The sequence below is a fragment of the Hermetia illucens genome, chromosome 2 (assembly GCF_905115235.1).
Source record: "Hermetia illucens chromosome 2, iHerIll2.2.curated.20191125, whole genome shotgun sequence".
Taxonomy (NCBI): Eukaryota; Metazoa; Arthropoda; class Insecta; order Diptera; family Stratiomyidae; genus Hermetia; species Hermetia illucens.
In genome coordinates, this window is record NC_051850.1 from 13,978,215 (window position 1) to 14,110,723 (window position 132,509).

Genomic DNA, 132,509 nt, shown 5'->3' on the forward strand with positions numbered 1-132,509 from the left:
ATGGCTTTTAAGGGTAACGTTCCATTTGATACATCTTTTGAGGAACCTAATGTCTTCGCTGATGCTTGCTATTGCTTTTTTCGATTTCAGAAGATTATTGAACTCCTTATCTGACTTGTTTGTCCTGTTGATTGTTTTGAATTAGGATGTAGTTAATTAGCCTAAATTTTAAGTGAAAGATTTGTCTTTCAAAATAAAAAGAAAAATATCTTCAAGAGGCAAATCTTTCCCTTAACATTTCGGCTGACTAACTTCCTCCCAATTCAAACCAACATGGATAAATTTTTTGGTATCATTTTTTCATGACGATACTAGCAGAAGGGAAACAATCCCCCGTAAGTTGATTCACACTCGACGATTATATGATATAATGAACAGAAAATTAATTGTAATCTGAATCCCTGATAATTGCTTCTAGTGTGAATATTTTGAGCCCCACATTGGGCGCCATTTGTTGATTTACTGTTCACGTTAAAGACAGTACGATTTAGTATGTATGACATGTTTGTCAAGTATAAATATGAGCGACTGTTTTGACTTTATAAAGAGGGTTTACAATATATCCATAATTCCATCTGTGAGCGTCTTTTTGTCCAAAATGACTGTCTAAACACATTGGTATTTCTATAGGATGCATAAAATTCCAGAATGCCAAAAAGACATGAAAAACAATTTCTTGTAGTTATTACGGTGCTTTAGAAAAACATATTACATATCAACTTTAATAAAGCTTTCTGTCCAATATAATTCACACCCATGACATGCTTTTAGAATTGCTTCTGCTCTCAGAGCAATAAATATCTGACTTTGCTCAGTGACAAGGTGAAATGGCAACCTATCATTGTGACGCCCGCGGTTCGAATCCAGGTGGCGAATTATAGTTTTTTTATCTTTTCTTTCTTGTGAGGACTGGAAATATTGAGATATAAGTCGGAGCGTTTAGTTTTGGGAATAATCTATTATTATCCTTGAAACATAAAAGTCTATTCTGAATGAATTAAAATGATCAATGCAATTTAAGGGTTCTTTTCTGCAGCATTAATATGCATGCATATGCATGTTTCTATTAAAGTGCGACTATTTAGCTACCTGTTTGTGGCTTCAAGAGAATTCTCTAATCATTTATTTTATTCAATTGAATATAATTCACGACCATGTCGTGTTCTCTTGCCAATATATACCTCTCGTCGAGCAGCGACAAGATAAGACTATACTTCACAGGATCATTTCTGTAGTAAGTCTTCATTAACTTTCGGGTTAAACCGAAAGAATTTGCGCCCATGATGACGAGTCAAGGTCGCTTCATCCTTAGCGTGAGGAAGATTCGTTCTCGGTGTTTTCATTAGAGAGCGAATCATCGATGATCGCTTTAAGACGGGATGAAGTGATTTCAGAGTGGTCGCCCCTCAAGCTATTCCAAACAAACGTTCTATACTCGACTCATGTGGTTCTTGAATGCTGTGTTGGTTGAGTACAGGTAGATAATGCCGGCAATTAGTAATTAGCGCTTATGATACCTTTTGGGGCTGTCGTAGTGGAGATGGCTAAGAGGACAGTTCACCATATCACAGGTAATGAGATATTGAGTGCGATATTTAAAATTTTTTTGTGCAATACACTTTAGGAGGGAAATGTCTCGGCTAATCAAACTAATAATAGCGAATTTTTCGTAATGGCCACAAATCAGTGTTAATATTTGAATCCCACGTTGGGCGCTATTTCTCATTTTGTGGTTTATGTGAGTGACAAGGCATTGCCTTCAAATTCAGATTGTTCGGTCATGGTTTTTTTTCAAGAAAAGTTGATATTTTGATATCCATGTTTTGTTCTGATAACTTTAAATTATTACGAGGAAAAATAATTTAATTTACTGTGAAATTTTCCGATGTTGATATTTGAAATCCCACATGGGGCGTTAGATACTAATTGTGGATTTTGGTGGAAAGAAACCCAAAAAAATGTCCCTGCGATTGACAATTTAATAGATTTTTGAATAGTTTACAAAAAGCCAAATGATGAGGCTTACTGCATTATCTATCTGCTCTAAATGGATTTAAATATGAGATTTTACGTGGTAGCTAAGAAAAAAACCACAAAGCAAAGAATGTCCTTTTTTTCGTTTTGTCACAATTGCCACAAACACAGCGAATGGAAACATCTGGCTTTCATAAGATTGGTATATCTGTGATCCGACTTTGAACCTAGAAACATAATTTTTAATGTTTTATGCAAAGTAAGTCGAAGTTCGTATTGTTTTCTTGAAAGATGAAGTAGCGTCGATTAAATCTTAAATGGCAAACACATTTCCTGACTGTTTCCAAAGTACTAACTTATCTAAATATAGTCGTTAGTGGTAGTAGTTAGGTTTATGTTATTGTTATCCTTCTTCTTTTTCTTCAGCCTTTGTCCCGTTCACAAGCGGGGTCGGCTCGTTGTGATCGGCTTCGCCATTTGGCTCTATCGAATGCCTGATCTGGGTGCAATTACGAGCGTATAAAGCCTCCGTTGACTCAATCCGATCATCATGTTTGTAACGACATTGTATGCATTTTCTTGGACGTCCTGTCGTGGGACCTGTCACCAAGAGAGTTCAGGTAGGATTTAGCATGGTGGAATAACTCCAACTATACTCTATTTATCTCTTTCCCTGATCTCGGCATTTTATTTTTGTTTTACTGAGGGTAGTACAGAGTACATTGCCTCAAACCCTCCTCCTTTACTTGGGCTTTGGACCAGCATACTATGTTAATAGCATGGCGGAGTTGTTTATGTTGTTGTTATACAAAACAGAATTCAAGTGTACCTTAACCACTATCGAATATTATCGCTCTAATATGCCCATTCTGTCGGAAAACAGATTTCCCTCTTTGTCTCGACAGGATGAACATCGAGGTGTGTAAGGCTTAATCCTGCTGACTTGTTGGTAAAACTTCCGCGGAGGGCTGTGTTTTGGATTATTATGATATGACATTCATCAAAGCTGAAAGGTGGCGGCATTCAATGAAGACGTAGTCAATTTGGTTGAAAATGGTTCTGTCTGGAGAGACCCACGCATGTTTGTGGACCACTTTCCTCGCAAACTAGGTATTTCAAACAACCATTTCGTGTGACACTGTTAATTGAATAGTCCGCAGTCCATTATCATTGGTATCTTTATGTAAACTATGGAGGACAACGTATCGGCTGAATACCGGCTCCGTTCCTATTTGGCTGTTAAAATCTCCAAGTATGATTTTGATATCATAGTTGGGAGAGCCGTCGAAGATTCGTTCTACTGCCTCGTAGAAGGTATCCTTCTCCGACTCTTAGTCTTCTCTGTAAACATTAATGAGGCTTATATTTTGAAATTCGCCTCGCAAGCACAGAGTGCATGGCCTTTTACCTCAAAAGACTATACTTAGTGGCCGGAGATGATCAAGAGGGGAGAGCTAACTCAAAAACCTAAAAAAAATGGCGAAATTTACTGTGAAAGTCCGTCCACAAATATTGAAGCTCTTTTGAAACACTCTGTCGACACCTGCTTGCACGTCGCTGTGCTAGTCAAGCACGGGAATTTTTTTTCTACTGTCCTCATTAATATTATCCTTGGTGCTGACCCTAAAGAAACTCAGTTTGTAATCCTTTTTCTTTCAGTTGAATATAATTCACTACCATGTCGTGTTTGTTTGCAAATATATACCTCTCGTTTGGCATCGTAAAGACAAGACTATACTTCACAGGATCATTTCTGTAGTAAGTCTTCATTAACTTTCGGGTTAAACCGAAAGAATTTGCGCCCATGATGACGAGTCAGGGTCGCTTCATCCTTAGCGTGAGGAAGATTCGTTCTCGATGTTTTCATTAGAGAGCGAATCATCGATGATCGCTTTAAGACGGGATGAAGTGATTTCAGAGTGGTCGCCCCTCAAACTATTCCAAACAAACGTTTTATACTCGGCCCATGTGTTTCTTGGAGGCTGTATTGGTCGATCACAGGTAGATAGTGCCGGCAGGTAGTAATTAGCGCTTATGATACCTTTTGGAGCTGTCGTACTGGAGATGGCTAAGAGGACAGTTCACCATATTACAGGTAATTTCCTGAGATATTGAGTGCGATATTTAAAATTTTCGGTGCGATGTACTCTAGGGGGAGAACTATCTTGGCTAATCAAACTAATAATATCGCGAATCTTAAGAAAACTGATGAAAAGACTCACGAGTGTTGGGCTGAGCTGAAAACAATTTAACTCAAAATTCGGAATGATTAGAAATCGGTATGTCTAGTGTTAATATTTGAGATCATCCCACGTTGGGTGCTATTTCCCATTTTGTGGTTTAAGTCACAGTTAGATACTAGACAATTCCCCGGCCATCTTGGGAGCGTGGATTCCCTTTCCATGTGATACTCCTATATAGCGACATAGAAAGTACACTAGTAGAGAACAGTCTCAACATCATGTTACTGTTGGAATAACTGCATGTTCTGATTTTAGATAGGGCAGCAAAAGCGCTGTTAATGCGTCGGGCAACATTCAGTTCGATGCCACCGTGGACAGAAACCACGCTTCCTAGATATAGGAATTGATTGCTGTCTTCGATGTTCTGCCCATTAACACAAATCTTAGTTTTGTTGTTGTTTATCTTCAGTCCAATTCTACCAGCTTCTCCTTCCAAATTCATTGCCATTTCGCCCAGTTGCAGACCTTGGACCCAGTGAGAGAGCAAACAGATGTCATCAGCGTAGTCGAGGTGTTTTGGCAATCAAAGTCCTCTGAGATTTTACTTTGGTGCAGGAAGTGACATTTTGCGCTATCATATGTCGCTCTGATAATATCAATTAATTTCTCCGAAATGCCCTTCCTGAATAATACACTCCAGATACACTCCCTACTCACGTTATCGACAGTTTTCTCAAAATCGATGACTGTTCCAAAATGATCCGTCAAGTGTTGATGTGGGCAATGCAGGAAGAACCGGATTGGAAACCAGCCTGCTCTCTGTTGATCAAGCTTTTGAGATGTGCTTTGATGCGTTCAAGGATTATTTTAGCTATTATATTTGCGACGGCATGGAGCACACAGATACCCCTTCACACTCCCGCTCAAAACTTCCGACCCTACTTCTTTGCAATATTAACGATAAACCCCTTCTTCCACTCTTTGGAAAATGTCTCGAATTCTCAAGATTTTCGTACGACTGGAAACAGCAGATGTGCAGCAATTGCAGGTGCAGCGATAAAAAAGTCTACGGGGAGACCGTCAATCCCAGGGGCTTCATTCATAGGGACATTTGACTGCATTGATGGTAGTGGAAATGATTTCCCTACAGTGCGGTGACTAGCCATTTCATCCTTAAGACGAGGGACCTCACCGGATGTAATACAGTTAAGAGCCGTGGGGAAGTGTTCTTTCCACCTCTTCAATTGCTCGTCACTGTGGGTGAGCAATCGACTGTTGACGTCCGTCACAATACCATCGAATGATTTGCGACCACATTTAAGTTCTTTCCTAATGCGGTATACAGTTTTGAAATCTTTGCCGTTTCGCTTCCTTAACAAGCAAATTCTCTTTTGCCACGCCGCACACTACGCTGAACTTCCCGTGTTTTCCATTTGTATCGGACTTCAAAAGGGTCACTTCCCCATCACCCTTCAATATCAATTCCTGTAAAGGCACCTCTCGGTAGTGTAATACCGAGGCCTCCTGGTAGGTATGACACGGGACGGAGTGATTAAGAGGTAGTAACACGCATCATTTGGTGATATTATATTGGAGTACTGAGGTTACTTAAGGAAGGAAACAGATGGCGCGATGGCCAAGGTAAATGAGGCATCGTTTCGCAATCTCAGCCTCGGGTTCAAATCCCGGCCACGATCACAGACGTGATAGAATAGTACATTGGGCCAACTAAACGCTTGAGTACTGCAATGCGATTCTTCCTTCACAAAAAAACGGAAGGTAACGATGTCTACCAAATGCGGGTCATGATAACTAGCTTCAGTATATATAATAATAACAATGATTTGTACGACAATCCAATTGGGGGATGTTAGAGCATTTTATTCAAAACCGTAACAGTTCGCTCCAGGACTATAGTACATTGTAGGAGGCAATGTGATTATCATTGCTCTCGCTCGTGATTATGAGCCTGATTTGACTCAGGTACTCATACACACCTTAGTCAACTGCTATCTGATATCCAGTTACGATACAATAACATATATTATGTTGCAAACAATAGAAAATGCCGAAGTGTCGAAGAATGATGTGGGCTCTTTGACCAAATTAATGTCTTTTGAAAATGATAATGTAGAGACGATGAAGGTAGACAAAAGGAAGCAGGGACAGCTGAGTAGATTAATTGGATTGCAACAAACTTTTATGAAGCGAAGGTCGTTTTTACCGCGACTCGTCATATCACTCCTTACCAAGGAAAAAGTAAAAAACAATATGGCTAGATTTTACCCTACTGTTCAAAACAAAATAAAGTAAGATTGCAGAATGGGGGAGTAAGCAGATAATCGGGACTTCGCTGTTGTGACAATAAAACTAAGTGGTGTTCATACATTCAGCTGATAAGAGTTCCCCCAAGCAATGGTTACAGAAAATGAAAAAAATGTTGGGCCCCTTAATGAAAAACGGGAAAACTTGCAGACCAAACATAAAACAAGTCGGGAAACGGGAAGCTGGACGCTTTAGGTATGAAAGGTTTTTTGTATTTCTTTTGTAAAAAGATTTGAGTGTGCATTTGTCCCAATAGTATATAGCACGTAATATATGCATATATTATATGAGAATATCTACTTTCAAGTAATATTGACATTCAAAGTCTTGAATTTGCACAGAAGCGACAGCTTTGACCAATTATAACTTTGTCAGTAATAGTGTGATTTTCACCAAATTTGGTAAAATCATACTCTATACTGTAGCGTACATTACTCGTGATTCGTGATTCTAGGAAGAACTTAAGGGGGGTTTTCCTGCCCATTTCTAAAAATTATAGTAATGTACGGTATGGATGGTATTTTGAGGCCTAGGCACCATACAGTGGCAGCCTTTTGACTTTTTTTTCAGATTTTTCCGTTAAATGGTTTCTGAGAATGGGTCCGTTAAAGAAATTATCACTTTCACCCCCCCCCCCCCCGCACTCACCATCTTTCCAACAAATGTCAAAACTAACTAAACGGAGGGTAAATGCGTTCTGTCTCCTTTTGTTTGCATTGCTAACACTGACCTAAGTGAGGACGATAATGGATATCTTCTTAGAAAAAAATTTTGGCTGTTTCATCCAGTACAAATGAAAATCATCAAACGCTGACTCACTTCCGCCCTAAGAGCAGCATAACCAATTTTGGTTGTCAGATTTTTATTGCTCCCTTATGTATGTTTCCAAATACGACATAACCGCGAATTATATTGAGGGTAAAAAATGTCTAAACTGGCTGAAGCTATTTGGCTCCGCTTATTTTCTCTCAGCCAATCTAACAAAATAGCGCAAAATTTCGAGCTGAAGCGTCTCTTACATTAAAATAACTGTCAAAATGTATTAAAGATTTATTTTTTTCGGGAATAGAGCTTTTCTTACAGTTATCTCAACACTTTACAAAAATAAGTTTCTTAAACAATTCGTGAAGTTCCAAGTTTAAATAAAGCTTTGGTATAGAACATCTTTTATCTGATTTATATCTATATTTTACAGTCAGGTATACTTTCTTATCTGTTACTAGCACTGAAGAGACTCGTTGAAATTCCTCCCTTCTGTAGAAAATTTCAACTGAATATAATTCAGTACCATGTCGTGTTTTCTTTTGAATATATACCTCTCGTCGGGCACGACAAGACAAGACTATACTTCACAGGATCATTTCTGTAGTAAGTCTTCATTAACTTTCGGGTTAAACCGAAAGAATTTGCGCCCATGATGACGAGTCAGGGTCGCTTCATCCTTAGCGTGAGGAAGATTCGTTCTCGATGTTTTCATTAGAGAGCGAATCATCGATGATCGCTTTAAGACGGGATGAAGTGATTTCAGAGTGGTCGCCCCTCAAACTATTCCAAATAATCATTTTGTACTCCACGCGTGGTACTTTAAGGCTGCGTTGGCCGGGTGCAGGTACACAGTGCCGGCAGGCAAACTGATGAAAAGACTCACGAGTGTTGGGCTGAGCTGAAAACAATTTAACTCGAAATTCAGAATGATTAGGCCAAATGTCCGCATATCATTCCGAAATCGAAGATTCTTTATAAAAGGAATAATTTCATTCGCTAAGCTATTTTAGGTGTTTTTGCTGCCAAGCTAGCTTGCTTTCCATGCAAGAAGCCCTAGCGTGGCTTCTACAAAAAATTAATTGCAATCTGAATACCTGAAAATTGCTTCTAGAGTGAATATTTATCGTCCCACGTTGGGCGCCATTTATTAATTTACTTCTTACGTCAAAGGAATAGCGATTTGGTATCTATGACATATTTGTCAAGTACGAGCGACCGTTTTGACTTTCTAAAGTGGTTTCATAGTATGTCTATTATTCCACATTAAATTTACGGAAATAAGCATAATTCCATTTGAAAGGGTTTTTTATTCAAAATGACTCAAATATATTGGTATTTCTATATTATGCATAAAATCTCATTGTCAAAAAACTAGAGCTTTAACACAAAAAACCATTTCCTGTAATTATTACGATGTTTTAGAAATAGATATTACATACACACTTTACTAAAGCTTTCTGTCCAATATAATTCACACCTGTGGCGCGGCAGGATCTGCAGCATTCGAAATTTATTTCGGATGTTGCGGATGCGGACGGGTAGATGGCGCTGAACGTGGAAACTCTCCACTCACGCGTTTTCAGAACGCACCGGGGAAGTGGAGAGCCAGCGGTAAAAAAGTGCCGTTGGTTGGGACAGTAAGGACCGCATGGAAATAAGTCGGTCTCTTCTGTTCCCAACCGCGAGACAGATCACTTCAGCGCGAGTAATAAAAAAGTGTTGTAAGAATTAAATAAAGTAAATCAAGTCAAATCTTTACAAGTCCAATCTTTTGATTTCTTTCAATCCGATCTCGACTTTTCTATTACGAAAATTCCCCGGGCATCTCACAAGAGCGAGCTTATCGTGAGAACAGTAAAGTTTCGATTCCGCCTCGTGAAGATTAGTTAAAGTGGTGACCCCGAAGAACAGCATCCTTGGGAACTCCAGCATCAGCGATCCCAAATAAATCGTTCCCACCAGTTGCTCCGCAACAAACAACAAAGAAAGGATCGCAGTGTTTTCCCAAAATCTCGATCTTCAGCCCGGTGCGCGTAGCACATTCAACGGATTGGCACTTTTCTCGCCCGAAAACGAGTCTTGCTTTCGCTGCGTTGCTACAACGTCGGGGATAGTACGAAAACATTTCGCTCAGTCATCGCATCGCGAGCTAATCACCCAGCGCGCCCAAGTAGAGCCGAGCGCGCCCACGGCTCGAGCTGTCTAAGTGCCACCGGCGGACATTTTCGTCGCCCTTTCCTCGTTGCTCGGCCGGTCAAGTCAATCAACTGTCGAATTGCGGAACTGGGAACTCACAGGAAGGAAACGGCAGGTAGAGTCACGTAGCAGGGACAGGAGTAGCCGCGGCAACGATCAGCAGTAGCGACTGCTTATCGCATTCACGCCAGCCCGAGCCGGGAATCAACAGATCGGAGAGCTGTCCGGCCGTCATCCGCCCAACTTAAGCAGCAGCAGCAGCGGAGCCAACGCATTCCGGAACTCTTGCTTCCTTGCAGCCGAGCGGAAAATCGATAAATTTTCAATTGAAGAAGTGTTTGCGTATTCTCATCAGCTTCTGTCAAAATAATTGTTTGAAATTGAAATATTATTTAAAGAAAAAGTGACAATAAAATTAAAGCCGCTGCAAGAGACGGCGTTGAGGTGTTTCAAATCGCAAGTTCTCTGTTTTCCCGGTGTTTTTGGTCTGCGCTGGAGAGCGTCCGCTTCGGTCGTCGTTTTCTTTTTCTCGTTTCGTGCGTGCATTTGTGGGTGCGGCCTGCCGTGTCGGTGTAAATTTCACCGCGTTTCAGTATAAACTCACCGCGTCTGCATCACAATATCGTACTTCTCGTTAGGAAAAATGTCGTTTGAAAATAAAGACGCGGCAGGCCCATCGAACCCACAAGTGACCGCCCTCGCCGTACGCGTTCCTCCGTTTTGGCGTCGGAACCCCGAGCTGTGGTTCGTGCATTTGGAAGCACAGTTCCAAATGTCCGGTATCACATCGGACGCGTCCCGTTTCAACTACGCGGTGGTCGGCCTGGACGAAGAGTCCATACTTCTGGTGTCCGACGTAGTGAAGTCGGCATCGTATGCTCAGCTCAAGAGCGAGTTGATCAGGCGCCTGTCGGCAAGCGAGTCGGCAAAATTAGACCACTTGCTGGCGGGTTTAACGTTGGGTGATCGAACTCCCAGCCAATTGCTTCGTGAAATGAGGCAATTGGGTGGGAGCAAGATCGGCGACGACCTGATCAAGTCGCTCTGGCTGCGTCGGCTCCCGGAGGGCACCCAGGCGATCCTAGCATGCGTCTCCGGTTCCTTGGAGGAACTAGCAGCAACGGCCGATCAAGTACAGGAGGTGTACGTTCGCCCAACCATAGCGGCCGTTCAACCACCGTCGGATGAGGTCGGCGACTTACGGCGCGAGATCGCGGCCTTAACTGCCAGCGTGGCCGAGATGCGGGCGACGTTGGACGCTCAGCGTTCGAGTGCCAGGCCGCGAGCTCGCTCACGGTCTGCCACACGAAAAGGGCGTTCGGGTAGCAGGTCGTCAAGACAGCCTGCGGACCAGGGTATTTGCTGGTATCATCGTAACTTCGGAGACAAAGCGACAAGATGTACGCTACCTTGCAAATTCGCGCCTACCACAAAAAACTAGGTCCGCGGGGGGTCTTGGCGACGGCCACCCAGAGCGCAGCGCCACGTCGCCTAACTATTTTCGACCCCCTCAGCAGGCGCAACTACCTCGTCGACACGGGTGCGGAGGTTTCGGTTCTTCCCGTACCCCAGCATCATCGACTATATCCACAACCCCTCAAACTGGCGGCAGCAAATTCATCCCGCATCAATACATACGGGTACAGGCAAGTGGACGTGAGTCTTGGCTTGCGTAGGACGTTTCCGTGGCGTTTCATCCTGGCGGATGTCAGCTTCCCCATATTAGGCGCAGACTTCTTGTGTCACTATGGGTTGCTGGTGGACTTGCAACATAAGTCCCTTATAGACCCCACAACCAAACTAAATTCGTCGGGCCAAATGGTATCTCACGCTGACAATAACCTTTCCGTTCTTTTGGAAGACATCTCCGACTCTCGTGTTCGGACACTCCTCCAAAAGTTCAGCCAGATAACTACCGAATGTAGTCTCTCGAAACCAGTAAAGCACAATGTGCAGCACCACATAAATACTACTGGTTCCCCGATTTTCTCAAAGGTGCGTCCTCTACCACCCCAGAAACTGGCTATCGCGCGGAAAGAATTTGAACAACTTGTTCAACAGGGTATCTGCAGGCCCTCAAACAGCTGTTGGTCTTCCCCTTTACATATGGTCCCTAAGCCAAATGGCGAATGGCGTCCCTGTGGGGATTACAGAAGGCTAAACGCACAGACTGTTCCTGACCGATATCCAATTCCACTCATCCACGACTTTGCGCATCACCTCGCGAATTGCCGCATCTTTTCGACCTTGGACTTAGCCAAGGCATACCACCAAATCCCAGTAGCTCCTGAAGACATTCCAAAGACGGCAATATGCACACCCTTTGGACTCTTCGAGTTCACCCGAATGACTTTCGGATTGTGCAATGCGGCGCAAACCTTTCAAAGGTTCATTCACTCAGTCCTGCGAAACCTCGATTTCTGTTTCGTCTATTTGGATGATGTTTTGGTCGCTTCTTCTACTGAGTCTGAGCACTTAGCCCATCTCGAGTGCATTTTTCAACGTCTCCTTGAGGCCGGTTTAGTCTTAAACGTTGAGAAGTGCAAATTCCTTCAAAAACAGTTGAGATTCCTCGGCCACTCCATTTCCTCTGAAGGAATACAGCCCGACCCAGACAAGGTGCAAGCAATCACAAGCTTCCCGCGTCCAAAAACAGTGAGGGAGTTGAGGAGGTTCTTGGGCATGCTAAACTTCTACCGTCGTTTCCTGCCCAAGGCCGCCCATCACCAGTCCGTTTTGAACGCGTACTTGTCTGGCCCCAAAACAAAAGACACACGAGAGATTGTGTGGTCTGAAGAGGCTGTCTGCGCGTTCAATAAATCCAGACAGCAACTGGCTGATGCTACACTTTTGGCATTTCCTCATCAAGATGCACCCCTAGCCGTTTTTGTTGATGCCTCCGACATCGCAGTAGGTGCTGCCCTTCACCAAAAGGTGGACCAAGTTTGGCAGCCGTTGAGCTTCTTCTCGAAACAGTTGAATCCCGCTCAACGGAACTACAGCACCTACGATCGCGAACTGCTCGCCGCATACCTGTCCATCAAATACTTCCGTTTCTCCCTAGAAGGCAGGCCGTTCACAGTGTTCACGGACCATAAGCCTCTCACGTTCGCTTTGAAACAGAAGCCCGACAAAGCGTCCCCTCGTCAGCTTCGACACCTGAGCTTCATAAGCCAGTTCACGTCAGACATCCAGCACGTGTCCGGGAAGGACAACATTGTTGCTGACGCTTTGTCTCGTGTCTCCGAAGTCAACATCCCCGCCTCACTCGATTTCTCGGCTATTGCCAAGGCGCAAGTGGATGACGCAGCACTTCAGAGCCTCAAGTCCAACCCCAAATACAAATTTCGGGAGTTGCCCATCTTCGGCTCAAACCTCTCGCTCTGCTGCGAAGACTCGGAAAAGGGACCTCGGCCATACATTCCGGCCACATTTCGCAAGGAAGTGTTCCACGCAGTTCACGACTTGGCGCATCCCGGCATCAGGACAACAAACCGGTTAGTCACCGGAAAATACTTCTGGCCCTCCATGAACAAGGATATCAATTCCTGGGCCAGAGAGTGCATCGCATGCCAGAAGTGTAAAGTCTCCAGGCATGTAAGGAAAGAAGTGGGCTCATTCCTCCGCACTACCAAGCGTTTCCACACAATACACCTCGACATAATAGGGCCTTTGCGAGACTCGCACGGTTACAAGTATTGCCTCACAATCATCGACAGGTTCACGCGGTGGCCTGAGGCAATACCTCTGAAGGACATTACGGCGCAATCTTGTGCCGAAGCCCTCTGCCGAGAGTGGATACCTCGCTTTGGCGTCCCTGCAGTGATCGTCACTGACCAGGGAATGCAATTTGAGTCCACCCTTTTCTCCGAGTTAGGCAAACTCCTGGGTTTTAAACGCCAGCGGACCACTGCATACCACCCGCAGTCCAATGGGATGCTAGAACGTTGGCACCGGACGCTGAAAGCCGCCATTATGGCACGCGACGACCCGTCCTGGACTCAAGTCTTGCCTCTCGTCCTACTCGGCCTTCGTACAACCCGCCGAGAGGAATTTGCTTCCAGCCCCGCGGAGCTGGTTTACGGGGAGAACCCAAGACTCCCAAGCGATCCGGTCTTCGACAAGAGATCGGGTCTCACGGAGTCGGGGTTGGTGCGTCTGCTGAGGGACAATCTCCGTCGCATCAAAGCGCCACCACCCACTCGACACTCGTCCATACCTGCTTGTTCGCCCAAGGAACTGGACACATGCACGCACGTGCTGATCAGGACGGATGCCGTCCGGAAGCCGCTGCAGCCTCCATATGAGGGCCCGTACCGCGTTCTCGAGCGGGGAGAACATTTTTTCCAGCTCGAGATCGGTGGTCACAAAAAGGCGGTCTCTTTGTCCAGGCTGAAACCCGTGTGCGCCCCGAAGCAACGTCGTGTCCGCTTTGTGGATTAACGGCGAACGAAGTTCGGGGATCCGTCGCCGAAACCCCTAGGTTTCGTCTGGGGGCGGAGTGATGTGGCGCGGCAGGATCTGCAGCATTCGAAATTTATTTCGGATGTTGCGGATGCGGACGGGTAGATGGCGCTGAACGTGGAAACTCTCCACTCACGCGTTTTCAGAACGCACCGGGGAAGTGGAGAGCCAGCGGTAAAAAAGTGCCGTTGGTTGGGACAGTAAGGACCGCATGGAAATAAGTCGGTCTCTTCTGTTCCCAACCGCGAGACAGATCACTTCAGCGCGAGTAATAAAAAAGTGTTGTAAGAATTAAATAAAGTAAATCAAGTCAAATCTTTACAAGTCCAATCTTTTGATTTCTTTCAATCCGATCTCGACTTTTCTATTACGAAAATTCCCCGGGCATCTCACAAGAGCGAGCTTATCGTGAGAACAGTAAAGTTTCGATTCCGCCTCGTGAAGATTAGTTAAACACCCATAGCACGCTTTTAGAATTCCTTCTGCATAGTGACAAGGTGAAATGGCGACCTATCAGGACTAGTCCCATGGTTCGAATCCAGGTGGTGAATTATAGATTTTTTATTTCTTCTTTCTTGTGAGGAATGGAAATATAGAAATCTAAGTCAGAGGACTTGGTTTTGGGAATAATCTATTATTATCCTTGAAACATAAAAGTCTATTCTGAGTGAATTAAACTGATTAATAAAATGTAAGTTCTTCTTAATATGTATAGCAAGTACCATTTAATCTTTCAAAAATTTTAGATGACGGATTTTATAATAACTTTTTATATACAAATATGCAAAAATATTGAGTAACATTTATCTATTCTTATCTTGAGCAATTCTTGCATAGATTAGAACTATCTGAAGAAACGACATGTTCCCTTCGACATTGTTTCTATTAAGGTAGGATTATGTAGGTACCTGTTGCTGGCCTCTACTAATTCTCTAACAATTTATTTTTTTCAATTGATTATAATTCAGTACCATGTCGTGTTTGTTTGCAAATATATACCTCTCGTTTGGCATCGTAAAGACAAGACTATACTTCACAGGATCATTTCTGTAGTAAGTCTTCATTAACTTTCGGGTTAAACCGAAAGAATTTGCGCCCATGATGACGAGTCAAGGTCGCTTCATCCCTAGCGTGAGGAAGATTCGTTCTCGGTGTTTTCATTAGAGAGCGAATCATCGATGATCGCTTTAGGACGGGATGAAGTGATTTCAGAGTGGTCGCCCTCAAACTATTCCAAATAATCATTTATTACTCGACCCATGTGGTCTTTAAGGCAATGTTGGTTGAGTACAGGTAGATACTACCAACAGGTAACAATTAGCACTTATATAACATCTTTGCGAACTGTCTTATTCGAGATGGCTAGGAGGACAGGTTCAACTTATCGCAGGTAATTTCCTGAGATATTGAGTGCGATATTTAAGATTTTCGGTGCGATGTACTCTAGGACCAGGACATTTGGCTAATCTAACTAATAATATTTCGCCATTTCTCATTTTGTAGTTTGAGTGAGAGAAAAGGCATTTACGCTGCCTTGGGATTCAAGTTGCTTCTTCAAGGCATTTTAATGTTCATATACTTTTTATTTTTGTTGTCAAAGTTTTTAATGATTACGAGGAAAAAAAATGTTGAGTTAAAATTTACTGCGAAAAAGAATGTTTCCGATGTTAATATTTGAAATCCCACATTGGGCGCTGATTACTTATTCTATGTTTTGATTGACAGAAAGAAACCTAGAAAATTTCTTCGCACGACCGTTTATTCGATTTTTGAATATTTTACAGAAAAGTAAGCGATGTGGCTATTTCCCTGCTCTAAATGCACATATACATAATGCATTTATCATGCATCGAATGAGATGCTGAGCCAGGAAGTGGAAGTTAGTATTGTCTTCTTAAAAGATTAAATAGCGTCTAGGCGTGATAGTATAAAAGATCGATTGAGGGCTGAGTGGATGGAATTCTAGTTGCTCTTACCATACTATCCGCCATTTTTGTGAACTCTCTTTTGTATCAGCTACCGCGTCCCTACAATTTTGTTGTTCCAAGCAACTTATACCCGAAGTCGCCATGAACTTGTATTGAAATCAGTTAGTTATCTGGGAAGCTTGAACAGAAAAATAAATATCAACACCAATTTAATTAAATTTCTAAATTTTGCCTTAACTTCTGTCATAAGATAAGTTTGTATACATGGTTTCATGTTTGTCTGATAATATTTGGAATTGCGCTTGCCCCCCATTTGGCAAGTATTTGCGCTGAAATATTGAACCTATAACAATATGTAAACTATATCTTAAGTTTGAAGATTGTTGGTGTATCTACCGCCTACAATATTCTCCATGACTTCCTTTGGGTTTGCTGCTATCTATTGTCAAATTATAAGAAAAAATATCTTTGGAAAATTCTAAACACCGATGTCTCTATTATTGTGATGTTTAAATTCTGATATTTGCCATTATTCGGAATTAGGGGAGATGCTAAATTCATAATCGCTTATTTGCGGTGAAAAAAGGGCGCTAAAATGAAAAATAGGTTGGGATCTTATTTGGAAAAGAAGACCAATGAAGCATGGATCGTACGGAAGATTCAGAGCTGATCCTCCCAAGTTGTTAAGGAATGTCAACCAATTTCGGGAACTAACAGACTGAAAGTCTCAAATCCCGTACTTCCTAGGATCAATGGACTTTCCATGATCCATAAACCAGGCTGAGGTTTATGAGAAAAATCGTTTCTGCCGAAAGGTCTGCGACGCACCAGACAGCCAAATGGTTAGTGAAGGAATTCCTCAATATGGAAAAACAGTTTGAAACTTAACCGGCCAAGAGTTCTTCATGCCTATTCAATTGACTAGGGAAATGAAGGAAGACGAGGTCTTGGTGTCTTTGGACGTCAAGAAAAGAAACTACCCCTTTAGTGGAGGGTTGGCTATATCAATAACAAGAAGCCTCACAATGGAAAGGTGAGGTAAAACAATATATGAAGCTAGTCAAAATCATTATAGAAGAACTACTTACCTTTTAGGGATGAGTGTTACACACAGTTAAAAGGAGCCCTAACTAAGAACCCTCTCCCCTCCTCTCTCCTCATCAGCCAGATCGTCATGGCCAATCTGGAAACAAAGTTAACTTCGGCCAGTCTGATGCCAGGGCTTTTGAAAATATGCTGGACTTTCTCAATAGACTGCATCGCAGTACCAAGTTCACCCTAAAGATGGAAAAGGAAGGGCAATTACCTTTCTTAGACCTGTTGTTGAGGAGAAAGCAAAAGAAATTAGACCTGGAGGTCTACAGGATACTGGCAGATACCAAACGGGTTACCTCCACCACTACAATTACGCTCATCAGTACGAAATCGCCTCTTTCAACCACATGATCCACCGGAAGACATGACGAAAGGAAGGTTTTTGAACTTTTTATTTTTTTGGAAAATAACGCCCAGTTTGATGCGGAAATACATTGAGAGTTAATGCAGTATGTAAGCTTAACTAAGAGTTGAAATAGCCGGAAAAAATGTTGACTTAAGTCAGCCTTACATGTTCCGGTAGGCCTGTGACCGACAGTCGCCAGATAGACCGTCTAGGTAGTGAGGGTTCTGCCTATCAATTTAATTTCTTTCCAACGCTTTTCATAGCCAGGGTTCAAATGATGATGTAGTCTGGTTTGGTTCTCAGTTCAAAAGGCAGTCGGATGATTTGTAGACTATTCAGGCGTAACTAACATTCCGGCCGTAATGGGTATGAGTGGTCTCATGGGATAAATGGCGCACGTTTTTAGATAAAATAAACGATATTTCTGATTAGCAACTTTGCAGGAAAGAGGAGTGGAAAATGGTATATTGCTTGGGGATTGAAGAGCGACACCATGACCGTCCAGTTGTGGATAAAATGAAAAATGGCTACGGTGAGAGGGTCACTTAATCCGTATGGATGAGGATGATCCAGCTCGGAAAGTCTATAAGGGCAATATCTATGGTAGAAAAAGAAGACGAGGTAGACCTTGCCTAAGATGGAGCGATGGCGTAGGTCAGGACGCCAGAGAGCTTTTAGGGATATCGAATTGGTGGACCTCGGCGCAAAACTGGGATGTCTGGAGTTCCTTACTAAGGCAGTTCTAGACCAGATACCGGTTGTTGCGCCGTTGATGATGATGATTGAAGTGTGGGAAAAAATCACAATAGTACATCAACTATGAGATTTTAAACGGCGATATCTCAATTATTTTCCTGAAATCAGGGAAGGTACCGTGTTCCTATATCATTGGTTTTTAGGGGTAAGCTGGATCGTACTTGAGCCTGAATTACCTTAGGTAATTAGCTCGGTTGAGCAATGGCAATATTACAGCCAATAAAACCTAGCTGCCTTTCTGGATATAGAAGAAACATACAACAACGTTAGTGCCAAACGATACCTTAAGCAGAATAGGTTTGGAGGGGGTCTTATGCCTTATATAGTATCCATGCTAAAAACCAGGATAGTCCCATTTGATTTGAAAGGTAGCCAATTGATCATAGGTGTGAGAAAAGCATCGGTGGATATTGGACCGGAATGGAGTGAAGTTAGTGGCGTATGTTAACAACTTGGTGACACTGGTGACAGGAATCTTTGCCACCTTTATGAGCGGATCACGGATGGTGCGTTGGGAAAGGTTGGAGTTTAGGATGCAAGATGTGAACTCGACAAATACCCACCCAAAACCGAGCTGATGATGTCGACCATGTAGACAAGAGTATACAAATTAAAATTACCGCAGTTTCCTCCAATGTGGTGTAATTCTGGATCTTATGTTAAATTGGAGAATAAATATAGAACTCTGGGTTAAGAAGGCCGACTATGCACTTCTGCAAGTTCTCATAGTGAAAACGGTTCTTCGGCCGAGGATATTTTTACCTGGATATACATAGCAGTGTTTCGTTCCATCCTAACGGACGATTCTATTATGCGGTAACCGGCGCTAAGCAAGAAATACAATTGGACAAAACTTGATAGGATTCAAAGAATCGTGTGTGCTGCTGAGATGTGTTTAATATACTTATGTATTTCATCCTCCCTGGGCTTTCATATTAAATATGCTGTAGCTTGTAGTGATGTCATACTACGTAAGTCCCGATATAGGGCAGCGAAATCCTATAAATATAGTAACATCCTAGACAAAGTGTCTCGCGAATTCTGGGCATTTCCAACGGATTACGCTACACGCAAGTTGAACTTGAAGAGGAGCATTGCTGTGTTTTCCAACTGGGTTAAAGTGGAAACCGGTGACGTGTTGGAAGGTTATAACATAGTATGTTCACCGATGGATGAAGGATGGTCTGCGGACTCGGTGCGAAGTTTTCTCAGACAGACAACGTAGTCGGCATCCTCTCTGCTAGCCGGACAGTGGAGAAACGCTAAACAGACTGGTCGGTATACACAAAGTCACCCTCTTCTGAGTTTTCGATCATAGGAACATAGAGAGGAATGACTGGGCCGATGGACTGCCCCTCGCTTCAGGGTGGTCCGTGTCCCAATGGCGACTGTGAAGGGGGCAAAGTCTAAGGTTCATCACCTGCGCCAAGGAAAGAAGTATTTGACCTTCCTGAAGAAAGGCAAGAAAAAAGGATAGACGCGTACAAATGCGTACAGGATTACGATATTGAATGCACGGGGCATACCCTATAATTTGCATTGCCGAATATGCGGAGGGGAAGGAGAAGCCCTATGTCGCTTTCACGCTGCGGATACCAGATAAAAAATATTTTAGAGGTTTCAAAAAAATCTCTGATGATTGCTACCCTTCGTTAAGGATACAGACTGCTCTTGGAGCTCTGGGTCGGCTAGACTCTGCTCAGCTTGCCATTTTCAAGCAAAAATTCAATGTGACGCAAGTGTAGTTGCTTTTGAATAATATGTGTATGCGGAAATTTTAATGTTCGGATCATATCACAAATGAGGATTTTCGCAATCGCTATGAGGTTGCGCCGATCATGGGAAAACTGTGAGAGAGGCATCGTCGATAATATGGTCACATAATTTGCGCTAACGAGAATTCACTTGCCAAGTTCGGTCTGAATTGGCCTGAACTAAGCAACAACGCTGGCTTGATATGCTGAATGGTGATCTGAAACTTTCGCAACTCTATCCAGATTGGTCTAGATAGAGCAGAATAGAGTGACCGATCAAGACGAGCCGACCCCGCTTATGAACGGACAATGGCTGAAGAAGACTGAAAGCAGCAAAATAAACATACAGAGTATTTTTTCGAATGATCGTGGTCATCTTCACCGCTGTATAAATATTAAAATAAATCATTATTTTCGACCGCAATGACCTCACGACGAATCATGTCCGTTGGTGATTGGAAGTGGTTGTTGCTATTAAACGCCCACAAAACACACGTGAGCATTGCGAGTGAAAGGGTCATACCCAAAGACAAAGACAAATATGGATGGTGGCTCGCTCAATACCTTAAACAAGCTGGGAGACCGGAAGCTGAACGCTTCAGGTATGAAAAGTTTGATGTATTTGTATGCTTGTGTATTTCTTATACAGGGTGCGGCAGCATAACTTCCTTTTTTCAAAACTCAATAAAAACTATTGTATGCATCGGAAAATATTTATTTGTTTTTTATAATGTAGGTATATGTCTAAAGTTTTTATTTACATTGTTTTGAAGATCAAATCTGTTAGGTGACGTCCCCCATTCTCCATACATTGCGTAAACCGATTTCTGGCGTTTGTCATGACTCTTGTTAGCATAGCAGGTGTTATGTTGGCAATTTCTTCTTGGATGTTGGTCTTCAAATCTTGTCGGGTTCTTGGACGGTTCACATAAACACGGGATTTCAAAAAACCCCATAGAAAAAAATCACAAGGGGACAGATCGGGAGAGCGTGCCAGCCATTCCAAATCGCCTCTAATTGAGATAAGGCGCTCTGGAAAGTGTTCCCTCAAAATAGCCATCGATGCTCTTGAAGTGTGTGCTGTTGCACCGTCTTGTTGGAACCAAGTGTCCCCCAAATCCAAATTTTCTAGCCGTGGGAAGAAAAAAATGCTGTTGCATGTTTACATACCGGTCCGAATTCACTGTCACTGTAACCTCATTTTCTTTAAAAAACCAGGGACCAATAATTCCAGCTGAGGAAATTGCACACCACACTGTGACTTTGGGTGAATGCAAAGGCTTTTCATGCAATTCTCGATTGGTGGTTGGTGTCAGCCTAGTAGTGCATGTTTTGTTTGTTAACCGACCCACACAAATGAAAATGGGCTTCATCGCTAAAAAAAACAATAGCACCCTCGGGAACGACATCAAGAAGAAGCTCACACGCGTTCATCCGAGAATTGAAGTCACGTTCTGAAAGTTCCTGCACTATCGCCATCTTATAGGGATGAAAATGAAGATCATCACGAAGAATTCTTCTCACAGAACGATCGGATAGTCCAAGGGCAGATGCGTGTTTGCGCGCAGAACGCCGTGGCGATCGCAACATTGACGCTCTCACTGCTTCAATGTTCTCAGGTGATCTAACGGGCCGACGGACTCCAGTTCTTCCTTTTGTCGCACTTGCAGTTTGTCTGAATGTAGTGACCCATGTAACAATTGATTTGCGGTCTGGGACGGGAGCCAACGGGGCTAAATTAAAGCGATTCCGAAATGCACGCTGTGTTGCAATAACCGAACATCCGCTTGAAAAGTAAACCTCAACGGCAAAGGCATGCTCCTCACTATTCCAACGCATGATGGCGACTGAAACGTGTCGGGACAAAACTTTACAGTATCCCCTCTTGAACGAGACCACTAGCGCTCCGCTATGACATCAACTAACTGAGTGGCGCCCATTTTAAAAAAGGAAGTTATGCTGCCGCACCCCGTATAAGAATTGTTCTATTTCTACATATCTCGTAATGTTTATCCATTTAGTTTGTCACTTTAGTGCACAAAAGAGTCAATTTTGACTTACGGTGTCATGCTCTTTAGTAAAGCCTATATTACTGCATGATACTGATGATTTTAGGATAAACTTAAGGGGGTTTCTCAGTTAACTTCCGAAAAATATATCCATAATAAATATAGGAATATGGCAGGCACTATTTAGCGGCATCTTCATGATTTTTTTCAGATTTTTCGGCTGAGTAGTTTCTGAGAATGAGTCTGTTAAAAAAATCAACAACTTCCAGCCCTTACCCCTCCCCTTCCCTCTCTTGCATCAAATTAAATTAACCAATTCAACACAGCTCCTATAATCAGTAATATCAGTAATATTATGAACATCTTGTAAGGGTCTTGCATTGGTGTTGACAATGAAAATTTAGTTTTTATATATTTTTATTTATTGTAATAATATGACTCTATTGGCTTCAAAGCTGTTGAAAAGGAAAGTGGTTAACCAACAGTGTCAGAAGCGTTCATCTGGTCAGGTAGTTCGAAGGAATATCGTCCCGAGTTTTGGCTTGGTTCAGAAGGAAGTTCTCCATGGATTCATATGACACTATGCAGCCGGGATGGGCTAAAAATTATTGAAAAAAAACTAAATAAATAATTGAACCATGGGGACCGGTGAAGAAGACGGTTCGCATCCGATCATCCAAGTTAAGCGTTGTAGGAAGGACTAGTACTTGGATAGGGAACCAGTCGAGAATATTTTATACTCGTTTCATTTAGCGTTTTCAGTTGATTATAAACAGGGTTCAGTTATCCGAGATAAGATAAAGGTGCACAAGTTAAAATGTTAAATGAAAGAATATTCCACAATAGAATTTCTAGCTGGGCTAGTCGTGCACTCAACATTCTCTTACATAAAAAAAAACCGCAAAACCTTACCGCCTGAATCGCCCGGTTGCCGGCGGTTGATTTATTATTCAACAATTGTATGTACACGAAGTTAACGATCAGTAGATTAAAATACTCTATGAAAAATCTTATTGCGTCAATGTGAGGTTCTAACGATGTTTATACTTGGAACGAATCTTAAGCAGCTAGAAAAGTATATATTCTAGAGGAAAAAGTAATTAACACAATGAGAGCCAGTTTCTTGGGGCATTAAAAACTATGCACGCCCCAGAAAAAATCAATAGGTTGAAGTGTTAAAAATTTGTTAATGGTTGCGGGAGATCTAATCTAAGTAATGGTGCACTGAGCTTCGATTATTTCACATTGCAAACGTAGGTTTAGATAAGATTAAGTTTTAATTTAGCTAGAATTGGTTGAAATACCAATTCGGCTTCTGAATATAAAAGATTCAAAGCTGAAGTGATATACCAGTGCCGCTTCGACTCCCTGTTGTGTGACCGGTTATGGCTTGGTGAAAAACATGAGTTTTTCATAGTGGTTAGTTTACAATAGTGAAGATAAAATAAAAAAGTAACACTTGTAGTCTTCAGATTGTTGTGAAAACAGGTTTATACCATCTTCTCCAGTAAAATCATCGATCGGATTGCAAATGCTTAAAAGATTGTTTATCACCAGCCCGACTTCAGTTTGCAAACGTCTCACTGTCGTTAAACGACATTTTGCGATAATAATGGAAAGGTTGTTTGTTTTGATTTTTGTGTTAAATGTATCTATATCAGTTGTAAATTGTTTTTGCTCAACCGATGAAAGTAGTATCGCGACGTATGAAGAGGTCAAAGATCTACCAAATAGGCCAGATGTGTTGCTGATAGATGTACGAGAACCAAAAGAATTGGAAGATACAGGACGTATTCCTACCAGTATTAATATTCCACGTAAGTAGCATAGTAACATATAGTTCAGAATCAGAGAAGTGATTAGTATCAGATACATTCAAAAAAGTTTGCTGATGGTTTCGTCCCTCCGGACAGAAGCGATCATCAGACAACCGAAAGTGGCCACAGGTGTTTTTGGCTCCGAACATATATATTCAACAGGTGAAGTAGCACCTGATTAGTCTGCCTCTGCCCTGTCGAACGAAGCCTCCAGCGAATACTTTTTTTAAAACTTGGGTATTCTCTCAAAAATAGTTGTCCTAGAAGGAAGGAATAAGTCGGTCTTTAAAATTAGTAGGGTCAGGGCCACTCGACCCCTCAGCAAAATAGGCCACATATATCGTTGGTTTATAAATAGAACAGAATGAGGTGCGTCCATTGCTCAATATCTAGCAAGTGTGGAATTTTTGAAATATGTAGTTATATATGTTCAGGTGCAAATGCATTTGTATGTGCTCCAAAACCTCAACTTTTGGAGGCTTAAAAGAAGCAATCACATATGCACATACAAAATTATATAATAATAAGTATCAACTTTTGTTAAACAAAGTTTCGTTCAATGTGCCATAAACTTTAAAATACACGTTATTTGGGAAGCACAAACTTTCTACTATTATGTAAATAGTGAATTGATGAATCAAGGTAGAGTTAGCTTTTCGTATCTTCTGTACCATCTGTACTTTGCTTGTAGGAGAAAGAAGATTGGAGTTCCAATCATCTTATCTGCGGAGAAGATATAAGAAGAGCCCATATGATGCAACAATGACTGGAACCTCAAACCTTAAATCTATGAGTGAGGTGGTCGAATCACTAATTTCGCGGGTAACAGCACCGAGCCTCAACAGTGGAGTAAAATATCGGAGCGGCCAGTGAATATACATATGTGCCTAGAATTGATAATTGGACTGGAAGAACAAATATTGGGTGTTGATAGCCAAAAGAAGATCAACACGTTATCTCTGGAACTATAAGTGATTCCTGCTAACTTGTATATGAGTATAAAACCTTTATGGATCATAGAGCACTTTCTCAAAATTCTTATTGTTATTTTTCCCCTAATTTATTTTCAATGAGACTGTGTCTTGGTATCAACGCTATCCCATTCAATGTTGTAAAAGTAAAAAACCTACAACACATGGACAAGCACAAGGAAGAGCACAGATATTCGTGGTGCTCCGAGATCCGAACCTAGAACAACGAGCCCGCCAAATTAACTTGGATAGCATGTCGGCCTCGGCAACTGCATACTCTTAATCCAAATCTTAACTTGGCCAACTTTATCAAAAAAATTAGATTCCCACTGATAACTGGGTACAAGGTAAATGAAGTCAAGGCCTTAAATTGTTCTTTAAGAAGGTGAAAAACGTCAAAAGACAGCAAAATATGTCATGGATAAATTCAAGCTCAACAAATTGCTGTGAATGAGTCACTTGATTTTAATGGACCTAGAAGACCCTATTTGGAAACTATATGAAGAAGAGCAATATCCGTAGCAAAAAATACAAGGTAGGCCCTGTATTCGGTGAGGCGATGGCGTATACCAAGACACCAAGGCCTTTTTTTGAAAATACCGGACTGAACAACACTAACGTGGCATCAACACGTTTAGAATTTTCGATTGCGGCAGACCCTGACCTGGCACCAATTGTCAACCCATTGATGATGATGATTGAACTTCTTCCATTTCATCCACTTTTTGATCTTTCATTTCAAGCTTCATCTTAATTTTACCCTATCCTTTAGTTGGAACCCTTCGAGATGTACTCACATCGGAAAAAGAAAAGACTGGATTTCTTGAAAAATATGGACGAAATTTCCCGGGCCTTGATGATTCAATTATTGTCAGCTGTCGATCAGGCCGTCGATCACAGGAAGCCCTAAATATAGCATGCAGTTTAGGATTCAGAAAGTAAGTACATACCATCCAGTTAAGGCACAAAAACGTTTGATTTATAATCCTTTATTATAGGGTAAGAAACTATAAAGGTTCTTGGCTAGAATGGGCCGAAAAAGAAGGACTCAAGTCAAGTTAATAATTTTTGTTGTGTCAAGTTATACAATGTATTGGAGTGATCTTTGTAAACACACTCATTTGAAAAAAAAGCAAATAAATATATATACATTTTTCTGAAATTTTTAAATTGGTTTTAATTTGATTAAGATCCGCAAATTCTCATGTTTTCAGTTGTGTCAGAAAGACATGTGAGATTGAGCGTAAGAATACACTCAAAGTCTTCCCTTCTTGTCGTAAGAGACGAAGAAATTCCAACGATATAAGCGGGACATTCTGGGCTTAAGTGAAATAAAATGGTGGGACTCTAGAGAGTTCTCTGCTCCCTCTTGCGGCAATGCTTTTCTGCTCTGGAATTCTGAGTAGTTGCAGACGCAAACTAGATGTCGGGTTGTTTCTGTCGACTACGGCAAGGAGGGCTCTCTTGATCTAGAAGCCGGTTTCCGACAGACTTCTGACTACAATATTTCGGTCCAGGTTAAGGAGCTTTACAATTGTACAATCCTATGCACCAATAAAGACTTTCGATATAGTGGAGGAGAATGCTTTCTACGAAGAGCCTTCTGGTTACATTGTGATCGTGATGAGTTACCTGAATGTCAAGGTGGGCTCTGACAACTCCTTGGAATGCGAGCAGTTGTCTCCTGTCGCTCGACAGTGGGAAAGCTATTTTAAAGATCGGACGGCAGATACACTGAGTAGCCTTTTTGAGAATATCAATGAGCATTCAGTAACCATCAAAAGGGGCGTTATAAGATCTGGTTGACTGCTGAATTTTGGAAGCGAATCAATGAACAGAATAGGTTGAAGGTTCCATTGACCGCTGTGCTTGACGGCGGGCGTGTCGGGCTCAAAATTCCGTATCGAAATAAATCTCAAAAAATTCAACGAGTGTGCACGCTGACAAAAGGAAATTTGCTAATGCGCTGGTCAGGGAAGCGGAAGATGACGCAAAACGCAATGATTTCAGAAGTATATACCGCGTTACGAAAGAACTTGCATGTTGTCGCAAATTTTTCAATGATGCTGTGAAAGAAAAAAAAGTCGACTCCTCATCCACGATGATGAACAAATAAGCAGGTGAAAAAACGCTTCACCACGGTTCTTAACGTGTCACATTCGGTGACATGCGGATACGGACTGTTCCTCCAAGTAGAAGAAAAATCATTTCGGTCATCAATGCATTCAAAAGGAGTAAAGCCGCTGGGCTTGACGGTCTCTCTACACAGTTATTTATCGCTGCACCTACAGTTACAGCAGATCTGCTACCTCAACTCGTATGGAAATCTTGGGAATTCGAAACCTTTCCCAGAGAAAGGAAGAAGGAGATGATCGTTAATATTTGAAAGAAGAGCGTAGGTTTTGAAAAGGTACCATAAGACCTGGCTGACTGCAAAATTGGAAGCGAATTGACAAGTGTAGAAAATCGAAGGCTCTTACGCAAGTGGGGGCGAATGAAATGCACTTGAGCGTCGGTATCAGAATAAACCTCGGAAAGTATGTTATTGGTAAGGGAGGCAGAGGTTGGAAGCAGTCTGCAATCCATTGCCATCAAGCTGGGTGCAGCGGGTACTAGACATAGTCCTGCTGACCCGAAACCCTCGACGTCGTGGATCCTTCAAAAGTAAAAACCGACAAGACCGGCTAAGGCTGAAGAATATTCCTAGCAAGATTGCTAAAAATAAGGTCACAAGCGGAGCAGAGTGGGCAAGAGCTCAGACGCTAAGCAACATTTGGAGAAAAGTATGCAGCAACAGCCAGCCATCTAGCCACCAACTGCGAAACCCTTCAGCGAGTTGGCCAGGAGCCACTTACTTGTGGCGTTGGCAGATGGTAATTCCGCTGGCAGCAAACTAGCGCCGGAGGAGTGTAGCAATGTTGAGATCAGGCTATCGGAGATCGTCATTGAACATCTCCTGGACACAAAAGGCAAACGCACGGGATCCACCCCCGGCTTTGATTTCTCTCAGGTCGTCCGTGGGTTCCACGTTATAGCTTGCGAGGAATTCTCGAGAGACTTTCTCGGTTAGCGCGTCGCTAAGATCAGCGATGCCTAGGACGGCGTGAAGCTCAAAGTCAGCCCCTACGACGAGATTGCCAGAAGACCGGTCGCTCGCATCTCGTTGCCGAAGATCAGCATGGATAATGACAAGCTCGTCCAATCCCTGCGCCTTCAAAACCCCAGGTTTGTTATCAAGGAGGAGGGTTGTTATCAAGGAGGATGGTTGTTATCAATCTTTTCTACTCCGAATAAACGGAGAGTGCCTGGAAGCACTGGATGTCCAGGACGCGCTAGGGTCTTCAACATGACTATCTGGTCCCGGAGATTTATATGCGGAGCAGCTGTTTATAGCCCAGCTGACCTTATCCTTGTTAATTACCGAATTGATAGTCTCAGATGGCTGGGGTGGCCGCAAACTCTCCAAGCAACGCTCAAACTCACAGTTCTCATCACTGGCGGGAAAGTGTGTCTGAACCAGCAACTCCAAACTTCCACCAGAAGATTCCGTCCAGGAGCCTTCTGACTTTTTAAGAAAGGATATGCTCTTATGTTCCTTGGACAAAATTCTACTCAGCCTTGCAGATTCGCCGATACTTTCGATGTTCTGCTAATAGTCTAATCAAGACCGCCTCTTGGCGGTATCGATAACCGACTTGAACTTCTTCACGCCGTCGTTGTATGGCTGCCTATATTTATGCTTGTAGCAGATGTTAAAGATTTCCCTGGTCAGCTTCCTGGGCTGGAGAGACCTTCATTCCACCACGGTGACAGCGTCTTCTTGCTGTATTTAGCAGGTCAAAAAACTTTAAACGCGGTATCGAATGCCTTTTCCAGAGCCCCAGAAGGGTTTGGAAACCTCTACGGTGAGATGTTGATTGAAAAGTATCCAACTATGATCTAACAAAGATCTCTGGTTCAGACACTCTCCAGTTCTCCACTCTAAGAAACTGCCCCCTATCAATCGGTGGCCCTTCTTTGTTGCTATGATGGTCGTCAAATGTTCTAGTTCTTCTGGCGGAGCTGATCGGTCGTGAGCCGAGGAAATATACATGTTCTCTGTCCCCGCCTGCTCAACTTTGACCACGACTTGGTCACCGGAACTCAGGTCCGTACACATAAAAGCATGCACACTCTTCTTCGTGAGAATACATGCTCTAGGTCTACCCTGATCAGCGTCTCCTGTGCTATGGAATAAATTATAATATTTGCTTTAGAGTCTTTTAATGGTTCGGTCGCCTCCGACCTGTGCTAGAACGATGTCGATGTCCTCCTCTAGGAGGAAGGCAAGCAGATTAGCAGATACGCACTTTGAGTGCACCAAATCTGCTTGCGTAGGGAGTTCGTCAGTTCCCGTCGGACTGTTGACCCTCATCTCCTTCAATAGTTCGTTGGCGGCGTCGATTGTATCCAGGCCGTCGTCCGGTTTTGCAGAGCGGAACACTTTTACCTTTGCGTTCCTGACTAAGAAACGCACACACTTAAAGGCGATTATGGAGCAAGATGCAGACTCGGCATAATCCCTCTCGAATACACACAGTGTATCCGAATCGTATGGTCTCCCAGGTTTCAACTGTGTATTCCAAGCGGAAGTATTGATGATACTGGACGTTTGTCGATGGCTGGGTCATGATCCGAGCCCCAAGTGTAACATAGTCATTCTGACCGACAACCAGGCGGCCATTAAGGCCTTGTACTCAGCGACGACATCCTCCACACTGGTGGGGCAGTGCAGAAACGTACTGAACAGGCTGTGCAGCACGCTCAAGGTCATCCTCCTCTGGATTCCCGGGCATAGGAACATAGAGGGGAATGAGCCGGCTGACGTATTGGCCAGGCGGGGCTCTGTTCTTGGCAGTCCTTCGGTGGGTATAGACAGCATCTCATTGGCACTTCTTAGCAGCCGTGGGCCTTAGATGGCGAAAGTTCATCACCTGTGCCAAGTCAACGAGGATTTGGCCCGCTTATAACAGAGCCCGATCGCGAGCGCTCCTGTGCCAGACGTGTGCAAATGCATTCAAGATTACGCCAGGCTTGGCATAGCCTACAATTCGCATTGCCGAAACTACGTAGAAGGGGGTGGGGGACCTCCAGGCACTGCCTCTGGGATTGCTCAGCTCTAGCTAGAGTCAGGTTACGGACACTGTTTAAACCATTCTTTGGGGACCTCGGAGAGATTTCTAACTGCAGTGTGGGAAAGCCGCTTTCCTTCGTGAATGCTACGGGCTGGCTCTGAAGATCTGAGCCGTCTGGACTCTGTCTCCCTGCTCTCATAACGCAGTCACGGTCTTAGGAGTTTTTGAGATAAAAAACGGCGTACCACAGCGCCAATTGGGCTCCTCAGAACGGCTACTGATACCTACCTACCTTACCCTACCATGCATCCATAATTTCAATTTGTACGAACTACCGCCAGCGGGCAAGAGATTTTCCGATGAGATACACTCAATCATAAAGGAATTGTCCTTCTCTTGTTAGAATATCAATCGAAATCATTCCTGCTGTCAGGCAAGCTGCTTCATCGGATATTGTTTTGTAAATGCAACATGTTTGGAATGCATTTATGCGACCCGCAGCTCTAATTTTTTTCTTATTTGTTATCTGCCCACGCTGGGGCTGCATGTAGTAGGATCGAAATTACCACAATCGAAATAAGGAGTCGACAGCTTGGCCCTGGGCCACCTATATTTGATAGCATTCTCGCAATCAATGGTCTAGGGTCAGTTTAATGTTTGTCTGTCAGTCTGCCTGTCACACGTACTTTTCCCAGGAACGGATGTGCAGATTGGCGCACAATTTGGTAGGAAAATGGAAACCGTGAACACTCCACATCCAGTGAGGTATAACTTAGTATGTTGAGTTTAAGGGGGTTCTCAATGCAGTACTTGATTAACTTAAGGAAGGGCACAACTTTTGGCCGAAATACATATTTACAAATAATCGTTTTAGGCATAAATTAACTGTTTTTATTTATTTTGTGGAAAGCGTAGGTCGAATTCGACGGAATTAAAATTAATGTCTAATGCCAGGTTAAGCCAAATTCAAAACTTACAGACATTAATACATTCGTCAGCAAAAAAAATTTTATTAACTTTTTCCGCTCTTAAGAGTAGTATTGCTGACTGAATGACTAATTAAGAATAAAAGAAATATGTATAATATGTAAATTTAATTTCAAGATTGTGACGCAGTCCCTCATTTGCAACAATTAATATATGAGTGCGTATGATTATTTCTACATAGAACTCCCCTAACAGTATATGAATGCGACGCCTTTGCTTTTCCAGTAGAAACTGGTCTCGGATAATATGCGTACGCAGCACAGCTGATAACTTCCACAGTGGAAGGCGCCAATTTGTTGCCATTGTAACTTTGACATATGCTCACCGCTCGTAACGTTCTCACCCTACGATAGTTTTAGTTCCACACTTGTAGGAAGTTCTTGAATGGAATCAGGTGTCGCACAGGTAATTCATTCTAACGCAAGACCACTTACGTTCAGTCATCGATAGTAACTCGTCGTAGCTAGTGAAGTTTCCCAAGTTCTCCTCGAAGACAGTTCCGACATGGCGACATACGAAGAAGTGAAGGATCTCCCAAACCAACCGTCCAAGTTCCTCATCGACGTTAGGAACCTTGACGAGGTTCAGCAGACCGGCCAGATTCCAACGAGCATAGTCATTCCATGTAAGTACGAATTTCGCTAACTATCAGCTCATGGAGGACCAGACCTTGCAAGGCCACCTCCCCGTGGGGTCAGTGTTACACTTAAGACAGAACAGAGGAACGTGATGGATTTGCCTCCACAAGCGTTTGTTTTGCGACCATTCGTGACCGATGGCTAGCACTTGAGCTTGGTTTACGCAATTTCGGAAAATGGTGATTGAAAGATAACGCTTTACTGAATTTGGTGTTTTTCTTATGAATTTTGTTATGCGATTAGTTTTTCGATATCGTCGTCAAGCACTTCCACTTTTATTTTTCGATAGTAGACTCTATGTATCTAGGTCGCTTTAGGTTTATATGATAGTTAAGATATTACTTCGAAATTATTTTAAAAAACGTTTGATTGTGGTCGGGTCTCTGTTTATTGAGTGGATAAATGATTGAGGCGCAGATTTCTTCTTTTCAGAGGGGGAATCTATAACGATAAAAAAAGATAGATCCGTTAATTTCTACTGTTCAGTAAATTGTGCTTAGTAATTTTCATTAAACTGTACTTGTTACATTACACAAACTACTCTTACCACTTGCATGCTTATTCTGTGGTATCCAATACGAGATTTTTTCAAATATTTTTTTTCGTAGAAGGCTAGTGTATATTTTTTAAGTAAAATCATTCAAATAATTATTAAACAAAAACATCCGTTCAGAGTGTTTGAATAAAATTGTTGATATCCAAAAACCATTTCCTTTTACTTTACTAGAATTCTTTATTAAAAGGCAAATATTCAGTGCTTAAGTTTGGATGAGAAAAGAAATTCAAAATCGTTTTCTTTATACTTACCCTCCTTGGGATCGCGGAGATAATTGGAACCTCATTTACTCTCTCTTCCTGGTCGTTAATCTTCCCGATGGGACTTATAATTTCGCTTACGGGTGTGCCTCTTGATGAACGTCAAGAGCCAGAAGTGCCTTGATCCCCGTTGAGAAGTTCATCGTTCGGTGTTTTGTAAATTTCTATACTTTCGGCCTCGTCTAATTTCCTTATATCGCTTATGCAGTTCATCAACCTTACGTTTTCCCTAGAATCCTCAATCTTCTTTTCAACGAAAGGAAAATGTCGTCGAAATCCAAATCTATTCTCCTTCTGGGCTGTTGATCTGGGGTCAGCTTGGTAAGTGCTTGCCGTTGGAGTGTCCTCTTCCTTTTGCTAATTAAGCTACTAATGGTGTGGTCGGAACAACCATTCAGTCCGGCCAGCTCAAAAATATACTTTTCAATACTCCCTCCGAAGAAATGAAAAGAGTTAGCCTCCGGTGAATCATGCAGTTAAAAGAGGCGACTTTGTGCTGATAAGTTTGATTTGAAGTGCTGAAGATAACCTGCCTGGTGTCCACCGATTTTCTGTAGATTTTCAAGTCTACTTTCTTATGATTCTTTTTCAACAGCAGGTCCAAGAAAGGTAATTGACCTTCCTTTTCCATCTCCAGGATAAACACTATACTGGGGTGCAGTTTACTGAGGAATTCAAGCGTTCTTTCCACATAATCTTTCTTCAGGACAGCATAGATATCGTCAACATACCTCCTCCAAAATCTTGACATTCGATCTACCGAAGTTAACTTTGCTTCTAAGTTACCCATGAATATTTCGCTGATGAACGAGGAAAGGTGGTGCCCCATTGGGGCTCCTTTTAGCTGCTTATAATATTCAGCTCTGAAACTGGAGTAGTTTTCTTCCATTCAAACAAAATGTCTGAAAGAAAACTACTCTATTTTCAGGGGTGAGTTTAGGTCGAATCGAAAATATTCTCTCAAAATGTGGTATGAACGTTACCCAGAATAAAACAAGTAACCAATTTATTTCAAAGAAATAGGTGCAAAAAGCCCATAGTGAGGGTTGTCTCTTAATTCTTCACTACGTCGCAGAATTAATGATGCAATTTAGCTTGCTAAGAGAAGCTGTATGGAAAGTGGGGAATTCTCCAAAAAGGGGATTCTTCGTGTAATTTAAATGCAGTGGAATCCCGATATTTCGAATTTCGATTATTTGTATTTCCGGTTAATTCGTGCAAATTTGCCTGCCCCAGAGAAAAGCCCTATAAGTCGTATAAGACAATGCGTTAAGACCCCTCGGTAATCCGTATTATTTTTATGTTCGAGGTTCACTCGGCCTCGCCGTCGAAACAGCTGTTCGTGTCAAGGCTAGCGTACTCCATCACATCCGATGAAATTCTGGCCTATATCCGAAGCGAAGCCAACTCAACTTTGTCACCTCTTTCAAGCGTCAAGCTGACGAAGGATGGATCTCCTGACCAAGTGATAGCTTCCTTCAAAGTGACATATCCCCACGACTTCGATTCTATCTTTCAATCTTGCTTTTATACGCCGGGGGTCTTCTTCAAACCTTATCAGAGGACTAAGCTTCCTGAAAGTTTCCGGTCCGCCCGCCTACTTCGCCGAACTTAAATGATTCCCACTACTTTACACTCTTTTATCAAAATGTAAGGGGTCTAAGGACCAAGCTGTCGGATTTCAAACTGTCTGCCTTAGCATTCCAAACTCATGTCATCTGCATTTCTGAAACCTGGCTGGATGACAGGATTTTAGATTCCGAGCTCCACGATCATTACTCTGTCTTTCGTTGTGACAGAGAATGCGCTGCGCTTGGCAAGACAACCGGCGATGGTACCCTAATAGCTGTTAGGTCCCCTCTCCGTGCCGAAATCATCTTTCCCTCCTTCTCCTCCACCTACGATTCTGTCACCATACGAGTCATTCCGCTAAACGTATGCCTCTTTATCACATCGTGTGTATATTTTCCCTGCCTCAGCCTGCCTTCCCTGTCCGAGAATTTCTTTGACAGATTATCGAAGGTCCTAATCGTTTTGTTTCCCTCATTTCCTTTTAATTCGCCTACTCTCTTAACGGACATTCCTTATCCTCTTTCCATTTACGTGTGACCAAGCACTCAACACCTTCTATGTCATTTTATCTAATATTATTCCTTGTTACGTCCCCTCCTAAGTGCTTACGCTCTTGCCCCGTCTGGTTCACCACTGAAGTCCACAAAAAACTGCTTCAAAAACACACCGAAAGGAAGAAGTTCCGGTCTTCTTGAACCTATGCTGACTTAGTTTTTTTTTCAAATCTCTACGTTTCTTGGTCAAATTCCTAATACGTAAGTCTGGAAACGAATATTTGACCAGTGATGAAGACTCACTAAAGCGCGGAAACCTCAAACATTTCTGGTCCTACATTGCGAACTACCGCTGCCCTGCCCAGTTATCCCTTCCGTCCATTAAATTCTCTGGCTCCTCAGCCAACTCCCCCCAACTATCTTGTGATTTACTCTGCCCCTACTTTTCCTCAGTCTATGTTCTCCTTCCTTCTTCTGAATCCCTCCCGGTAGTGGATGTAGTCTGTTCCGCATCGCCTACCATTCCCCTTCTTACTCCTCTCCTTGTCGAGTACCTCATTGGCAAACTTGATACCAATGTCGGACCTGGCTACGATGGTCTTCCAAACCTCTGTTAAATGCATTTTTCTTCCCCTGTCCCTTATTTTCAACAAAAGCCTTGAAGAGAATCATTTTCCCAGCTTGTGGAAAGAGGCTCTCATTATCCCCATTCACAAAAGTGGCCATCGTACGCTTGCCGAGAATTACCGTCCCATTTCCCTCTTCTCCTTCTGTTCCAAAATCCTGGAAACATATGTCAGCAACTAGTTGTCCGCCCACTTTGGCCACCACATATTGAAAGAGCAACACAGCTTTGCTAAGCGTAGGTCCACTGCCTCCAACCTGCTTGACTTTACCAACTTTGTCAAATTGAGTTCAAATTCACGGCAAGAAGTACATACCATTTACACTGATTTCGCTAAAGCCTTCGACACTGTAAATCACAAGATACTTCTATCCAAACTCTCGTCTCTCAGCGTTCCCATTCTATTTGTTTTATGGCTTACCTCTTACCTTTCCAATCGATCCTGCCGCGTCTCTGTTGACGGCTGCACTTCCCGCTCCTTCGCCCCCTCCTCTGGCGTCCCACAGGGATCTATTCCGGGCCCTTTGTTATTTTTATTTTTTAATATTTCCCCACCCCCAACGATAATTGGTAATCTCGATAATTCATGCTAAACCGTCAACTTCTTGACGATTCTTCTTTTTCTTCAACCTTTGCTCCATTCACAAGCGGTTTCGGCTGGTTGTGATCGGTTGCGCTATTTTGTTCTATCAAAAGCCTGATCCGGATGCAATCGGGAGGCTTTCAAATCCCCTTCCAGCATATCAAGCCAAAGTTGTTTCGGTCGATCTCCTGGTTGCTTACCATCGACTTCAATGTTCAGACCAATTTGGCAAGTGAATTCTCGTTAGCGCGAATCGCGTGAATATACCATCGAACACGCCTCTCTCGCAATTTTTCCACGATCGGTGCAATCCCATAACGATATCGTTCCGTTCCTGTTAGCCCATTGTGCTTGCAACTCCCATCTAACGGAATATTCCGGATTCGTTAACGTATCGCAGGATTTCCGTTAGTGGATGTGACGTCACCCGTCGCAACTGGAGAATATCGGCACCAAAAATCTGATGTCTGATGCGTTCGTACGCGGGGCATTCACATAGGAAATACTCCGTGGATTCCACTTCTTCAATACAGGAGGGACACGTATCATCTTGAGGAATTCCTATTCTGAACATATGCCCAGCTAGTGAATTATGGCCTGTCAGAATGCCCACAATACTCCTGCATTTCGACAGGATAAACTTTGCGGTTCCTGCCAGAACTGATTTGCAATCGGTGGCAGTGGTAAAATGTCGGCGTCTTATAAGGATATAGTCCATTTGCGTTTTACTGTTTCTACTATAAAATGTAGGAAGATGAGATAATCGTTTGATGAACCATGTACTCATAAGTACAAGATCATGGATGTCAGCAAAATCGATTATACGCTCGTCACCCTCATTGCGCGCTCCAAACCCCTTTTCCCCATGGCACCTGTTACCGTCTGCCTTTTCACCCACATGACCATTAAGGTCGTCCGCAATGATATAGCCATCAGCAGGCACGTTGCAGGTTTTTGCATTGAGAAGTTGCCAGAAGGCATCTTTTGCGGCATTAGGTCGATCTCTCTGTAGTTCATACGCGGTGAAGAAATGAATAGTTCGATCAGCTGATATAATGGTGAGCTTCATCAGCCGATCATCAAAACGTTCGACTTCTTTAATGGTGTCGCGGAAACCCTCTGAGATGGCAATACCAATACCGTATTGAGTGTGTGGGCTTCCAAAATAGAGAAGTTTGTAACCATTTTTAGCCCGTTCACGTTCAATGTTGTAGCTTTTGGCACCAAACCATCGGGTTTCTTGCAGAGCGCAGATGTCAATGCGCCTTTTCTGAAGGGCTCTCGCGAGTTCCTCGGTCTTTCCGGTTAGGATACCAACATTTAGCGTGCAGACCCGTGTTTGTTTTGTTCGGACTAACTTGCTTAAGTCTTGACGCCGTCCATGTGTCAAGAACCCTTGTCCATTTCCCGACTGGATCGGGGCCCGTCCTGCCGCGTCGACTGATGTGGTCGCCCTAGCATTTCTCCGAGGCTTATTGTTACTCAATCTGACCATTTTGTTTTTAATGACATTGGATGCGTTTTTTAAATATGTTTAAATATGGATGACTGAAGTATATTCCACAACGAGGGATACTTTATAGATTCCTTAAGTTCTTGAACCAGATTGACGTCACTACAGTCGATTATAAAGCTAATAGTGACCGTTCAGCTATGCATAATTAAAAAGGTCGTGGCATTGGCCTATAAAGAAAAGATAGTTCTTTGCATATAATGGGGAAAAGGTAGAGTTCGATAGCTCCAAGTTCAACTTCAAACTATGATGACTTTTTAGGGTATGTGCAGGAAACAATTCATACAGATAGAGAGCTAAGTACATCCAATGACTATCCATCCCTCCATAGATGAACTAACTCGCCGCAAATTTTTAAAAAAATGGAATTGCATTGGTCAGCTAAGCTACTATGAAAAGAAAAGTCGTCTGAATTGACAATATTCCTGCAGAATCATTTTATATAACTCCGCAGTTTTTATAGATTCGCTTCACTAAATTATCTTGAATTTATTACAAATTGGGAGATCCCAAGAAGCGTTAAGTTTAGGAAGATTCCCCTCTCGATTGCGATAATTACAAAGGAATTAGTTTACCCCCTATAACTGCTAAGATAACTAGAAATAAATAAAGTGATCCTCAAGTTCATCAGAGATTATCTCAGAAGTTTAATCACTTCCTCATTGGATTAATTGATGTAATAAAGTTAATAGTGCCAACTAATAATTATACCAATGTTTTACCACGGCTTCCCATTGGTGACGCCTACATGTTCCATGACATTTCAGGCTTGATGGGTTCCTTCCTCCTCCATACCAGATGTGAAAAGGTTCCAGAAAGTAAGGGAAATATTGTAAGCATAAATTAAAATGCCATTTAGATTTTTGGAATCACTCTCTCCTTTTTCTTCTTTCTGACTAGGAGCATGTTTTGAATTATTCAAATTTCGTTAGTGCCTACTTATCACTCATACATGCATGAGATAATATGAGTTCCCTCACGCACAGCATTGGTGACTTAGTAATTCCTATTCGACTGCCATCATTCGGGGGAGGGGATAAATTGTCAATATGGCCATATAGAAGTCAACGCCCAGATAACCCATAAATCATCACAACTTTATAGAGAGCGAGCCGAAAAAGCTAGCTTTCTTTGAAATGACAGTTATTAACCTTAAAAGCATTTGTACTTTTCCTCCAGTAAACCCGAAATTAATTAATATTGAGCTCCATTGCACGAAATCCAGCGGAGTGTTTTATTTAACGAGCATGTACGGCCTTGTTAGTGTGCCTTCATTAAATCCATTCCCAATTTAATCAATACCAAATTAGTGAAAAAGTTGAATGCATGTAAAACCTCCTCTAAGAAACAAAATAAATGATATCGATCAATACATCATGAAATCCCTGGCATTCCCAATGCATGAATTATTGAAACATTTTTTCTCGACCTCATGTACTTTACTTTTTGGGGTAAATAGAGTGACTTTATGTTGTACGTGGACGTGGATACAGACACAAAGTGAAGAATTATTTACAGGTTACCAATCAATATATTACTCACATATCTAATGAGTCACGAAAGATGTGTCTGACGATAAGTCCATTTACTTTCTTCACGTGCTTGCAATTGATTTAATCCAAGGAGCGATGAAATGTTTGGTCTAGGGAATTATTTAGCGTGTTTGTTGAATTTGTGGGTAAGCTAAAGAGTTGGAGTGATTATGAAGGGATGGTAAACATTACGTTTACAAGCGTCACCCCTTAAATTGTTTGGTTATCAAAGAACACCAGTTGTATTAATATGAAAGCATACACTCTCTCCCTTTCCAATCTCATTATTTGGTACAAGTCAACATTTTGCGAAACCTAAATGCTGGTGGTAAAAAACCGTCTCACCCAACTGACAGTGCCAGATACGCAGAGCGCAGATGAGATCATGCTGCCAAACTCGGCATACCCTACAATTCACATTACCGAAGCTGCCGAGAAGAGGGGGAAACCCCCCGGTGCCTTTGCGATTACTCATCTCAAGCTAGAGTCAGGCTACGGACACTAGGTAACCAATTCTTTGAGGACCTCCGAGAGATCTCTAGCTGCAGGGTGCGAGAGCTGCTTTCCTTCGTAAATGCTACGGGCTGGCTCTGAGAATCTGAGTCCGCTTGGCTTCGCCTCATTGATCCGTTATCAATGTTCTTGTTCTTTGCTGGGAAGTAGATCTGCTAAGCGATGGGAAGACACCGGTGTATCTTGACCTCAGATGAATTAGGGTTGTCGAATCAGCTCAAGCGACAACTCACTTCAATCGCCCTTGCGTGCTTAGCTAAAGATCAATCAAATCAAGATTTAAGTTTGACTGGCCTTCAATTAGGTTGTGACACTTAGCCCCAACAGGCAGGTTTGTTAGTCATTCCATTCCGAACTCATTTGTAAGGATGATTTGAGTTATTCCATTGAGCTTGGTTGAGTTTCAAAGCAAAATTGCCTTATCCCAATTTTCAGAAAGTAGTCCCTTCTATGTTCCATTCTTGGTTGTACAGAATGAGACTGGGCCTCATACCCTTGAAGTGCTGAATTGTCAAGTAATTTACTAAACACGAGAGTAGGAATTGCCCAAATGAATATCAGAATTATCAACCACGAAGTATAGCTATGCAACGACAATTATGTCTCTGTGGTTTTACGTGGGTACCTGTCTCGTGGAGTTAATCCCACGGCCACAATCAAAGCCCCGCTGAGACAAGTACAACGGTACTGGTTTATACTGAGTGCATGGCTCAGTTTATTTATACTGGTGGACGGAAGACCTACTTAAATTTCTATCCAACTATAGAGTACGACACCCGTGTTGAAACGCAACACCACGTTTGAGGCCCGAAGGTCTGGGTTCGCTTGAACGTAACCACAACCCCCATGAAGCTCCTACTAATGGGCCAACCGCAACAACCGAATTGAACGGACATAAAACATAAATTCTCCTGAAACATGTGAATTCAGGGGCTATCCCGGTTCCCATGGTACCAGTATACTCCTGGTAAGGTTTCCACTTCTGATGAGTCCCCGTGCAGACTCGGATCTGACCGCTTTAATTAGCCCTTTGGAGCTTTCACCTACTGCATCACGACCGGCAAACCACCAAAGTGATCCAGCGTCTCCCGGTGGAAGTTTTCCTCGCCACTTGGTTTTGATTTGGCCGACAGGATAACTGCCGCGTCTTGCTCACTGCCACCTCTGAGCATCAGCCATGCAACAACTGAAAAAATGGTGAAATTTTGACGGTTGAAATATGCCCGTATCTAAATGCAGCTTCAACGAAACACCCATCGAGACGCGCTTGTTCGCAGAATATCTCGGCACCTCGAGAAAGTTATTGTGATGCTTGGTATCTGTTTCCACGAGTCACTGGCAAAAATATTATTTCGAACAGCAAAAGTGTCAGGCAAATTTGAAGGAATTTTCCAAGTTGTATTTTGTCATCTATACAACTTTTTCCTACTATCGGTTAACCTCTCCCTTTTTCCCTTGGTCATCGGACTTGGACGGGTGCAATGGACCACTTTCTTAAACCATCTTGACTACATTTAAGGACGAACAATGCCGAATGTGACACCGTACTCGATGCCACTCCACGGCAGATTGTTTTTCTACCCAGTTGCTCCGCTGGACCCGTGACTGTCAACCTGCTACCGATAGGTAAGCGAGCCACTTAGGCGGGTGAGCTTCGATTCGTGGTGAGTTGCGCTACTTTGGTGTGAATCTCCGCTAAGCGACTCCACGCTGCAGCGCCTTAACACTACCTTACCCCCAGCTTATATTGGGTTTCGGCGGAAAAACCCGACCCTTGGTCTGCACATTTAAGGGGGGCAGATCGATTCTCACCCACCGCGCACCGTTTTCAGCCCCGGGGACAAAAGGCTGTAGTCTGGATACGGCGACATTCTTGGGCTTAAAGAAAGATTGCAGGTGGCACACAGTCATCTAATGGCGTTTGAAGCCTAGGAGTTTGCCTAACTCCGAGAACAGGTTAGATTCAAACTGCATTCCCTGGTCAGTAATGACTTCGGCTGCAACCCCGAAGCGTAGGATCCATTCCCTATAAAGAGCCTCGGTGCACGATTGTGCTGAAATGTCTGCCAGAGGTATTGTTTCGTGCCACCGCGTGAACCTATCGATGATTATGAAGCCATTCGAATCTTGGAAGAGACCAATTATGCTGATGTGGATCGTGCGAAAACGCTTTGTAGACCGAAGGAATGAGCCTACTTCTTTCTGTATGTGCTCGGTTACTTTACACATTCTGCACGCGATGGACTGTTTGGCCCAGAAGTTAACATCCTTATTTACTGAGGGCCAGAAATATTTATATATATATATAACAGATTCGTTGTCCGAATGTCGAAGATCGTGTCTTGCTGGTCGCAATATATGGCCTAGGTTCTTTCTCAGAGGTTTCGCAGAGTATTTCGGAGGTTGAATTGAAATGGAGAAATTCCCAAAATTTATATTTGACTCTGAAGAACTGCGGCATCCTTCTGTGCTTCAGCGATTGCCGAAAAATGGACCGTGGCAGAGATTTTAACTTCTGGAGCGTGTGGCAAAGCGTATACAACTACATTGTCCTTGCTGGACACGTGCTGGATATCCAAAGTAAACTGGCTTATGAAGTTTAACTGCCGAAGTTGGCTAGGGGACGCTTTGCCGGGCTTCTGCTTAAAAGCGAAGGTAAGAGGCTTGTGGTCCGTGAACACTGTAGGCGGCCTGCCTTCTATGGAGTATCAGAAATATTTTATTGCCATGTACGCGGTTAGTAACTCACAATCGTAGGTGCAGTAGTCCTGTTGAGCTGAATTCAATTTCTTGGAAAATAAGCGCAACGGCTGTCAGATTTGTTTGTGAAGAGCGGGACCCACTGCGATGTCCACGGCGTCGACGAATACGATTAGGGGTGCATCTGATTGAAGGAATGCCAGGAGTGTAGCGTTCGCCAGCTATCATTTAGTTAGCTTAAATGCCTGCACGTCCTTTGTGGACCACGCAATCACGCGTAAATCTTTGTTCTTCGGTCCAGACAAGTAGAATTTATTGATGTTGATGTTGTGCGGCTTTGGGGAAGAAACGACGGTAGCAGTTTAACATGTCCAAAAACCTTCGCAGATCCTTGATCGTTTTAGGTTGTGGGAAGTCTGTGATGGACTGAACCATGTCTGGATCCGAGTGGATTCCCTCAGGGAAAATCGTGTAGCCTAAAAGCTTCACTTGCTGTTGAAGGAGTTTGTATTTTTGAACGTTAAGTACAAGACCGGCCTTAAGGAGACGTTGAAAAATGCGTTCGAGATGTTTCAAATGCTCTGACTTTGAAGAAGAGGCCGCCAAAACATCATCCAAGTACACGAAACAATATTTTAGGTTTCTCAGGACAGAATGAATGAAAAGTTTGTGCCGCATTGCACAGACCAAAAGGCATCCGTGTGAACTCGAAGACTCCGAAGGGTTTGCATATTGGTGTTTTCGAAAGCTGGGGGATTTGGAGCTGCAGGGATTTGATGCTACGCCTTGACTAAATCCAAGGCCTTGAAAACACGGCAGTTAGTGAGGTTCTGCGCAAAGTTGTGAATGAGTGGTATGGGGTAACGGTCTGAAATGGTCTGAGCATTCAGACGTCTGTAATCGCCACATGGTCTCCGTTCGCCGTTGGACTGTGGGACCAGCAGCTATTTGGTGGTCTGCAAATACCCTGTTTTAAAAGTGTCGCATTCATTCTTAACAACAGCGAACTTTTTGGGGTGGTAATGGACGTACCTTCGAGACGATATGGGAACCAGTAATGCAGATGTGCATGTTATATGAATGGAAACGTAGTAGAGTGACCCTCCATCATCGAAAGGTTTGCGACTACCTAGTTGTTCTTTTGTAATGGACGATACGATAACGCCAACTTCTGCTTTCCTGAGATTTGCTGCGGAGCTGGATCTCAAGGCAAGCGCGTTCGCTCACAATTGTAACTGCAGTTCCCTATGCTCGTCGATCAGCTTACAAGTTTCAACAGTCAACTGAATTAAGCACCCTTTCGGGACGTGGTCAACGACTTAACTTGCGTCATAGAAAAGAAATTTTTTGATGGCGGCCCATCAATATTCTCTAACTAGGTCTTTAAGATGTCTGTTGTTCGATCAGAAAAATAGTTCTCCCATTGCCAAACTATAGCCGGTTCACTTAAGCGGACCGTGTTGACTTTCACATGTTAAGACTTTCCACCCTTGCGAGCAAATGCGGATATAATACGCAAGCGAAGGCAAGCCTATCAAGTGATAATCTTGCTCGAGGCGGATGTCAACGCCTCTCTGGCTTCGCACATTCAGAAGACAACTACTAAATGATCGATTTAAATTCATGTACATTGCCCATCAGTTAAAATCCAACTGACCTAATGGCAGATTCTATTCGGGCAATATACCACAAATGACGAGGCAAAGGAAGTTACAGAAGACCATAAACCTCTCACCATTGCCTTGAGGGCGTGCTTTGCAGCTGCGGTAAGTATTAATTCGACACCGGATTCTCGCTTATTTCCGGTAGGCCAGAGTATAACAGGACAGTTCCACAAGAGGGAGAGTAATGCTCCCAAGGTCCCAATATCTTACTCGACTTAATCTCACAATATCCAGACTGTACCGTTAAAATTCTCGATATCGTCCCTGAGGAGCATACGTACATTCTAGAATTCAATCATAAACCGTTGACAATCCGACGCATGGTAGGCTTTTTCGAACCAGCAGGAAATTCGAGAACTGACGATTGTGAGCCTACAAATCTTTATGCCTTTTATTCGCCTTTTACGACAAGCAGAGCATACTTCGAGTGGATTCTAAACCCCCATCTCATAGGGAAATCACTACCTCACTGAGGCATAAATTTTCCGGCTTAATAGTTGATATAGTTAGTCCAAGTGCATTTCATCCCATTCAGGTTATATTGACTGTCTTGCCTCCTCAAACAGGCTACAAGTCACGAATCGGAACACAGCCGCTCCACTTTTTGACATCGTTCCCGTCGACAACGAAGCTCCATACCAGCGGACTCAAGCTAAAAGTGGCGTCCCCACCGAAACAGCTTTTTTTGTCTCTAGACTAGCGTTCGCAACTTCTATGGACGATGTACTGACGTATATAAAGAGCAAAGTTGGTTTACTTTCTCCTCTGTCCTGCGTCAAACTGACAAAAGACAACAACACCGACCAGGTGATTGCGTCTTTCAAGGTGACTTATCGACACGAAGTTGACGTCCTAGGCAACCCTTCTTTGTAGCCTGAAGGTGTATTCATCAAGCCATACAAGCGTCCCAATTCGCGGGTAAACCGTTTGCCTCGCCGAGCAATATAACTGGATCCATGTTTACTGTCCGTCTGTTTTGCTAACAAGTCTTCTTAGCACTGATGAAGGGAACAAATAGTTGTTCAATGTCACAATGTGGTGAAGAAAAAACAAGTTTTATTATTTCAAATCCTTTTCCTATTCCCTCAGTGGACAGCCCCTTTCACTACTTGACCTCTTTCAAAGACCTGGGTGTAATATTCGACGGCAAACTTCATTTCAATTCCCACTTCATTGACATCATCAATAGAGCTTCCAAAAGGTCTGGTTTTATCCTACGTTCCTCCTCCGATTTTACCTCAATTCAGCCCTCCTTAACACTCTTCAACTCTCTTGTCAGAAACATCCTTGAATATTGCTGTGTGGTCTGGTCTGGAAACTAGCAAAAGAGGTATGCTCAGAAGCTAGGCTAAGATGGGCAGTGGGAACTTTTCAACCAATGAAATCTCCCGGAGTAGATGGCATTTTCCCAGCACTTATCCAGAGAGGCCTAGGAATTATCTTAGAGTCTCTTCTGAGGGTGGTAAGGGGGAGCATAGCACTGGGTTACATACCAAGGGCATGGAGACGGGCAAAAGTGGTCTTTATTCCGAAAGCGGGTAAAAAGGATCCTTTTCACCCTAAATCTTTCAGACCAATCTGCCTAACATCGTTCGTACTCAAAACGGTGGAGAAGGTCATAGACAACTATAATATATTAGAACTAACGTTCTAAAGCGTAATCCCCTACATCACTGTCAACACGCTTACCGGGCAGGACGGTCAACTGAAACTGCTCTGTATCAGCTGACAGAGGAACTACGGGACGCCATAGAAACAAAAGAAATTGCACTGTGCGCGTTTTTGGATATCGAAGGAGCATTCGACAACACATCGCACACAGAGATACAGGATGCCCTGAGCCGCAAAGGAGTGGGAAACACCCTGGCACTCTGGATGGGCAAAATGCTAGAAAGCAGACAAACAGAGGTACAAACAGGTACAAATTCTATTATCATGAACACCACTCAAGGCTGTCCACAGGGCGGAATACTATCGCCGCTGATGTGGAGTATGGTAGTGGATGAACTCCTGGACGTGTTAACTAATACTGGAATACAAGTCCAGGGCTACGCGGACGACATTGTTCTAATCTTTAGGGGCGAAAATGAAGATACCCTATGTGATAGAATCCAAACTGGATTAAGGGTTACTAGTGCCTGGTGCAGGAAGGTGGGACTGTGGATCAACCCAACCAAAACCACCATAGGACCATTCACTAGGAGGCGTAAGCTGGATCACCTGAAAGCCATAACATTACATGATATGGAGGTGAAACGAGAAACAGAGGTCAAATATTTGGGAATTACGCTAGACCAAAAATTACTTTGGAAGACACATGTCGAAAACACTTGTCGGAAAGCCACGAGGGCTCTGATGGCTTGCAGATCCATACTAGGCAAAAATGGGGTTGCAGCCCGAAGATACTACTTTGGATATATACTGCAATAGTAAGGCCAATGATTACCTATGGAGCGGTAATCTGAGCAGAAAGAACCGAACTCAGCACACAAGCCAGGGAATTACATAAGCTCCAAAGGCTGGCTTGCGTGTGTATCACTGGGGCAATGAGGACATGCCCAACGGCATCCCCGGAGGTCCTTCTGGGATTAACCCCTCTCCATCTGCACATACAGATGCAGGCAAGGAGATCAATATTCAGGATGGCCGGTAGTATGAGTGAGGCGGGGAGCTGCCTAAATCGAAGGAAGATTGATATCCTTTCTAGGCGGTATCCCGAATTACTGATACCGAGGGACAACATGACAACGAGGTTTCACTTCGATAAGAAGTTTCAAACACGTTGGAGTGACAAGACAAACTGGGAGAGCGTGGCTGCGACATATGGCTTAAACCAGCAACTGATTACTTGGTACACTGACGGATCCCTCACAGCAGAGGGAGCGGGTGCCGGTGTCATTGGTCCAAGGAAACTGTACTTTGAGCCAATGGGCAGGTACACTAGCATATTCCAGGCGGAAATTTACGCCATAGACAAATGTGCCTCCTTTAATCTGCTAAGGAACTACAGGGGGCAGAACATAGCTATTCTCACCGATAGCCACGTAGCGATCAAGGCACTTAGGTCCAACCAGGTGAACTCTAAACTGGTATGGGAATGCCTTGAGAGACTGAATACACTCGGCTCGTCCAACAAGGTCTGAATACTTTGGGTTCCAGGCCATGCTGGGTTGGAAGGCAGTGAGGCAGCGGATGAACTAGCCAAGAAGGGAGCAGGGATACCTTTACACGGGCCAGAACCCTTCTGTGGAATCGGAAACGGTTTCATGGCTATGAATCTAAGAAACGAAGAGAGATCGTTGAGGGAACTATATTGGGGGGGCCTACCAGGGATGGAGCAGTCCAGGGTGCTTATTGGGGGATACGAACCCATGCGTACAAAGGATTGCTTAAATCTCACCAAAAAGAACCTCCGAATCATAGTGGGAATTCTCACTGGTCATTGTCAACTGAACTATCACCTAGGGAAGCTAGGGATATCTACGGGCACTGCCTGCAGATTCTGTGAGGAGGAGGACGAAACCTCTATGCACGTCCTGGGACAGTGTCCGGGACTTGTGCAAAGTAGGTCGATACATCTGGGAGAACACTTAATATCAGATGCAAAGCTGAAACTTCTGGAAGTGGGGAACATACTAAAGTTCCTAACGGTTACAGGCCTGCTTGAGATACTATGATCAACAGGTACACTATAACCAGTAAAAGCGGCACAATAGTCCTGCAAGGACGCGGTGGGACTTTCCCTTAACAGAATAATCATAATCGTGGTCTGGTCGCCCTTCCGCATTCGTGACTGCCGCGCTCTTGAAGTTGTACAACGCAAATTCACCTGGACCCCCTTTTATAAAAAGAACCTTCCACGGGTAGGCTATCCGTCACGACTCCGCACTGGCAATGGCTTCCCGCCTACGGTGTTCGCAGGCTTTAGCGAATCTTAGAACATTCTCCAGAGGCAGAGAGTGTGCAGATTCTTCATTGAAGAAAACCTTGCCAAGGTGCCTTCGTCTGAGATCTGAGGATGCCGGGCAGCTGCATAAAAAGTGCAGGGCCGTCTCCTCCTCCTCCTCATATTGACTGCACATAGCCGAAACCACCACCCCAATCTTTTCCAAATGGTTGTTTAAGGAGCAGTGTCCCGTCAAAAGCCCTACTAGGGTTTTCATATCCCACTTCTTAAGGGACAACAAAAATGCCGCCCTAGTGGCCCTAGACTCTTTCACCCTTCAGAGTAGACTTGACAGTAGATGGTCAGATTTCAAGAGCTGGTTCTGGCCCCACCATTGTGGATCCAGACCCTCGGCGAGCCAGTCGGATATTACTTTCCGTATCGGCTCGTCTCATAACACGTCGTGCGGATATTTTTGATGTACCCTTCGCGGAGCTCGAGGTTTACTTCCACTCTCCGATCCTGAAACTATGCTACAGCTTGGATCCTTTGACTCTATTTCCTTCTCCAGTTTTAAGAGTAAAATAAGCCATTCACTTGCTCCCTCTCTGTCCTCAGCATATGTAATAAGTAATTTATTTTCTGTGTATTGTCCTCATTAAATAAATAATTATATTCAGAAGAAACGCATGATTTTGGCTTACTAAAACTTTGTTAATAAAAGGGAATTTAGACCTAACTTTCTGATATTGAGCATGAGCTTATCGGGATGTATTTTAGAATTCTAGATTTCATGTAGCAGATTCGTAATTTCAGATTTTTTGTATGAGTACGAGTTAAAAAAAGATCACATTAAACGCTAATACATACTGTTTGCTTCTTCACTTCCATTTACAGTGCCAAAACTTGAAGAGGCTTTACGATCATCGAATGACGCTTTCAAAAAAACCTACAACCGGGAGAAGCCATCAAATGACGCCGTCATCATTTTCCATTGTAAGTTAGGTGGTCGCGCACAAAAAGCTACCGACGTAGCTAAATCGCTTGGATTCAAAAAGTAAGTTGATTTGTAGGAGATATGTTGATACCGACACTAATCATTCTATTTGGGGATGTTTTTCAGTGCTAAATGCTATAAGGGCTCCTGGGAAGAATGGGCCAAAAAACAGAATATTAAGAAGTAAGCCTACATTAAATACATATTTTCAAAACACAATGAATTGTATACGTTTGTTCACTAATTATAATAATTGAAATATGAAAAACATTTCTGGCTTTAATAAAACTATAATAAAGATCAAGGATATGTTTGCTTTCGTCTTCTTCAATTGCTTCCCAATATTTTTCAATTACCATCCGGAGTAGTAATCACTAAACCGATGTACACGCACTCTCCTTCTAAATAATTATGTCCCGACATGATATTCCACATTTGATTTATCGGCAATTTATTGATATCGAATGCCATATTTCTATCTTTCAATGATTACTAAACATTGGGTTCTTACCGACTCCCTCATTTTGTGCAAACAGCCATGTATAATTACTGACGCACCGGTGACCGTGTTGTGCGGTTCAGATATACACAGGATTACTAAAAGTAACTCAAGACATGCAATATTTGACCTCTAAAATGTCCTACCACTATAATTTCCCAAAGAGAACACCGTTCTTTGATAACACATTATTTTGCAGTATTGTGCAGTCAAACGAATTAATATTAGATTGTATTTGGAGGACTCAAGTATCCATTGCCCATTGACAGCGAGTTCAATTCAATACCTGCAATGCATTATCATTGCATGTCACACGAAAGGTAGAGCAATTGAATGAAAATAAATAAATGGTTGTGACATTGACCCATAAGAAGCACTATATACTCCATTAAAGGATATTTAACGAAGGACGTGGTTTATAGCCTTTCAACAGTACGTAATAAACAGGGATGAATATTGAATGTGCGGGGTTTAACCACATTTGTAGCACGGAGGCTTAAATATCAAGGCCTAGATAAGCACAGAATACTTATCAAATTTGTGGAAGAAGAAAAACCATTTTATAGACGAAAATACGCCTCGCACTCGCCAATATTCAGAAAGGCTACCAATAGACGCCACAAGCAAAGTATAACCGATCAGGTTGGGTCAACAGAGAAAATTTCGTTATCATCTTGTAACCTTGTTCGAAGGTAAAAAAAATAAAAGAAAAGTAGAAAAATAGTAATGCAAGATAGAGAAATCAAAAACAGCAAGTTAGCTTTTGAAATCGAAAATATAAAAATGCTAATGGTCAACATTTATATCGTAAAAAATGACTCAGATTTCAATTAAAATTCATTCAGAATTTGCTCACAAGGACCGCTTGAAATGCTCTATAGACCATGTAATTGGAATAAGTTTGAGGGTGGTGTTCACCCACATCTACCCGCCATCTAAAATGTTCTTCAGCTCCCCCACAACTACCAGAGACGCTCGCACTCCTCCTCTACTAACTCGTCGGCCATCTTGGTAAAGTGGATTTCGCTGCATGGCATAGCCCGCAATGTAATTGTGGTCTCTCCTTAATGTGTGAGGTCTCCACTATCACTTCTATCTTCCTATCACAGTTCGTACGAGTGGCAGGAATGCTCTTCGTTTGAAATAGTGCCAGGTCAGCGTACTCCGATGATACGACGCAGACAGGTATTAACGAAAGCTTGGAGTTTTTGAGTAATAGTGGAGTTCAATTTCCATGTGTTACTCTTATATACCAACACAGAGAGAACACTAGCACAGAATAGCAATTCCAGACTTAAAACAGGGCATCGAAAGCCGATGAAGCGCTGTTAATGCGTCGGGCAACATCCGGTTCGGTGCCACCGTCGCCAGAAACCACGCTTCCTAGATTTACAAATTGTTCGACGCCTTCGATGCTCTGTCCATTAAAGCATATAGGAGGAGTGTGATGACTCGTCAGACTGAAAACCTTGGTTTTCTTGGTGTTTATCTTCAGTCCAACTCTCTCGTTCCAAATCCAGAGTTATTTGGCCAAGGTCCACGACCCACTGAAAGAGCAAACAAATGTCATCAGCGTAGTCGAGGTGTTTGAGAAAAGATGTCATCGTTCATTGAATTTTTCCACGTCCTCCGGACAAGGCAGCATTGAGAACATTACTAATAACAAGAAGAAATAATATCGGTGACAGGATGCGCATTTGCGTTCTTCTGAGGACCATCGAAAGATTTGCAACCACATGCAAGCTTTCTCGTGATGCCGTACACATTTCTGAAATCATTGTGATCCGCGGCATCCTCCGCCTTCCTCACCAGCGCAATAGTAAATTCTCTGTTTTCACAGCGTACACTGCGCAAAACTTCTCAGGATTTCGCTCGGTATCGGAATTGGAGCGCGTCGCGCACGCCATCATTCCCAGCGATCAGTAGAACCTTCAACTCCTCCGTTTATCGACCCCTCCCCCTTCGGGACCAATGTAACATCCGAGAAAAAAGCATTTTTGATTGTATGATGCTCATTGATATTCTCAGGCGGGTTACTCAATATATCTGGGGTCCGATCAGCAAGATAGCTCTCCACTGTCGAGCGACAGCTGAGTCGATGTTGAACTTAGGGGGTTGCAGCTCCCCAACCCTGCAAGAGGAGGCGGACGCACCACGAAAACGAACTTAAGCGATCATCAGATGGTTATCCTCTTTGCTGCCGATGTCAGTGCCTCTCTTAATACGCACATGCAGTAGACAACTGCTAAATCTACTGCTGATTGCGAGGTGATCTAATTGCTCGTACGCCGTCGGTTAGTTGAAACCCAACTGACCTTATGGCAGGGTCTATGCTCGAACAATATACCGCTAATGACGAGTCGGTGGAAGTTGCAGAAATCTTCAAACCTCCTACCATTACCGTTGCGGCCGCTAAGATCGCGTTTTCTCCATCACATATCGGAGCAAGGTGTTGTTAAACTAAACCTTAGCATTCAGATCACCCATTATGATCACAATGTCACTTTTACGAAACCTCCACTGAACTGCTTTTAATTGTTCATAGAAAGCATCCTTCTCCACTGTTCACCATGTATCTGATCATCACGGTGTCGAAGTGCGGGATTTGGGAGGAATCGTTGAGGATCTAGCTGGATATATACTTTCCATCATCGTCGTTTTTAGATATCCTCGTACATTTGTGCAGTATTTCTCCTTCCTCGAGGTGTAGTTTCTTCATATATCTAGGGGACACTTCCGTGCAGAAGGTTAACCCAATAATGACCACAAGTCTGCTTGAACCACAAAATTTCAACTTTTTGCAGAGTGGGGTTGTTGAACCGAAGGATTGGATTTATTAATTTGGAGGCACTGTTTAAACGATTTAGATCCTATAAGAGATGTTAGATAAGTTGGAGGTGATGGCGACGCCTAATAGATGGTTTGAGGAAGTTGAATATCCAATCACGGCGTCCGGATGACTTAGTGATTAGAACGCAAAGTTGTCGTCATAGAAACTCGCAGTTGAAACCTTATTGGTGGCAGAGGAATTCGCATTGCGCACAGTGAGCTGTAAATGAGTCATATCAGGGCAATAATCACGCGCGAGCGCAATGCAGGCCAATTGGATTATCATGCCGACGATTATAATCATTATTGCATCAAAGGAATTTATCAACGATCCGCCAGTTAGCGTTCCTAAAGTGTTGTTAAAGGTGCCGATCGCATGACTCTCTGACACCAGGAATGGGCACGCATTCAAGTTCGAATTTCGTAGAAACTCGAGGTCGTTTCAGTCAATTCCAACTCGCAGAACTTAATATGTGCTAGTGGTTTGTTAAACAACCAACACAACACATGACCGATTCCGTTCAAGTGCATCCATCGGTCTTCCAGTGTCTCCTAAATATATTAACTGGTCTACACGCCCATTGGGATATTTTGCCTGTTGAAGACACTCCTCCGTATTTAAATCGCACAGTTAGTCTTCAAATCGTTGACCTTCATCACGACAACATTACCAGCTGATTCAACTCATTAGCCCTTTACGAGAATCTAAGGCCCGATTGCGAGCCTACAAGATGGCTCTGTTCCCATAGGCCTTCAGAACGAGAGCCGCAAAAACAGCGACGCCCCGAGCAAGCCGAAAATATTGCACAACGAAAGTGCCTCAGAGGAAGGCATGGGGTAGGAGGTAACTATACCATCAGAGCGGACGGCCAAAGAAGACCTGCTCGTCCAGCTCAAGATCAGAAAGGAAAACAAATAGCTCACGCTGAGTTGAAATCCCGCCGTCAAATCACCAGAACCTAGGTTAGGAACAGCGGTATCAAAAAAACTGCCACAACTCGCGAAAAACTGAAAATTTTCACGACGATTGTAAAAATGGACAAAAATGCAAACTCGTCGGATTGCAGTGGGCGATGCCTCGTTCGAACGGGGAGGCGACTCAGATTCAGAAAATGCAAGAATTTTCACTCTACGACTCGTGAGAAACGAGATATCGGGGAAAATGCGCGACCAGAGGGCCTGGCCAAAATCGAGGAAAATTTAAAATTTTCACGACCTCCGCGATGTCAAAATGGCCAAAAATGTAAAATCGTCGGATTGCGGTAGGCGATGCCTAGTTCGGACGGGGAGGCGACCCAGATTCAGAAAATGCAAGAATTTTATCGATATCCGGGGAACCAGTATACCAGTATACAGTATAAGGTTTCGTGACCAATTTGCGGGGGGACTCATTTGACCCCGTGCAGACTCGGGTTTGATCGCCCTGAATAGGCCTTTGGAGCATTAGCCTACTGCATTACGGCCGGCAAACCAAAGTGAGTACAGCGTCTCCCGGTGCCACCACTATGGAGGTTCTCCTCGGCTACTTGGTTTTGGTTTGGCCGACAGGGTTGCCGCCTCGTCTTCCTCACCGCCACCTCTGAGCACCAGAGGGCCAGGCCAAAATCGAGGAAAGTTGAAAACGTGCACGACCCCCGGGTGGTTAAAATGGACAAAAATGCAAAATCGTCGGATTGCAGTAGGCGATGCCTCGTTCGAACGGGCAGGCGACCCAATGGATTATATATTTTGAATTGATTTGCAAATCCGATTACATTTTAAGGGGCAGATGGAAGATATTTTTTAGCCCGCTCACGTTTCGAGAGCCAGTGAAGCGATATACATGAACTATTTTTCGGGAGAATAATGGAAGCCTTTCCGTAGAAAATAAAAATACACAAAAACGATATAGTTTTATAATAATTGTTGATATTAAATTAATAAATATATAAAAAAGTATGGACTAAAAATTCACATAACAATATTAAATTGAACTAGATTTCTTGTAATGTCCCCCACGATTTACCAGCTTTCAGTTTCACTCGAAGTGGAATATTTAATTGAGCACTATTTTCCATACTTATTCGTAAAACCTTTGCCACTTTTTGAACTTTATGTTCTGGAACCTCAAACAATAGTTCGTCGTGTAAATGTAATACAAATTTGACATCGTCAGCATCGAGCCCCATTCTTGAGCGATATTTCTCTAAGTTTCTCTCAGTCCGTATTATCGCCTTCTTTGCTATGTCAGCTGCTGATCCTTGAATAGTTGTGTTTAGTGCCTGTCGCTCGGCTTGACCTAAATTCCCGTAATTAAAAATTGAACCTTTTTAATATTTAACGTGTACCTTTTAGGGTTTCATCTGTACTAGTAATGTGGGGAAGATATCTTCTTCGTCCTGTTATTGTTTCTACATATCCGTTCTGTTTCGCGAACTTCACGACTTTATTGGTGTATTGTCTGATTGATATTGAATAATTTTTTGTTCAATTTGTTGCCCTTATATGCATTAGTTTACCTTATTCCAGGATAAGCAATATGGAACTGTTCCAACAAAGATGTCGCGTCATCAATTTCACATTTCAAACTTTCAGCAAGAGATTTTATGCCCATTCCGTAGATAATTCCGTAGCATATTTGTTTTGTCCCGTTTCTCAGTTGCTCGGACACTTCGTTCAGAGGAATTTTATTCCATTGTGCAGCAATCCCACGGAAAATGTCATCGTTACTCTGCATAATTTTCATAAGGATACTGTCCTGTGGATCAATAAGGTTAACAGAACGAAGTAATATTTAAATGGCACAAATTATACATTGGACAGATGTGTGAGGATGCGCATTTCCAATTGACAAAAATCAACGGATATCAGTGATATACCATCCGAAGAGGAGAATGAACTGCGGCATGAAATAGGGATACTATCGCCACCTTGAAAATATAAGAAACGATGTCGAGGTTATATACCTAGAATTTCACTGACTTTGGCATACCTTCGATATCAACGGTGAAATCCTTCGCAACACATTGTAAGTTAGGTTCATGCATTGAAATTCTTCCAGTTGCAGTAAACGTGATGCTACTACCATGAATTCTAAATGGAGAATTTATCATAAATCGGAGCTAGTATATATTCCTTGAAGAAACTAAAAATTTATTAGTTTCTGATTGGGAATAATGACACGTGGGAACTGCACCTACCTTCCATTTTTGGCGTTTTGTATTAGCGGCTGGATTGTTTTATTCAATGTTGCTCCTAACTTTCGGTAGTTTAAGATTAAATTCGACATAGGAGAGTCGATTTTCTCCAGGATTTGTTTTGCGGTTGACACTCTTCCATTTGGTTTCTTGTGTAAACCTAATACCTAATTGTGTTCGATATAAAATAAATATGATATGTAAACGTTCGTTAATCAATGCATTAGTATGATATGACAAGAGATTTTGTTGGTTTTAATTGCTGATTAACCTTCTTGGAAAGCTAAAACCCTCTGGCTAGTCATTTGTTGAACATTATATTGTGACACAGTAGGGGGCGGCAAGGCTAGCCATGTTCCGTAAGATTCACGTCTATACAGGGTCGTGAAGAGAAAATCTGGTTCCGGTGGGAAAATTATGCACCCCCTCTTCAGCCACTTTTTCGAGTTACTTGAGATAAATACGGGCTTGGAGGGAATCACCTCTTTTCCTCTATTCTGTTAATGGCCTTGTCTTTATGTAATAGGTAAACTTTTCCTGATATAATTTACTCTTTAAAGGTGAAATAATAGTATGTTCATTGAGCTATTATAGGGCTTGGAAAAATAGCATTTCACTGTGTGCATCGTCGTAATTAAGTTAGAAATATTCTGTATCTCTGCTCCACATTATTATACACTTAAAATTTGTCTACTTTTCCGTTTAAGTATTATTTTTTGCTTTATTTTTTAATCTCCTAAGTTATCACAATCTCGGTGGATGCCGGAGTTTACCTAATGCTAACACTAAGTACCAAGCATTTAGGCTCGGACGATCCTACCTACTTAAAAGATAAAGGGGCGTTGGTGCAAAACCATGCTCTCAGTATCATGCAGTAACCACGAAAGGAGGTTCAGTGCCATGCAAAACTAGAGGGGACTCAACGAATCCCCTTGGAAGAAGACACTGATAAGCTGGTATTCCACACTTCCATGACTGTCGCCAAAAACTTTATTAGTTTCGGATCAATGGGATACAGAAGTAGGACATCGATTAGCCAAGTATGTGGGACGCTGTAGATAGCCTTGGTATTTTAACTAAAATAATCCATTTCTTGCAAACTACAATTTTTAGGTACGCCAGAGCATAGACTAACAGTTTTTACAATCAATACTCGATAGATGTAATAATTAGACTTTATTAATTTTAATGAATGAGTTTAAATTAATTAAAAAACTGCACCGCGTGATAACCGACTATTTAAACGTTAGAGGCAGAAGAGAATGATCTCCCTTCATGTGTTTTTTTCTGCCCCTAACTCATGACACACTTTCCTCGCTAGTCCTCCACTCCCGTGGCGAGCTCTACAAAGTGGAAAGCTCCGCGCCATCTATTTGCTCGCATTCGCAACATTCGAAATAAATTTGGAATGCTGCGAATCCTGCCGCGCCACATCACTCCGCCCCCAGATGAAACCTAGGGGTTTCGGCGACTGATCCCGGAACTTCGTTCACCGTCAATCCACAAAGCGGACACGACGCTGCTTCGGGGCGCACACGGGTTTCAGCCTGGACAGAGAGACCGCCTTTTTGTGTCCACCGATCTCGAGCTGGAAGAAATGTTCTCTCCGCTCGAGAACGCGATACGGGCCCTCATAAGGAGGCTGCAGCGGCTTCCGGACATCATCCGTCCTGACCAGAACGTGCGTGCACGTGTCCAGTTCCTTGGGCGAACAGGCAGGTGTGGACGAGTGTCGGGTGGGTGGTGTGGCTTTTATGCGTCGGAGATTATCCCTCAGCAGACGCACCAACCCCGACTCTGTGAGACCCGATCTCTTGTCGAAGACCGGATCGCTTGGGAGTCTCGGTTTCTCCCCGTATACCAGCTCCGCGGGGCTGGCAGCAAATTCCTCTCGTCGGGTTGTACGTAGGGCGAGTAGGACGAGAGGCAAGACTTGGGACCAGGACGGATCGTCGCCTACCATAATGGCGGCTTTCAGCGCCCGGTGCCAACGTTCTAGCATCCCATTGGATTGCGGGTGGTATGCAGTAGTCCGATGGCGTTTAAAACCAAGGAGTTTGCCTGACTCAGAGAAAAGGGTGGACTCAAATTGCATTCTCTGGTCAGTGATGACCATTGCAGGGACGCCAAAGCGAGGTATCCACTCTCGACAGAGGGCTTCGGCACATGATTGCGCCGTAATGTCTTTCAGAGGTATTGCCTCAGACCACCGCGTAAACCTGTCGATGATTGTGAGACAATACCTATAACCGTGCGAGTCTCGCAAAGGCCCTACTATGTCGAGGTGTATTGTAGTGTAATGTAGTGCGGGGGAATGAGCCCACTTCTTTCCTTACATGCCTGGAGACTTTACACTTCTGGCATGCGATGCACTCTCTGGCCCACGAATTGACATCATTATTCATAGAGGGCCAGAAGTATTTCTCGGTGACTAGCCGATTTGTTGTCCTGATGCCTGGATGCGCTAAGTCGTGAACTGCGTGGAACACTTCCTTGCGAAAGGTGGCCGGAATGTATGGCCGAGGTCCCTTTTCCGAGTCTTCGCAGCAGAGAGAGAGGTTTGAGCCGAAGATGGGCAACTCCCGAAATTTGTATTTGGGATTGGATTTGAGGCTTTGAAATGCTGCGAATCCTACCGCGCCACAGTATAATCGATACAGGAACTAAAGAGGTTTCTTTGGCTAGCTATGTGCCAACCGACTATGTATGTACCCAATCCAGACCGGGACCCTTCACTTCTCCGAGCTGTTTATGGCTCGCCTGGAGTGACTTTCATCGTACCGTCGCAACAAGTTTCTGTTTTAGTGTGTCCAGAATTTCAACTACGGGTGTTTCACTGGTGAGGGCATAGTTCCTGTAAACCCTCTGCACTTTATTCTTCATCCGTCTGCTGGCATTACTAGTGCTGATTTGAATCAGTCTAGCAATGTCCTGCCTGACAGCCGCAACTTCACCACAATAGACAAGTGATTGTAGTTACAACAGCGACATATCAGCACATAGCCGAGATGCAATCTCATCATTGATTTGAAATAGGATTCTTGAAGTTGCTAGAGATACTTCTTTTTAATCAAAAACCAATTTTTTTTTTGGTTGTCAATTTAAAATGTAAAGTTTTTCTTAGTTTTGTTTTGTTAATCTGTAACGAGCCCAGAAGTTCCAAAATTTGGAGGCACCATGAATTCAGACATTCAGATCGTTAGATTGCGAAGTATGGGACCAAAAATTAGGCGACCGCTTAAAACGTTGCATTTTTAACACAGTAATATATAATCAAGTTAAAGCTCAACTGAATCTCAATCATATGAAGCGGTAATGCGATCAGGCGACCTGCGCAAGGAGCTACAGATCTTTTCTTATAGTAATTTCGTTGTGGGCTACGTAAAGAGCTACGAATCTTTTCTTGTGGTAATTTTCGTAGGGACTCACACGTGATGTAGGCGGCTTTTGGTAATCATGGTAAAGTGTGTGTTGCTTTCCTGAGCACTCGAATAAATTCAGAGGAATATCAAAAAGTTCTCAAAGCTTTCCATTTACCTTTTTGAGATGATCATCATGATATGAACTTTATTATCAACAAGATGACAACCACGATGATCCATAAAAATGATTTGCCAAAGCACAATTGCCTCTCCTACATGGAACTGATGTCTATCGAGTTCCTAGGAATTTCATTTCTTTGGTGAATATTAATTTCATTTAGTCTATGTGTCGGACATGTCTCTTTCTTCAATGTACTTTCAAATTGAGCGGCTTTTATATCCATTCACTTTTATCTTCCAGGATTTTAGCCATCTCTGGGGGCTATTCTTCAAGATAGCGAGACACAAATCTATGATTGATATGTGAACTCAAAAGCGCTACATCAGCCGTAAACGATAATTTGAGTAAATGTTTCTTGTAAGGGAAATCCGACCTATAAAATTACAAAACAGGTGCAAGGATGTTTCCTTACGGGACACTAAAGAAATACACCCACTGGGATCGGCGCGACACGCGAAGACAGTTTTGCTAACGCCCACTGGGAATGACACGACACGATGGATGGGCTAACGCCCACTAGGAATGACACGACAGAATATTGCTGCGTGCATTTGCAAAGTAAAAATATTGAAAAAACTATTATTAACTTATGTTTGGCATAGGAAAATGTCTCCGGCTGCCCCAGACAAAAGACAGACAAATGTCTGTGCAGACATCAGACAAATGTCTCCGTCTGTCTCACATACCCGACAGACAATCGGCATCCGACATCAGGCAGATAAAAGTCTGCTCCAGATAAATGTCTGTTGCATGCGTCAGTCAGACAAATGTCTGAGTCGACATTAGACATCAGACAGACAAATGTCTGCGTCAGACAAATACCTGCCTCAGACAAAACCTTTTTCTTGTTTCTTTCTTTGTCTGTTTGATCTCTGAAATATGCACAGACATTGGTTCGATAGGCTTCGATGCTGCGAATCAGATGAAGGAATGAAATTATGCCAAACGACATGTGGAGTTCCGCAAGGCCGTCCTAGGCCCACTCTCGTAGATTATTATGTATAACGGAGTAGTGGTTGCTAGACCTCCCAACTGGTGTGGTCTCCATTGGTTTTGCGAGCGACATTGGCGTCACGGTTGTTGCACGCCTCTTTGCTTGATACTTTTTCTTCGTCTCAGATGATGAAAGATGGCCTATGAACTTGCCATCCTTGTCGCGTTCTGTGAATGTATCCGATTTGTAAAATGGGCTCAAATTTGTACCCTGGCCTCTCTCCGGTAATTTCAGATCCGGCAAAATCGAAGTTCCGTCAAAAGCGAATAGGGAATAATTGGACAGCAAAAGGATTTTTGAAAAAGTAACTTTCTAGAGGAAACCGGGGGTCCCGTGCTACCAAACTGAACTTCCGAACACATATCAGTTAAGTCTCGTATGACTTATCAAGTATATGAGATAGCCATGTCTCAAAGGTGTCACTGGAATCCGTCGACAATTTTCTGTTGGTGGTAATCTCTTTGGATGCATGTATATGAATAACAAGACCGAACTTTATAGTATAGGCTATGTATGGTGGAGTTGTTTAACATCACGCGTTAACCACGCCTACACACCATGCTAAGTGTTTCAGTTTTTTTCCCGAAAACATCAAATGTTTCTTAGCATAATTCAAAATAGTAACAATACATTTTTCTTACCCGCGCAACTGCTGATGTGGACGATAAATTGAAACGTGATCCATGCAGTTCGTACATTTTTCTTTCCAATTTCTTCATCACTTCAAGAATATGCTTTGATAGATTCCCTAAGGCCACTTCGTTGACAGGGAATCCAATAACTTCCATTTTCCATAGAGAAATTTGTACCGGCATTTCCAGTTCTGTTAGTCAAGGTGGTAAAGGCGATTAAATAGTATATGTATATGAATTTGGTCACATACTATATGAGCACATAAATGAGAATAAATATAATAATTTTATTGAACTTACCATGGTAGAATTTTTCCAAATTTCCATTGGCGATACGTTCTAGATTTTCTAGCTGCCCTTCAAGAACATGTAGGCTGACACATGATTCAATTGCAGATCTGGGAAATTAAAATTTATTGCAAATTTAGATCAAACGAATTTTTCAAATTATTTTTAAACTATTAGGCGATGCCTGTTATGGTATTGTTACATATCATCATCATCAACGGCGCAACAGCCGGTATCCCGTCTAGGCCTGCCTTAATAAGGAACTCCAGACATCCCGGTTTTGGGCCGATGTCCAGCAATTCGATATTCCTAAAAGCTGTCTGGCGTCCTGATCTACGCCATAGCTCCATCTCAACCAGGGCCTGCCTCGTCTTCTTTTTCTACCATAGATATTGCCCTTATAGACTTTCCGGGCTGGATCATCCTCATCGATACGGATTAAGTGATCCGCCCACCGTAACCTATTGAGCCGGATTTTATCCACAACCTGACGATAATGGTATCACTCATAGATTTCGTCGTTATGCAGGCTACGGAATCGTCCATCCTCATGTAGGGGGCCAAAAATTCCCAAGTCTCCGAGGAATACATGAGGACTGGCAAGATCATTGTCTTGTACAGTAAGAGCTTTGACCCTAACAGTTTTTGTAAGCTGAAATAGGCTCTGTTGGCTGCCAACAACCGTGTGCCGATTTCATCGGTTGTGATTTTCGACCCTAGATAGGAGAAATTTTCAACAGTCTCAAAGTTGTAGTCTCCTATCTTCATTGTTTTCGTTTGACCAGTGCGATTTTGTTCGTTCTTTTGGTTTTGGCGCTGACATTGCCACCATATACTCCGTCTTGCCTTCATTAATGTGCAGCCTAAGATCTCGCGCCAATTACCAGGTAGACTGTACATCTCGGGTTGTTCTTCCCGTGATCTCGATATCGTTAGCATAGGCCAGTAGTTGGGTGGACTTGAAGAGGATGGTGCCTCTCGAATCACTTCCTCGAGGGCTACTTTGAAGAGGAGGCATGATAGGGCATCTCCTTGTCGTAGACCGTTGTTGATGTTGAATGGTCTCGAGAGTGATCCTGCTACCTTTATCTGGCATCGCACATTGGTCAGGGTCAGGCTAGTCAGTCTTATCAATTTCGTTGGGATACCGAATTCTCTCATGGCCGTGTATAGTTTTACCTTGGTTATGCTGTCATAGGCGGCTTTAAAGTCGATGAAAAGAGTGCAACCGATGTCCATATTCCAAGAATTTTTCCATCGCTTGCCGCAGAGAAAATCTGATTTGTTGCTGATTTGCCTGGAGTGAGTGAGTGGCCTCTTTGGTATGGGTCAATGATATTCTGGGGGTATGAGGCTATCCGGCCTAGCAAGATAGAAGAGAATATTTTATAGATGGTACTCAGCAACGTGATACCTTTATAATGGCTGCACTGTGTGATATCCCCTTTTTTATGTATGAAACAGATAATGCCTCTTTGCCAGTCGTCAGGCATTGATTCGCTGTCCCATACTTTGAGCATCGTTGATGAATCACTTAGTGCAATTGGTCGCCTCCAATTTGGCTGCAATACCATCGGCTCCCGGCGACTTATGGTTTTTGACCCGATGAATTGCACGGACTGTTTCTTCTATGCTTGGTGGTGGCAGCATTTGTCCGTCGTCTTCAGTTGGCGGCACCTCCAACTCACCGATGTTCTGGTTGTTCAGTAGTTCATCAAAGTATTGAATCCATCGCTCCAATATGCCCATTCTGTCGGAAATCAGATTTCCCTCTTTGTCTCGGCAGGATGAGCATCGAGGTGTATAAGGCTTCATCCTGCTGACTTGTTGGTAAAACTTGCGCGCCTGGTGCGGTTGCTCCCTGTAATTTTTGGAGTTTACAGACTTGTTGATTCTGCCAGGCTTCCTTTTTCCATCTGTGAAGTTGCTTCTCCGCTCGACGGAGTTCGTGATAAGTCTCTGCGCGTGCCCGCGTTCTTTGAGACTGCAACATTACTCGGTATGCGGCATTCTTCCGTTCCGTTGCTAGCTTACATTCATCGTCAAACCAGCCGTTCCGACTTTTCTTGCGGCTGGGGCTAAGTATGTTTGTGGCCGTATCAATGATAACGTTCTTCAGGTGGTTGTGAATATTATTTGTTAATGCTTCATCTCTAAGATCTCTATTGACTGTGGTTATTGCGGCATCCATCACTCTCACCTGATTGTCAGAGGAGATTTTAGGTGGTGTCGTAATTCGAGCTCGGAGCACTATGCCAACGAGATAGTAGTTCGCGATGTATATTGGCCCCCCCTATATGTTCTGGCATTCATCAAGGCTGAGAGGTGGCGACGTTCAATCAGCACGTGGTCAATTTGGTTAAAAGTGGTCCCGTCTGGAGAGTTCCATGTATGTTTGTGGACCGCTTTCCGCGCAAACCAGGTACTTCCAACAACCATTTCGTGCGATACTGCTAACTGAATAGTCCGCAGTCCGTTACCATTGGTATCCCTATGTAAGCTGTGGGAGCCGTATCGCGTGAATACGGGCTCCGTCCCTACTTGACTGTTGAAATCTCTAAGTATGATTTTGGTGTCATGCTTGAGACAAGCTTCGAGGGTCCGCTCAACTGCCTCGTAGAAGGTATCCTTCTCCGACTCTGCAGTCTCCTCTGTAGGGGCGTGAACGTTGAGGCTTATATTTCTAAATTTGCCTCGCAAGCGCAGATTGCATAGCCGCTCGCTTATGTTTTCAAAGCCGATAACAGCAGGTTTCATTTCTTGGCTGACTAAGAAACCTACTCCGAGCACATGGTTCAATTAGTTTACGTAAACTGCTGCATCTAATAAACTGAAATTCAACGCTTGCAAATTTGCAAATTCTGTTACCTTACTCTGCCCACTATCGAGCTTGCATAATTCATCCCCACACTATTATTCGAGTGACAGGTCCCACATAATGACATAAGGGCCGAACATTCAGGTGCATATTGTTGAACCTAAAATAATATATACAACATGGGTGAAATACCAGATTGTCGTTAGAAAGACAATATTACTTACAATTTTCTTCAAAGACATCTCCTTGTCCGGTTCAAGTAACCAACTGGCAATTTTTGGATCCTCAATTCTGGCCTTAATAGTTTTCAACTCTGGCAAGCATTTCCGTAACGCCTTCAATTGTTCTTTAGCATCGAATATTCGGAATGTGAGCTTATCGCTCTGAAGTAACTCAATAATCTTGGTAACCCTTTCCAAACGATTAATCTTATTTTCATTCTCCTTATTTTGAAAATTCATGTAGAATACCACATTATCGACTGTACACATTGAAACGCCGGTCATATAAAAAGCATCATCAAACACAAAATCAGCATCATCATCTTCTTTGTTTGTTTGAATTTGATTTAGCAATAAATTCGCACCGATCATGGGCCGTTTCTTATGCCTAAGCTTCTGAACGGAGACGGAAAGACCGATGTGTTTCGCATTAGTTAGTTCATCTATAGCTTTTTTGAATAATGCACAATTTCCACATATGTCTAAAATGGAAATGCAATTGAAAAGGGCCGAGCTTGGTTCCGTTTTACTTGTGCTTAAGATGTGTGATGAGTTCAAGTGTAGTGGATTGTTCAATAAAGAAGATGATGCACAATCGGAAATTTCAATGGAACTACTTTTATTAGACTTTGGTTCAATACCATTGAAATTATTCTTTTTATCTCCCTCAATCTGCTTCTTGGCCTTGCTTATCAGCCTCTTTTGTGTTAGCCTGGAACGAAGCATCCGAGTTGAATTTCCTCGCAATGATTTTGGTGTTTTTGGAGTTTGTGATTCAACTATCTCCTCAACGCTTTTATTGATGGGACTACTTTGAGCTGGTGAAGCTTTATTTTCAGATGGTTTGGCACATTTTGCAACGGGATTGTTTGGATGTTGTCCATTACCAAGTGCTCCTTCTATTTGCGAATTGAGATCTAACGTAGAATCATTGAATATATCAGAAACTCGAGGCTCAGTCTTACAGTCCGTTGTACTTTTTGCATTCTTCGACGCCTCCACTTCAGCTTTAGGAACAGTTTCTAATTTAGAACGAGATTCACTAGCACTTGCATGATTCCGTGGACTTCTTCTCAGATTAATGTTTGATAGCTGTTTAGAACGACGTGCCGGTTTGGTATTAAAAGGAGATTCTGTTTCTTTGTTAGTTGCGTGACTTGCTATCGTTAAACCATCCTCATTTTTCAAAGAACCCGCATTTACTGCTTGTTCTTCATGAGTTTCATTATTGGCTTTATGATTTGATAGCTCCTGGCAATTGCTATTGCTTGCAACAATTTGCTTATTATTTTCAAGAGTGGATGAATTTCGTATTTCTCCATCCGATGAATCAATGATTCCTTCAGTTTTGTCGTTGTTACTCCATTTGACACCTTCCACACCTATCTCATGCTGAAGGTACTGCCGCGCATTTGATATTAATAATTTGGCAATATCTTTTATAGTTAAACCTGAAATAAAACTTCACAATTAAAGGGAATATTCAATAAACTCAAGTTGGAAGACATGGTTGAAATGAAAAACAACTTAAAGTTCCCAGGCGATTGTTTTAATCAACTTTATAATGCTTTAGTCGACAGACTTGAGTGTTTAAATTAACTTTACAACATCTTACCGCTAAGTTTGAATGCTGCATCTTAATTTTGTATTTTGCATAATAATGAAGAGGAAGTAGGTCAAAATTTAGAATTACCGAAACAATAAAAAATTCAGGAGAAAAGCTCATAGAAACGAAAGATCGGGAGTTTCGATTAATTTTATAATCATGTGGATTATCCGTACGCAAATGAGAGGATATGATTTAAAATTATGGAATACGTGGGAGTGAGTACCGCTCGCAGCCATTCACATGAGTCTCGAATTAGCTTTTACACAGGGTGCGGACGATAACTTCCTTTTTTAAAATGCGCTCCATTCAGTCGCTTAATGCCGTAGCGAAGTACCAGTGATCTTGTTCGAGAAGCGGGACTACAAAGTTTGTTTCGACACAATTCAGTCGCCATCATCCGTTGGAATAGTGAGGAACGTGCTTTTGCCGTTGAGTCTACTTTTCGGCTGTCACGCGGGTGTCACTATGTTCAGGCAAGCTGCAAGTATTGCAAGACGAAGAACTAGAGTCTGCCGGATCATTCGATCGCTTGAGAGCATTGAGGTAGGGAGAGCTTCAGCGTTGCGATGGTGACCGCCATTATGAAATCCTGAACGGACGACGAAAGGGAGACTGCTAGGAAAGAGGTTACGAACATTCTCCAAATGAAGCCATTGAAAAAATGTTTGAAGGATTGTAAGCCTATCTTGGAAAACATCTCTGTTCTCAGAGTTTTGAACTCAACATTATCAGGCACCTGACGATTGCCAAAAATACGTAAGTCAAGCACTGAGCGCAGGGAAATTATACAAATCCACAGACAGAAAACCAGCTGCTGGTAAGGAGGCTAGCGTATCTACTGATAAACTGAACATTCCGGATGGGTAGAGAGATCTAGATGTATATTAAGTTGTCAAAACGCGAAACTAACGTACACAGAATATCGAACACTTCTGCTGTGTTAATGAGAAGGACGGTACTTTGATTATCGACCTATAAGCCGCGATAGATAAATGGCGGGAATACTTTGAGCATGATTCAATGGAAGAATTTGCTTATACATCACTTTCGACATTCGAGGCGATTGCACATACCAGTGATATAGAAGTGGAAGAGGAAATTAAATGAATGAAATTGTAACAAACATTAAGACCTAACGATGTTGCAGCTGAGCTTTGGAAAGCGAAGAGTTCGGGCCCAATACTATTGGTCAATGAGTTTTTAATTCGCGTTATTGAAGAGGGTAGAACATTGTTTAAATAATAATAATCGTTGGCGCAACAATCCATGTTGGATCAGGGCCTTGAAGTGTGTTAGAGCACTTCATTCAAGACCGTAACGGTACACTAGGAGGCAATGTGGTCAGCATTGCGCTCGCCCGAGATTATTACCCTGATTTAACGCAGGTACTCATTCACAGCTGAGTCGACTGGTATCCGACGTCAAATCACGATACAAATTCCACTACCACCAGTGAGATTTGAACCGCGACTTTCCGTACGACAGTCTTGCGCTCTAACCACTCAGCTATCCGGACATAGAACACACAGAACATTGTTTAACTTCAAGAAAGTACGACCGATCGAATCTGGAAAAAGAAAGGCATTTTAGTAGGACACAGTAGATTCAACTCCCACGACATTCTTTCTTTATTTATTTTATGAAGACAGAAAAGTCTTGCACATGTCCGACCTCAACGGAAGTTGCGCTAGGAAAATTCGTGGTGCGGGAAGCTGGGTGGAAGCACACGCATTCCCAGCGATAGAACTCTCCTAGGAAGCGAGGACGAAATAAGTAGATGCATCCAAGATCAACCTTTCGGATACATCCGTTTCCTACTGGGATATGATAAAGAAACACACACAAGAAAACCATCTAAGTGACATTGACACATCGACATATCAATACCACTTACCCACCTTGTCCCTACCCAAAAAGTGCACCATGAGATTCCGTGCTCCTTTACCGCTGAAGATTGTCCTCGTGTCTATAGTATGCGCCGGATCCTAATGGAGAAACTTACCAAGAACTAAGCCATTAAAGTATCTCGGATCAATGCTATCAGCCATTGGCGAACTACGCTATGAAATTGCATCACGCATCAGCGCACCTTGGGTGAAGTGGCGTTTCACAACTGGTGTTTTTTGGGATCGATTCATCAGTCCCGTTTGCACTGCCGCCCCTTATGGTTCTGAATACTGGTTGACTGTCAAAGACAATGAACGGCGCCTCGCGGTAATGGAGACGAATATGTTGCGTTGGGTCAGTGGCGTAACACGCTTTGATCACATTCAAAATGAGAACACCCACTATCAATATAGAGTTGCATTCATCGTGAGAAATTGTCTAAGCATAAAAGTCAATGGGAAATAACCAAAAGGTCGACCGAAGCAACGATGGCTTGATATGTTGAGTTATGATTTGAGAACCTCGTAACATATATTTGGGTGTGCATAAGTTCTTTCACTTTTCTCCAAGTCTTGAAAGCGATGTATTGTTGGTGGCATTGGAGGAGAACGATAAATCAACTGTTCCTGAAATATCAGAGAAGGGGAAATGTACATCGCCTTACCATAGAAAGAAGAATCATATTCCTGGATTATGTGAAATTTTATTTCTAGATTCCCCTAGACCGCCCAAAAAATTGCGTTTCTTTCTTATTTGGTCCCTAGATATTGACATTAAGAGAAAGATTGTTGCTACGATGCAACCAAATCCTAACAACGTAGCTACACTGTGTGCAGTCGATCGAAAGCGACCAAACCACTGATCAAAACAAAGATGACTTGATACGATAGATAGCGATTTGAGAACCTTTCCATTCCATTCAGACCAGGCCTATGACTGAGAAAATGATGCATTCGATGCAGACGAACCGAGACAAAGGAGACAAAGTCTAAAGAAAAGGACGAAGATATAAAACACTGTACATAATGTTGTTCGAATCCTTCTTCTTTTAAAAAATCCACCTTTACAGGAAGGTGTTCTGTCTACTAAATGGAGGAAGATTACGAAGACTTTCCTTAAATGGTATGCCTTTTGTTTGACTTAAACTTCTTTTACGTCTTGCAGTTTACATGGTTATCCGGGCCGGGCCGATCAGGTAGTCTGCTACCCATGCTGGCCGAATCTGCTGTAATTTGCGACGATGCATTTGATCAGAATCCATGTATCTGTAAGTTAGCCTTCTCGATAGTGACAACTAAATTCCTTGGCAAGAAGACAACGAAACTACGTGAAAAAATTTCTCGGATGATCATCCAAGTCAGAGATCATGTAAGAATAGGCTGCAATCCGATCCTTTCCCTTTCCTTTTGGCTGGCACTGGTTTTGGATTTCACTTCACCGCTACGAGATGATATTCAACCGTGGAGGATGAAAACCTGCCACTCTTCTGTACTCATTATTCGCTTTTCTGCACGGATTTTAATTATACTAATAACGGAAAAGAAAAACTGAAAGATTCAGCAGAACTTCTCAAGATTCTACAATTATAGTTATCCAAAAAACGGCAAAATAATGGACAAAAGCCTAATCTCTCAGTTAGTATCATCACTACTCCATTGCTTGTTCCATTGACTTCTAAGACTCGACTCAAAAATTTTTTTTTGCAAAACTCTGCGCTTTAAGGTTTGTCTTAAAAGGGAATTGTCCAACACAGGAAAAAAAACAAGTCCATAAACGTGAAACCGCAATCTGCATTATGAAATCCACATCCAAACACACAACTAGCAATCAGTTTCTATACGAAAAACGCTGCGGAAAAGTAACTTCCAAGTCGCTCTTTCCCGACATCACTTGAAAAATGTTTATTCACATTCTTCCATTATATCTGCCGCTACTTTCTTCGAATAAGCAATGGCACCCATTTCAACAACAATTCCATGGTGTATGCAATTTCGCAATTGCCTGAACCGATCTGCCTAGGTAAAAATGCACTTGCTAGTATTTAGCATGGGCACGTACATGGTTTTTGTTGAGGTAAACGTATCCATATAGACCCACATTTCAATGAGACTGTGCTGCAACTGTAATATCATCACACTTAATACTGTGTAGGTGATAAGCCTACGGCAGCAGGACAGAACAAAGGCTAACAGAAGTATCCATAACGCACCGAGATTTGGACTCGAGATAACGAGATCGAGAGGTTGATGCTCAACCATCTCGACCATTGTCCTGTCAACGGCATTTGTGAATTCTAAACTTTAGAAACCGTCCCAATATCTTGAGTTGTTAAATTTCCAATCTGTTTAGACAGATTTGTTGGCAATCTGAAAAGATAGCGATTTGCTAAATCTCCCGATCTATGCAAAAGTATAAAGTAGATTTTCTGGTAATGTCGTAAGGAATTGTGCGGTCTTAGTAATTAACTCACGTTTTCCCGGTGTTTGCACATAGGAACGATGAGGGGAAATGAATAAACTTTGGAGATTATGAGGCAGGGTATGTTTTTTCAGAGCCTTCAAGGAGAATTTGAGCAGTTAAAAGTGAAATTCAGTCTGACCATCACAATTTGTGTATTTCCTAACGAGTCGAAAGCACATATGGGTGAATTGAAGGTATTTTGGGGTGCCAAAATATCAGGATTGCAAAACAAGCTATAATGTACTTACCTATTTTTCCAGTTATATATAAGCATCTCAAAACTTTCCGTTTGTTAGCATCATATTCATTTTCTTCATCGTGTTTTTTCTCTGAATCAAAGCTCACACTATTGAATAAAATCTTCTCCACGGTAAAACAATCTGCATTCGCTAGATCTACTAAGCTAGTAATACCGGCATTGAATAGAGCACGAGCCTTTTGTGCATTTAAATCGGGTATTCGCATCAAATCGATTAAGTCCCGATGGACACCGAAAAACAGTCGCTCCTTGAATTCACTCACAATCAAAGCTAACATTGTCCAGTTTAATGCATTACAAAAAGATGTAACAATTCCAGCAAATGTTGACGACATCTGCTGCAAGCTTTGCAGTAAACCCCGGGAACACTTATATTTTTCAGAAACAGCGTTGAGGGGTACTTCGTTCACCAGCTCCTGTAAGGCTAGTGCTGTGTAGAATCTGGAACCAAAGTTTTATTAATTAAAAAAAAAACAAAGTTTTATGTTTTTGAAGAATGGATAGTAACTGTTTCAACGGAAAATTTAATCAGACTTCAGGTAGGATTAAAAGAATGCGTATAAGAAAATAGGTTAAGAGAGACACAATATATAAGCATGAACAACGATATGAGGATATATAAAAGATGAACCCTTTACCTTTTATGAATTTGCAATGTCTTATAATCGAGCTTTGTATGTCCTCTCATTGCCTTAACAAGAAATGATTCCTTTACACCGACCAACTCAGCAACACGTTTCATTGAAGATGAAAGCCTCTCATGCAAGTCCAAATAAAGAAGCCAATCAATTTCTTGGAGTTGATAACATACTGAATATGGAGTAACCAAATATACTGCATGTAACTCCGTTTCTAATACAAAGCATCGTCGTGACTTTTGTAACTCCGAAAATAAAAGCAACCCATCATTTGGTGGCAGTGATGATGCTGAAAATTTAATGATAAATATTTCAAGTCTTAAAGCAAAATATTAACGGACATACATAGGCACGCCATTCCTAGCCTCGTCGGAACATAATTCATTTCCTTTGTTTCTTCGTTCATTTGCAGTCGGATGAATTCATATTCAATCAGGAATTGCAGCGAATCATTTAATGGATCTTTCTCCTCTTTTGTTGTTTCCATATCACCTGAATGATTTCCGGAGTCTAAATTTGTTTCGGTTATACTATCTAATTTCGAGTCATGTGAGTTTTGAATGTGCAAAAGTGTACATTCAAGAAAATTATGAACATCATCTTTAGTGTTTGCTATTCCTGATGAAAGTACTTCTAGTAGAGCTCTTTTCAGTGGCATCTGTAACATGATCGCATTATTTAGTATAAATAATAGATACATTTCTAAAAAGAGAAATCAAGACGAGCCAACAACAGGATTATGTGATTTACGACATTAGATTTCCTCTTTTCGATTGATATGTTAGCTCTGCTACCGGACGGCCAAATGATATAGGCCCATAAATTTTGACTAACGAATTTATTTATCGTATTTCAGAGGTGTGCAAAGGGTAGTATAGGTCCCAGGGCGAAACGTGGATTGGAACCCACGATGGAGCATAAAACCCGGGAAATGCCTGCTGAACCAACACCAACAGCTCTACTACCAAACCCCACCTCCACTTCTATGTGGTGACCGCTGGGAGCTCTTTCTTAATGAAAAGCTGCAGATGGAGAAAGATGAAGGTAAGTCCCCCGCGCCTAAAAACGGGACAAATTGTACCAACTAGTACTCCAGGTTGGGGGTTGGGTAGGGCTGACAACCACAACAGGAGCCTCGGACTGGACGGATTACATAACGACGAACCCGGCAACGACAAAGGAATAACGATCTGCGCATTTTCTCATGGAACGTGCGCTCCCTGTACAGAGATGAAGCTGCCAAGCAGCTTGCCGATACTCTGTCCCAATATAGGGCTGGTGTAACAGCGTTACAGGAGACGCGTTGAACAGGGACCGGTTTCCTAGAGAAGAGCCGCTAAATCATATATTAAAGTAACAATCTAGTAAACCGTGTGCTCGGGGTAGGTTTCTTAGTTAGCCAAAAAATGAAACCTGCTGTTATCGGTTTTCAAAACATAAGCGAACGGCTATGCCCTCTGCGCTTGCGAGGCAAGTTTAGAAATATGAGCCTCATTAACGTTTGCGACCCTACAGAGGAGACTGCAGAGTCGGAGAAGGATACCTAGTAGAACGAACCCTCGAAGCCTGTCCTAGATATGATATCAAAATCATACTTGGGAATTTAAACAGCCAAGTAAGGAAGGAGCCCGTATTCAGGCGATACGTTGGCTCCCATAGTTTGTACCAACATACAAATGATAACGGACTGCGGATCATTCAATTAGCAGTGTCACACGAAATGGTTGTTGGAAGTACCTGGTTTGCGCGGAAAGCGGTCCACAAACATACATGGGCCTCTCCAGACGGGACCACTTTCAACCAAATTGACCACGTGTTGATCGAACGGCGCCACCTCTCAGCCTTGATGAATGTCAGAACATATAGAGGGGCCAATATAGACTTGGATCACTATCTCGTTGGCACCACAACACCACCCAGAATCCCCTTTGACAATCGGGTGAAAGTTAACACTGAAGCCATCCACAACACAGCCCTCCGCGACACCTATAAGAGGGAAATGGATGCCGCAATAACGGCAGTCAACAGAGGACCTGGAGGTGAAGCATCAACAAATGATCTTTACAACCCCCTGAAGAACGTTATCATTGATACGGCCACAAACATACTTGGCCCCAGCCGCAAAAGGAGTCGGAACAGCTGGTTTGATCGCAACGGAACGGAAGAATGCTGCATACCGAGTAATGTTGCATTCTCAAAGAACACGGGCACGCGCAGAGACTTATCACGAATTCCGGCGAGCGGAGAAGTAACTTCACAGACGGAAAAAGGAAGCCTGGGAGAACCAACAAGTCTGTGAATTCGAAAAGTATAGGAAGCAACCGCACCAGGTGCGCAAGTTTTACCAACATGTCAGCAGAATGAAGCCTTGTACACCTCGATGCTCATCCTGCCGAGACAAAGAGCGAAAGAAAAAGAGCGGGCATATTGGAGCGATGGATTGAGTACTTTGATGAGCTACTGAACAACCAGAACATCGGCGGGTTGCAGCTTCACTCCAGGTAAATCAGCAACAGATCAGATTTTCTCTCTGCAGCGGAAAAACTGTTGGAATATGGACACCAGTTGCACCATCTATTTATCGACTTTAAAGCCGCCAGGGTAAAACTGTACACGGCCATGAGAGAATTCGGCATCCCGACGAAATTGATAAGACTGACTAGGCTGACCCTGACCAAAGTGCGAGGCCAGATAAAAGCAGCAGGGTCACTCTCAAGACCATTCGACATCAACAATGGTCTACAATAATGGGATGCCTTATCATGCGTCCTCTTTAACCTGGCCCTCGAGAAAGTGATCAGTGATGCTGAGGTAAATGCAAGAGGTACGATCCTCTTTAAGTCCAGCCAACTACTGGCCTATGCTGACGATATCGACATCATGGGAAGAACCACCCGAGATGTACAAACTGCCTTCATCCATATCAAGCAGGCGTGAACTGACGCGAGGTCTTGGGCTGCACATCAATGAAGGGAAGACAAACTATATGGTGGCAACGTCAACACCAAAAACCAATCATGAATTATATGAATGGCCCATACCAAAGAGACTCCACTCCAGGCAAATCAGCAACAGATCAGATTTTCTCTCTGCGGCAAGCGATGGAAAAACTGTTGCAATATGGACATCAGTTGCACTATCTTTTCATCACCTTCAAAGCCACCTATGATAGCATAGCCAGGATAAAACTGTACACGGCCATGAGAGAGTTCGGTATCCCGACGAAATTGATAAGCCTGACTGGGCTGACCCTGACCAATGTACAAGGCTAGATAAAAGCAGCAAGATCATTCTCAAGACCATTCGACATAAACAACGGTTTAGGACAAGAGGATGCGCTATCATTCGTCCTCTTTAACCTGGCCCTGGAGAATGTGGTCCGTGATGCTGAAGTAAATGCGATTGATCCTCTTTAAGTCCACCCAACTACTGACCTACGCTGACGATATTGACATCATGGGAAGAACGACCCGGAGACCGAGATCGAGCAGGCGGCGCGAGATCTTGGGCTGCACATCAATGAAGGCAAGACAAAATATATAGTGGCAACGTCAGCATCGAAAACCAACCAACCAACAACATGAAACCATACTGGTCAAGCGGGAAGAATAAAGATAGGAGAATACAACTTTGAGACCGTTGATAATTTCTCCTATCTAGGGTCGAAAATCACAACCGATAATAGCTACGATGATGAAATTCGCGCAAGGCTGTTAGCAGCCAACAGAGCCTATTTCAGCTTACAAAAACTGTTCTGCTCGAAGCGGCTCACCATAGGGTCAAGCTCTTACTGTACCAGACAATGATCTTGCCAGTCCTCATGTATTCCTCGGAGACTTGGGTTCTTACCAAGAAGAATTGCGAAATTCTTGGCCGTGTTCGAAAGAAGAATCCTCCGAAGAATTTTTGGCCCCCTACATGAGGATGGATGATTCCGTAGCCTACATAACGACGAAATCTATGAGCGACATCATGACCGTCAGGTTGTGGATAAAATCCGGCTCAATAGGTTACGGTGGGCTGGTCAGTTAATCCATATGGATGAGGATGATCCAGCCCGGAAAGTCTACAAGGGCAATCTATGGTAGAAAAAAAAGACGAGGTAGACCCTGCCTAAGATGGAGCAATGGCGTAGGTCAGGACGCCAGACAGCTTTTAGGGATTTCGAATTGGTGGACTTCAGTGCAAAACCAGGATGTCTGGAGTTCCTTATTAAGGCAGATCTAGACCATTGCGCCATTGATGATGATGATGATTTCAATAAAGTATGAAAGAATTGACAATTTATCCTTGTTATTTGCTCTTCAGCGAATTTTTGTATGAACCAAAAGTATAACATATTAATATTAACTCACGCTGCTCTCAAGACTCAAACATGATTGTATCGGCAATAGCTCCGAACACACTAATTCCTTTCCTGCTTTGCAATTTGCCTCAGTACAAATGAGAATGGATTCTCCCAACGTATCCTTTTGAAAAGAGAACATTCATTTCTGCAAATTTTTTGTTAAGTTTAATTTTAAATGAGAATCCTTACCTTGCCCGTGCGTCCAGCTCGACCAATCATTTGTTTATATGTGAGAGGATTCATTTTTTTGCCGGCAAATAATGGGGAACGAATTATAACTCTTCGGGCAGGTAAATTTACACCCGAACTAAGAGTACTTGTTGCGGCTAAAATTTTCAATGCACCACTTTTGAAATTCGATTCAATAATGTCACGTTCTTCTGAAGTCAAGCCTGCATGATGAAATGCACATCCATAGGGTACTGTTTTTGATAACACAGAATCCAGGCCTAGCAAGTATATATAAATCGGCTAGCATACGATTTATTTGATCATTTTAATCCTTTACAAAACACTTACCAGCTGGGCAATTCTTAAGTTGCATTTTAACTTCTTCCAATTCTGATTTTTTCACTTGAGCCCCTAGTTTTTCGCTTATCGAGTCTCCGAACTTTATTGAATTAAAAATTGAGCCAGCTAAATGCATGCATAATGTTTCACACCAATCTTTCGAGGGACAAAAAACAATAACTGAACATTCAATTAAAATCGTTTCAATACAAAGCTGTGCAATGTGATCTTGATCTTTGCTAAATCTAGCCGATTCCTCAGGCTTAAGTTCTCGAATCAAATCCATTTTGTTGTTATAAATCTTAGTTCCTACTTTGATCATCTCTTGTAATTCAACCGGTCGAAAATTGGTCACATAGAACTCTGCTTGCAACCATTTTTGTAACAAAATTATATTCGATAAAGTAGCAGACATGGCAACAACTTGAATTTTCAGTGAGTTCTTTCGACACATGTAGGTCACTTTGGCGAGAAGTAACTCAAGAATGTAACCACGGCCAGGATCGGAGATTAAGTGAATTTCGTCCACTACTATCATTCCAATGCAATCTAATTTATTCTGTTCTAAAAGTTTGTTGATAATTGAGTTTGCTTTTTCAATTGTGCAAATTGCAATGTTGATATTATCAAAACCTCCAGGCGGGGTATAACCACCGAAGAAGCCATCCACCCGATAGCCTGATGAAGTGAGAAGATCCTGTTTGTATGATGATCTTGATGAGAGTTTAACGAAAATATATTCATGTTTAACTCACCTGGAGATAACACATTTTCTCTCTGACTACTGATATGAAGGGTAGAATAATCAAGGCTTTTTTCTTCCTCTCTATAACTGTTTTTAGTGTTAATATTTCACTGACTAGAGTTTTTCCCGCTGATGTAGGGGCACTGTAAACAAGATTTGAATGATCGAATAATACCTGGAATAAATGGAGAATTTCGTTAAATGTCCATTATTTAAACGAGGACCACATTAAATCGAAGAGAAGAGACTTGTTGGATGTCCGGAGTTGGCAAGGGGACGTTTTGTAAGGGCTTCTATTTATACGCGAAATTAAGGGGCTTGAGGTCTGTAAACATTGCAAACGGCCTACCTTCTAGGGAGTATCGGAAGTACTTTATTGCCATGTACACGGCTAATAGATCACGATTATAGGCGTTGTAGTTCTTTCGAGTTGTATTCAATTTATGGAAAAGAAGTTCAACGACTGCCAGATTTGGTCCGCTTTTTGGTGAAGGGCAGCACTTACTGCGATGTCTGAACATTGATGAATACAGCTAGGGGTGCATCTATCTGAGGAAATGACAGGAGTGTAGCGTCAGCCAGATGTCGTTTTGCTAGCTCAAAAGCCTGGAAGACCTCTGTAGACCACGTAATCACGCGTGAGTCTTTAGTCTTGGGTTCAGACAAGTTGCCATTAAGGACGCTTGATAATAACATGCTTTGGGCAAGAATCGACGATGGAAGTTTAACATGCCCAAAAATCTTCGCAGATCCTTGATCGTTTTAGGTTGTGGAAAGTCCATGATGGTCAGAACTTTGTCTAGATCCGGTTGGAATCCCTCAAGGGAAATTATGTGGCCTGAAAACTTCATCTGCTGTTGAAGGAATTTGCACTTTTCAACGTTAAGCACAAGACCGGCATCAAGGAGACGTTGAAAAATGCATTCCAAATGTTCCAAATGCTCAAACACTGAAGAAGAGGCGACCAAAACAGCATCCAAGTAAACGAAACAAAAGCACAGGCCAAAATGGCCTGGGAGCTTTGCGGTAGTCGTTGCAACCACAGCGACTTGAGAAGCTCAACCCCAACCTTATATCCGACCAACTGCTTCAGCGGTCGAGCGGGAGTGAGCTGTCAGCAAGTGATTCAGCTTTGCTGACTCACTGACTTACCAACAGTCGCTTAATGAGGGTGCCCTTCAATTTCGAGTAGGAATATTCCTCTAGAACATCGGCGACGAGTCCAATCGACTCCTCGTCCAGGTCGACGAGCGCGTGATTAAAATTTATGGCATCAGCGGTGATGTTCGTGAGCGCAAACTGCGCCTCCAATTCCCGGAACCAGGCCTCTGGGTTACGTCACCAAAACGATTGCATTCTTACAGCCACTGCGGCCACGGAGATTGCGAAGGTGTCGCAGGCGTTTGCCGCGCTGTTATTAAACGACATTCGCGAAAATAAACGGATTTCCTAAAGAAAACGAAGAGTCGTCCAATACCCACAACGAACGAAAAACTCAATCACAACCGAAGGGGAACTCACACCCGGAGCGGAAGCACTCGAGCCCCACTGTCGATAGCGGAATGAGGACCAGGAGAACCCACGGAGCAACAGTAGCACAATCTGCTCAACGTTGTTTGTTTCAATATTCGTATTTAAATAAATAAATAACAAATCTAATTTAATCTGTAAATGGTTGTAATTTACTTACGTAGTGATGAGCGCTGCACAACAGTTCCTTCCCCATTCACAAATAAAGTATAGGAATCAGCCACTGCTGTCGGCAACGAAAAATGCAAATTCTAATGGCATGCACCCAAGTCGGGTATGCGGTACATCAACCGAAATTGGCTTTGTAATGATTATGTTGAAATGAAGGTCCGTGAAGAATTTGCTCATTCTCCATTTCCACAATCATTGGCGACATTTGGACCAGTTCCACCTGTCAGCGCAACTCGTCCTCACGCACTCGAGGAGGGCGATCAGACGCGAGTGCAAGGGACTCATCTGAAGCCTCACCGAATGTCATCTAATACCGTGGGAACCAGGATGACCCTCTGAGAGCATATGCTCCAGGAGAATGCGCTGTACAACTCGGGTGCCGTACCCCTTAGTTGCGCCAGAGGTGTTAGATAGGCCTTGCATCCACTGGTATGAATGCTGAGCCTGCACTCAGTATAAACCAGTACCACTGTGCCAGTCATGGCGGGGTTTGATTGTGGTCTCCAAATCAATCCGTGCCCGAAGAGGACCGTGGGATTATGCCTACACGGTAGGTACTCACGTTAAACCCTCAGGACTTTCATGTCAGCGCAACTGAATTCGAGGAGGCTATAAAACGAATGAAATCGGGGAAAGTAACAGGACCTGACGACATTGCATCTGAGCTGTGGAAAGCGGATAGCTGGGAACCAACACTTCTCACCACTCCTCTTTGTTCTTGTTATGGACACCGTCACACGGGACATCCAACGTCCAGCGCCCTATACACTCCTTTATGCCGATGATGTTTTCCTAGCATCTGATAGCAAAAATGATCTCAAGCAATTTGTCCAAAAATGGAATGATCGCCTCATGCAACACGGTCTCAGATTGAATCTAAACAAAACTGAATTTTTGACGACCGATCCCCATGAAACAGGCACAATCACTGTCAGCGGCAGTGATCTGCCCAGAACTGAGCGATTTAAATACCTCGGATCAACGCTATCAGCCAATGGAGAACTGCGTTATGAAATTGCTTCACGCATTAACGCAACCTGGATGAAGTGGCGTTCTACAACTGGTGTTCTTTGTGATCGACGTATCAACGAACGTCTCAAATTTTATTTTACTGTAATGTCGTCCGTCCTGTCGCTCTCTATGGTTCTGAGTGTTGGCTAACTATAAAAGACAATGAACGACGTTTTGCGGTAATGGAGACGAAGATGTTGCGTTGGACTAGTGGCGCGACATGTTTAGATCGCATCCGAAATAAGAATGTCCGCGATCGTTATGGGGTTGCACCGATCGTAAAAAAATTGCGAGAGAGGCGTCTTCGATGGTATGGTCACACAATTCGTGCTAACAAGAATTTACTTGCCAAGATTGGTCTGAACATCGAAATCGGTGGTAAAAGACCAAAAGGTAGGCCGAAACTACGGTGGCTAGATACGCTGGATGGGTATTTAAAAGCCTCTAGATTGCACCCAGATCAGGTATTCGATAGAGTCAAATGGCGAAACCGATCACGACGAGCCCACCCCGCTTGTGAACGGGACAAAGGCTCAAGAAAAAGAAGAAGAAGGCTCCGGGATTGGATGGGATTCCGAACAAAGCACTGAAGCTGGCTGCTAAAATCAGGCATGCATGGTTTATAAGCACATTTGAATTGTGCGTGGGGGAAGGAGTGCTTCCCACCCAATGGAGAAGGCAGAGGTTGCTTCTGCTACGGAAGTGGTAAAAACCACCTGGCGCAACCTCTTCATGTCACCCTATCTGTCTTTGAGACACTATGGAGAAAATGTTTAAGTGATATACAAGAGATGTTGGAAAGATATACAACAGGCTGCTTCGTCGAGCTAGCTGTTGATCTATCGGAGCGGCAGTATGGATTTCGCAGCGCACGATCCACTATCGATCCAATAGCAATGGTTGTAGACCTGGCTCAGGGCATCGCCATTGGTAGGTGCTGCGTGGTGGTGACGCTGGATGACAGGAATGCCTTTAACTCGGCCAACTGGGGTTGCATTAAGGGCGCCCTGGCTTTGTTACTTAGCCCGGATAATCGAGAGTTGTCTCTTGAAGAGACTTCTTTGGTATAAGATGGATGATCGACCCAAGGAATATGTTGTGGCAGCAGGTGTTCCCCAAGGCTCCGTATTGGGGCCGCTGCTGTGGAACATAATGTATGACGGAGTGCTCGGCCTTCGCACGTCAATGGGGGCATTGACTGAAATTTTGTTTAGGAATTGAGTGATTCTTAAGTCCGCCATCCACTTAATATCGGACCGGACAAGTTGGAAAGCAACATGCTTTAGCCGTTGTGGCCCACGGAACCCTCGTTCTTGGACCCAAGATGCAAAATTTAAGACTTGCGGTTTCGTCCAGGGCAGAGGCAACTCATCAGATGCTGCCTCACCTCTGCCGTGTTTTTTAAATAATAAAAGGGAGCAAATACTACCGTGTAACCACTTCGGTCACAGTCCTCCCAGGGCAGAGGTGAGGCGGTGTCTGATGAGTTGCCTTTGCCTTGGACGAAACCGCAAGTCTTAAGCATTGATTGGTTTTGTAGACGACCTGGCGGTGGTAGTAGTTGCGAAACACCCTCAGGACGTGGAACTGTATTGAAGTGAAACTATTCATGCCATCAAAGTATGGCTCTAAATGGTGAAACTGTACCCGGCGGAAGATAAGACAGAGACGCTTCTTATAACCAATCGCAGAAAAAACAACACATCTATGCCAAGTTGAGCTTCCAGGAGCACTTGGATTATGTGCACGAAAAGGCAGCAAAGTTTAATTTATGTCTAACAAGGATGATGCCTAATATTGGACTGTTAAAATCTAATCGCCGGATGTTTATCGCAGGAATGATGAAAACCATCCTACTGTATGCGGCTCCTGTCTTGGCGGATAACACAGTGAACCAGGGTAAGTTCGGCATACCGGCCAATCGCGCTGAGGGTGTGCAGTACATGTAGGACAGTATCCGGTGAGGCAGTGTGTGTCATTGCGGGGGTGTTTCCTTGGATCTTCTAGCAAATGAGCCACTCTGTCTTCACCGGAGAAGGAGGGCGAATCTGGCCGAAGTGAGCTGTACAGGAGATGGCAGGAACGATATGATAATTCTGAAAAAGACCGCTTTACCCATACACTGATCCCGGGTATTGAAAGATGGGTTGAGCGGAAACATGGAGAGTTGAATTACGACATAACACAGTTCCTTACGGGACACGGTGGATACATGAAGTATTTGCATCGCTTCGAATAGGATGAGTCCCCAGACCCAAATTGGGAGATTCACGATTGAGAGGAGTTTAACGATGCCTTCAAAGCAATAATCGGACCCCACAATTTCGTGGAGGAGATGCTGAGGTCGGAAGCAAATTGGAGTGCGATAAACGCAGCAGTAACTGCGATACAGGAAAAGCTGTAGGAACTGGATGGAGCCCGGAAAGCGCGGATTATTTTACTTTATCCAACCCATCTTTCAACTTTCTCCACGCGAATATATCGAATGCATGGCTATTGTTGCCTCTACCGTTTCGCCTAAATTTTTGGCAGACTGCGCTGTTGGACAGGAATTTTAATGAAATATAAACCTAAGTTAGATAACAACGGCCGATAAATTGTGGGACAATCAATGCGTCCCATTCAATTAGAAGACAACGCACTCACCTTTGGGTTACTTAGACACTCCACTTGCCAGTCGAACATTTGCCGAATGCCCTTACTATGATATTCCTTAATTATACTCGGTGGTAAATTCCAGTTTGCGATATCCTTCAACGCAGTTGTGTGGGTGTTGGGTGGGTTCGATTCCTTTTTATTTTCTGCTTGTAGTCGGTCTTTTTTCGGTGTCTCCTCGGGATCAGTTGACAAGGACCAGTTTAATACTGGTCCGCTGCATTTGCTTAAATTTAAATCTTTTGGGGAATCTATCTTTGCAAGAGAAGCCTGCATTACTGGGAACTGCGATGGTTTCAGACTAACATCTTCAGACTTGAGAACGGAAAGTATTTCCTTTTTAGAAGGCATGAGCGAATCCTCTTGCTTTGCTGTTGCATCCTTCTCTGCGGATTGTTTAACTGGAGCAATAAAGCTAGTTTCCTCGATATTGATTATTTCCTCAGTTTCTATTGTTAGATTCTGCGACAAAATGCGGTTAATTCCGGCTGCAGTTGTATTTCTATTTCTTGTGGGAGCGCGTTTCACATCTTCTTCTAGTATCATTTCCGAAGACATATCAACAATTAAATTTGCCACATCCTGGTTAGCTAGCATAAAGCTCAGCTCTTTAACATGCAAGTTCTCCCCATTTGCAAGGGGATCCATAGCAACTTTGGTGGAGCGTTCAACAGTAGGAGATTCTGAACAAAATTCGAGCCCTAATTCTTTCAGGTCACTATTGCATAATGCTTTTTCAAGGACCATATCTTCAGAGCAGTCTAGATCACGAAAACTGAAAGACGAGTCTTCTATGTTTATGACGCTTTCCTTTTTAGGAGGACTGTCCTTCAATGAGAAGCGAATCTGCTCGCTGAAGTCCATGCTTTCAGCGAACATGTCGTCCAGGTTATTCAGTTCCTTCTGTTCTGCCTCAGGAGATTGGCGATTAAGGTTGCTACTTTTATCAGGTTCTGCTAAATTAGCGTTCACCGCATCATTTACTTTTTTCTCAACTGAAAAAACTCCAAATTCCATGGGAGTATTAAAGAAATCCGAGAAATTCTCCTTCTGCGTGTTTCCATTTTTCACGGCTGGTTCCTGTTTGCTTTGTAAAACTGAATCCGACTTATTCTTCCTCAATGCTCTACGTCTATATCTAGATTGTGTTAACGAATCCTTCGAGTTTTCCTTAGAACTTTTCCCAGTTTTTGTTGATTTGTTCGTTGGAGACTCATCGATGACTTCGCTACCGACTTCTTTCCGTTTAGTACCGGTGGCAGTTTTGCCAGCTGACGCGAATTTCTTCTCGGCTCTCTCGATATTAGCAAGGATACTACTACCGAAATCTAGTGACGTTGTAAAATCCATTTCAATGGGATAACATTTCAAATCAAAAACAGAATCGCCCAATTGTAAACAAACCGGCAAAAGTTCAAATTAAATCTTGACGTTTTAAAATATAGCCTTGCCAGATAGGTTGTATACCCAAATGTCAATATTGAACTGTTCAATACGTTCAATGCTATGAAATAATGAAAATGAAACCGGAAAACGTGAGCATTTTCGTAACAGATTTTATTTCATTTATTTTATTATTCATACAAATGTTGGTGAATTGAAGACGGTTTGATTAACATAAGAAAAGAAGTTCTTAACTAGCAACTGCGGGTATGGATTCTGAATGTTTATATTGTAGCAAAGCTTGCAAAGTTCAGTGTGGTCTACGTTCATCATTACGGCCGTCTATGGGAGAACGGAGAAAATCCCGTAGAATTCAAATGTTTGCTAAGATTCTGTGAGAGTCCCAGGACACGGGAAGCCATGGGGGATTTAGGTACAATATCTGTAGCTGACAATATTATGGGAACTACAACCACTAGTCCGTATCCGTCGCCGGACATTTTCTAGATCGGTCTTCGTCCATGGCAATATTCCGAATGCAGAAGCCAGTGAATGGATAGTAAATATATTCAATGCGCTTATTTTATTCTACCCCGAGAGATGCGATTTCAGCACCAGCTTCACAAGTCGCTGGAATTCGGACAACAAAGCATCCTTCAGATCACCAACTCGAGCATGGGTTCCTTGCAAAATTCCTAGGTTCTGGTAGACGTCTTTCTCGGTCATAGCTTCGATGTGGAGGTCACCAATTCCAGCACGCGGCTCGTGATGACCTTTGCGGATGGCTTGGATTCGACGCTTGTCTAATCCAAACTCCGTCAGAATATCACAGCTGAACATGTCTATTATTCGCAACAGACTTCTAAGACGGTCGTCAGTCCCAGCATACAGCTTGATGTCATCTAAGTACATCAAGTGTCTCAGCCCACACTTAGCACGTATGCCGCATTTGATTGCAAAACCGTGCCCTCTAGCATCATTCAGTAGCCACACTCAATGTCATGCAAAACCAGGGAGGACTCAACAAATCTCCTTGGAAGATATCTTTTCGTATGTGGATAGGCTCTGAGGTATTAGCATCCCAAGATAAAAGCACCGATAAGATGGTATGCCACTTTTCCATGACTGTCGCCAAAAACTTTATTATTTTCGTATCAATGCTATATAGATGTAGGATATCGATTAGCCAAATATGCGGTACGCTGTCGAAAGCCTTGGCATAATCGATATAGCAACTAAATAAGTTTCTTTGGCGTCTAGTTGCTTGTCCTACAACTACCGAAATACTACAGAAATTCTGTACCCGATCCAGACCAGGGGCCCTCTAGTCCTTTGAGCTGTTTATGGCTCATCGAACATCCCATATCAGGCTTAGTGGCATGGCGGGTGCCTTCGGCGGTGATCCACTCAGCATGCTGGGTGGATAACCCCCAAAACCCGTCCCAATATTCTTTCGTTTCTTTCTCCGAAAACTATACTGTCTGGACGCTCTGTTGAGATTCTTTGAGTGATCTGAAAAAAAAACTACGCTGATCCCTCGCGTAAGTTGCATTCTGAACACGTCTAGAGTGACGTTCGCCATACTGTCGTAACCGACTGCATATGACAGAAAGTGTCTGCTTTAGTGTGTCCAGAATTTCAACTACGGATTTTTCGCTGGGGATAACATAGTTCCTGTAAACCCTTTGCACTTTATTTTTCACCTACTTGACATTACCAGCGTTAATTTGAATCAGCCTAGCAATGTCTTGCTTTAATGAATCCCGTCGACGTTCCAGACGAATTTTTCTTGTAGGATCTGTTCGATCATTCAAACCATAACGCGAAAGTAAATTTTCTGACCGTGCAATCTGACAGTTGGAACTGCACCACAATACACAAGTGATTGCTGTTACAGCAGCGACATACCAGCGCACAGTCGAGGCGTAATCTCATCATTGATTTGAGATTAAATTCCCGGAGTTGCCGGAGATGCCTGGGAATATTTGGTCCATGCAAAGGATCCATTTCCGAGAATTGTATACACGCTTTTTGGAATTCGTCCCGAACTTCAGCGCAGACCACAGCCGGACGGTGAAGGACAGTCTTTCGGCGAGTACTGAAACGGCTCCCTGCAGTATGGAGTGGTGTTGTAGATTGCCACCGCCTCTGCCCCTATCGACTCTCGGTCACCAGTTTCCGCGATGACCTCAAGTCGAACACCTGATGGTGGCCGGGAATGTGTCGCTGTGAGTTATAAAACGGCCCTGGTCTGGGACTCGCTGCACAGTCATATGCACGATTTGCGGAAAACGCTCGACGAATCTCTGGTCCAACAAAGAGCGGCAAGATGTTGTAGCTGGATATCCTTGTGAGTTGGTGTTTAAAAACGCAGTCAGAGTGTTCCCTGCTTCCAGTAAAAGTTGGCTAAAGGGATCGAAATTCGTGAGCCGGCAACTTGCAAATTTTGAAACTTTCATACTACCGAAACCTCAATGACCTTTCGGATAGGAACTGACTTTACAGCTACGACCTTTTGCTATCGAGAGCGGATCATGATTTTTTGCTGAAATGTAAACACGCTTTTCGACAAAGGTATTGAGGGTCCCCAGAATGTTCAGTTTCTTCAACTCGGGGGAGTATTTTAGCGATATAAGCTGGACATTCTAGGCCTAAGCATATAGTGGATATAGTGGAGAAGGATGCTTACTATGCGCAATTACACGCAGTTCAGGGGAGGCTTCCCAAAGGTGAGGTAACCTAAATACCAAGGTAGGCTGTGACAACACCTTAGTCGAACATGTAATGGGGAAACGCGGTCTTGGCGACCGTAACGATAATGATGATTGATCTGCTCTTCATTGATTTCGAGAAGGCTTTCGACAACCAGCACAAGGAGTGCAATTGGCATGCTCTACGCAGGAGGACCATTCCAGAGCAACTTTTATCTGTTATGGGTGGGATCGATAAGGGACATGGTATATTACTCTCTGAAGCTTTCTGTGCTGGCCAAATTAACACCTTCCGTTATTGCGCAGCAGTGTACGCAGTTTCCATCATCGCTCCACCTGCCTTTATCATTTGAAGAAGAAGATAAGCGGAGTCAGACTTAAAATAAATACCAAGAAAACTAAAAAATTCTGAACAGATCCTCGCACCCTTTCTATTTGTATTAATGGGTAGAACAACGAAGACGTCGAACAGTTAGTATGTCCTCCTGGCATCGAATTCCGACTAAAACTCTGCAACCTCATCAACATTTCTGCTTCCTAATACTCCTAAATCGACTTTTAGGATTTTTGCGTGTTGATTGCTTCCCACTCCCGTGCGGATCAGGGCATCCCGTAGCTCTGCGTGCGATGTGTTATAGGATGTCCAAAAACGGCCACTGTGCTACTTCTTTTGTGGCGGTTTGGTTGGTGATTCAGTGGCTCAAAGGTTCTCATTGCCTACCTTATTTTTGCTTCTGAACATTCCTCCTTTTATCTGCTATTGGGGTGTCAGGCAGAATGCCTTCAATCATGGGTAGGACCCTGGAAAATGAGTTCTTAGGAGCAGATGCGTCCTGTCCTCCTCATTCTCCGTAAATGTCCTATCTTCCTTCTTCAGACTGATAGAAGATAATGCCTTGTCTTTGGCTATAGCCTTTTATAATGTTCGGATGGCTCAGTGGTTAGGTTGTCGTAGTCTATATAATGTATTTCTAACTTATTACTAAGGATGAGTTCAAGAAGGTACTCACCTCTTCGATGGATGCCCATTGTCTTCATTAGCGCTTGGAGCTTTTCTTGAATGTTGGAGTATCATCCTCCTCATCCAACATCCAAACCCTAGAACGGCTAGGTCGTCCAGCTTCTCCTCTTCTGTGGGCAGCAGATCCACTTCCCTGCTTGGTCTTGCCCTTTCAGCTCCTGCGGTTTCCGCGATTTCTTCAGAGACCTCGGTAGGTTTCCATCTGATGTGTCCTCCGAAGTATCCTCCCTTGGTTTCTCCCTGTGCACGTGCATAAGTATACAATTAAATCTATAATTTATTAGGCAGTTGCGACATTCACTGCCTCTAAGGATCGCTGATTTACTCCAATCGTAACGGACTTGTCATTGCCCTTCTCCTTGTTGGTAAAAATTTTCCATGATCGAATGTGACGATACTTGTTTTGAGTGATGATGACGCGCTAAATTGTAACGGCTTTGGGAAAGTAGAACGTTACCACGTGTGCCCCCGGAATATCATCCCCAACACATGCCGATAGTTCTGTTCCCTTCCATCCTGGCAATTTTGGGAATATAGTCTTAAGCCAGTCCACCGTATCCTCTACTGTGTAGTCGACCAGTCTAGGACCTGGCTGAAAGAGAATCTTGATGAAGACGAGCTCCTTATTCCTTCTCCCACACATCTTCATGATGATCAGGTTTTTAATTTTTTTCTGCTCCATACGAGTTAGTATTAGTTCCGGAAATACTTTCGGCAGTATGGCCAGCCGCATGATCTTTATCGTATTAACATAGTTAATGGTGGGTCTCCCCTCCCCTACTTTCACCCCTGAACTCCTCGGGATTTCCCCTCTCTTGGACTCGTGTTTGGATTTCTTTTTAGCATTCTCTTCTTGTGAAATGACCTTCGCTTCTCTCCGCTTTCTTGGTTCTGATACTGAAGGCTTAGGTCTGTTCTGAGCTTTTTTAAGGGGCTCTTCTGGATTGAGGAACTGAAATGTTCAAACAACCCCCCTCCGCCACATGGCTACTATAGACGTCTACAAGCGCTTGTCGACGGGACATTTCAGTAGTTACGGGAGAAAAGTTCGTGTGAGAGATAGATAGACAAACGTTGAACCGATTTTAATAAAGTTTTGTTTCTTACAAAATTAGCATCTTATTTCCATGGCTTAAGGTGCAGTAAATTCGCGCAAAATTGAAAATTTTGAATTGTTATAGCTTTGATATTAATAGCCAGATTTCCACAAAACTTTGCCGAATTATGCGGGATACTCTTCTATACTAATACAAAATTGGTACACTTAGGGTAAGTTTAAAGGGGCGGGGTTTCGTTCAATTTCAAAAAAGTTGGTAGAATATTATTATTAAGTTTATTGGGGATGGATAATATTGTGAGCATTTCATATAAGCGCATGGCGTTGAATTTTTCGCGATTTTTGGCATGGATAGTTTTTGAAAATAAGTCAATTTGCGTCAAAACTAAAATCTGCTTGTGAAAGTACTAATTGAAACCTTTTATTTGATACCCTACATGGGTATGTTAGGTGAAAAAAATTGACATCCCCCCTTTGCATAGATGAGGAGTTTTTGCCGGTTTCCGCCAAAAACCCCAGAAGTGGCGGACAACTGTAGCAGCTTAGTGTTCCCAATTTGGCTCATATTTGGAAAGACACATACATATGTGTCTGTAGCGTTGAGATGCTGCAATCGATCTTTATGACAAACATTTAACACGGATAATGAATTCAGTAACTTATTGGATTCCGAAGCGTTCAATTTGCTCCTCTTGTCTCTCTGGTGCGATATGGAAGTAATAAAAGTGCTAACTACTGTGCTTTTTGCTTTGGTGGTTCTTGGTGTTAGAAATATCGAAGTAGATATATCTCAGTTGTGGAATACCAGGATAGATAACAGTGATTCTTCGTTTTATAGGCAAATCAACCAAATGAAGATGATTTTTATACAGCCGGGGTGTTGGAGTATAGTTACTTGGTTTCCAACAAATCGATGGAGGAATCCGTCGAGCTGAACGTTAATGAGTATGTTCGCTTCATAGAACTCGCTAAAAGAAAAGTAATTGAATCGTAAATTACAAAATGGGGTTTTTTAAATATTAACCGATTTTTCCCCGTTTAGAATGTTGATGTCTTGGTATTTCCTGAAGCAACACTTAACCATGATTTTATCGAAACTCGAGAGCAGTTAAGTGATTACGCGGTAGTTACTCCGGACCCCAAACTGAAGATTGCCCCATACGAGCATGAAAATGATTATTCTTCCGTAAGTAGTTCCTTCTGGCACTAGCACTATTTTCTACTAAATTATTTTCTTTTTTAAGGTTTTGTGTAAAACAAAACCTTATTAAAATCGATTCAATGTTTGTCTGTCTGTCTGTCACATGCATTTTTCTCCAAAGCGGCTAAACCGATCCGAACGAAATTTGGTGGACAGATGGGAACTATGAAATCCCACGCATACAGTGAGTGGCATAAATTTAGGTGGAGTTTAAAGGGGGGCTCCCCATACATGCAAAGGAGGGATTCAAAAATTTTTTTCACCGGAGATAGTTGTGTATCAAATGAAAGGTCTCGATTTGTACTTTCCGAAACTGACATTAGTTTTGGCATAAATTGCAAAGTGCGTGAGCAAGAAGTCAAAATGTACGCATTTGAAGTGAGACAGGACTCACTTTCGGAAACTACCCAACCCAGAAATCCGAAAAAAATCAGGGTGGTGCGCCTAGATGAAATCTAGGCCTCAAAATATGTCCTATTACGATATCTACTCAAATAAACTTACTAATAGTATATTACTACTTTTTAGAAATTTACTGAAAAATCCCCCTTAGATTCATCCTAGGTCTTCCGAATTTTGTACCAGCATAGGGGACAATATTTCGTATATATGTGCTATTCATGGAAATCAGGCAATTAACGCCAAAGTTATAGCAGTTCAAACTTAGCAATTTCGCCGAGTTTACTGCTTCCAAAGCCATGCAAATCAGATGCTGACGTCATAATTACCCGGAATAATTGACATTCGCGTGGAATATTAAAGTCAAATTTATGAAGAATCTATTTATCTGCAGCCCTTTTTAAGGATTTTTTGTAAAACACTTTTGTGAAATCTAATCTTCGAGAGATGTCCCATTCCGGTATCTGCTCAAAAAGTTTACTAATAGTATATTATCAACTTTTAGAAATAGACTAATAAACTCCCCTTAAGTTCATCCTAAGTGTACTAAATTTTGCACCGACATAGAGGACAGCCTCGTGCATACGCATGCCAGGTTTCATGAAAATCCAACTATTAGTGGGAAAGTTATAGCAGTTCAAACTTATCAATTTCGTGCTAATTAACAGCATTCTAAGCCATACAAATAAGATGCTGACGTCATAATTAACGAGACTAATTGAAATTCGAGTGGAATACTAAAATTCCATTCAAGAAGAATCTAATTCTCCCTAGCCCTTTTTAAGGTTTTGTTTGTAAAACAAAACCTTATTAAAATCGGTTTACTGTCTGTCTGTCTGTCCCTCTGTCTGTCTGTCTGTCTGTCCGTCACACGCATTTTTCTCGGAGACGGTTATAGCGATTGACACCAAATTTGGTAGAAAGGTGGGAACTGTGAACGCTCACACGCATATAGTGAGTTACATCCTCTTACGACGAATTTAAGGGGGGGGTCTCCATACATTCAAAAGGGGGGTGTAACTTTTTTTTTCATCAAATATAGTCATGTGGGGTATCAAATTAAAGGTCTCGGTAGTACTTTTCGAAGCCGGTATTAGTTTTGACTTTTGCTGAAAAGGTGGGGAGTACGGGGGGTTGAAAGTGGTCATTTTTCTAACGAACCCATTCTCAGGAACTACCAAACCGAAAAATCTGAAAAAAAATCAGGAGGCTGCCACTATATAGTGCCTAGCCTCCGAAATACTCCATATCGATACCTGTTCAAATAAAGTTAATAATAGTATATTACTATAATTTTTAGTAATTGACAGGAAAACCCCCCTTAAGTTCACCCTGGAATCACAAAATTTTGCAGCAATGTAGGTTACAGTATAGATCATGATCCTGCCAAATTTGGTGAAAATCGCGCTATTACTAACAAAGTTATACTAGGTCAAATCTGTGCTCCTCTGCAAATTCAAGTCTATGAATGTCAATATCACTTGAAAGTGGCTATTTTCACATAATATATGCATATTTTACGTGCTACATGCCAATGGGACAAATGCACACCCAAATCTCTTTATAAAAGAAATACACAAAACCTTTCTTACCTGAAGCGTCTAGCTTCCGGTTTCCCGACTTGTTTATATTTGATGTTGGTTAAATTGTTTTCATTCGCTAATAATATTAACCTGAGGGCGTGAAGCGTATGAGGTTGACCATTATCAACACAGGGCTTTCCATCAAGTGATTTATTTAAATCGCTTTCTAGAAAATAGAGGGCAATGGAGTTTTTAGCTATATTACACGGAGCTGTCGTGCACTCGTCGCTTCTCACATCTTTTTCTTATTCTTCAGCCTTCAGTTCACAAACGGGGTCGGCTCGTGGTGATCGGTTTCGTCATTTTATTTTATCAAATGCCTGATCAGGATGTAATCGCGAGACCTTTAAATCCCCATCCAGCGTATCAAGCCACCATTGTTTTGGCCGGCTTTTTGGTTGCTTACCATTGCTTTCGATGTTCTGATCAATACTGGTTGTTGAATTCTCGTCAGCGTGAATTACGTGACCACACCATCGAAAACGCCTCTCTTGCAGTTTTTCCACGATCAATGCAAACCCATATCGATCGCGGATATTCTCATTTCAGACGTAATCAAAACGTGTCACGCCACCAGTGCAATGCAACATCTTCGTCCCCATTACCGCAAGACGCCGTTCATTGTCCTTTATAGTCGGCCAACACTCAGAACTATAGAGAGTGGTAGACGGATGACATTGCAGTAAATTTTAGATTTGGGACGTGCGTTGATACGTCGATCACAAAGAACACCAGTTGGGGAATGCCACTTCATCCAGGTTGCATTAATGCGTGAAACAATTTCATTACGCAGTTCTCCATTGGCTGATAGCGTTGACTCGAGATATTTAAATCGCTGAGTTCTAGCAATGGCAGTAACCTGCCCTTCGAGATACTTAAATCGCTCAGTTCTGGCAATGGCAGTAACCTGCCCAGAACTGGACGATTTCAATATCTCGGGTCAATGTTATAAGCCAATGGAGAACTACGCTATGCTCCTCACATAGGGAAACACAAAACCTTTTATACCTGAAGCGTCAAGCTTCTGGTTTCCCGACTTGTTTCTTATTATTTAAAATTATTGATTTCTCAAAATGACATAAAATGAGGTTTTCACTAATCGCAAAGTTACAAATTCAAAAAAATTTCATTCATTTCCGATCTGATAGTATGTTTAGATGAGAAGTTAGTAGATAGCGTCTATCCCAATTGAAACAAAATCTTAAAAAAGGCTTGTCATGTTATGCCGCTTAACAAAAAAATATTAGTGACCCTAGCGAACTGCTTTAGATCCTCCTTTTAACAACAATCAACAATATATAACCAGGCGCAATGTAGGAGAACGTTCCACCTATATATGAAGAAAGTTAGAACTATACAGATTAATCTTATCAACAAAATATGTCTGTTTGAAGCAGATCCGTAAATATATAAATAATGAGTTAACGTCATGGTCAATTTTTCCTCCGTAAAAATGATAACAATTGATGCATAAAGTGAGCTGTTGTAGATTATTAATAATTAGTATTATTTTTGAGAATCATTCTCATCCGTATGTTGCGATAGCAAAGTATAGAATAATCTGGTTAGCGTATTGGCTTTTTTCTACAACTGAAAACATATCACTTGGTTACGACCTAGGTTTTAAAAAAAATTGGGACCTCTGAAACGAATGAATTGCTGTATTTGTTGTTGAGGTTTTGTGTTGAACAAAATTTGTTTAAAATCGGTTTAATCGGAAAGAGTTATACCTATTGATACGAAATTTGGTAGGGATGTCGGAACTGTGAACTCCCCGGCATCTTGATATGTTGAATTTAAGGGGGAGGATGTCCCCATACATACAAAAGAGTGGCGTAAAATTCTTTGGTACCGAATATAATCATTTATCATCAAATGAAAGGACTTAGTTATACGTTGCTTTGGAAGTTATTTGTAAAGGTGGAAAGGGGGGGGGGGGGGGGATGTGTGGAAGGGAAAAAATTATAGTTATAAGTCAAGGGCTCAGTCTCAGAAATTATTCAATCAAAAACTAAAAAAAAAATCATCGAGCAACCCCCTATGATATCTAGGTTTAAAAATATCCTCCATGATGATTGTTTAAATAAATAGATTTGGAGCTCCTCCAATTTCATCGTAGAATCATAAAATTTTGTAGTAATATTGTCGCAACACTACATTGTACTAATTCTACTATTGATGGCAAAAGTCTAGCAAGTCATCTATTTTCTTAGTAAAAATTAGAAGAATAAAGTACAGTTTAACATAAATACAGGATTACATACACTAAAGTTCTACGAAGTATCTATTTTATTCAGTTGCTTCTTATTTTTGTTCAGCCTTTGTCCCGTTCACAACCAGGGTCGGCTCGTCGGGATCGGTTTCGCCATTTTGTTTTATCAAAAGCTTGATCTGAATGCAATCGCGATGTTTTCGAATCCCCATCTAGCGTATCAAGCTAACGTTGTTTCGGTCAGTCTTTTGGTCGCTAGTGACTTCGATGTTCATTAGCGTGAATTACGTGACCATACCATCGAATATGCCTCTTTCACAATTTTTCCAGATCCTTGCAACCCCATGGAGAGAATCAAACCGTATCGTACTCAAATGTCCTCTCCGGGAGGTAACTTTCGAGGAGCTTAGTCAAATAACTAGGGATACCCGTTTTAGCCAGTGAGCTTTTTATCCACTCGAAGCTGGCTGAATTGAATGCATTTTTGACGTCCAATATCACCACAGTGCAACACTTCTTAGACAACATCGCGTCTCGAGCCAGCATCAAGACAACGTCAACAACGGTATGGTGTACGTGTCGAATGCTTGCTTATGTTTTCTGCACTACCCTTTATTTGGGAGGAAATGCTCCATCACGATATCAAGCTGAAGATGCGGACAGGTCATTTGTGGTATTCGTCCTCTCATTTTCTACATAACCACCCTGTACGGTCAAGCGACGACGGCTTTACGGTTTCTTATCAGGGCGGAGGCAAATCGTCAGACGTTGCCTCACCTCTGCCCTGGGAGCAGCGTGACCGTAGCGGCTCACAGATGTTGAATGCTCCTTTATATAATTCGTAGAACACGACATGCCCACGAATTATATTGAGCGCAAATCCGCCTTATTGACCAGAGCTTGGCCAGAGCTGAAAGCCGTCGTCGCTTGACTTTTTTAAAAGTTTGGGTGCAAGCCCTAAGCGAGGGCTCCGTGGACCAGGAAAGAGGGAGTAAGTTGCTCCCCATTTGGTCCGGTCCTGCATTAAGACTTAGGACCCCCTTTATTGTCAAAACGAACCCTGTACGGTGTTCTCCAGGGTCTTTGGTCTGCCTCTGCGAAAAGTTCCTTGAAGCATTCTCGCTTGCTGGTCCGTACCGCTTAGTGGATCAACTATAGCAATTATATATATATATGCCAGCTATTTTTGCTCCGACGAATCCAATTTCTGAAAACTCCATCCCTTCCTGAATGGCTTGATTTCTACACGCCCATATTGCCGCCTTGCCAGTTACATCTATAGCCCAGGCATCAATTTTAATGTTGCGATAAGGCTCGCTGATTATGTCAGCGTCGATTCCTCTCTCATAGACGGTTTGCGAGAGTAGGTCTTGCGCCGGCTCGCAGAGGTTGAGGTAGATTTGGTATCAATATCATTTCTTTACTGTATCCAAGGCTCTCCTAAACACTGGCCATCTGCTGCTGTCTGCAACGTGCGGATAGTCGACACCCACTTTCCCTGTGCAAAACATTCATTCAGGTTCAGCCTTGCACTCCCTGTACATATGACCTGGTGCTCAGAGGTGGCGGCGAGGAAGATGGGGCGGCAACCCTATCGGCCAAACCAAAATCAAGTGGCCGAGGAGAACCTCCATAGTGGTGGCACCGGGAGACGCTGTAATCACTTTGGTTTGCCGGCCGTGATTCAGTTGGCGAATGCTCCAAAGGCCTAATCAGGGCGATCAGACCCGAGTCTGCACGGGGACTCATCTGAAGTGGCAAATTGGTCACGAAACCTTACCAGGGTTATACTGGTACCATGGGAACCGGGAAAGCCCCTGGACTCACATACTTCGGGTGAACTCCTGTTGTATGTAAGGACAGCTCGGTTATTTGCGGTTGGCCCCCCTAGTGGGAGTTTCATGGTGGTTGTGGTTATGCTCAAGCGAGAAGAGACCTTCGGGCATCGACGTGGTGTTGCGTATCAACACGGGTGCCGTACTCCATAGTTCGGTAGAGATTTAGGTAATTCTTGTATCCACCAGTATGAATGCTAAGCCATGCACTTGGTATAGACTGGTACCGTTGTTGCTTGTCTCAGCGGGGCTCTGATTGTGGTCACAAAATCAATCCGTGTCTGAAGAGGACCGTAGGATTAAGTCTCACGACAGGTGCCTACGTAAAACACTATGGGCTTCACTGTACATATGACCTCCCCCCGTAAATTTTCTGCATTTTTTGGACCTGTCACAGTCACCGGTGCATTCCGCGGCTATGTGGCCAAATTCCGTTCGTGCAATTCATCGGCTAAAAAATCATAAGTCGCCAGGAGCCGATGGAATTACAGCCGAATTGGTTAAATATGGAGCCGACCAGTTACACCAAGTGATTCATCAACTTGTGCTCAAGGTATGGGACAGCGAATCAATGCCTGACGATTGGCAACGAGGCATTATCTGTCTCATACATAAAAAGGGAGATATCACACAGTGCAGCAATTATAGAGGTATCACGTTGCTGAGTACCATCTATAAGATATTCTCCACTATCTTACTAGGCCGGATAGCCCCATACGCCCAGAACATCATTGGCCCATACCAAAGAGGCTTCACTCCAGGCAAATCAGCAACAGATCAGATTTTCTCTCTGCGGCAAACGATGGAAAAACTGTTGGAATATGGACAACAGTTGCACCATCTGTTCATCGACTTTAAAGCCGCCTATGATAGCATAGCCAGGGTAAAACTGTACACGGCCATGAGAGAATTCGGTATCCCGACGAAATTAATAAGACTGACTAGGCTGACCCTGACCAATGTGCGAGGCCAGATAAAAGCAGCAGGATCACTCTCAAGACCATTCGACATCAACAACGGTCTACGACAAGGGGATGCGCTATCATGCGTCCTCTTTAACCTGGCCCTCGAGAAAGTGATCCGTGATGCTGAGGTAAATGCAAGAGGTACGATCCTCTTCAAGTCCACCCAACTACTGGCCTATGCTGACGATATCGACATCATGGGAAGAACCACCCGAGATGTACAAACTGCCTTCATCCAGATCGAGCAGGCGGCGCGAGATCTTGGGCTGCACGTCAATGAAGGCAAGACAAAATATATGGTGGCAACGTCAGCACCGAAGACGAATCAACCAACAACATCAAACCGCACTGGTCAAACACAAACACGAAGAAGAATAAGGATAGGAGAATACAACTTTGAGACCGTTGACAATTTCTCCTATCTAGGGTCGAAAATCACAACCGATAACAACTACGATGATGAAATCCGCGCACGGTTGTTGTCAGCCAACAGAGCCTATTTCAGCTTACAAAAACTGTTCCGCTCGAAACGTCTCACCATAGGGTCAAAGCTCTTACTGTACAAGACTATGATCTTGCCAGTCCTCATGTATTCCTCGGAAACTTGGGTTCTCAGCAAGAAAAATTGCGAACTCTTGGCCGCGTTCGAGAGAAGAATCCTCCGAAGAATTTGTGGCCCCCTACATGAGGATGGACGATTCCGTAGCCTACACAATGACGAAATCTATGAGCGATAACATGACCGTCCGGTTGTGGATAAAATCCGGCTCAATAGGTTACGGTGGGCGGGTCACTTAATCCGTATGGATGAGGATGATCCCGCCCGGAAAGTCTATAAGGGCAATATCTATGGTAGAAAAAGAAGACGAGGCAGACCCTGGCTAAGATGGAGCGATGGCGTGGGTCAGGACGCCAGACAGCTTTTAGGGATATCGAATTGGTGGACTTAGGTGCAAAACCGGGATGTCTGGAGTTCCTTATTAAGGCAGGCCTAGACCGGATACCGGTTGTTGCACCGTTGATGATGATGATAGCAGCACTGGAGGGACACCTGCTCCCTGAGTCGCCAAATGACTCAACCTATTTCTACTTTACCAGCCGCCAGTAATTTGAACGCTGTTTCAGCTGGTAAGGTTATAAATGCCGTTTGCCTACCACCGTATGCTTTCCTCAGACCTTTGACTGAGGAATCTTGGAAAATCAAGCGGTAGACCTTTGACTGAGGAATCTTGGAAAATCAAGCGGTAGACCTTTGACTGAGGAATCTTGGAAAATCAAGCGGTCCGAACTGCTTTTCTAAGGCCTCGCGGATATCTTCCTTGTTTGTGATTTCATCAATGTCTTTGCAATTTATCATAATCTCCTGCTTTCTGGCTCGTACTTGTGCCTCTTCCCTTAAAGACTTCTCCACCTTGCCGAGGAAATTTTCACCTGTATTGCTGGGAAAGCTCTTCAGCTCCAGCATCAAATCTCCGTTTTGGGGGGCGTCAATTCGGTCGATACTTTCTCCAAGGTCCATCAGCTTCGAATTTGATTTGACCTTCTTGAGGATATCGGCATATTGCATATCATCTTTTTCCGAGATGATAAACAATTCGGAACGTATTTCTTCTTTTAAGTGTCATACTTTTCTTTCCGCCAACCTTAGTCCATGCTTCCTTGGTTTCTTTTTGGGGCTTTACTTCCCTAGGGTCGACTGGAGCCGGCCCCGCTGTCTCCACGATTTTGGTCACTTTGTTTGTCTTCTCCTTTGCCGATGAGAGGCCTTTTTGCCTTTTCGCGTCCTGCGAGTATCCGAAAGAATTGTTCGCGCCCTCTCTACTCCTCTTTTCAAACTTACCGCCCTTTGGATTTTGAGGGGGCGTCACTTGTGTTGCTTGAGTGACGCTTGCTTTCTTCGAGGCATTTTTTCGTCCTTGGCACTATTGTATAGTGCACGAATGGCTCGGACCATGTTTTTGATGGTCTAGTGTACATTGCGTTTTCCCTTTATAAATTCGGTCAACTTTATTATTTTTCCTTCGCGTAGGGCGAACAATGATTCGTCCGTATTCCGCCACTGCTCTATGGGCACTTCCATATTTATTAGCCTTCCGGGAGCTTTCCTGATTTCGCAGGATCGTCGGGCTTCTCCTAAATGGATCAAGCACTAGGTCTTGCGACATCTCCCGGCCAGGTGTAGCCACCCCTCTATGGGCTAATGAAAGACCAGTTTGTGAAGCATCTTTCGGTGTTTTTGGAACAGGTGTTCTCGGCAGGGAAGTACTCCTTTTAAATGCCTCTTTTTCAAGGCTGCTTGTAGTATTCGATGTAACGGTGGCCAAGTAATTCACCACCGAAACACTGCAGGGGTCTCTGCACGGAACATTTTTTCTCCTTTCTTCTTCCATATTGATTTCTTGTTCTGGGTGTTTTTCCCATAGCCACTTTTGTCCACGGGTGGGTGTTTTTCTCTCACCTACCCGACCTACGCAGAAACATGCCCATGGACGCACACCTCCAAATGCGTACAAGTGTATATTCCCACGCATCCGCTGAGCCATCCCTTATTCGCACGAAGGGACTATGTACAAATGGGATAGTTCTGCACTCAAATATATTTACATAAAAAATCAACAAAACCTTTCATACCTGAAGCGTCTAGCTTCCGGTTTTCCAACTTGTTTAATAATAATAATATTTTAAAAGATTTTAGTGAAACTCTCCAAGGCCGCTAAGGACAATCAGATTTATGTTCTGGTCAATCTGATTGAAAAGATGCTGTGTACATCGGAATCTGATGCTTGTAAACCACCACATAATGTCCATAACGATGGTTATTGTCTTTACAATACTAACGTAGTTTTCGATAGAAAAGGACGTTTAATATCCAGATATCGTAAAGTGAACCTTTACATTGAGCCTCGTTTGGATGAGCCATCGGAGCAACCATTACCTATCTTCGAAACAGATTTTGGTGTCAAATTCGGACATTTTATTTGTTTCGATGTTATGTTTAAATACCCTTCGAGAATGTAAGTATTGAATGTAAATATTACTATACATCATCACTATATCATATAATATGAAACGTATATGCATGACAATATTTTTATGACTCATTAACACTTTTAAGATTGAAGATTTAAAATGAGATTAAATTTATTTCCAACGGTTTTCCTAGTTGGTTTGATCTCCTGTTTCGCACTTCTCTGCTCGGTCAATAACGAGTTGGCATGGGCAGTGGGACGTCTAAACACTCAAATTTTTAGGACATTTCTTTCTTCAGTTCCTAGTAAAGTTAGCCGGTACTAGGAAATTTATCTCGTGCAGGTGTTTTGATTGTTGTAAAGTATTTCTCTGCCAGAGGATAACTACGTCTCCTAAGCCTTTTCCAACGACTATGCAAGGATATGGATTTAAAAAAAAATATCGGTTCATGTGCTTTATGAGATGTTAGATACTTTGGTATTCTCCGCATATTTTTTGGAAATTTTAAAAAGACCCTGCTGCACCAGGATGCAGTACAATGTGTGGGACTCTCACCTACTAAAACCATTTCCACTTCTCCGCCCACAGTTCCGCGGACCACCGTGAGGTATTACTTCGCGAGGAGGGCTCTAGTTTACACCAGCACAACGAAGTCGCGCGAGTTAACGTTATTGGAAGGAGAAACTCCAAAAAAAATATAGTTATTAATTTATTCGGACAACGTTCCACGGCTACAATATAATTACAACTCAACTCTTATGAAAAACAACAATTTTTATTAAACCTATAAACATATAATTCTAAATTAACCTAACTTATGTACTACCTTAACAGCCTAGCTTAATCTAAGGTACAATCTATGGCTTAAACTAACTTATCACTAAAGAATAAATGAAAAAATTTATGAAAAGTTCTTTGGAGGAAAAGTCGAAAAAAACCTCCATTAGTTGAATTTTTTTTTATAAAAGCGGGCGGGCGGGGAAGGAATTAGGATGTGGGTTGGGATGGGGGGCATGCGGGAGGGTTTGGGAAAGGAAGCTAGGAGTGGCGCTAAGGATGGGTAGGTTTTGTAAACTGAGATGAGGAGTAATTACCGTTGTAGAAGATTACTCTACCGCCGGGGTCGAAAAGAAGGTTACGGGCCTGGAGAGATACGAGCATTTGTGGAAACAGATGAGTTCGTAGAAGATTCTCTTCGACGATCTCGATCTGCATGGCCTGGGAGCCTCGGATCAGAAGATGAAGCCGAAAACGAGGAGGGGACGGATAAGCTGTTTATAGCAAAACAGCTTGACTTTCTGAGGAGTTGGAGTGGTGTATTTTAGGATTAGGTAGAGGGATTTGAAGGCCCCTGTTGCACGGTTCAGTGCCTTCGTGATATGTGGGACGTGGGATAGGCGGGAGTTAATTGTCACCCCAAGGTAGGTGACTTCCTTGACGGTTGGGATGGTGTCGTTGTGGATCTTCAGGGATAGGGTTGAAATGTCGTTCCTCATTTTCGGCGTCATCTTAGCGGTACCATGGAATACGATGGTTTCGCATTTTTGTGGGTTCAGGGACAGTTTCCAGCGGGTGAAGTACCGGTAGAGCTCGTCCAAATAGGAATTCAAGCGGGCTTCACCGGCAGGGATGTTTCTGGTGGAGGTGTAGAGGATGAGATCATCCGCGTATTGAAGGATTCGGATTGGATTTGGGTGTGGAGTTGGTTTGGGAAGGTCTGCGGTAAACAGGGAAAAGAGGGTAGCGGAGAGGACTGACCCCTGAGGGATGCCAGCCGGGGCTAGAATATGGGGAGGAGAGGTGTTCACGGAGTTGGACTTGGGATTTCCGCCCATCAAGAAAGCTAAGGATTAGCTTGCAGAGGTGCGGATGGAACTGGAGGACTTCAGAAAGCTTGTATGCGAGTCCATATTGCCATACGGAGTCGAAAGCCTTCTTTATGTCGAGGAGACAGGCTATGGTCGGAGCGTTTCGGTTGAGACCGAGGAGGACGTCCGATTTGAGCATGAGCAGCGCATGCTCGACTGAATGTTTGGGACGGTTTGCGAATTGAAATTGTGGGATTGAATGATTGGAGTCACAGTGCTCGTCGATAGTGACTTTGATGATCCGCTCGAAAATCTTGGCGGAGGAAGAGAGGATTGAGATAGGCCTGTAGCTATCGGGATTTAGTGGATTTTGGTTTTTCTTGGGGATAGGAACAATTCGAGCACTCTTCCAATCTGTTGGGAAGTGGGCGTTGATAAGGCAGTGGTTGATGATGGAGGACATAATGGGGGCAATGCTTGGGGCGCATTTCTTAAGGACGATGGCGGGGATTTTGTCAAGCCCAACCGATTTCTTGTTTTTGGAGGCGGCGATGGCCGCCCTGACGGAGTCTGGGCTGACAAAGTGGATGGGGAGGATATTCTCTCGCTGACTTGGGTCGGCGAGGGCATGGTTGAAGGGATTTTGTGTGGGTTGGGGAATGAGGAAGGAAGGGTTGGTTAGGAGTTGGGAGATCATTCCGTTTACCTCGTTATCGAAACTTGGTTCACGGAAGTGGAGGGTACAGTGGTGGGCTTGCAGGAAGTGGTCAGCGAGGACTTTCACTTTTTCTTCCGGGTGGGATGTTTTGGGGAAGGATCGCGTTTTGTTGGACTGATTTGCCTAAACGCGGGCAGGTTTTTCTGAGTTCCCTGTATGTGCCAGGGTTTAGCTCAGTGTTGGAGAGGCGGTTGTGGAGATATTGGGTGTATAGGGTCAGGATTCGTTCGCGAATGGACTTGTCCAATTCGCGGATTTCGGTGAGGAGGTGAGAGGATTGCGGAGAGTATCTATTCCTAAATAATCTCCGCCTGAGGGTCTTTTTGTATTGGATGTCGGATAGGATATCGTCGGGAAGGGTGATTAGGTTGCGGTAATTTAAGGGACGTGAAGGGATCAGTTCATCGCATACTTGCCGAACTGCTTCGGTGTATTGACGAACTGTCAGGTCGATGGATTCGTTAGGAACTGTACAGTTGGATGGGAGTAGGAGAGGCTGAAGTTTGGTCTTGAGGGCAAGGTTGATATGTTTCCAATTTGCACGCTGGAAGTCAGGAACTGAGGGTGGGTCTCAACTCTTACGTGCTAAAGTTACAATTTTATATTTTCTAAATCTGCTTACACAGGTGGGTCAGGTAAAATGCATATCCGGCATGTGTCGTTGGAATTAGCTCGAATCATTGGTTCGATGATCTGCACATTTTGCTGAGTGGGTGGTTATAATGTTTAGCTGATTCGATGGCATGTGTTGCATTGTCGGAAGGTTTTAGATGTTAAGGGATGATCTCGTAACTCGCGTCCGTCGCATTTCCGGGCTGGTTCCAGTTACTGCAGCTTTTTCTGTATCGCAGTTACTGTTGTGTTTATCGCACTCCTACCTCAGTATCTCCTCCATGATTATTGGTTCCGATAACTACGTTGCGGGTGTCGTTTAACCTCCCCCTTTCATTTGGGAATCTCGGACAGTGGAATGTAACATGCTCCGGGTCCTCGGGTGTAGCGGAGCATTCGAAACAGTCTGGGGACTCATTCAAACTGAAGCGATGCAGGTATTTCCTGTATCCATCGTGTTCCTTAAGGAACTGGGTAAGGTGGTAATTCCATTCTTCATGTTTGCGCTCAACCCGTACAGCTACTTTCTAGCGACCTTTCAGAAGCCCGCAGTCACTACTGCCGAATTCACACTTCTTCTCCGATAGAGACAATGCGCCTTATTCGCTAGAAGTTCCAAGGGAATCATCCCCGCAATGACACCTACTGCCTCATCAGATACCGTCCTATATGCACTACACACCCTCAGCGCAATTGGCCCGTATGCTGAACTTACCCTTCACTGGCTCACTGTGTTATTCAGTGCGCCCATACAGGAGCTAAGTACAGTAGAATGGTTTTCACTACCCCTACGATAAGCAGCCGTCGAATAGATTTTGGCCCTCCAATATTATGCATCATCCTTGATAGAGATTGGCTAGCCTTTGTTGCTTTTTCGCGCGCAAAGTTCAGGTGCCTCTTGTAGCTCAATTTGGCATCGATCATTACTCCCAGGTACTAATGATCGATTTTGAAACGACCTCGTGATTACCAATCCGGATTTTGACAGTATCGACGCCTCCATCTTATCTTCCGCCAGGTCCAATTTCACCATATGGAGCCATGCTTTGATGGCATGAATTGTTTCGGTTGCATTCAGTTCTACGTCCTGGTGTTGTTTCACAACTACCACCACTGCTAGGTCGTCTGCAAAACCAATCAATGTTGCCTCCTTCGGCACGTGAAGGCCGGGGACTCCGTCGTAAATTATGTTCTACAGCAGGAGCCCCAATACCGAGCTTTGGGGAACACCTGCTGTCACAATATATTCCTTCGGTACGTCGTCCGTCTCCTACCATAGAAGTCTCTCCGAAAGGTAACTCTCGATTATCCGTGTTAGGTATATCCAATATCCATATATATTCTGGGATATCCAGTTTAGCCAGGCAGCCTACAATCCAACTCCCGTTGGCTGAGTTAAAGACATTCCTGGAATCCAGCGTCACCACCGCGCAGCACTTACCAGCGGCCGATGCCTTCTGGGCCAGGTGTACGATCGTTGCAATGGCATCGACCGTGGACAATGCTCTGCGAAATCCGTATTGTCGCTCCGACAAACCACCTGCTAGCTCGACAAACGGAGGAAGCCTGTTGTATACCATCCTCTCGAATATCTTCCCCATAGTGACTAAAAGACAGATTGGGCGACATGAAGAGGATACGCCGGGTGGCTTTTGGGGCTTCAGTAGCAACCCCTGCCTTTTCTATTGAGCGGGAAACACTCCTTCCACTATGCACGATTCAACTTCAGGGCTTTGTATGGAATCTCACCCAATTCCGAACCCTTATTATCCTCAATTCTTCCACAGGTCTTCCGTAGTTCCTCTTCGATAACCCCGGGGATTGTGAAGACATCCGGTTGGATCATTGGTCTACTTTCTTCCTGTTGTGGCAAAAGAATTGAGATTATTTTGAAGAAGAGTCGCGGGCACGTCACTTGAGGTGATTTTTGCCCACGAATCTTGTTCATTACAACCTTGTAAGCGCACCACGGGTTCGCATTTGTTTCAAGGCACAATTCCGCTTATTTTCCCGTATAGTCTTCTTAAGGCTACTTCGAAGATCGTGGTATTCCTTTTCTGATGTTCTGGTTTCCCTGTGGTCCTTAGGCAAAACCTCCTCGCTCGCAGACACGATGCTCTCAACAACGCGATTTCCTGGTTTCACCAACTTTATTGTTTCAATCCTCTATGGAAGCCTTGATCAAAATGACCTGGCAAGAGGTACCCCGTTTCTTGAGGATAAGTTATTTCCTTGATCAAGAATGATGGAATTAAGTTTGGATCAGCAATCATTTAATAAAGCAATTTGTCAATATCTTGTGAGTGCCTTTTAACCAGTAAACCTATAACCGAACAGAAACTTTATTATGTTCACTACTTCCACGTGCTTCAACCTGGCATCTGGTATTCTCCCAGGTGCACAGAATGGCTCTGGCTCATATAGTGGCATCGCTACTCATTCCCTGGCCAGCTCGCAGGCTGGTTCATTGCCTTCTAGCCCAATGTGCCCTGGAATCTAGAATATCCAGACCTTATTGAGCAAGCCGAGTGTGTTCAGTCTTTCAGGGCATTTCTATACAAGTTTGGAATTTACCTGTCAGGGCCTAAGTGCCTTAACAGCCGCTTGGCTGTCGGTTAGAATAACAATTAGTTAGATAGATAGATATGTAGTTAGAATAAATGTTTAAGATGTGGAAACCATGCTGCTTTTAAATTGCAGCGACTGGGTTGTCTCCAAATACTTCTTCACAACACCAGATTGGAACTTTCTTCCTGGCCTGAGTTGGTGTGACTTTTATAAAACTATTCTTGGTTTTGATGTTGTCTTCTTTTTTCTGAAACCTTTGTTGGCATCTACAGATGAAATTAGAACATACCGCAAGTTTCTCCTTCAGCTTCTCAAGAATTTCAGTGCTTGGGTATCATAGAGAGGAGAGAATGGTAGTTTCACTTATGGTAATGGATTTCCATTTCGGCAACCAAACGATCACCCTAAACTCTATATATCCATGGCGGCCATTATGTTGTTGATTGACGAAGTAAATTTTAGTGTTTGGAAGAATCTCAACATATTGTATGTCATTATTAGTTGGTTCAGCACTCCTAGTTCTTCCGACTACAGGGTTCATGGAGTGCCTTACAAGTGAAGTTTTCGAGCTTTTCTTTTCATTAACTATGTTGATAGTTGATTGCCCGCCGAGCAGATTTAGTCTCGTGAAACAGGTCTAGAAGGCGTCACGGAGTCGTTATCCGTACGGGCACGGATAGGTTTTCCATTCCTGGTGGTTGTTCAAAGATCAAAGAGCTATTCTGATGATTTTGAGCAATCCTGGACCATATCAGATATTACCTTCTTGTTTCTTGGGTTACATTGATAATAGCTAAGGAAATTCCTTCATGTTAGCCCAAGTGTTGCAGTGTCCCATGGTTATCTAGATTTGGAGTGGAGGCTTTGAAAGTGTGACAAATTATGGTTTGTTGCACCGCGGGAATGTTTCTACAGTACACTACTCTATCTCTTTTCTTCTTTAGGCTTTGGTCCGTTTTGTAGTAGAACTAGCTCATCTAGATCAGTTTCACCATTCTGTTTGGGCAGATTCAAAAGTCAATCCCCCTTTATAGTAGCAAGCTATTGCTGTTTCAGTCCGCCTTTGGGTCGTTTTCCATCGACTTGCGGGTTCAAGCTATTAAGTTCTTGCTAGCCATGCCATCAAAGAGGTCTCACTTGCATTTTTCCCGTGATAGATATAACCTCATAACATATCGATCGTGGCTATCTTCATTTCGGACGTGATTATATGCAAAACACTATTTTTTCCCCCATTATCGTGAGGCGCAGTTGAGTTTCTTTGGTAGTTGACCAGCATTCGAAACTGATAAATTTTGGATTTGAGACATTCCCTAATTCATTCATCGTAAGGAATGGCAGCTGTAGACTGCCATGGTGTAATTTACCATGGGTTGAGAGCATTGATCTGAGGTACTTAAATTGGTCAGTTCTTGGTTGGTCGCTGTTGACAGTATAGTGGCTGTTTCGTTGGAGCTGATTGCCAGAAACTCTATCTTATTCAGACTCAATCGGATACTGTACTGGTTGATTGAGGATTCTTCCACTTTTAGACAAGCAGCTCGCTGATGTGAGACGCTATGAAATCATCCCATGCGTAAGCCATTGTGAGAGGTGTTGTACTTATTCTTCATTTGGTGGCAGAATAATTTAACCACCAAGTACCACATAAACTAGGTGTTGCAATGTATACTAGATGAGTTTGTGCGGCACTCAGTCAAACACTTATTCTAGATCTAGGAATCAATGTAGCGAGGGCGGCCCTTATTACGCTGTTTCTCCACTCGTAGTTGCGTAGAATGTGTCGCATAAGTAGTTCTACCGCTCTTGGTATGCAGTAATTTGAAGGATGTCACGCGTGCGGTTGTGTAATATCAAAATAGTTTCATAAGATTTAGCATTTATGTTGGAACTTAATAATACGCTGATCGATATAAATTGATCTCAGCCATCTTTTTCTCTTCAACAGATTAGTTCAGCAAGAGAATATCACAAACATTCTCTATCCAACATATTGGTATGCAGGTCTTCCTTTCTTCATAGCTGAAACCATACACCAGGGTTGGGCCTACAGCAACAATGTAAACTTCATAGTCTCCGGTGCGAATGTCCTTCACTTTGGAATATCTGGTGCAGGAATCTACTTTGGTCGCAAACGAATCCAAGCAATAGAAACAAAGCCAGATCCAGTAAGAAAATTGTATACTGCAAAGGTACCTAAAAATATTAGAGCAGATATCAAATTCGAAGAACCTCAGATTAGAGAAGAAAGTTCCGCGGCAGATCTTCTCAGATTGAACGTAAGTGAAAATTGGGTATCTGAATATCCCATTTTCTTTCCTTTGAATGAGCCACAGGAAACTGTATGCGTCAATGACAATAAAATATGTTGCACGGTTGAGGTTAAGAGAAAGGATCTTAAAGTTCCTGACGGAGCACTGTCGTATAAATACGCGCTAAACCTGAATTACAGCACGAAGCTTTATATAGAAAGACGAAATATGGGAGAAATATCTTGTGCCATTGTAGCATGCACTGGAGAAGCCATGGATACCTGCGGAAAAAGATTTCACACTGAAAATGTAGCTCCAGGAATAGAGTTTGAACATATTAAAATTACAGCCAAAATTCGTTCAGATAAATTTGAAGATGTGATGATCCAACCAAATACTGTGACCACAGGACTTTTACCATTTGATGTTTCGAATTATACTCTTACTGAAACTGATGTCTTCCCAGACCAAAGGTATGTAAAAAAATAAGGTAAATATATTCACTAATGGCTGAATTTATCTCTTTCAGTTACAACTATAAAAATTTCACCATTGAATCGACGACAACAGTGTCGGAGTTTTTAGTTTTTGGAATGTATGGACGAGATTTTAGCATGGATCACGATAAAATGGAGGATATTGCCCGTTTTCATGAGAAATCAAAACGTAATAAAAACTCAGTTTGAAATTATTGCGAGCGATATCTACTATAAAATAAAGTGCCATGAAAAGTGAGTTTGGATTTTTCTTTGAGGCAATAGGAGGTGATAAGGTTACCACAAAACTTGTGCTTGAATGGACGTATCATAGGTAAGATAGCGGAATGCCGATAATTCGTACCCCATTATTCGCACTTCCGGATAATTCGTAGAAATTTGGTGGCCCCGAGAGTTAGTTTTCTTTACTTTGTACCCCCGATAATTCTTGCCAAACCGTCAGTCCCTTGACTATACGAATTATCGGGATTCTACTGTATTTAGCTTCTTTAGTATGTCTGAAGTAATCATAATCGCTATTACGAATGGGCCGTCGGCCAAGTTTAGCGGAATTCCACCTCTTATAGATTCATGAAATGAGTGGTCATCGTAATTTATTTATTTAACGCAGGTGGTGAGGCAGCGTAGTGGGGAAATGGATAGGTGACGTCTGCAATATTACAAAAGTGATATCACCTTAAAGTCTAATATCACATTATTATCACCGAGCGTGATCCGAATATTACCAAATATTACAACATCACCCAACATCACCGCCTTATCTCACATTACCGAATTACAAAAGTGATATTGTAATATGTACGTCGGGACTGCTTTAGGCTGACTTCTGGCTGGTTTTTGGGTTGCTTTTAGGGTGGCGTTGGGTTGGTTTTGGACTAGCTGTGGGTAAGAAAATGATTTTGGATGCACGTGAAATAGGGAGTGCTGATTCTTTGCTTTAAGTAATATATTTGTAATATTATGGAATAAATATTTGCTGCTGGTTGATGTGATCTACGTAACATTTCCTCGTACAAGCGCGGAATGCTGATGCTGACTATCGCTTGGAACTAACTTTGTTCTCTCGACTGACTGTGAAGGGATGGTATCGATTTTATGTGTGATAGATAAACTTTTAATTATGCCAAACAATGAGAATTTCTAAGTGAACTAATGCTTGTTCTTTGCATGCGAAAATATTGTACTATCTATTATTTTATATCTTTGTAGAATTTTTTGTTTATTTTCTACTCTAGCATAAAAGGTTGATTCCTACTTCATCAATAGCTGCTTTACACTATGAATTTAATAAAAATTTTCAGGGCGCTACAGTAGTTCGGGTGGCCTATATAATAATGGAATTTATAAGCGATATCATGACGTCTGGGAATGAATAAAATCCGACTCAATTGCAGACGTTGCCTCAGCTGGAGCAATGGCGAAGGCCAAAATACCAAATAGCTGTGAGGGACGATGAATTAGTGGAGCTCGACTCAAAACCGGGATGTTTGGAGTTCCTAGGTCTAGCTCCGGCACCGGTTGTTACGCCGTTGATGATGATGATAATGCACCAGACCCTTCTACATAATCATCCAATCCAGCCGCCGCCCAGGTTTCCTCTCTGCGCGCAAGCAATGGAAAGACTAACGGGACTTTGGCCATCAGTTGCACCATCTTTTCGTCGTCAAGGCCGTCTATGATAGGATAGTCAGGGTAAAACTGTACCCGGCTATAAGAGAATTCGGTATCCCGACGAAATTCACAAGACTGACAAGGCTGAACTTGACCAGATAAAAGCAGCAGGATCACTCTTGAGACCGTTTGACATCAAAAACGTGCCCCATTTTTAGCGTGGCGCTGGAAAAAGTGATTCGTGACTCAGAGGTAAATTCGAAAGACACCATCCTCTTTAAGTTCACCTAACTACTGGCCTATGCTGACGAAATCAACATCATGGGAAGAACGATCCGAAATGTACAAACTGCTTCATCCAGATCGGGCAAGATGAAGTATATGATGGTAATATCAGCACCAAAAACCAAACAACCAACAATATCAAATCGTACCTGTTTATGGAGAACAATAAAGCTAGGAAACTACAACTTTGATATACAGGGTGCGGCAGCATAACTTCCTTTTTTAAAATGCGCGCCACTCAGTTAGTTGATGTCATAGCGGAGCGCTAGTGGTCTCGTTCAAGAGAGGATACTGTAAAGTTTTGTCCCGACACGGTTCAGTCGCCATCATGCGTTGGAATAGTGAGGAGCGTGCCTTTGCCGTTGAGGTTTACTTTTCAAGCGGATGTTCGGTTATTGCAACACAGCGTGCATTTCGGAATCGCTTTAATTTAGCCCCGTTGGCTTCCGTCCCAGACCGCAAATCAATTGTTACATGGGTCACTACATTCAGACAAACTGCAAGTGCGACAAAAGAAAGAACTGGAGTCCCTCGGCCCGTTAGATCACCTGAGAACATTGAAGCAGTGAGAGCGTCAATGTTGCGATCGCCACGGCGTTCTGCGCGCAAACACGCATCTGCCCTTGGACTATCCGATCGTTCTGTGAGAAGAATTCTTCGTGATGATCTTCATTTTCATCCCTATAAGATGGCGATAGTGCAGGAACTTTCAGAACGTGACTTCAATTCTCGGATGAACGCGTGTGAGCTTCTTCTTGATGTCGTTCCCGAGGGTGCTATTGTTTTTTTAGCGATGAAGCCCATTTTCATTTGTGTGGGTCGGTTAACAAACAAAACATGCGCTACTGGGTTGACACCAACCCTCGAGAATTGCATCAAAAGCCTTTGCATTCACCCAAAGTCACAGTGTGGTGTACAATTTCCTCAGCTGGAATTATTGGTCCTTGATTTTTTGAGGAAAATGAGGTTACAGTGACAGTGAATTCGGACCGGTATGTAAACATGCTACAGATTTTTTTTTTTTCCACACCTAGAAAATTTGGATTTGGGGGACACTTGGTTCCAACAAGACGGTGCAACAGCACACACTTCAAGAACATCGATGGCTGTTTTGAGGGAACACTTTCCAGAGCGCCTTATCTCAATTAGAGGCGATTTGGAATGGCCGGCACGCTCTCCCGATCTGTCCCCTTGTGATTTTTTTCTATGGAGTTTTTTGAAATCCCGTGTTTATGTGAACCGTGCATGAACCCTACAAGATTTGAAGACCAACATCCAAGAAAAAATTGCCAACATAACACCTGCTATGCTAACAAGAGTCATGACAAACGCCAGAAATCGGTTTACGCAATGTATGGAGAATGGGGAACGTCACCTAACAGATTTGATCTTCAAAACAATGTAAATAAAAACTTTAGACATGTACCTACATTATAAAAAATAAATAAATATTTTCCGATGCATACAATAGTTTTTATTGAGTTTTAAAAAAAGGAAGTTATGCTGCCGCACCCTGTACTTCTAACTAATGAGTAATTGCTCCAGAAATACTTTCGGCAGTATGGTCAGTCGAATGATCTTTACTGCATTAGCATAGTTAACGACGAGTCTCCTGGCCCCTATTTTCACCCCTGACCTCCTCGGCATTTCCCCTCTCTTGGACTCGGCTTTGGGTTTCTTGGGAGCATTCCCCTCCTATGACCCAACCCCTCTGCTCTCTACTTTCTTGGCTCCGATGTTGAAAGCTCCTTGAGATAGCGCAGATGCCATTTACCACCTGCGGCACGGGGCCCTGCCTCGTTACTGACATATGGTATGCTGATCTTGGGCGTACCCTTGCTTGCTAATGCTTTTTGAACGGGAACATTTGTTGGCTCCTGTCTTCGCAGTAGGTTAATCTTGGCCTTGGTTTCACAGCTTCATTTCTCAACTTCTCCCCTCTTCAGTGTAGTCCCTTCGTAGGTGTAGTCACCTGGCTTTCAGCGTTGCGGAGATGTACCTTCCACTGATTGGTCCTACTTGTTCGTTGTTTGAGTACAATACTATTATCAAGTTTATTTGAGCGGATATTGGGAATGGGAAATATTTTGAGCATTGAATTTTTCTTCTTGTCTTATTTTAAGTGTGCACATTTTTCCTGCTCATTCACCTATTTTTCAATTTGCGTCAAAACTAAAATCTGCTTGTGAAAGTACTAATTGAAACCTTTTATTTGATACCCTACACGGGTATGTTAGGTGAACAAATTGACATCCCCCCTTTGCATAGATGAGGAGCTTTCACCGGTTTCCGCCAAAAACCCCAGAACCGGCGCACAACCGTAGCAGCTTAGTGTTCCCAATTTGACTCATATTTGGAAAGACACATATGTATGTGTCTGTAGTGTTGAGATGCTGCAATCAATCTTTATGACAAATAGTTAACGCGGATAATGAATTCAGTAACTTATTGGATTCCGAAGCGTTCAATTTGCTTCTCTTGTCTCTCCAGTGCGATATGGAAGTAATCAAAGTGCTAACTACTGTGTTTTTTGCTTTGGTGGTTCTAGGGGTTGGAAATATCGAAGTAGATATATCTCAGTTGTGGAATGCTAAGATAGATAACAGTGACTTCATCCTATAGGCAAATCTACCAAATGGAGATGATTTTTATACAGCCGGGGTGTTGGAGTATAGTTACTTGGTTTCCAACAAATCGATGATGGAATCCGTAGAGTTGAATGTTAATGAGTATGTGCGCTTCATAGAACTCGCTAAAAGAAAAGTAACTGAATCGTGAACTACCAAAAAGGGGTTTTTGAAATTCTAATAGATTTTTCCCCATTTAGAATGTTGATGTCTTGGTGTTTCCTGAAGCAACACTCAATCATGACTTTATCGAAACCCGAGAGCAGTTAAGTGATTATGCGGTAGTTACTCCAGATCCCAAGCTGAAGATTGCCCCATACGAGCATGAAAATGATTATTCTTCCGTAAGTAGGTCCTTCTGGCACTAGTACTATTTTCTACTAAATTATTTTCTTTTTTTTTATTATTTAAAATTATTGATTTCTTAAAATTTCACAAAATGAGGTTTTCACTAATTGAAAAATTACAGGGTATGCATACATATATACAAATTCAAAACAATTTCATTCATTCCCGATCTGATAGTCTGTTTAGATGGGAAGTTAGTAGATAGCATCTATGCCAATCCCAAAGGACTTGTCATGTTATGCCGCTTAACAAAAAATATTAGTGACCCCAGCGAACTACTTTAGATCTTCCTTTTAATAACAACAATATATAAACAGGCGAAATATAGGAAAACACTCCATCAATATATGGTAGAAGAAAGTTAGAACTATACAGTTTAATCTTATCAACAAAATATGTCTATTTGAAGCAGATCCGTAAATATATAAATAATGAGTTAACGTCATGGTCAATTTTTCCTCCGTAAAAATGAGAACAATTGATACATAAAGTGAGCTGTTGTAGATTATTAATAATTAGTATTATTTTTGAGAATCACTATCATCCGTATCTTGCAGTATAGAATAATCTGATTAGCGTATTCGCTTTCTTCTACAACTGAAAACATATCACTTTGTTGCGACCTAGGTTTTAAAAAAAATTGGGACCTCTGAAACAAATAAATTGCTGTATTTGCTTTTGAGGTTTTGCGCTGACCAAAACTTGTTTAAAATCGGTTTAATCTGTATTCGACCTTTATTAGGAAACAGTTATACCTATTGGTACCAAATTTGGTAGGAATATTGCAATTGTCCCCACGACTTCGATGCTATCGTCCAATCTTCCTTTTAGCCACAGGGGACTTTATCAAGCCCCATCAGAGGACTAATCTTCGTGAAAATTTCCGGTCCGCTCACCTGCCTCGCCGAACTTGAATGATTCCGACAACTATACACTCTTTTATCAAAATGTAAGGGGTCTAAGGACCAAGCTGTCGGATTTTAAACTGTCTGCCTTAGCATTCCAAGATCATGTTATCTGCATTTCTGAAACATGGCTGGGTGGGAGGATTTTAGATTCTGTGCCCCTCTTAGGTTACTCTGTCTTTCGTTGTGACAGAGATTGCGCTGCGCTTGGCAAGATAACCGACGGATGTGCCCTAATAGCTGTTAAGTGCCCTCTCCATGCCGAAATGATCTTTTCCTCCTACGATTCAGTCATCATACGTATCTTTCCACCAAACGTATGTCTCTTTATCATATCGTAGGTATATTTTCTCTGCCTAAGCCCGCCTTTTCCGTACGAGGATTTCTTCCACAGATTATCAGAGGTTCTAACCGTTTTGTTTCCCTCACTTCCCTTCAACAAACTGCGAGGAAGAAGTTCCTGTCTTCTAGAAACGATGCTGACTTAGTTTTTTTTTTCAAATCTCTACGTTCCTCGGTCAAATCCTTAATATGTAAGTCCAGAAACGAATATTTGACCAGCGTGGAAGACTCACTAAAGCGCGGAAACCTGAAACCTTTCTGGTCCCATATATGCAACTCCCGCTGCCCTGTCCAGTTATCCCCTCCGTCTATTAAATTCTCTGCTCCTTAGGTAACTCCCCCCCAATTATCTTGGGATTTACTCTGCCACTACATTTCCTCAGTCAATGTTCCCCCTCCTTCCTTCGAATCCCTCCCGATAGTGGATGATGTCTGCCCTGTACCGCCTACGATTCCCTTGCCTACCCTTATCTTTTTCGGACCTGGCTACAATGGTCTTCCAAACCTTATTTTGCTCAAAACTGGTAAGTCCATCTTTTTTCCTCTATCTCTTATTTTCAACAAAAGCCTCGAAGAGAATCATTTTCCCCTTGTGGAAAAAGGCGTTTATACCCTTGCCCAGAATTACCGTCGCATCTCCCTCCTTTCCTCGTGTTCCAAAATACTGGAAAGATATGTCAGCGATTGGTTGTCCGCCCACTTTGGCCACTATATAGGGAAAGAGCAACATGGTTTCGTTAAACGTAGATCCACTGCCTCCAACCTGCTTGACTTTACCAACTTGGTCGCCAAATGTCTAAATTCACGGCAAGAAGTGCATATCATTTACACTGACTTCGCTAAAGCCTTCAATACTGTAAATCACAAGATACTTCTATCAAAACTCTCGTATCTAAACGTTCCCATACCATTTATTTTATGGCTTGCCTCTTACGTTTCCAACCGATCCTGCCGCATCACTTTTGATGGCTGTACTTCCCGCTCCTTTTCCCCCTCCTCTGGCGTCTATTCTGGACCCTTTGTTATTTTTATTATTTATTAACGACCTTCCCCTTAAATTCATTCTAGGAGTACTAAATTTTGCACCAGCATAGAGGATAGTAATACGCATATGTGGAAATCCGGTTATTAGCATTAAAGTTATAACAGGCCGTGCGAGTTTATTGCATCTTAACACATGCAAGTAAAACTCCGACGTCATAAATAACGAGAATAATTGACATGCGGGTGAAATATTAAAATTTCATTTATGAAGAATCTGGTTCTTCCCAACCCTTTTTAAGTTTTGTGTAAAATGAAACTTCGTTAAGATCGATACAATGTCTGTCTGTCTGTCTGTCAGACCCGACTTATCGGAAACGCCTGAACGAATTGTCACGAAATTTGGTGAGAACGGGTGGTCGATGAATCCCTTTACATACAACTGGTGGCATCATTTCGAACTGGGTTTTGAAGGGGGGCTGCCCATACATGCAAAAGCGGAGTGAACATTTTTTCACCGAATGTGGTCATGTGGGGTATCAAATAAAAGGGCTCGATTAGTACTTTCTTCTTACTTTTAGTATTGAGTGAACATAGAGGAGTAAGGGCTCAAAACGCGACCCTCAAAAAGTGAAGCAGGACTCGTTCTCAGAACCTATCCAGTCGAAAAATCTGAAAAATTCACAATGATGCATCCATAAGAAATCCATAGTATACCTCAAAATACATTCTATTTCGATATCTGCTCAAATAAACTTAATGAAAGTATATTACCATATTTTAAAAATTTGCACGATAGAGCTCCTTAAGTTTGCCCTAGAAGTACAAAATTATAAATAATAGTATAGTGTTTGAAATCCATCCACCTATTATTAACAATGGTATAGAAGGAATGAGGATGACGATTCCGTAGCCTACACAATGACGAAATCTATGAGCGATACCATGACCGTCCGGTTGTGGACAAAATCCGGCTCAATAGGTTACGGTGGGCGGGTCACTTAATCCGTATAGATGAGGATGAACCCACCCGGAAAGTCTATAAACGCAATATCTATGGTAGAAAAAGAAGACGAGGCAGACCCTGCCTAAGATGGAGCGATGGCGTAGGCCAGGACGCCAGACAGCTTTTGGGGATATCGAATTGGTGGACCTCGGCACAAAACCGGGATGTCTGGAGTTCCTTATTAAGGCAGGTCTAGACCGGATACCGGTTGTTGTGCCGTTGATGATCATGATGATAGAAGGTCAAAATTGTGTATTTCACGTAAATTTATCAGATTCTAAGACGTGTATGACATCATTATGATATAAAGGTAACTCGTATGAACGGCAGACTTGGATTTTGGAAATACATATATCAAGGAATATCTTGCATTGGAGGTATGTGCGAATGGAAAAACGTGCATAAGAAATTTCGCACACAGCTGAAGCGCTTCCGATATTCCAAATTGTCACTTACTCCTGTAGCCTGAATAGCCTAAATTTTTTCCCATTCTCAGTAAACCTGCTTCTTCTTTCTGATTTCCTCGCCATCCTTGCGTTTCATGATAACCTATTTGCTACAACTTCTCTATTTCCCCTGAGAACTTACAAGTATGTCCTTGTACTAGTTTCATCCGACACCAATTTTAGTAGCCTACTGACTAATCTGCAGCTATTTTGAAAAGGTCCCTATCTTGTCTCGCTTCCGTGTGTCTTCAACGGGACACAGCTTCCTCAATAGATCACGAATCGCAGCATACCATCCTAGCCCTCTGACACCGTCGACGATGTATCGGCTTCTGCCGCTGCATTCAATCAAAGTACTTCACCTACTCGCAATAGTGTGCCCGAGTTCAAAGTGGCCTCCCCACCGAAACGGCTGTTTATCCCAAAGGTAAAGTATACTAATTCTGACATACGCGTCAATTTTTGTCTTCCTGTACCGTTATTCTATCACAATGGTAGGGGTTGAAGAATCAAGCTGGAAGCCCGTAATTTGTTTGCGCTGGTTCAAGAAAATCATTACCATCTGTATTTCAGAAACCTGGCTTGAAGATAAAATGTTAAACTTCGAGCTCTCCGCTGGCTACTTCATTTTTCGCTGTGAAAAAGGCCCGGTGGCAACACTAAAGTCCACTGGCGGCGGGTTTCTAATTACAATTAAGCATACACTCCCTGCCGAATACATCCCCCCCTCATCTAGTGTCTCTATTCCAACTCCGTTCTGCACTTTGTTTCTTATATGCAAACACGGAGGTAATTTGTGTGAAAAATTGCTCGATAGATTGCCTGAACTTCTTACTATCACCTACCTCTCTTTTCTTATCTACCACTGTGATGATGTTAACCATTCCAGGGTTAATTGGACTAATCGTCCTAGTTTTTCAATCTCTTCCAATAACCTTTCCTATGTTTCCTTAACACCTTCTACTTTACAAATGCTTATTCTGCGTTGCAATTCAACAACACCAAAAATTCCTTGGACCACACTCTTGATCTTTTTCTTTCTAACTTGCCTGAGCGTTACATTTCCATATTTCCTTATCCATCCGCATATATCAAAATCGACGTTTACTGTCTAGACCTTGAGTTTGAAGGGCGGCTCTTTCGGTGCAACTACTACCTTATCCGAAGTCAGCAATGGTCAATTTTCATTCACTTTGCTCTTTTCAAGGTTATGTGTTTCCCAGTCAAATCAATGAATAAAATCGTCCATAAACAGAGTTCCGAATGAGCTATCTAACTATAAACAAGACATCTGCATAATTTTCAACAAAACTCTCGAAGAATACTACTTTCCTCAACCTGTAGAAAAAGGGCCTTATTATGTAAATTCTCAAAGCGGAGACCCTTTCCCAGTTGTGAACTATCTCCTTCCTCTCTTCTTGTTCCAAAATTCTCGAAGGATACGTCAACGACTGACTACGCAATTTTGTCACTCCATAGCAAAGCAGCAACATATTTCTTAAAAAAATGATCTACTGCTTCAACCTCTCTCTACTTTACCAGATCGTTACTAAAGGTCTTAATTCACAACGGGAGTTACACGTCATCATCATCATCAACGGCGCAACAACCGGTATTCGGTCTAGGCCTGCCTTAATAAGGAACTCCAGACATCCCGGTTTTGCGCCGAGGTCCACCAATTCGATATCCCTAAAAGCTGTCTGCGTCCTGGCCCAAGCCATCGCTCCATCTTAGGCAGGGTCTGCCTCGTCTTCTTTTTCTACCATAGATATTGCCCTTATAGACTTTCCGGGTGGGATCATCTTCATCCATACGGATTAAGTGACCCGCCCACCGTAACCTATTGAGCCGGATTTTATCCACAACCGGACGGTCATGGTATCGCTCATAGATTTCGTCATTGTGTAGGCTACGGAATCGTCCATCCTCATGTAGGGGGCCAAAAATTCTTCGGAGGATTCTTCTCTCGAACGCGGCCAAGAGTTCGCAATTTTTCTTGCTAAGAACCCATGTTTCCGAGGAATACATGAGGACTGGTAAACTGGGAGTTACACGTCATCTCTACCAATTTCTGTAAAGTTGTTAATTTCGTCAATCCACACAACACTCCTCTCCAAATGCTCTCTGCTAAATTCCCTCTTCTCAATTTTCACATTGCTCGCCTCTTACCCTTCTTACCGTTGCTGCAAAGTTTATTTTCATGGTTACCCATCCCTCTTTCCATCTTCCTTTTTTGGAGTTCCCCATGGCTCTATACTTGGACGTTCCTATCCCTTTTTAGGGTTTTGCGTAAAACAAAACTGTCTATCACACCTATCTTAGAAACGGTTACTCTTATTGAATCGAAATTTTGTGGAAAAAGGCACCTGTGAATCCCCTCGCATAACATAACATAAATATAGTCCCACGTTGACTTAAAGGAAATTGGGGGGGGGGGGGAATTACCATATATCAATTTTTTCCCCTCCGAATATAGTCATGTGGGGTATCAAATTAAAGGTATAGATTAGTATTTTCCCAGGCTGGTATTAGTTTTAAGATTGGTTTCAGAGGGGAGTGGCGCGGGAGTCTGAAAAGGGGTCAGTTGTTTGAAAGACCCGTTCCCAGAAATTACCCATCCCAAATATTTAAAAAAAAAATATGGTGGTTCCTTCATGGTATCTGGTATCTCAAAATACTCTTCATACCGATACCTGTTTAAATAAAGTTAATGTTCGTGTTTATTACAAGTATTTTTTTTTTAAATTGCCTGAGAGCGCCTAGCTTCCGGTATTCCCACTTGTTTGTATCTATTTTAGGTGACCTTTTTCACATTTGCTAATAATCTTGAATTCCTAGTATGAAGTGTATGAGGTTGACTATCAAAATAGTGATTTCTGGTTTTTTGACTCGTTTTAAGAAGGTAGGATCATCTGGCGTAAGTCAATATTTTGATATTTCACGTGGTTTTGTTTAAATTTTTGGAAATACAATTTTCTTAATAAATTAATGGTAATTATTAATCTATTAATATAAATCTATTTTAAAAGATTTTAGTGAAACTCTCCAAGGCCGCTAAGGACAATCAGATTTATGTTCTGGTCAATCTGATTGAGAAGATGCTGTGTACATCGGAATCTGATGCTTGTAAACCACCACATAATGTCCATAACGATGGTTATTGTCTTTACAATACTAACGTAGTTTTCGATAGAAAAGGACGTTTAATATCCAGATATCGTAAAGTGAACCTTTACATTGAGCCTCGTTTGGATGAGCCATCGGAGCAACCATTACCTATCTTCGAAACAGATTTTGGTGTCAAATTCGGACATTTTATTTGTTTCGATGTTATGTTTAAATACCCTTCGAGAATGTAAGTATTGAATGTAAATATTACTATACATCATCACTATATCATATAATATGAAACGTATATGCATGACAATATTTTTATGACTCATTAACACTTTTAAGATTGAAGATTTAAAATGAGATTAAATTTATTTCCAACGGTTTTCCTAGTTGGTTTGATCTCCTGTTTCGCACTTCTCTGCTCGGTCAATAACGAGTTGGCATGGGCAGTGGGACGTCTAAACACTCAAATTTTTAGGACATTTCTTTCTTCAGTTCCTAGTAAAGTTAGCCGGTACTAGGAAATTTATCTCGTGCAGGTGTTTTGATTGTTGTAAAGTATTTCTCTGCCAGAGGATAACTACGTCTCCTAAGCCTTTTCCAACGACTATGCAAGGATATGGATTTAAAAAAAAAATGTCGGTTAAGTATAGCATATAGATAACCAGCCGTCGATTAGATTTTGGTTCTCCAATATTGGGCATCATCCTTGCCAGAGATAGGCTAGCGTGTGCTGCCTTTTCGCGCGCATAGTCCAGGTGCCCCTTGTAGCTCGATTGAACATCGATCATTACCCCAGGTATCTAATGATCGATTTTGAAATGACCTCGGTATTATCAACCCAGATTTTGACAGTGTTGTCGTCTCCATCTTATCTTCCGCCAGGTCCAATTTCACCATTTGGAGCCATGCTTTGATGGCATGAATGGTTTCGCTTGCATACTGATGGTGTTCGCAACTACTACCACTGCCAGGTCGTCTGCAAAACCAATCAATGTTGCCTGCTTTGGCACGCGAACGTCGAGCACTCCGTCGTACATTATATTCCACAGCAGGAGCCCCAACACTGAGCCTTGGGGAACACTGGCTGTCACAACATATTCCTTCAGCCCATCGTCCGTCTCGTACCAAAGAAGTCTCTCCGAAAGGTGCCTCTCGATTATCTGAGTTAAGTAACCAGGGATATCCAGTTTAGCCAGGCTGCCTATAATTCAACCCCAGTTGTCTGCGTTAAAGGCATTCCGGGCATCCAGCGTCACCACCATGCAGCACTTACCAGCGGCCGATGCCCTCTAGGCCAAGCCTACAACCGTTGCATTGTTCGTGGACCGCGCTCTGCGAAAGCCGTATTGCCGCTCCAATAAATTACCTGCTAGCCCGACGAACGAAGCCAGTCTGTTGTATACCACCCTCTCCATTATCTCCAATATCTTCCCCATAGTGTCTAGAAGACAGATTGGGCAATATGAAGAGGAGGCGCTAGGTGGTTTTTGGGGCTTCGGTAGCAGAACCAACCTCTGCCTTTTTCACTGAGCGAGAAACACTCCTTCCAACATGCACGATTCCAATGTGCTTATGAACCATGGATGACTGATTTTAGCTGCCAACTTCAGGACTTTGTTCGGAATCCCATCCAATCGCGGAGCATTATTATCTCCCGTAGTTCCTCCTCGGTCACCCCGGGGACTGTGAAGACGTTCATTGAACCATTGGATGAGGTCCGCTTTCTTCTTGTTGTGGGAAAAGAATTGCGATTATTTTGAACAAGAGTCGCGGGCACGTCACTTAAAGTGATTTTTTCCCACGAATCTTGTTCATTACAACCTTGTAAGCGCCCCACGGGTTCACATTTGCTTCAAGGCACAATTGCTTGTAGCAGACACGATGCTCTCAACAGCGCGATTTCCTGGTTTCACCAGTAGTTTGGTTTCCTACTGTGGTAGAACTTCCGTTGCGGCATTGTTGAGTCGCATGCCTCATTTATCCGTTGAAATAATTGGCTCACTTTTTGCAGCGTCGTTCCCTTCAGATCATAACCTCCTTCCGTCAGAAATGTCTCTTCCTCGAAATTGGCCACCCGCTATCCTGTTTTCTTCGTCGCCTCCTCGGCTCCTGGTATCGAGAAAGCTGGCTTGGTGGTCACTGTGGGTGTAGTATTCACTCACCCACCAGACCATCCCTCTTGCCAACGAGGTACTGAGAGAGGTCAGATCGACGATTGAACCTAGCTCTCTGCCTCGGAAAGTGAACACGCATACAACGTTAGCTAGTACGATGTCCAGCTTGGCGAAGGTTTCTAGTGCCCCACTGTAAAGCGCATGCGTTGAAATAGCCGGCAATGACCTTGGGGCTCTAGTCCCTTGCGTCTAACACTAAGCAGTCCACCATCTCCTCATATTGCGCTAATATTGGACTTGGAGGAGCATTAATTTGTGGATATGGACGCCGTTGGCTTTTGCCCTAACAAAGCCAGCTCCTGGGAATGCCATTGTTTCTTGAATGGCATGCCGTTCACATGCCCATATCGCCGCGTTTCCCGATGAGTCTTTCACCCACATAGCACTACCGTAATTTCGGTGAGGTTCACATATTACCGCCACGTCCACATTAGACTCTCGAGTGGTTTGCGATAGCAAATCTTGAGCTGCCTCGCAGTGTTTGGGGTTGATTTATATCAGCCATATTTAGCCCTACGATTCAGCTCCCTCCTATATGCCGGGCACGTGCAACATGCCAGTCGACCACCCCCTTTCCTTTTTGAACAACATGCATTGTGAACCTTCCGTGCAGTCTTTGATAAGGTTGCCCTCTTCTCCACACCTCCTGCACTTTCCCGACCTATCGTGCTCACTAGTGCATGCTGCTGCAAAGTGACCGAAATCGAGGCATATGAAACATCTCTTGAGAGATACTTGCTCCCTAACTCGACCCACGACCTAACCTATTCTTACCTTGCCCGCGGTAATCAGTTTAATCCCTGATTCCACCGGTAAGGTAATAATAGCGGTCTGTATACAACCATATGCCTTTTTCATCCTTTTGATCGCACTTTTTTCTATTCCGCTAAGATTGAATTGTTCCCTTAGCGCAGCACAGATATCCTATCGTGATGTGACCTCATCGAGGTCTTTGCACTCGATTACTATCTGTTGCTTTCGAGCATCCATGTTTGCTTGCTCACCTAGCACCTTTTCCACTTGACCGCTCGAAAACTAAAACTATCTCGAATCCGTTCCTCTGCCCTTCATTTGGCAAACTTTATTCGAACAAGATTTGAACTTTATTGTTTCAATCCTCTATGGAAGCCTTGATCAAAATGATCTGTCAAGAGGTACCCCGTTTCTTGGGGTTAATCATTTGCATAATAAAGTGATTTGTGAGTGCCTTTGAACTGCTCTAACCAGAAGTTCTGTCAACTCCTGGCGTTTTCCAATTGCCTTTTCGACGGTTAATAATAATAAATAATAATGTCAAGGGAGGTTCTCCCAGGTGCTTGAACCTGTTTTGTACCGTGCAAAAGGCCCGCCGACTATTCCAGGTGGTGGGGTGGCGGTGTCATCACTCTCCTCACAGAATCTATAGCCAGTATCCGTAGATATCCCTAGCTTACCCAGATGATAGTTTAGCCTGCAGTGACCAGTGAGTACTCCCACTCTGATCCGGGGGGCTCTTCTTGGTGAAGTTTAAACAACATTTCGAGCCCCCTATGAGCACCCTGAACTGTTCCATTCCTAGTAAGTTCGTCCAGTAACGTTTCGTCAGTCATTTCTTTTTATTTCTCAATGTCGTAGCCAATAATCCATTTCCGACTCCGCAGAATGGCTCTAGCTCGTATAGTAGCATTGCTACTTCTTCTCTGGCCAGCTGCTTCGGTGCCTTCTAGTCCAATGTGCCCTGAAACCCAGAGTATCCAGATTTTATTGAGCGAGCCGAGTGTGTTCAGCCTTTCAAGGCATTCCCATACAAGTTTGGAATTTACCTGGCAGGGCCTAAGTGCCTTAACAGCCGCTTGGCTGTGGGTTAGAATAGCAATGTTCTGCCCCCTATAGTTCTTTTGGATGTTGAAGGAAGTACATCTGTCTAAGGCGTATATTTCCTCTTGAAATATGCTTGGTTCAAGGTGTATTTTCCTTGGACCAATGATCCCAGCACCTGCTCCCTCTGCCTTAAGGGTTGCCTCAGTGTATCAAGCGTACGTCACGACGTATGTCACGCCCTTTCAGTTTGCTTTGTTGTTGCAATGTGTTTCAAATTTCTCATAGAAGTGGAACCTCGCTGTCACGTTACCCCTTGGTATCAGTAATTCGGGATAGTGCCTAGAAAGAATTTTTCCTTCGATTTAGGCAGCTTCCTGCTTCACTGGCACTCCTGAATTCCGAAAACCGCCCCCGCTGCCTACATTTGTACGTGCAGATGGAGAGGAGTCAATTCCAGAAGAACTTCCAAGAATGCAGCTGGGCAAATTCTCATTGTTCTCTGATACATACGCACGCTAGTCTTTAAAGTTTGAACAACTCACTGGTTGTTGTGCTGAGTTCCGTTCTTTTTGCCCAGATTGTCGCCCCATAGGTAATCATTGGCCTTACTATTATATTACGGTGTAGGTATATCCAGTGCAGCATTTTCGGAATTCATCCCCATTTTGGCCCTGCTATATAGCTTTTGTGGCTCTTCGACATATGTTTTGAACATGTGTTTTTCAAGGTAGTAGGGGGGAGGGGGTTAGTATAAATGTTTAAGATGTGGAAACCATGCTGCTTTCCAATTGCAGCGACTGGGTTGACTCCAAATACTTCTTCAGAACTCTACTGATTGATCCAGATTGGAGCTGCCTTCCTGGCCTGAGTTGGTGTGAGTTAAAAAAAAATAAATGAAGGAACAGGGCGTTGCCTTCTTTTTTCTGAAATCTCTGTTGATATCTGAATATGAAATCAGAACATTCCCTAAGTTTCTGCTTCAGCTTCTCAAGAAATTCAGTACTTGGCTTTCATAGAAAGGAGAGAATGTTAGTTTCACTTATGGTAATGGATTTCCATTTCGGCAACCAAACGATCACCCTAAACTCTATATATCAATGGCGGCCATTATGTTGTTGATTGACGAAGTAAATTTTAGTGTTTGGAAGAATCTCAACATATTGTGCGTTATTATGAATTGGGTCAGCACTCCCAGTTCTTCTGACTATAGGGTTTATGGAGTGCCTTACAAGTGAAGTTTTCGAGCTTTTTCTTTCATTAACTATGTTGATAGTTGATTGCCCGCCGAGCAGATTTAGTCTCGTGAAACAGGTCTAGAATGCGTCACGGAGTCGTTATCCGTACGGGCGCGGATAGGTTTTCCATTCCTGGTGGTTGTTGGCATCACCGTCAAAACGTCAAAGTTCAAAGAGCCATTCTGATGATTTTGAGCAATCCTGGACCATATCAGATATTACCTTCTTGTCTCTTGGGTTACATTGACAATAACTAAAGAAATTCTTTCATGTTAGCCCTAGTGTTGCAGTGCCCCATGGCTATCTAGATTTGGAGTGGAGGCTTTGAAAGTGTGACAAATTATGGTTTGTTGCACCGCGGGAATGTTTCTACAGTACACTACTCTATCTCTCTTCTTCTTTAGACTTTGGTCCGTTTTGTAGTAGAACTAGCTAATCTAGATCAGTTTCACCATTCTGTTTGGGGAGAGTCAAAAGCCAATCCACGTTTACAGTAGCAAGCTATTGCTGTTTCAATCCACCTTTGGGTGGTTTTCCGTCGACTTGCGGGTTCAAACTATTGAGTTCTTGCTAGTGTTAAGTATATGGCCATGCCATCAAAGAGGTCTCACTCGCATTTTTCCCATGATAGATATAACCTCATATCGATCGTGGCTATTACCATTTCGGACGTGATTATAGGGTATTAAGCCAATCATGCAAAACAATATTTTTTCCCCCATTATCGTGAGGCGCAGTTGAGTTTCTTTAGTAGTCGACCAGTATTCGGAACTGGTAAATTTTAGATTTGAGACGTTCCCTAATGCATTCATCGTAAGAAATGCCAGTTATGGACTGCCATGGCACAGTTTACCATGTGTTGAGAGTATTGATCCGAGATACTTAAATTGTTCAGTTCTTGGTAGGTCGCTGTCATTGGCAGTGATAGTGGCTGTTTCTTTGGAGCTGATTGTCAGAAACTTTATCTTATTCAGATTCAATTGGATACGGTGTTGGTTGATTGAGGATTCTTCCACTTTTAGACAAGCAGCTTGTACCATTGTGAAGGGCGTTGAATTTATTCTTCGTCTGGTGGCAGAACAATTTAACCACCAAGTAGAGGAAGTAGATGTCGCAATGTTTACTAGATGAGTTTGTGTGGTACACAGTCAAACACTTTTTCTAGATTCAGTAATCAATGTAACGAGGGCGGCCCTTGTTATGCTGTTTCCCCATTCGTATTCACACAGAGTGTATCGCGTAAGTAGTTCTACCATTCTTGGTTAGTAGTAATTTGAAGGATGTCACGGGTGTGATCTTCTTTCTTCAACACTTACCTTCGATTAAGCTAAGCTGTTAAGGTAGTGCATAAGTTAGGTTAATTTGGCTTTGTAGATAGGGATAACAAAAAATGTTGTTTTTTTTTCTCTTCAACAGATTAGTTCAGCAAGAAAATATCACCAACATTCTTTATCCAACATACTGGTATGCTGGCCTTCCTTTCTTCATAGCAGAAACCATACATCAGGGATGGGCCTACAGCAACAATGTAAACTTCATGGTCTCGGGTGCGAATGTCCTTCACTTCGGAACATCTGGTGCAGGAATCTACTTTGGCCACAAACGAATCCAAGCAATAGAAACGAAGCCAGATCCAGTAAGAAAATTGTATACTGCAAAGGTACCTAAAAATATTAGAGCAGATGTCAAATTTGAAGAACCTCAGATCAGAGAGGAAAGCTCAGCGGCAGATCTTCTCAGATTGTACGTAAGTGAAAATTGGGTATCTGAATATCCCATTTTCTTTCCTTTGAAAGAGCCACAGGAAACTGTATGCGTCAATGACAATAAATTATGTTGCACGGTTGAGGTTAAGAAAAAGGACCTTAAAGTTCCTGACGGAGCGGTGTCTTATAAATATGCACTAAGCCTGAATTACACCACGAAGCTCTATATAGAAAGACGAAATATGGGAGAAATAACATGTGCCATTGTAGCATGCACTGGAGAAGCCATGGATACCTGCGGAAGAAGATTTCACACCGAAAATGTAGCTCCAGGAATAGAGTTTGAACATATCAAAATTACAGCCAAAATCCGCTCGGATAAATTTGAAGATGTGATGATCCAACCAAATACTGTGACCACAGGACTTTTACCATTTGATGTTTCCAATTATACTCTTACTGAAACTGATGTCTTCCCTGACCAAAGGTATGTAAAAACATAAGGTAAACTTATTTACTAATGGCTGAGTTTATCTCTTTCAGTTACAACTATAAAAATTTCACCATTGAATCGACGACAACAGTGTCCGAGTTTTTAGTTTTTGGAATGTTTGGACGAGATTTTAGCATGGACCACGACAAAATGGAGGATATTGCCCGTTTTCATGAGAAATCAAAACGTAACAAAAACTCAGTTTGAAATTATTACGACCGATCTCTATTATACAATAAAGTGCCATGAAAAGTGAATTTGGATTTTTCTTTGAGGCAATAGGAGGTGATAAGGTTACCACAAAACTTGTGCTTGAATGGAGGTATCATAGGTAAGATAGTGGAAGGCCGATAATTCGTACCCCATTATTCGCACTTCAGGATAATTCGTAGAAATTTGGTGACCCCGAGAGTTAGTTTTCTTTACTTTGCACCCCCAATAATTCGTGCTAAACCGTCAGTCCCTTGACTATACGAATTATCGGGATTCTACTGTATTTAGCTTCTCTAGTATGTCTGAAGTAATAATAACCGCTATTACGAATGGGCCGTCGGCCAAATTTAGCGGAATTCCACCTCTTATAGATTCGTGAAATGAGTGCTCATCGTAATTTATTTATTTAATGCAGGTGGTGAGGCAGCGTAGTGGGGAGATGGAAGGGTCTGTAATATTACAAAAGTGATATCACCTTAAAGTCTAATATCACGTTACCATCACCAAGTGCAATACGAACATCACCAAACGTTACAACATCACCGCCTCATCTCACATTACCGCATTATAAAAGTGATGTTGTAATATGTACCTCGGTCTTGATTTAGGTTGGCTTCTGACTGGCTTTTGGACTGGCTTTTAGTTTGGCGTTGTGCTAGTTCTGGGCTAGCTGGGGACAAGAAAATGGTTTTCGATGCACGTGAATTAGGGAGTGCAGATTCTTGGCTTTAAGTAATTTCTTTATAAGGTTATTTGCTGCTGGTTGATGTGATCTACGTATTATTTCCCCCTACTGATCGTCTATTGAATACTGATGCCAATTATCGATTGCGACTGTGTTCTCTTGCCTGGCTGTGATAAGATGATATCTATTTTGTGTGTGAAGTAAAGATCTTTCTTTGCATGTGAAACTATTGTACTGACTATTATCTTATATCTTTGTGGAATTTTAAGTTTAAGTAATATCTGGTTCTATCGAGAGTAGTGGTATTAACAATATACCATCATATGTACGGTAAGGTCAATGAAAGGCGATGCTTTTGATATTACTTTTTAATATCACTTTTTTCAAACATTTGCTTACATTGCTGGTAAGTAGAAAACGGGTTACTCTTTCAATTCTTTAATGGTTTTGTAGTGATTAGACGATACTCTTGTCCTTGTGGCCATTCGCTTGGCGGGGGTCAGTAGTCACCTAATCTCTTCTCGGGTGCCGCTTTTTCTTCTTGTGATGTATATTTGATTCCTGCCTCGGTGTCAATTACGATGTCCTCTTTGGGGAAAGCGAAAAGAAGAAAACGGATACAACAGGAACCTCATCGAAAATCGGATAAAAAAAGACTGTGCCAGGCCTCAAGACAGCAACTTTCAACACTCTTCCAGGAGATGAACACAGAACCTAAGCAATGGATAACATTAACCTACTCGGGTCGGACGCAGAACATCTAAAGGCGGCTACATGAACGTGGATTCTGGCTCGACGGTAGATATCGTCGTTAGGACTCAATTACAATCAGTCAGGGACAAAAAAGAGCGTACGGAAAAAAACGGCATTTATAAGATTTCCTGCATAGACTGCGAAAAGATTTACATTGGGCAAACAAAACGGCTATACTACACCAGGGTGTTAGAACACTTAAAGGAGGCCCAATCCGCAAAAAATAAGAATAACCCACACCTAAAGTCCGCAGTTGCCAGATATATAAAAGAGCAGGGACATTATTTGTCGTTGGACAACGCCAATATTTTTGAGAGAAGTGAACGACGTTAGGACACTAGATTCCTACGAGAGCCTCCACATTTCGAAACTTCCCTCCAAAAAAAGGCTAAACAGGGACATGGGCAACAATTTTCCCAACTTGGTGGAACTTTTAGGAAGGACTAGTAGAAGAATAGAAGCTTGATTAAGAGATTATAATGACAGGAATAGTTATAAAAATCCAGTTTGTGAAGGACATTTTTTGGAAGATAAAACACTGAAAAAGGGGACAGTTGATCCCCGAAATACGTATTTTTGTATAGATTAGATACTTTTAACCAATAAAAAGGAAAAATGTCTTCGAAGGCAATCTTTCACTTTTAACCTCCTTAAAAATCTCAACCGTTTTTCTCTTCAAAACGGGGTCGTGGATGGCAGCGCGTCAAGAGTCTGCAACATACGAATCTCAAATTGGTCTCATTTTGAAGGGGAGGAATCAAGCTACAAACAATCTTACCAATGTGTTGACAAACCATTCCCTACAATTAAAGACGAATTTATGTTATGTTTTTTGGGTTCCTAGCAAAGAAATTGCCAACTTAGTCGCGTTATGGGAAAGAACTCTTCGAAGAATTTTTTGGACCCTACAGTAGCTCGGGTATTTTCGTGGCCTATATAACAATGAGCGATATCATGATCGTCTGAGCATGGATAAAATCCGACTCAATGGCAGGAGTTACCTCAGATGGAGCAATGGCGAAGGTCAAGACACCAGATAGCTATGAGGGATGATGAATTGGTGGAACTGAACTCAAAACCGGGACGTCTGGAGTTCCTAGGTCTAGCTGCGGCACCGGTTGTTACGCCGTTGATGACGATGTGTTTTCTTTACATTCCCAATCATATCTAAAGGTTGATTGATTGAGAACAAAGCAGATACCGCACCAAACCCTTTTTCATAATCATATCAGCATCTAAAAATAATCAGCATATCCACACCATAAAAATAATATGTGATTGATCTTAAAATCCCAATCTACTCTGCCGCCCAGATTTTCTCTCTGCGGCAAGCAATGGAAAAAATAGCGGAATATGGCCATCCGTTGCACCATCTTTTCATCGACTTCAAGGGCGTCTATGATAGGATAGCCAAAGTAAAACTATACCAGGATATAGGAGAATTCGGTATCCCGACGGAATTGATAAGACTGACCAGACTCTATCTGACCAATATACGAGACCAGATAAAAGCTGCAGGATCACTCTTGAGACCATTTGACATCAACAACGTAGACCCTTTTTAACCTGGCCCTGGGAAAAGTGATTCGCGATGCTGGGGTAAATGCGAGAGGTATCATCTTCTTTAAGTTCACTCAACTATTAGCCTATGCTGACGAAATCGACGTTATGGGAAGAACGACCCGAAACGTATAAACTCCAGATGGAGCAAGACGAAATATCTGGTGGCAACGACAGCACTAAAAAGTCAAAGGATCAACACTATCAAATCGGACTGGTCTAACAAGAACAATAAAGATAGGAGACTACAACTTTGATATATATGGTCGCCCTTCACCCCGTGGTCGTGTCAACCACATCTACGCGCCATCGTTGGCGGTTACTTGAAATGCCCTTCAGCTCCCCCCACCACTTTCCGAAACACTCGTACTTCTCCTTTACTGTTCTGCGTCAAGTGGGAGAGTGGATCCACTGCATGGCATAGCCGCCAATGCAACTGTAGCCCCTCCTTAATGTGTGACCTGTCCACTGCCACTTCCGTCTTCCGATCACATCGCATACGAGTGCCAAGCCTGGGCCTCGATCAAGTTCTTCGTTAGAGATAGTGTCAAGTCAGCGTATTCCGATGATATGACGATGATCCGTCAGACTGAAAACTTTTTGTTTGTCTTTGCCTTCAGTCCAACTCTACTTGTTTCTCTTTTCAAATCCAGAGTCATTTGGCCAAGGTTCATTATCTGGCGAGAGAGCAAATAGATATCATCAGCGTAGTTGAGGTATTTGAGGAAAGATGTCATAGCCCATTGAACTTCTTTACGTTCTCTGGACAAGGCAGAATGAAAAACGTCACCGATAACAAGAAGAAATAATATCGGTGACAGGATGCAGTCCTGGCGGACTCCGCTTTGGACTTTAAAATCCCCTGAGATTTCACGTGTAGCACGTGTCATTTTGCGCTATCAGTAGCAATTAGTTCCTCCAGAATGCTGCTCGTATGTAGAGCACTCCAGACACACTCCCTGTTTACGCTATCGAAAGCTAGGAAGCAGTATCTGGTATCATCATCATCAACGGCGCAACAACCGGTATCCGGTCTATGCCTGCCATAATAAGGAACTACAGACATCCCGGTTGTGCGCCGAAGTCCACCAATTCTGGCATCTGGTATGCTCTACGCAATGTGGGCATTTCGGAGAAATCAAAAGCTGAAGTGCAAAATGTTATATGCTACATCGAGGTAAAATCTCGGACGAATTAGGGATCCAAAACCGGAGTCCGGCAGGATTACGTTTTGTTGCTGATATTATTTCTTTTGGTTATCCGTGGCGTTTTTCATTCTGCCTTTTCCGGAGGAGGTGGATATGTTCGAAGGACTATGACATTTTGTGTCAAACACCTCGATTACGCTGAGGACATGTGTTTGTTCTTGTACCGGGTTATGGACCTTGGTCAAATGACTTTGGATTTGGAAAGAGAAGCAAGTTGAACACCAACAAAACAAAAGTTCTTTGTCTGACGGGTTATCGTAGTTCCCCTATCAGCGCCATATCTGCTTTCGCTACCTTGTCTAAAATCTAAAAATGCAGTTATCTCAACACGAAGATCAATCTGAGCCTGTTCCATGTTGAGGAGGGGTAGCGTATGGAAAGTGACCACCAATGTCACTCGAAAGTTCAAAGTTTTGGTCAACACCTTTCTGCAACGTATGGTCGGCACACAGGCCAATCACCCATGCGAGAAATGATCGGAAGACAGAAGTTGCAGTGGATAGGTTATATATTAAGCAGGGACGTCAATTAAATTGCTGGCTACTCCATGCAGTGAAACCCATTCTCTCGAGGTGGCCCACGACTGTGTCGTTCTAAGAGCTCTTGACGCAGAACAGTTGTGAAGGAGTGCGGGCGCCTCGGGAAGTTCAGTGGTGGTTTGAACGCGTTATATCTCATCAAGGGGTCAGTAGCAGAAAGTTAAATTTTCAGTTCTTGAGGTAAGGCTCTCGACGACCTTGTTTTAATCTGTAGGGGCAAATATGAAAAAACCCTATGTGATAGAATCCAAACTGGACTAAGGTGCAGGAAGGTGGGACTGCGGATCAACCCAGCCAAAACCACCATAGTACCATTCACTAGGCGGCGTAAGCTTGACTACCTGAGAGCCATAACATTACATGATACGGAGGTGAAATGGGAAACAGAGATCAAATATTTGGAAATGACGCTAGACCAAAAATTACTCTGGAAGACACATGTCGGAAACACTTGTTGGAAAGCCACGAGGGCTCTGATGACTTGTATATCCATAGCAGGAAAAAATGGGGTTGCAGTCCGAAGATACTACTTTGGATATATACTACAATAGTAAGGCCAATGATTACCTAAAGACCATCTAGGCAGAAAGAACCGAACTTAGCACGCAAGCTAGGGAATTACATAAGCTTCAAAGGCTGGCTTATGTGTGTATCAGTGGGGCAATGAGGATATGCCCAACCCATGCTGGGTTGGAAGGCAACGAGGCATCGGACGAACTAGCCAAGAAGGGAGCAGGAACGCCTTTACACGGGCCAGAACCCTGTTGTGGAATTGAAAACGGTTTCATGGCTATGACTCTAAGAAATGAAGGGAACTACACTGGGCGAGCCTACCAGGGATGGAGTAGTCCAGTGAGCTTATTGGGGGATACGAACCCATGCGCGCAAAGGATTGCTTAAACCTAACCAAAAAGAACTTCCGAAACATAGTGGGAATTCTCACTGGTCACTGTCGGCTGAACTATCACCTAGGGAAGCTAGGGATATCTACGGACACTGCCTGTAAGTTTTGTGAGAAGTATGACGAAATCTCTATACACGTCGTGGGACAGTGTTCGCGATTTGTGCAAAGTAGGCCGAGGCATCTGGGAGAACACTTAATACCAGATGCAAAGCTGAAAGATCTGGAAATAGGGAGCATACTAAAGTTCCTGACGGTTATAGGCCTGCTTGAGGTGCTATGATCAATAGGTACACTATAACCAGTAAAAGGGGCACAATAGTTCTTTTAGGATGCGGTGCGACTTTTCCTTAACAGAATAATAACAATAATAATAAGGTTCTCGATAGGAGTCTGGTGCTAAGTGTGTTGAGTAAGGAGCGCTGATTCTATTGCAAGCTGGGGTATGCCAAGGTGGCAAGTGAACCAGGTTGTCTCATGGTGCAAAACAGTTGAAGGGGGTATGAACTCCTTGAGAAGACCTGCTAAAAATTGAAAATATAACTCAGAATGGAGAAATGTTGACACACAACTTATGGGGTAGGTGCAGTTTTTCTCAGATAGAAAAAAAGGGACTAAGCCTTTGACCGATCTAGATAAGTCCACCCCCACTAGAATGGGACAAAAGCTAAAGGAGAAGAAGAGGAAAGGATACTCTTATTATCCAGAATTTTATTTTTTTCTTCGACTATTTAACAAACTA

At 42.8% G+C, this 132,509-nt stretch overlaps 5 protein-coding genes and 4 non-coding genes across 14 annotated transcripts; 8 read left to right on the plus strand and 1 right to left on the minus strand.

Annotated features, from left to right (window-relative positions):
* Positions 1-1,204: 1,204 nt before the first annotated feature.
* Positions 1,205-1,400, plus strand: LOC119650506. Its single transcript, XR_005249320.1, has one exon. It is a non-coding gene; the product is annotated as a small nucleolar RNA U3 (small nucleolar RNA).
* A 2,302-nt stretch (positions 1,401-3,702) lies between these two features.
* On the plus strand, positions 3,703-3,898 carry LOC119650504. The gene has a single exon (XR_005249318.1). It is a non-coding gene; the product is annotated as a small nucleolar RNA U3 (small nucleolar RNA).
* Positions 3,899-7,820: 3,922 nt separating this feature from the next.
* LOC119650505 lies at positions 7,821-8,016 on the plus strand. Its single transcript, XR_005249319.1, has one exon. It is a non-coding gene; the product is annotated as a small nucleolar RNA U3 (small nucleolar RNA).
* Positions 8,017-14,929: 6,913 nt separating this feature from the next.
* Positions 14,930-15,125, plus strand: LOC119650508. The gene has a single exon (XR_005249322.1). It is a non-coding gene; the product is annotated as a small nucleolar RNA U3 (small nucleolar RNA).
* A 7,866-nt stretch (positions 15,126-22,991) lies between these two features.
* Positions 22,992-25,707, plus strand: LOC119649310 (rhodanese domain-containing protein CG4456-like). Of its 5 annotated transcripts, none has more exons than XM_038051412.1 (4): positions 22,992-23,415; positions 23,491-23,612; positions 25,356-25,521; positions 25,582-25,707. In XM_038051412.1, the coding sequence occupies exons 1-4, from the start codon at positions 23,327-23,329 to the stop codon at positions 25,643-25,645; spliced, it is 441 nt and encodes a 146-aa protein (XP_037907340.1). In that variant the 5' UTR covers positions 22,992-23,326; the 3' UTR covers positions 25,646-25,707. The 5 variants fall into 5 exon arrangements, with proteins under 5 accessions (XP_037907340.1, XP_037907339.1, XP_037907338.1 ...); XM_038051411.1 differs by having other exon boundaries at positions 22,992-23,214; positions 23,261-23,612; XM_038051410.1 differs by having other exon boundaries at positions 22,992-23,214; positions 23,268-23,612.
* A 5,250-nt stretch (positions 25,708-30,957) lies between these two features.
* LOC119649311 (rhodanese domain-containing protein CG4456-like) lies at positions 30,958-48,521 on the plus strand. Of its 2 annotated transcripts, XM_038051414.1 has the most exons (4): positions 30,958-31,089; positions 31,148-31,309; positions 48,118-48,277; positions 48,344-48,521. In XM_038051414.1, the coding sequence occupies exons 2-4, from the start codon at positions 31,189-31,191 to the stop codon at positions 48,402-48,404; spliced, it is 342 nt and encodes a 113-aa protein (XP_037907342.1). In that variant the 5' UTR covers positions 30,958-31,089; positions 31,148-31,188; the 3' UTR covers positions 48,405-48,521. The 2 variants fall into 2 exon arrangements, with proteins under 2 accessions (XP_037907342.1, XP_037907341.1); XM_038051413.1 differs by lacking the exon at positions 30,958-31,089 and having other exon boundaries at positions 31,096-31,309.
* A 4,965-nt stretch (positions 48,522-53,486) lies between these two features.
* LOC119647638 (DNA polymerase theta) lies at positions 53,487-82,390 on the minus strand. The gene is made up of 19 exons (XM_038048700.1): positions 81,032-82,390; positions 75,684-75,848; positions 74,938-75,625; positions 74,608-74,867; positions 74,426-74,539; positions 70,602-70,728; positions 70,416-70,541; positions 70,071-70,359; positions 69,422-69,873; positions 63,221-64,668; positions 63,047-63,156; positions 60,191-60,288; positions 59,900-60,081; positions 54,725-54,888; positions 54,517-54,617; positions 54,339-54,454; positions 54,044-54,282; positions 53,873-53,985; positions 53,487-53,823 (listed from the first exon to the last, which is right to left on the minus strand). Exons 1-19 carry the CDS (start codon positions 82,388-82,390, stop codon positions 53,519-53,521), a joined length of 6,456 nt encoding a protein of 2,151 aa, XP_037904628.1. The 3' UTR covers positions 53,487-53,518.
* Positions 82,391-87,882: 5,492 nt separating this feature from the next.
* LOC119650032 (vanin-like protein 1) lies at positions 87,883-107,063 on the plus strand. The gene is made up of 6 exons (XM_038052513.1): positions 87,883-87,991; positions 88,051-88,191; positions 88,255-88,398; positions 98,096-98,421; positions 106,032-106,808; positions 106,865-107,063. Exons 1-6 carry the CDS (start codon positions 87,923-87,925, stop codon positions 107,019-107,021), a joined length of 1,614 nt encoding a protein of 537 aa, XP_037908441.1. The 5' UTR covers positions 87,883-87,922; the 3' UTR covers positions 107,022-107,063.
* A 4,096-nt stretch (positions 107,064-111,159) lies between these two features.
* On the plus strand, positions 111,160-126,149 carry LOC119650033 (vanin-like protein 1). Its single transcript, XM_038052514.1, has 6 exons — positions 111,160-111,293; positions 111,351-111,491; positions 111,556-111,699; positions 118,413-118,738; positions 125,126-125,902; positions 125,959-126,149. Exons 1-6 carry the CDS (start codon positions 111,225-111,227, stop codon positions 126,113-126,115), a joined length of 1,614 nt encoding a protein of 537 aa, XP_037908442.1. The 5' UTR covers positions 111,160-111,224; the 3' UTR covers positions 126,116-126,149.
* The last annotated feature ends 6,360 nt before the right edge of the window (positions 126,150-132,509 follow it).

Bases quoted from the DNA above. Each gene is read 5' to 3' on its own strand.
- LOC119650032 (XM_038052513.1), top strand. From the start codon at position 87,923: ATGGAAGTAATAAAAGTGCTAACTACTGTGCTTTTTGCTTTGGTGGTT. The intron at 88,192-88,254 runs GTAATTGAATCG...TTCCCCGTTTAG, and splicing joins TAGAACTCGCTAAAAGAAAA to AATGTTGATGTCTTGGTATT. The intron at 106,809-106,864 runs GTATGTAAAAAA...TATCTCTTTCAG, and splicing joins GATGTCTTCCCAGACCAAAG to TTACAACTATAAAAATTTCA.
- LOC119647638 (XM_038048700.1), bottom strand. From the start codon at position 82,390: ATGGATTTTACAACGTCACTAGATTTCGGTAGTAGTATCCTTGCTAAT. The intron at 75,626-75,683 runs GTGAGTTAAACA...TCATACAAACAG, and splicing joins AGAAAATGTGTTATCTCCAG to GATCTTCTCACTTCATCAGG. The intron at 53,824-53,872 runs GTACACGTTAAA...ACGGGAATTTAG, and splicing joins TACAGATGAAACCCTAAAAG to GTCAAGCCGAGCGACAGGCA.
- LOC119649311 (XM_038051414.1), top strand. From the start codon at position 31,189: ATGGCGACATACGAAGAAGTGAAGGATCTCCCAAACCAACCGTCCAAG. The intron at 31,310-48,117 runs GTAAGTACGAAT...TTCCATTTACAG, and splicing joins AACGAGCATAGTCATTCCAT to TGCCAAAACTTGAAGAGGCT. The intron at 48,278-48,343 runs GTAAGTTGATTT...GATGTTTTTCAG, and splicing joins AAATCGCTTGGATTCAAAAA to TGCTAAATGCTATAAGGGCT.
- LOC119650033 (XM_038052514.1), top strand. From the start codon at position 111,225: ATGGAAGTAATCAAAGTGCTAACTACTGTGTTTTTTGCTTTGGTGGTT. The intron at 111,700-118,412 runs GTAAGTAGGTCC...CTATTTTAAAAG, and splicing joins ATGAAAATGATTATTCTTCC to ATTTTAGTGAAACTCTCCAA. The intron at 125,903-125,958 runs GTATGTAAAAAC...TATCTCTTTCAG, and splicing joins GATGTCTTCCCTGACCAAAG to TTACAACTATAAAAATTTCA.
- LOC119649310 (XM_038051407.1), top strand. From the start codon at position 23,327: ATGCTTAAAAGATTGTTTATCACCAGCCCGACTTCAGTTTGCAAACGT. The intron at 23,613-25,355 runs GTAAGTAGCATA...CCTATCCTTTAG, and splicing joins TACCAGTATTAATATTCCAC to TTGGAACCCTTCGAGATGTA. The intron at 25,522-25,581 runs GTAAGTACATAC...CCTTTATTATAG, and splicing joins TGCAGTTTAGGATTCAGAAA to GGTAAGAAACTATAAAGGTT.